The sequence below is a fragment of the Castanea sativa genome, chromosome 1 (genome assembly GCF_040712315.1).
Source record: "Castanea sativa cultivar Marrone di Chiusa Pesio chromosome 1, ASM4071231v1".
Classification (NCBI taxonomy): Eukaryota; Viridiplantae; Streptophyta; class Magnoliopsida; order Fagales; family Fagaceae; genus Castanea; species Castanea sativa.
This window is the reverse complement of record NC_134013.1, coordinates 89,239,641-89,364,215: the sequence shown is the minus strand read 5'-3', so window position 1 is coordinate 89,364,215 and position 124,575 is coordinate 89,239,641. Positions and strand designations below refer to the sequence as shown.

General features: G+C 33.5%; 7 protein-coding genes and 1 pseudogene across 10 annotated transcripts; 3 read left to right on the top strand and 5 right to left on the bottom strand.

The window, feature by feature from the left end:
• Positions 1 to 4,839: 4,839 nt before the first annotated feature.
• Positions 4,840 to 9,003, top strand: LOC142622849 (phosphoribosylamine--glycine ligase). The gene is made up of 4 exons (XM_075796405.1): positions 4,840 to 5,278; positions 6,208 to 6,581; positions 6,990 to 7,520; positions 8,202 to 9,003. Exons 1-4 carry the CDS (start codon positions 4,963 to 4,965, stop codon positions 8,622 to 8,624), a joined length of 1,644 nt encoding a protein of 547 aa, XP_075652520.1. The 5' UTR covers positions 4,840 to 4,962; the 3' UTR covers positions 8,625 to 9,003.
• Positions 9,004 to 10,390: 1,387 nt separating this feature from the next.
• Positions 10,391 to 11,732, bottom strand: LOC142622655 (galactinol synthase 2-like). The gene is made up of 4 exons (XM_075796176.1): positions 11,427 to 11,732; positions 10,887 to 11,207; positions 10,649 to 10,783; positions 10,391 to 10,549 (listed from the first exon to the last, which is right to left on the bottom strand). Exons 1-4 carry the CDS (start codon positions 11,730 to 11,732, stop codon positions 10,391 to 10,393), a joined length of 921 nt encoding a protein of 306 aa, XP_075652291.1.
• Positions 11,733 to 20,483: 8,751 nt separating this feature from the next.
• On the bottom strand, positions 20,484 to 25,357 carry LOC142606214 (uncharacterized). Of its 3 annotated transcripts, XM_075777603.1 has the most exons (6): positions 25,093 to 25,357; positions 24,810 to 25,016; positions 23,220 to 23,531; positions 22,176 to 22,337; positions 20,780 to 20,863; positions 20,484 to 20,692 (listed from the first exon to the last, which is right to left on the bottom strand). In XM_075777603.1, exons 1-6 carry the CDS (start codon positions 25,120 to 25,122, stop codon positions 20,585 to 20,587), a joined length of 903 nt encoding a protein of 300 aa, XP_075633718.1. In that variant the 5' UTR covers positions 25,123 to 25,357; the 3' UTR covers positions 20,484 to 20,584. The 3 variants fall into 3 exon arrangements, with proteins under 3 accessions (XP_075633718.1, XP_075633714.1, XP_075633725.1); XM_075777599.1 differs by having other exon boundaries at positions 20,484 to 20,863; XM_075777610.1 differs by lacking the exons at positions 20,484 to 20,692; positions 20,780 to 20,863 and adding an exon at positions 20,908 to 21,617.
• Positions 25,358 to 29,307: 3,950 nt separating this feature from the next.
• Positions 29,308 to 31,010, top strand: LOC142606231 (endochitinase-like). Its single transcript, XM_075777616.1, has 3 exons — positions 29,308 to 29,749; positions 30,119 to 30,266; positions 30,505 to 31,010. The coding sequence occupies exons 1-3, from the start codon at positions 29,308 to 29,310 to the stop codon at positions 30,872 to 30,874; spliced, it is 960 nt and encodes a 319-aa protein (XP_075633731.1). The 3' UTR covers positions 30,875 to 31,010.
• A 631-nt stretch (positions 31,011 to 31,641) lies between these two features.
• LOC142622088 (uncharacterized) lies at positions 31,642 to 35,899 on the bottom strand (annotated as a pseudogene).
• Positions 35,900 to 38,123: 2,224 nt separating this feature from the next.
• On the bottom strand, positions 38,124 to 41,608 carry LOC142622089 (uncharacterized). The gene is made up of 7 exons (XM_075795519.1): positions 40,842 to 41,608; positions 40,163 to 40,269; positions 39,697 to 39,781; positions 39,371 to 39,504; positions 39,228 to 39,261; positions 38,667 to 38,768; positions 38,124 to 38,276 (listed from the first exon to the last, which is right to left on the bottom strand). The coding sequence occupies exons 1-7, from the start codon at positions 40,887 to 40,889 to the stop codon at positions 38,124 to 38,126; spliced, it is 663 nt and encodes a 220-aa protein (XP_075651634.1). The 5' UTR covers positions 40,890 to 41,608.
• A 4,586-nt stretch (positions 41,609 to 46,194) lies between these two features.
• On the top strand, positions 46,195 to 50,549 carry LOC142619279 (stromal 70 kDa heat shock-related protein, chloroplastic). Its single transcript, XM_075792341.1, has 8 exons — positions 46,195 to 46,877; positions 47,716 to 47,968; positions 48,120 to 48,199; positions 48,370 to 48,512; positions 48,633 to 48,731; positions 48,970 to 49,159; positions 49,366 to 49,764; positions 49,871 to 50,549. Exons 1-8 carry the CDS (start codon positions 46,350 to 46,352, stop codon positions 50,306 to 50,308), a joined length of 2,130 nt encoding a protein of 709 aa, XP_075648456.1. The 5' UTR covers positions 46,195 to 46,349; the 3' UTR covers positions 50,309 to 50,549.
• A 122-nt stretch (positions 50,550 to 50,671) lies between these two features.
• On the bottom strand, positions 50,672 to 53,630 carry LOC142619286 (uncharacterized). Of its 2 annotated transcripts, none has more exons than XM_075792349.1 (3): positions 53,577 to 53,630; positions 52,805 to 53,068; positions 50,672 to 51,774 (listed from the first exon to the last, which is right to left on the bottom strand). In XM_075792349.1, the coding sequence occupies exons 2-3, from the start codon at positions 53,061 to 53,063 to the stop codon at positions 50,909 to 50,911; spliced, it is 1,125 nt and encodes a 374-aa protein (XP_075648464.1). In that variant the 5' UTR covers positions 53,064 to 53,068; positions 53,577 to 53,630; the 3' UTR covers positions 50,672 to 50,908. The 2 variants fall into 2 exon arrangements, with proteins under 2 accessions (XP_075648464.1, XP_075648473.1); XM_075792358.1 differs by having other exon boundaries at positions 53,194 to 53,614.
• Positions 53,631 to 124,575: the final 70,945 nt, after the last annotated feature.

Here is a 124,575-nt window from a genome sequence, read left to right as displayed (position 1 = left end):
GTTCAATTTTGATTTTGCTATGTCTAGATGAGCTTAATTTTTAATTGGTTTATTTTAAAAAAAAAATAAATGGTATAAAAAGAATTATTATAACTAAAATTATTGACATTAATTGGAAAATAAAGGATTTAAACCGTGAACATTTCTGCTGGAAACATTTAGAGGTGCTAATTAAGCTACAAAACTTCTAACAAATAAGTAAATATTAAAATAAAATAAAACAAAACATGTACTTAGTTGTTAATTATGCAAAGAGTTATTTAAATGGAATTAAGAAACATGTTTCCTATGGTTGACTTGGTTGGGAATGATACTTTTCACTTCGGCCATTATACCGATGGGCCCTTTCTTCCCACCACTACCTTATTGGCTAAGGCCCCACAATTTCCAAATTATCAAGGGTTTTGCAATGCACAACAAGATGAGTGACCATTTTTAAGGAACTTTTTTTTCACAACAATCAACATAAGATGTGGTGTATAATAAATGTGATAAGATGTTGTAATTGGTGCATAATAAAAGTCACGCATGATAGCAATTCATCACCTTCACAGTTTGTAAAAAAATTTGCCCCTAACAATGCAATTTTATGCATAATTGTTAAAGCCTAAAGAAATCCACTACCAAAATAAATAAATGTTTGCTCAGTTCAGCTCAGCCTTTTGAGCTTTTTCTTTTTCAATCAAGAGTTGCATTTGATGGGCTATTGGGCCTTTAAAGAAAACTGATGGGCTTGATTAAAAGAAATGAATTTTGGGCTTAGTTTAATTTGGATTTGGATTGGGCTTTCAACGAAAAAAGATGTTAGTACTAGGTAGTGAATTATGTTATTTAATGTGGATGGTTCAAGTATATTGTGCTGGGTTTCAATGTTTCATTATGGTGCTTAACTCAGTTTGTTTGTGACAAACTGGGTTGAAGGGTCAGGACTGGTTGGGTATTTGTGGATCAAACGGGTTGGACCCGATTCATCCTTAAAACAATTAAAAATACTAATCATTCTCATACCAAATTTCTCAACTTGTTAACTTGTGTGATTATAAGTAGTCTACGAAAAAGTGATGAATCCATATAAGCAGAAAATGTACATTATTTATAGGTCGCAAATTGCACGATCAGACTACTCCTTTTTTCTTTTCTTTTTTAATCTTTTTCTGATGTGATTATGCCAACACACATATTCTATGAGTGTTGAGCATGACAAGAGAGAATGATTTAAGTATAACCTAATTTCTACGCATTATTCTTATCAACTATCAAGACACCTTATAGGAAAAGAAAGAATTTTTAGTTTTGAGCCAAGAAACACTCACCCTCTCTTTTCCATTTCTATCATCCTTTGATTGAGATATTTGTTCCCTTCATCTAGAAATTTTATCTATTCATTTTTTTTCCCCGTCTAATTAGGTAAAATATTTTTTACCATTAAGTAGAAAAAATAAAACTCAATTTCTTTTTTCTTTTTCGTCATTTTCTTTGGGATTAGTAGTACAACTTCACTTTTATTCATAAACTGTTTTCATCATTCGTAATATAAATGACATTTTTTGAGTCATAAAGTATAAAGGCCCCCTTTCATAAAATAAAACCATACGCTTTATTTTAAAAGATAGAATAGTGGAGAAGAATACATGTAATAGACTCTATTATTATTTTCGTGTGTGTTCTAATAAGTATTACTATTTACTATAAAAAAAAAAAGAAAAAAAAAAAAAAAGACTCTAATAAGACAGTTGAAGGTCAATCACCGATCCTAAAGTATTAGAACTAAAGCGATTAAAAGAAACTCAAGAGAATCTATATATATATATATATATATATATATATATATATATATATATATATATATTAGCATAAGAGAATCTTTATCTAAAAATCAATAGAAAAAAAAAACTATAAAACTAATAGCATGCTAAGTTTTATTTTTTTTAAAGAGTAAATTGCATACACCCTCTAAAATTTGGGGTTGTTTTAATTTTACACTCATATAAGGCCACAATTTTTGTACCTAAGCCCAAAGTAAGAAAGAGAGTAGGCCCAAAAAGCTCAATACAATGAATTTGTAGAGAGTGAATTAGAAAATTAGGTTCTAATAAGCTTAGACAATGATAATAGTGAGTAAAAAATGACAATAAAATAAAGATGAATTGATTTTATCTAAAGAAAATCGTCATCAGACACAATCCGAGGAGGTTAATTCTTATATTTGATTCTTTTAGGACTGATTACAAGTATTGTTTTTTGGCTCTACAATGTTTTTCTCTTTCTTTTTCTCCAATCCCCTCCCCTCAGAGTCCTCTCCCTACTTTATACTACATTCCCCCTTTTATCTCTACACTCTACGTGTAGATCAAATTGCTGGTGTTGATCCTTATCTCATCAGCACCTTCCTAAAATATTTGGAAGTAGTTGTAAGGCTGAAAACCACTGTTCAGGTATTACTTCCTCATTAATGCGGCTAGAGAGTTAGCTACAAAGTATTCAATGAGGTGGTAGCAATTTTTTCCTAGATATCTATAGTTTTCTTTTGTCCTGTGTTCTCACGATATATATCTTTATCAACAGAATTTCTCGGAACGTTGCTTCTAGATGGCAGACTGTACTTTCTAAACTCTGTTTCGCTCAGCTGAGGAGGCATCTATCCTCGAACCCCCTTCTCGGATCATCATAACTAGATCCCTTTCTTTATTCATCAATGCCTGTTAGGAACCTAGAGGTTTCTAATGAGGATGAGTATGAATTATAAGAGGATTGATAGAAATTGTAGGAAAATTGACGAGGTAGGCACCTTCCATAGAGAAATAAAGAGATTAAGAGAGAGAGAGATGCATTAATATACTAAGAAATTGGTTTATTCTTCAATTGATATCTCATATTGGATTATAATCATGTATTTATAGGAGACTAGCTCTAATCTCATTGGCCCACATGATCTCATCCTATTGGTTCTATTATTTTTCATGTGCATTAATAATTTCAACATATATTAAATGTGATTAACCATGTGCATTAATAATTCTAACATGTGCTAAATGTGATTAACATGCTTGGAATTGTAACTAACTATTTAACTAAATCTCAATATAACAATTATTATCCATATGCTTATAGCATTCCTAACATTTCCCTCTTCTTGAAAACACCTTGCCCACAAGGTGTTGTGAAATAGCATCTTCATGAAAGGAGATCTTCCAATAGACTAATAGCGTAGTGACGTTTTGATCACCATATTCATGCATTTCTCTTTGACAAGCGGTCTCATGCACATGAAGGTTTCTTCTTTGTAGATCTTCAAATTTTGCTCGAATTCTTGAGCCTTCAATGGTTTTTCAATCTTCAAGGTCTCATTGATTCTTTGAACCTAGAGATGTTCTTGTATCCTTAAGACCTCATTTAATTCTAGAATCACTAAAATTGTTGGCGCTTGTATCTTGGATTCTTGGATCACTGACACTTGGATTGCCAATTCTTGAATCATAGACTCTTGAATGGAAGCCTCCATTGGTGCATCAAGAATTGGTTCTTGGAAAATCATCATCTTCTTCTTTGTTGGTTCTTTGAACTGAACTTCATAGGCTGCGTCTTCATGTATATCATCATCCCCATTGATACAAAAATTAACATCCCGGCTTGCAACAACAGTAGTAGATTCTTGGAATTTGATTTGTTCTTTGAATTTCATTGAATCAAGAGATTGTAAGTCCTCTTTCGTTATGTTCTCAAGATTGCACTCAAGATCCTCTTGCAATCTTGAGAGCTCTTTATTCATGGCCTTGTTAGATTCAGTCAAGGCCTTGAATTTCTTCAAAATAGCCTCATTAGATTCTATCAAGGCCTTAACCTTTTCTAAATCTTCATTAACCATTTTCAAGATTTCTTGTAAGTTAGATTCACCCGTCTCAAGATCGACGACTCTGATACCAAATGTTAGGAACTTAGAAAGGTTCCTAATGAGGATGTGTATGAATTATAGGAGGATTGATGAGAATTGTAGGGAAATTGACTTAATTCGAGGTAGTCACCCTCCATAGAGAAAGAAAGAGATTAAGAGAGAGAGAGAGATGCACTAATGCACTAAGAAATTTGTTTATTCTTCAATTGATATCTCATATTAGATTACAATTATGTATTTATAGGAGACTAGCTCTAATCTCATTGGCCCACATGGCTTTATCCTATTGTTCTATTATTCTCCATCTGCATTAACAATTCTAACATGTGCTAAATATGATTAACCATGTGCATTAATAATTCTAACATGTGCTAAATGTGATTTACATTCTTGGAATTGTAACTAACTAACTAACTAAATCTCAATACAACAATTATTATCCACATTCTTATAGCAATTCTAACAATGCCGACCTCCACAACAATGTTTACTCGTCCTTAGACCAGGCCCCCGGCTCAATATATACTAATGGCCAATACTCCCTACAACCCCAAAATTTCTAAAATATAATTTTACATCTGAAGTTTAGTTCCCATGCTTAGATTCTGCTGTTAAGTGACAATGAAGAATTTTATTTTTGTCAAATCCGCCCAAACCACATTGTTTTTATGAAGGAGAGAATAGAATACCAAGGGCAGACCTGTCACAAAGTTTAAGGGGGTGTTTGAGAGAGTAGGTTGAGTTATGTTGTTTGAGTGTTTTTGATATACGTGTGAGCGAAAAAATATGTGAAAATGTGTGCGATATTATTTAAAATGGATGAAAATGTGATAAAACTAAGATGCCAAACAGGCCCTAAAAAACACAAAACTCAAGCTCCAATACGACACCGTTTCGGTTAAGTTATAAAAGCAAAAAACCAAAACCCCACGAATCACACTCTCAGAATCGCAGTGCAGGAGCTCATCAGCCCGACCAGATAAACTCCTAGGCGGCGGCGACAGCGACAGCGACGGCGAGTGCCATTCCTCCAATTCCCCAACAGGAACAGACCAAAAAAAAAAAAAAACATGTCTTGCGTCACTACCACCTTCAACCTCGGACCTTCAATGAGACTACACAACTACAGCTACAACTACAACTACAACAACAACAACAACCTGCGATTTCCGAAGCCCTTTGCTCACTATCACTACTTCGCTGTCGCTAACAACAACAACAACAACTACTACTACTACTACAGCAACAACACTTCCTCGTACTCTGTGGGTACCCTCTTTTCCATTTCAACCAATCATCGCTCTCCCTCATTCAACGCCTCACGATCATCGTCTTCCTCTCCCTTCATCATCTGCTCTTCTCTCAAATCTCAGCCGTCCGTCTCTCGTAAGTATATCTTTCTTCTTCTTTCTTTTTTTATAATATTAATTTATGTGTTCTAATTTCACAAATAATTTGATAAATTTAATAGAGAAAAAAAAAAAAAAAGCTTATATATTTCTCCTTTTAATTTCTAGCTATTTCTCAAATATTTTGCTATATTTTTAGAGAAAATTACAATTATATGAAAAAATTGGGAAATGGGCTTTCTTTGAATAAAGTCAAAATCTAATCTTGTGGTTGGCTTGATAGAAAATTACTAGGCTTTGAAGTGGTTTCAAATGCATGAGCTATATTATATGTAAAGTTTTACTTGGAGTAATCCTGTTGAAGAAGCACATATATATAGTTAGTTTTCTTTAACTAGCTTTTTAGTCACTATTTTAAAATGGTCCTTTCCATGTAAATAGATCAACTGTAATAATTAGCAATGCGCTTGGCCACATCGATAGTAGTAGTGAATCCATACCTGATTTTTGCAGGAGTTTTATTCACATATTAGTCCATTTCTTTAGAGAAGTGTTGATTTGAGGTTCCCTGTTGAAGCCAGATGTATCGTGTGTATGCTTGCGCATACAATACACATCGATTCTCTGTCTGAATTTAGCATTGAGGGTTTCTTGACCTTGGCTATGGACCTGTGGTGGTGAGACTTGAGAGGCTGAGGATTTGTTCTGGTGTTGTTCAAATATGGTTGTTCTTATTCATGTTAGGGGAGAAAATAAATTATTAGCTCTGCATCACTTTAGTGACTGATAAGTTAACAATTTTTTGATAAGTGGTCTCGTCACCATCATTAACACTAGTCAAATTTAGGGAGTTATTCTTTTTTGAAAATTACTGTTGATTCATGCAAAGATATGAGCCTATGAGGTATTGGTTTAATCTACTTTGCATAGTAATTAACTGGTCCTCTTTATTTACTAATGTTGCAGAAGAGAGGGTGGTAGTTTTGGTCATTGGTGGAGGAGGAAGGGAACATGCACTTTGTTATGCTTTGCGGCGATCTCCCTCCTGTGATGCTGTCTTTTGTGCACCTGGTAATGTTGGGATTTCCAACTCAGGGAATGCCACTTGTATTTCAGACCTTGACATCTTTGACAGCTCGGCTGTAATATCCTTCTGCCACAAATGGGGTGTGGGGCTGGTTGTTGTGGGACCAGAGGCTCCTCTTGTTTCAGGCCTTGCAAATGATCTGGTTAAGGCTGGAATTCCAACTTTTGGCCCTTCAGCAGAGGCTGCTGCTTTGGAAGGTTCCAAAAACTTCATGAAGAATTTGTGTGACAAATATGGAATTCCTACTGCTAAGGTTTATCCTCCTTTCTTTAATCCATCAAACCAAGAGAAGAGCAATCTCCCTTCATCTCATTGTGTTAAATATTTTTTGGAACCTTAGTACTAATTATTAGCTTTCATTTTCTAAAGTTCCTTATAGTGGCACATTAGTATGCTATTGCTTTTTATATGTATGTGTGTGTTTGTGTAGTTTCTTCTCTATTGGACTGTAAAAGTGAGCTTGATCCCAGTTTTCCCTATTGCTATCCATATTCTTAGTCTTATTTTTCTAATGGGCATTTCTTTCCTTTCTTTTAACTGTTATATTTACTATCCTTTTTTATTTTAACAAATTTCAAGTCTGGAATTTCTTTACTTTCGCATTATTGTGTCACCGTTTTCCCACAAAATTACTTTAAGATTTTATTATTCAATTGTGCAGTATAAAACATTTACAGATCCATCTGCTGCAAAGCAATACATTCAAGAGCAAGGAGCACCAATTGTTATCAAAGCGGATGGATTGGCAGCTGGAAAAGGAGTTGTTGTTGCTATGAGTGTGGAGGAAGCATGTGAAGCTGTTGACTCAATGCTTGTGAAGGGTGATTTTGGTTCTGCAGGTTGCCGTGTTATTGTTGAAGAATATCTAGAAGGAGAAGAAGCATCTTTTTTTGCCCTGGTGGATGGAGAGAATGCCATACCTCTAGAGTCTGCTCAGGACCATAAACGAGTTGGAGATGGTGATACAGGGCCCAATACTGGTGGGATGGGGGCATATTCTCCAGCACCCATCTTAACAAAAGAACTTCAGGCATTGGTCATGAAATCTATAATTCTTCCTACAGTAAATGGAATGGCTGCTGAAGGGTGTAAGTTTGTTGGGGTTTTGTATGCTGGGCTTATGATTGAGAAGAAGTCTGGCTTACCAAAGCTGATTGAGTACAATGTGCGCTTTGGAGATCCAGAATGCCAGGTCAGTTAACAGACACTAAATTATTATTTATTCTATGGTCCAACATATGATTAGATACTGTGGACCCTGCTGGCTTTGAAGCATGGTAGCAGGATGCAAATTGTGGTCAGGCTTTGAATGTGGTATCTTCATAAATTATTTTGACTTCAAAATTCAATCCCGTATGGCTAACTTAGTTCAGTTAGCTATAGTGCTGTTACTGTTTGGGAAGTCAGTAAATTTTGCTTTTCTTTGCTTATATCAATCTGCAATTATTTAACACAATGAACTTTCTTTAAGATTGGTTTTTTACAAGTAGATGGTGGATAAGTTGATATATTGCCCAAGTTAAAGGCAGATCGCTTAGTTAATCTTCTTTTTTAATGCCAAATTCTGGTTTGCCTTTTCTCTAATTAGTTTAGTGGCGACATAATATAAGTTATATTGTGTACATACTCTACAAACATATGGGTTCAATTGCATACACAAACTTTTTGAATGGGTCTGCTTTAGATATCCATGTTTTTGCTGTGACTGTATCCATATGTTATCAACTTAAGACATTACAATGTGTCAATGACGTTGTTCATGACACCTTTTTGGCACTTCCCAGTAACCCTCTCAGTTGTCAAAAAAAAAATTTATGTTGGTGACATATTGAACTGGATTCTTTTGGCCTTGTTTGCCCTTAATGATAAACAGGTCTTGATGGTTCGGCTGGAGTCTGATCTGGCACAAGTTTTGCTTGCAGCTTGTAGAGGACAGCTGAGTGGGGTATCCTTGAACTGGTCCCCAGGTTCAGCCATGGTAGTGGTAATGGCAAGTAAGGGTTATCCTGGGGCCTATGAGAAAGGATCTGTGATTCGAAATCTTGAGGAAGCGGAGCATGTTGCTCCATGTGTTCAGATATTTCACGCTGGAACTGCACAAGACTCGGATGGCAATATCATTGCCACGGGAGGACGCGTTCTTGGGGTTACTGCCAAGGGAACAGATCTTGAAGAGGCACGGGAACGAGCTTACCAAGCTGTTGAGGAAATAAATTGGCCGGGAGGATTCTACAGGCGGGATATTGGTTGGAGAGCACTGCCCCAGAAACAATTTGCCTCAAAGAGGGTGAACTAATGTGAGAAAATAAAGGTGGCTCATTTGGAAAACAAATGTTCTCGTTGTTGAATATTTAAAAATGGTTCGTGATAGAAATTAACCGAGGAAGAAAAAGGTCCTCTTGTTGGCGGACTTTTTTGGCTTCTTATAGAATTTTCATGTCATATTACTGACATTGATTCCATCTTTTTTGTATCCAAAGATTGAGCCAAAAAAGTTCAGCATTACTCAACACATAGGACTCAGGCTCAGTGACATTTCCCAATTTTTCTATGAGATAAACCTGGGTTCAAATCCTCTCTCCATTTGTTGGAAAAAAAAAAAAAACATGGAAGCCAAAATTGGCGTATTTTGTAGTTACTTTTGGAGATGGGAATATTTTTTATTTTTTGTTTTATTTTTTAAGATTTGCTTTTATTTATGTTTAGGATATTTTCAATGTGGCAAAAAGAAGAGAGGATACTTTCAGTGTGGTTAGTGCAGACTGTGCAGTGTGTTTGACAAATTTAGTTAGTGAGAAAAGTAGTGAGGTTAAGGGGAATGGCGAAAAATGAAGTTTGTAGTATCTTCTTTTGTTAGCATGGAAGGAAAAGATGTGAAAAGGAAGTTTAGAGAAAAGTAAGGGTTACTTCAGATTGTATGATGATTAATTTGTGCAAAAGAGAAAAGTTGAACTCAAGATATTCTCTCTGCAATCAACTCCAAGACTTTTGATATGAAGCTAACTGTTATTCCGTAGATTTCGAAAGAGCACATTGAATTGAAATACATGATTTGATGTAAAGGAAAACAAACATTTTCATTGTAATTTGGCACCATTGAAAAAGAACATAAAAACAATTCTTTGAGCTAAAAAGTGCCAACCCTTGTAGGATACGGGTGTTTTCAACAGAGAGGTTAGGGGTTGAAATTTCCCTTATCGAATTATTAAAAAAAAATTGATGGGCTAAAATAACAAATCATGGGAAAGTGATTCTTTCAAAAACAAATAAAGAAAAAATCATGCGAAAGTATTTTGTAGTGAGATTACCAACATTAAAGGAGCTATATTAAGGAGTGAAATATGTAAATACAATGATGTAATGAATATCACCTTGATTGTAAAATATATAATGTTATTGCTTTCCTTACTTGATCAACTACTTTAGATTGAGTATCAGTGCAAGTAGGTGGTCTTGATAAGTTAGGAAAGCAGAAAATTACGACCTTGATTGTCAAGTATATATAGCCATTGCTTACTTGATCAACGACTTAGATAGTGCCTTGATTGTAAAGTACTTAAGCCTCATCATCAAGTGTAAGTCAGTAGTCTGGACAAGTTAGGAAAGCCAGAAAATTACGCACACTCTTGATGATTAATGAGTGGTGACACCATGCCATTCATTAATGGTTTTTAATGGTTCTAAAACGTATAGTTTTCTTAAGGAATTAATTAAATTACTGATTTTGTTACATGACCTTTACTTCAAAAAAGAAATATTAATCAAGTTGCAAGGGTTAAGATTTAAAAAGATCTTCATTATGATAGCAAAGGATTAACCATAAAAATCATTACTAATTTCATAAAATTGAAAAAGACTGTCACATTAAACATATAGTAATTAATAACGAGATAATTCGGGAAAAATGGCTAATAAAAACGCATTGATATCCCACACTAATTATTTTTGCTATATCTTAGATAGCAATCTACCCTACTTGTCCCTCAAAAAAAAGGACAAGTGGTAGCACTTAACAATACTAAAACTAATTGCAACATAGGAAAAAAAATATTCTAAAGCTAGTCAAGCAGCCGATGGAGCATTCTTGTCATGATCAGCAATGATATTCTTATAATCCAAAGACTCATCCTCATAAATATCCCACCATTTTTTCACTAGTTTCTTGATATCTTCCCTCTGCATGTTTTCTTCTTTCCCAGTGTACCTCCAAGGCTTTGAACCCTTTATCGTAAACACAAGGAGACAAATTAATTATTAGTAAATAAAATTCTAATTAAGTATAAGATGCTATAATTGAAATTAACCAAAAGATTAACATACCGCAGCACAATAGTGGGCAACTTTTATTTCATCAAAGTTGAAATTTTCAGGGTGGCGCCACAGCATGGCTAAAACAAGGTTGTATATGGGAGGGATGGGCTTATAAATGTCCTTAAAGTACATGTTAAGGAAGTCCTACAAAAGATAACCCAAAATTTAGTATGTTTTTAGGTGAAACAAATTGAAAATATGGTAATGATATTATATAATATATAACCAAAAATTAAATTAAAATTACCTGCTCAGCAAATAAAGTAGGAGGGGTGACTTTGACAGTCTCCAAAATATCATGGTAAGTTGAAAGTTTTGGCTCATAGACAAACATGCCTGCATTGAAGTAAAGTGGAGGAGGTGAGCCCAACTCAACTGGCCACTGAACCCTCTCTGGGCACTGTTGGCAATAGCCAATGTTATGTTGAGTAGAATTGATCCATGTATTCTCACAAAAGCAATCCATCACAGCATAAAAGTATCCATCAGGCAAGTCAAACAGGTGATCAATATTGCCAAAAACTTGTATGTCACCATCCAAGTAGATCATCTTGTCATACTCCTCAAACTACATGCCAAATGCAAATAATCAAATCACTTATTAATTAAAGCATACAATATGTAGAAAAAAGAAGATATAATATAATTGGTAGAAACGAGTGCTTTGAAAGAAAAAATATAAAAACTTGGTAGTGTATTTTTAAAGTTTTAAATGTGGACGTCAATAAAAAAAAATGTATCTATCGCGCATAAAATCATGAACATATATTGTGTAGCAAAGATTTACCTCCCAAATACGAAGTTTTGAGTAGTTGATGACATAGTATGCCATGGCAAACTTAGCAGTGTGGTTCTCTGGAGGGCTTAAAGGTACAATCTCACGTAAAATACATCCCTGAGATTCAAGGATGCAACGGTGCTCCTCAGGCACATCTGGCAACATGGCCACCACAAGAGGATAGGCAGACTTGGCCTTTTTTAGGCCCTTAGCCAAACCAACCACACCTTTCACATAGTCTCCAGCACCAGCCAAAAAGGTCACATAGGCTCTCTTAGGGAAATTCACACTCTTGGTTGTTGCTTCAAGTGCCATTCTTGGGGTTGAAAGGAAGAGAAAGAAACAAGATTTTTAATGGAAGGGAAAGAACAAAGATCACAAAGGTCTAGCAAGATGGTTTTTGAAACATGGGGTTGTGGCTGTATATATAGGCAGTATGTGGTGGTGAAAAATGGTAATGTTTGATATTAGGGGAAACAAATTATTCTTATGTATCTTTTTTGCCAAAAATCATGGTACTGATCGATTTGGTTCAAAATATATACTTTATGGAAAATGTTAGAGTTACAAACTATTTTACAAAAATCAATTTTCACAAATTGCTAATTTGATGAATAGTTATTGATAAGTGAAAAAGTAATGTTAATAAAAATTAGTCATATCAACAATTTTGTAAAAATGTTATAAAATAGTTTTTGGTTGTAGGTTCCAGTTAGTTCTACTGGTAAAGTCTCTTATGGTTGTATAAGAGATCTGGGGTTCAATCCCTGTCTATACCAAAAACTGATTGGTGTCTTGGTCTGATAATAAATAACTATTATTGGTTAGAATTCTCACAAAAAAAAAAAAAAGTTTTTGGTTGTAACATTGCTCATATTTTATATAGAGTAATGTTACAGCCACAAACTATTTTACAAAATACTGATGTGGCTAATCTCTTATTGGTTTTATTTAGGCCCACCGTTAATATCACTTTTTTATTTACTAATAATCACTCACATAGTTTATAAAATTATTCTGTAACTATGTGAGTGATTATTGGTAAATAAGATACAATAATCACTCACATACTCGCAACTTATTTGTATCTCTAGCATTATTCTTTTATAAATGTGTGTTTATTTTTTCCCTCTCATTGTTGAAACTTGAAACTTGAAATATTGGTGATAAACGGTTCTGGTTGGATATAAGCCTTAATCAAGTGGGTCTAAATCAGTCAATAAAGCAAAAACGAATATTAAAAAAAGGAAAACAAAATGAATAGTTGAACGTATGCATTCGTGCACAAGATATCATGCATAATTCTTTTTTATTTAGCAAAAAAAAAAGACCCTAATATCATTCACTTCCATTTTTTTTGCCCTTGGAGTACAAATAAGTTGAATATGGAAATCATAACATTTTTCATTAAATCTCAAAATTTATTAGTGAGTAATCAATTCCAAAGTTTCTGAGATTTGCTATGCAAGCATTTAGCATATATTCCATATGCTAATTTTTATAAGGAATCACTTTTTAATGCAATCATCTATTTTATTTATTTATTTTTTTAAAAGGTAGTTGCGAGTAAAAACCGGGGTAAACTTATTGCATATTATTTCCATTAGGTTTTCAACGGTTTTCTTTTTCCACTTTATCTTAATTTATAGAATATTCTCCTATCATGTATTCTTTCTACATCTCTTGGGCAATACGTTTCACAGGTATGTTTGGCAACGAGAGTGAAAATATTAACACAAGCTTGAAGTTCATTAGCCAAAACCAATAAGTAATCAAACAAAATGATCACATCAATATTAACTATCGAATTATCTCATATATATATATATATATATATATAGGCTTTGATCGTGCTACTTTTTTGTAAAATCTAACCATACTATAACATTAAAAGAGTGGTTTCTATTTGTAACTTGCAATTTGAGTAATATTACTTACTTTTGCATAAGTCCATCACTGACAACACATTTTGTACACTAATTACAATACTTCCTATTAACGGTTGTAAAAAAAAAAAAAAAAAAAAAAAAAAAAGCCTCTAATTTTATTGACTTATAAATCCTCCTTTTCATGTTTCATAAATCTATTAAAGTAGATTCTTCTCCTTAGAAAAAAGCAAATAGCCAGAAATATCAATTGTAATTTAATGCCAGATGCTAGGAACCTGTTATTTGTGTGCTTGTGTGTGTTTTTATAAATTTAGAGGCTTGTTTGATAATTAACAAATTCTTTCGTCTCCCACTACTGCTGGGACCTTTTGCAGCTGAAGCTAAAGCCATGGAAGAAGCAGCTCACTTCGCTAGAGATATCGGACTATAGGATGTTATCTTCGAAACTGATTCATCAACCATCTCAGGTGCTCTCACTGGCTTATCCACAGCACTGGTTACAGTTGAGGACATCATTAGAGGCACTCACCACACCCTGCGTGACTTCCGAAGAACTCAGATACTGCATGTTAGGCAGCATGGCAATGTACCAGCACACACTTTGGCACAACACGCCAAAAGGATTGGCACTTTTGTTACTTGGTTAGAGGAAACCCTATCATGTATTGAAAACTCTGTATTTCAGGATGGTATGTGTAGGGATTTAGACCCCTATAAAAACTAGATGGTTTAACCTAATTAATTAACCAAGTGAATACTTAGGTTTATTATTCAAATCTAAATTAAAACAATAACATAATCATATCAATGTAAAGTGCGGAATATAAAAACACAAAGATATGATGACCCAGGAAAACCAAACTGGTAAAAAACCTGGAGAGGATTTAACCTAGCTATCCTCAAGGTAAACCTGAATCCACTATGAAAGAATCGAAGTGTACAATAGTGACTTAGACCACTAACATCCTATTGCTACCCACTAGTAGAACTTACTGACACGACCACGTGCAAGCTCCGAGACCACGAACTCCTTCTTTCTTGGATTCTCCAGCAAGTACAAGCACTCCTGCTTGTGTATCTTTAAGCTCTTATGGCAGCAACTAAATGATCATCAAACTCTCGGAGAAATCTCATTCTTAATAATCCCAAGCTTATGTGAAGGCAAGTACCTCTTAGATCTCACAAGGGATTCACACAAACAGCAATATGAGCAACAAGACTCTAGAGAGGTTTGGGCACAAAACCCTAGATACAAAAAGAGGCACACTCTTCTCTCTCTTAGAAGTCTTTAAAAACGTGCTTAGGGTTTCCTTTATATAGTGGGAGAAGTAGATCTGAAACCCTAATCCTAAATGGGCTTGAACTGTGTTTGGGCTGGCTTAAAATTTTGCAGAAAATTTCTGATGCACAATTCTTGATCGATCGAGTCTATTTTTTGATCGATCGAGCCGTGCAGAAATAAAACAGTAATTTCCTGCGACTACTCGATTCCAAACTTACATTAAACCAAATTTTGAGCAAGTCTAAACCTAGACTAAATGTTTTGATCATGGTTTGCCAATACAATACACATTGAAGTTTTAATACATTAATCCCTAAGGTCTTAGAATCAAACAATCTTCCCCTTTGGCAATCCGTGATAAAACACATCATAAACATGAAATGCTCAAAGTTACAAAAAGCCCAATCAGATTTAAAAAGCACTAAACTCAATTCAACCTAACTACTATCTATCAATTGCAAGTGTAGACAACAGCACTATTGAATCAACCTGTATATTCCTAAAACACTCAACAAATGCATAAACGCATGTGTGACAGAAAAACAGTAAAACAAAAAATATTCAAACTAACTCTCCCCCTAAGTTAGATACATCAAAAACAATTTCAACTCCCCCTAAACAAAACATTCTTGTATTTTCTACACATATTCCCACATTTAATTTAAATTTCCCCCTTTTTGTCACATATTGACAAAGAGAACTCAAACAAAGAGTAACAACTCAACAGAGAATAAGAGAAAATAGAGAATTGAGGGAACACAAAACAAGATAACTCTATAGAAAATAGAGACAACTCCTCTAATGAAGAGCAAATGTTAAAAATAAGTTTCCCCCTATAAAAATAGGAAAAACAAAACAAGTTTTGGGAAAAACAGTTTTGGGGAAAACATAGGAGGTGGGGAAAATAAAAAACACACAAACCTAACTTAAAAAAAAATTAAGTTGAGGATACACATGAAGAAAAATATTATCTCTTTCAATGAATGCAAACTTAACACTATGTGACCCATAAACAGTTGCATGAGTAGAGAAAATATTTGCACATTGATTATTCATCATATCTCTTAAGAAAAATATTTTCTATAGTTCACACATAAAAATAGCATATACTAGAATGTACAAAGTACTCAAAAATTAATCAATCAATTTTTAAATCAAGTTGAGTACCCAATTTAGTAAAGTGTATGCATAGTATGTATGAAAACAATGAGAGATATGATTGCAAAATTGCAAGATGGATACAAAAATCAATGCAATACATGTGAATCCTAAACACAAATGATGCATGGAAAAAAAATTTGGTCAAATGCTTAAAAACAGAAAATTTTTCAGTTTCGATCGATCGAGAATCGATCGAAGACCAATCGAGTCAGGCAGAACCTAACCAAAAATTTTAACACATTTTTGATCGGTCAAGAGACAGTTTCGATCGATCGAAAATCTGGAAAAGACAAATTTTTGAAAAACAGATCAGTTTAATGCAGAAACTCCTCAAAGCATAGTGTTTTACAAGTGAAATGCATGAGTATGAGCTTAAAAGTTTTTCAAAAACACTTAAATTCAATCCAGATATTCCATATTTTGCATCAAACACCATAAAACACATAATCTTGGATGACCAAACCAAATTTACACACAATATCATGTACCAAGTTTAACAAAGAGTAACTTGTGAAGTGTGTGCAACTAACAAAAGCTTGAGATACATGTGAGGTGATATGTGAATAGAAATCAAGCACAATTTCTACAAAATCCATCACATATAATTAAAAGAGATTATCCCTTAAAGAGTTACATCATATAACTCTCACATCTCTTAGAATGAAAGCTTGCAATCATGTAAGTTTCTTGATCTGCCTCATAATGTACACACAAATTTTATTTGATCAGAAACTTATTAAGGATTAGTCGGGATAATGTACACACCAATTTTAATTTATTGAAATTATTAAAGTCTAATAATGTACACACCAATTTTAGGCATTTAAACCGAGGCTACACCTTATGTTCTTTTTGTGCATGCGTTATACTTTCTCGAGCACAAAGTCATACGATATGCACTAAGGTGTTCATGATTGGCTAGTAAACAGTGGTAAGATGGTTATTTATGCCTTTCTTATTAAGATCAAGTCCGACAATCAAAGACATGTGACTTCAAGATGAAGACAAAGTGATCAAAAACTATAAACATCTTCCCACACAACATGCACTACAAAGCTCAAACTAGTAAAGTGCAATAGAATAATCTCATCCAAGCTAAACAAGGTACCTAAACAAGGTACATAAACAAGTTATGTAAAAATACTATGGCCAACCTTGATTACAAATTCATGATGTGCAATACAAAACTAAAAGAAAACATGTCTACAATTTATTGAAAGAATTAAATCAAGGACAAGTAAACAACACTCACCTTAGAGAATCTTTCTCACCCATATAGCACGAGTCTTCGGCTTTGTAGGTGAAAATCCATGTAAAGCAGAGTGTATTTGAGGGATTACACCAATCTTTTGAGAAAGACTAAAATCTTGCAAATTACTTGCACAAGCCAACAAGCTTAAATTTTTCAAAAGCATATGAAACAATTTATTTAGATTCATGGCAGGAGAAATATCATCACATATCCTAGATTGAAACATAGAATGTTTAAATTTCAATTTATGACAATTAGGACGAATGTGACCGGAGACACTACAAAAGTGACAAACAAGAACAAATTTAGGAACATCAGTATCCCTAACAGCAAATCTAGTCTCAAATTTTGGTTTTTGCCTCAACAAAGAACAATTTGGTCTAATATGACCGACAACACCACAAAGGTGACAAGTAGGCACAAAAACAGATTTTTTTTGCACACTAACAATAGGTTTAGACATAGGTTTAGAAACTTCAGCCTCTACATTAGGACTTTTACCTTTGTCTAACCTAGCAAAATGAACCTTTTCTTTATTATTCCTTTTGAAAGGAGGGATATAAACTTTCTCAGTTTTAGGCTTAAAAGAAACAAAAACAATTCTGTTATCAACAGCAGGCTTGGTACTAGTCAAATTTTCAAGTTTAGTTTAGACTCAAGTAACTCTTGTTCCAAGCTTTTCATCTTCTCATCTTGAGAGGAAATTGATTTCTCAAAAATTCATTCTTTTTATTAGATTCATCTAATCTAACAACCAATTCCTCTTTTTCAAGATTAGCCAATTTTATCTCTTCCTTGAATTTCTTAGCAATTTTCAAAGATTTCAATCATTTCTTATGGAGAGTTTCACAGGCATCAATAAAATCAACAGAAACAACAGTGTCCTTTTTATTCAAATCATCATAATCAAAAATAGAAAGACACTTCAAATTATCCATAATAACAGGGGTTAAGGATGAGCTCAGAGATCAAAAGATCTACAACAGAAGAGCTACCCGCTCTGATACCACTTGTAGGGATTTAGACCCCTGTAAAAACTAGATTGTTTAACCTAATTAATTAACTAAGTGAATACTTAGGTTTATTATTCAAATCTAGGTTAAAACAATAACATAATCATATCAATGTAAAGTGTGGAATATAAAAATATAAAGATATGATGACCCAGGAAAACCAAACTGGTAAAAAACCTGGGAAGGATTTAACCTAGCTATCCTCAAGGTAAACCTGAATCCACTATGAAAGAATCGAAGTGTACAATAACGACTTAGACCACTAACATCCTATTACTACCCACCAGTAGAACTTATTGACATAACCACGTGTAAGCTCCGAGACCACAGACTCCTTCTTTCTTGGATTCTCCAGCAAGTACAAGCACCCCCGCTTGTGTATCTTTAAGCTCTTATGGCAGCAATTGAATGATCATCAAGCTCTCGGAGAAATCTCCTTCTTGATAATCCCAAGCTTGTGTGAAGGCAAGCACCTCTCAGATCTCACAAGAGATTCACACAAACAGCAATATGAGCAATAAGACTCTAGAGAGATTTGGGCACAAAACCCTAGATACAAAAAGAGGCACACTCTTCTCTCTCTTAGAAGCCTTTAAAAACGTGCTTAGAGTTTCCTTTATATAGTGGGAGAAGTAGATCTGAAACCCTAATCCTAAATGGGCTTAAACTCTGTTTGGGTCGACTTAAAATTCTGCAGAAAATTCCTAATGCACGATTCTTGATCGGTCGAATCTATTCTTCAATCAATCGAGCCATGCAGAAATAAAACAATAATTTCCTGCAACTACTCGATTCCAAACTTACATTAAACCAAACTTTGAGCAAGTCTAAACCTAGACTAAATGTTTTGATCATGGTTTGCCAGCACAATGTACATTGAAGCTCTAATACATTAATCCCTAAGGTCTTAAAATCTAAGAGTATGTATCTTTCTACTTAATAAAATTCACGTATTCATAAAAAAAAATTCTTTGTCTCTTAAAAAAAGAATAACGCTTTGGTTAAGAGAGTAAGGTTTTAGAGGGCTAATGTAAAGTGTCCGAGGACCGAAGAGGATTGAATGCGAAGTATCACACTTGATCCCACCTGTAAAAGCGTATCCAGCCCGAGGACTTCATTGACCCTATAAGGGATGGAGATGCAAGATAGCGTTTTATGAGAGCCCAATTGGAAGGGAAGAGACCTGGGGAAGGGTCCAAGACAGTGGAAGGGAGCTTCCTGCTATAAGGGTATATCTTCCCCCTCCGCATTGAATACTCTGCAATAACCTTATTAGCTGCATTAATAAGGAAATGACACCTGAATAATAGTTTCACAGCTAGTAGTCCCTTCTACCACCTTTAGCAGAACTCTGATGAGGCCAATATCTTGAGGAAAGTCTTGAGGCATACAAGTGGAGGGTTAGGATGCAAGGAATGAGTATATATAAAAGAGGGGGGGGGGGGAACCTCCCAATAAAGGGGGATGATTTTGGAAGAAGAAGATAAACAAGAAAGTGAACAATGCATTGCTTGACTTAGAACTTGTTTCAATCATATATAAGAACTTAACCTCGGACCTGACCGAAGAGTGCTTTATTCTCAATTACAACGTGAATTATTTCCCTTTGTTACTTTAGGCTCTTCGGCCTTAGACCTAAACTTAGCTTAGAATTACACCAGAACTATCTTCCCTCTCTCTACATCTTTACCTTTTATTATTTGGCCTTGGTTTGAAGGACAAGACACTACTTTTCTTAGTAGGCTTGAGTCATCAATTTTCAAGTTCCTACATAGTATTGATAACTTATACTTGGAAGTATAAGGTGATATTTCTTTTTGAGATTAAATTCTATAAGGATGGGTTGTAAAACTCATATTTTGCATCATCCAATAAATTACTTTAAATTCAATACATCCTACAACACCTAATAACATTTCAATAAATTTCCAATTTGGTTAGATTTATATATGGGTATTAGAATCAATTGAGTGTGATTGTATTTATTCTTAAATATGTAATATGATGATATGACATGTTAAGATTAGAGGAGTAAAATATGAGTTTTACACCATGTCCTTATAGAATTTAATCTCTTTCTTTTTAACTGATTTATATTCTGAAAAATTACATTAAATAAACAAACAAATTCGAAGCGATGATCTTTAAAAGCCTTCCTTTACATTATTCACTTATATATATATATATATATATATATATATATATATATATATATATATATATTTTAATCCTAGACTTCTTTGGATCATCAATTTTTTTCCCTTTATCTCAAGGTGTAACATAAAATAAAATTTTTAAGACTAAAACGAAAATTATACAATCTAAGTTTTGATCAATTGTGATATTAGTCCCTCTAATAACTCTGCCAAAAAAAGTTTGTTCAACTGTTTTTACCTATAGTCCCAAATATACTCAAGGCCAAAGATTGCCTTATAACTATTTTTTTTTTAAATGATGAAAATAAACTGCTTTTACCTTAAATCAACTATGGATTGAAAATTTCAATTCCAGTCATAGGGGAATTATTTCATTGCAAAATACATGAAAAACGGAGTTTTAACTCCAAATGTCTAAACTGATAGAGACCCTTCCATGATAGTAACAGCTTTTCCTCGCAGTAGCACTTTTTGGTTTTGTTCATCGAGATGAATGTTTACTACTCCACTTCTAGCTGAAGCCTGAACAGAATCAACAATGTCAATTAATATGATGAAGAAAACAACTACAACGATGAGTTTGCATGCACTAAAGATAGGCAAGAATACCGCATATGCAACAAGATCACACTTCCCTAGCCTTTTGCTCCAGTACAATGCTAAGGCACAATTTGCACTCCCACAAACATGATCCTTGTAAGTGCACAATTGCACCTGGCCCCAAGAACAGTTACGGGCTCAGGCCCAATGAGCCTTAAACAATATGAATTTGTAGAGTGTGGGCTTGAAACCCAAGTTAGAAGTGTCTGAGGATTAAATGACAAGCCAAAGATTGCAAACACTTGAAAACAACAAGGAATATCGTAAATCAACCTGCTCAGACGTAAGCCGAGAGCTGTTCTTATATTATCTTTTTTTTTTTTTTTTTTTCTTTTAGATTACAAAAAAGGGAGCCCCCCATTCCTGTTCTAGGTTGCTCCTTAAATACTCCTCTTTTTTATACTTTGTACACGTGTTGCCCCAACTCCCCCTTAGCCTAGATATTTCTTTTCTCAGTGCCTTTGAATAGTAACCAGAAGTTTCCCTTCCACTGTTCAGGTGTCACTTCCCCATTAATGCGGCCAGGGTGGTAGGTGCAAGGTCTTTAATGTGGAGGTGGCAGCCTTTATCTTTGGTATTTCTCTAACATCGGTGCTTCTAGGACATTCAAGGGTTCACCCCCTTTAACCATTGGTCTTGACCGTATCATTCCTTAACCTTTACCATGAAGTCCCGGGTTCTCCGGTGTCCGTCCGAAGGGAAATTCACCCTCGGCTGGATCCTCGGATCCTCGGAGTATGGGCCGACCCGTAGTACTAACAAATTCTAAACCCAAGAGCAGGTCGGCTTTCCTTAGCATGGCCCAAAGGCCCACATCCCCATCAGGGTCTTTTTACTCCCCACAATCCTGAAAAGAAGTGAAATAGGTAAGAGGAAATTGCACTAGTTTCATTTCAATTCTAGACAATAACAAGAAGGGGAGGTTCTTTTTTCTCATTTTATTTCTGCATTCTAGTATCATCCAAGGTACAAAGTCATTATAAAAAAATTAGATACAAGAATTACTCAGCTATTCAACACATGAAGAAGCTTCCTTTAACATGGCGAAATTTGTTTGAGTAAAGGGTATTACTTAGGTTTGATAACATTCTATTCAACACAAAAGCCGTATTAAGCAAAGGGTATTACTTAGGTCTGATAACATCTCTCACTTTTTTGTTTTTGCAATCGAATAATATTAATCAATTCATTATGCGGGCTCTAATAAGTGCATTAAACTGTGTCAACCTTAAAAGTCCCTCACCATGACTTGTTGAATCATGTATCCAGAGGTGTTCAATGTTCATTCTAACATAATCAGAAACATGTTATTAATACAATATAAGAGACCAAACAGAGATTGATAATATATCAAGTTCTTGAATAACATTACATTGTTTGAGAGCAAATGCCAAACATATTTTACCTCATTGACCTGTAATTTTGGGATAAAGAATCGATAGTAATAGTCAAATCCAGAATCTAGGGGAGCAGGCCCTGAAATAATTATCCCCCTTCCAGGACATTTACATATCAAATCAAACTGTGGTTGAAGTTCTACGACAGTTTCTCCAGATGAGAGTATTACCTGCAAAACATGATAAGCTTTTTAATGAATGAAACAACCAAGTGCTAGTTCCAAAGTTATGGGATCGGTTATGAATCCTCAATAGACTAGTCAGGGTTTGATGAATTAGATATATTATTGAAATAAATAGAAATTTTCAATACAACTGAAACTTGCAGCTGAAGGGCTGCTACCACAGGAGCAGAATAAGCTTACAAAATGCAAATGCTTAAACATCAACTCCAAACATAAAAGGAGAAAAACCAACTAGACAACACATTACAGACCTTCAGCCATTCACTTTAACTATCACTTAGACCATGGGGACACCAGAACACAGAGAAATTCCCCATTTACTACATAAAGCTCTATTCAGAATGGAATTCATATACCCCCCCTCTAGCCTCAATTCTTGCTTTTACTTCTCTCTTAATGGATTGAATAATTCTTTATTCTGTCTCTAAACCCCACCATGAAGGATAGCATTTTGTTGCCAAATGTGATAGACAGCAGCTGCCAAGGCTAATTTACGTATCTCTGCTCTTATAGTTTTCCCATTCCAAGCTTTTCCTACCACAAAATCTTGTAATTAAGGTGCTTAAAAATATTCTAAAACCAGACAAAAAGATGCCATTTTTTCCATTAAGATTCACTTAGACACAAAACATTTAATAGACATACTACAACCGATTATACATTCAACCCAACAATTATGGCTGCAAATAAGAACGAGCCATGATTCCAATAGGTCAACAAATCATACACAAGTTAGTTCATATCATTCATTTTAAGTATATTTTATCGAAGATTTTTCAATGCATATACAACTACTATAGTTATGAACTTTGAAAGCTAAGTATGAAAGAAAAATTAAATCAAAGAGAAAATGTTAGGACACGTTACAATGAGATCATCTTCAGTTGCTGTTCTCTTTATATCAATCACAGAGGTACCATTCAGGGCTTTGGAAATGGGTGAAAGCTCAGCAGAGTTGAAATCAATGATTGGGATGGTAGGAAAATCCAATTCAATAAGAAAACTCTCTTGTGACTCATGATTCTGAATATTCGAACCATCAATTGTTTGTATATCTGCAACCTTTCTAGCAGTTAATGTTCCAGATTTTGTGACAAACTCAATGACATCACAATTCAACAAACTAGAAGTGAAGAGTGTATGTGCAGCAGCTAATGTAGCATGACCACATATCTTAACCTGCAAAAGGCCAGGTATCAATTACTCATTTGATCAATAATTCAATGCTAAAAGACTTACAAGTAAATAAATAATGGCAAGATGTTCAATTTTGAAAGAAAATAAGAAATCTTCCGTACATGTAAAAGTAATTAATACTTGTATGAAATTTAAGTGATAAACAATCTTAACTCAAACTCATTGTTAGAAATGGCAAGACATAGCTCTAAATACAATGTTGGAATAAGAAAAAAATTATGAAAGATTATAAAGAATTCAAGTGGTTCAGCTTGGAGGTGTAAGTTCATTACTATTTAGCTTTGTGTGTTACAAATGGACCGAATAAGCATTGGACTATTTACAGGTTAACCTTGAACTAACCTTAAGGTTATAGTACTATGGTTAGGATTAAGATTCCTAATACAATGAACTTGACAAGAATAGTACAATTTGGGGCCTTGATGTCACTAGCATTAATAATCGTATCACAATATAATGCCAAAAAGGAAATCCAATGTATTATTATTAACTAACTCTGATCAAGAATTCACTACCACTTAGTATATCATAAACGCCTGAATTAGCTAAAAGATTAAGACAAACACCAATTAGAACCCAAAGTACAGCACTAATTGTGTCATATCACTATAAACTGAAGCAAAACACATGCATGCAATTAGATTATAATATGATCAATGATGTTCATTTTTATAAGTAAACAAACAATCATAAATACAACAAGGTCAATCTAATCCTATAATTGAATCTAACTTCTTATTTTTTTATGGGAATTGAACCTAACTTTGATAATGCACTTAAAAGTTAAATCACATTCTAGTAAAATCATACTCCTTGACACAAAATTTAAAGGACAAAAAAAAGTATAATAAGCCATTTATCATCATTTAATCCTTATTCTAGCATTCTACCTCACTTGTGTGATCTAGACACCCTCTAAGAAGTGAGGCCAAACACAGGATTGTACAATACAATCTTTGAAGTGGATATATTTATTTATCATTCATCTTTGAAATGGCAACAATCTCATTCATCCGCACGTCAATATCATTACCATTTTCCAATTGTAAAACATGATCAACTACTACATGATCTAAAAGCAAATAGGAAGCACCCAATTTAAAATTTTTAACTATTATTCTCATGATCTAAACTTAAAATATAATAAGATGAACTAAGAACACCCACAAAGGCAAATATTAAAATTCAAAAGGTAGCACTTTGAAACATTTTTAAAATTCTGGTTTTTTTAAGAGTGGAAGTGAAATTAAGAAGTGAGACCTCAGCAACAGGAGTGAACCATCTGAGACGGAACCTAGGATTGGACGAGTCAAGAGAGTCGGACCCAGATAGCCGAGTCAAGTAACAAGTGTCGGGGATGTTGAACTCAGCTGCCACAGCTTGCAACCATTTCTCATCTCTCTCTTCCTCTAACAAACACACCGCTGCTGGGTTTCCCTTGAAAGCTGAGTCAGAGAACGCGTCCACCTGTACCCAAAACCCAACTCAGAATCCCATATATATATACATCACAGACATAACAGAGAGAGATAGAGAGAGGTACCACATAGTACTTCACAGGTAGCTTTGCCATTTTGCCGTGAGAGAGTGTTAGAAGCAGCGAAAATGTAGTTTGTTGTCAAAACATTTTCGTAGATCATGTTACAAGTATTTGTACTGTTGCATTGGTCAGCGCACATCAGCTGGTTGGTGAAGAGGTATCCTCCCTCGTACCCCACACGTGTGGGGCCACGTGAGGAGGAAGTTAACGCACATCGGATATAGTGAATTTTATAGGGTTTACGTGACCTGTGGTGGATCTCGTGCCTTATGTGTTATTGGGTTAAAACATGGGCTTGGGTGGATTTGGTTATGTATCAAAGAGACTCTTTTTTTACCTTTTGGGCCTTATCTAGATCTAGTGCTTTTATTTAGTTAAAGTGGTGCTGTCAAATGATTCTACACCATTGTTAATTTGTTACGGTGAATGATTGCTGCTTAAAAAAATAATGCATATGTGATCATGGATTTCTATTCATGTACTAAATTATATAAAGAGGCTCGAATCTTTTCCAAACGCATGTATTGCTTTCAAAATATTACTAACTATTCCTGTTACAATTTCATCCACTGATTGAAAATTTTCAAAATTAAAATTAATAAAATCCTATTTAAAATCAATTATGTCACAAGAAAGATTAAATAAATTAGTCATATTATCAATTGAAAAAGAAATGTTAGTGAATTTGAATGCAAAAACTTAATTAGTAATTTTGTCTCTCAAAAAGCGAGAAAAATAAATTTTAATTGAAAAAAATATATGAATTTATAATTAAAAATAATAAAAGGACCCGTTTAAAGTTTTTGCCTAGGGCCCCAAAATTCGTTGAGCCGGCTTGGATGTTACTTGTGCTTTGTGCAATGAGCCCCCAAAACCATAATTCATGTGCTTAAAAGTATTCCATATTAAAAAAAAAAAAAAATTTTGAGAAACGTATTCCATATTCTTTAATATGGAATTATGCTAAAATGTGAATCAAGGAATTTTATTCTTTGGAAAATTTTCCTTACCTTGGCTATTTGAAACATTTGGTTCCATAGAAACAAAGATGATTTTTAAAGTTGTGAAACTTGAGCTTGTTAGAGAAAGTAAAGCATATATTCGATCCCTTATAATATTTCTTTTGCACTGCTCTATCTCAAATGAGCAAGAATAAGCAAGTAGTTAGAGTGAGATGGACCAAACTTGAGAAATTTTGGTGCAAACTAAACTTAAGAAAGGTTGGTAGAAACTAAACATTGATGGCTCTTCATTAGGTACTACCAACCTATCTAGTGGTTGGGGTATTATCAACAACCATAGAGGCCTTTAGATTGCGGGTTTTACTTGATCTATAGGCGTGGCAATGCATAGTGAGTGTTACGATTCCAACAAAGGTTCTGGATATTGTTGCAAGTGCTTCTATGACTATCAATAAAACCCATACCTCCTTCATGGTTGTCAAGGTACACTACAAAAAAAAATGTTTATTACTACGAAAAAAATTGTTGCAATAATTTTAGAGTCATTGCAATAGTTTTTACAAGGTGTTGCAATAAAATTTGACATAATACGTTAGTGCTACAAAAAACTTCATTGCAATAAACTTTAAATATTTTAATGACAATTTTGACGTAATAATATATTTTTTGTTGCAATGAAAAATTTCTACTTCAAATATCTTGTAGCAATAGGCTATTATTTCACCATTTTTATTGTAATAAATTACAAATAATTGACAAAAATAATTTAGGTTAAGTTATTACAACGATATCTTTGTTGTATAGAATACCGGTCAAGCTCATCTTTTTTTTTTTTTTTTTTTTTTTCTTTCTTCTTTTTTAGTTCTGATTCTCTAATTCAATCCCTCCCCCTCTTTCCTCTCTCTCTCTCTCTCTCTTTTTAAGAGATTTTTTTTTTAATAGGGTTTTTGGGGTTTGTTATGGTTGTGTGGGTCGTGTGTGGGTCAGATGGTGGGTTTGGATGCTGTGGGTCATGTGGTGGGTTTGGAGGCGTGAAGCAGGTGGTGGATTTGGATGCCGTGGGTTAGGTGGTGGTTACGTGGTGGGTCATGTGGTGGAGGTTATGGGTCGTGTTATGGTGTGGGTTGATTTCAACAGGTATGATTTTGGTGGGCAACGGCGTGGTCAGTGGGTGTAGTGGCGTGGATCTGGTGGTGCAGCGATGGGGTCTAGGGGTGCATCGGCTTGGGCAGGTGGTTGCACAACTTGGGTCTCATGGGTTGGTGGAGCTCATTTTTTGTCTCTCTCACCTTTTTCTGTCTTTCCCTCTCCCCTTGAATCAAGACTCCGTGAATCTCATGGGTTGGTGGAGCTCATGGGTTTGATGTGGCAGATTAGGGTGGTGGTTGTGTTGTTGATGGTGGATCGGGGTGGTGGATTAGTGGGTAGTGATGGGAAAGTTTTGGATGTGTTGTAAAATTAGAGAGAGACAAAAAAATATTTTATTGTGAAGATATATTATTTTAATGTGTTGTATAAGACAATAAAAGTTGAGATGTTGGATGTATTGTAAAATGGTATTGTATAATTGATAAAGTAGGTTTTTGGGATGGTAAAATAGGATTGGATGGCATTCCCGGATGGGAATGCTCTAAGAACCCAAAATTAATTTCCTCCTAATGTTAAAACCATCATCGTCATCATTAAATCCATCTTCATCAAACCCATCCAACTCATTAACACGTGGTCTCCTAGCAGCCTTCATGACCCAATTTTGGTTATTAGCAAAAAAATCAAAAGCACCGAATCGACCTTTTGGTGACCCGTGCATTGCTGTTTTTCAAAGAGAAATCTCTTAAAAAAAAAAAAAAACTAGTATCTTCATCAAACCCATCCAACTTATTAACACGTGGCCCCCTAGCAGGAGGCGTTATATCCTATACCTGGCATATATGCCGGGTACAAGATATACAAAATCCCCTAGCAGCCTCATGACCCAATTTTGGTTATTGGCAAAAAAATCAAAAGCACCGAATCAACCTTTTGGTGACCTGTGCATTGCTAATTGTCAAAGAGAAATCTCTTCCAAAAAAAAAAAAAAAAAATCTAGTATCTTCATCCAACTCATTAACACGTGGTCCCCTAGCAACCTTCATGACCTAATTTTGGTTATTGGCAAAAAAACCAAAAGCACCGAATCGACCTTTTGGTGACCCCTGCACTGCTGTTTGTCAAAGAGAAATCTCTTCAAAAAAAAAAAAAATAGTATCTTCATCAAACGCATCCAACTTATTAACATGTGGCCCCCTAGCAGGAGGCGGTATATCCTGTACTCGGTATATATGCCAGGTACAAGATATACAAAATCCCCTGGCAGCCTCATGACCCAATTTTGGTTATTGGAAAAGAAATCAAAAGCACCGAATCAACCTTTTGGTGACCCGTGCATTGCTGTTTGTCAAAGAGAAATCTCTTCCAAAAAAAAAAAAAATCTAGTATCTTCATCAAACTCATCCAACTCATTAACACGTGGTCCCCTAGCAGCCTTCATGACCCAATTTTGGTTATTGGCAAAAAAACCAAAAGCACCGAATCGACCTTTTGGTGACCCGTGCATTGCTGTTTGTCAAAGAGAGATCTCTTCTAAAAAAAAAAAATCTAATACCTCTATAAAAAAAAGTACAACTTTTGCCACGACTCTTCAAATAGTTGATTGTGATTAGTAGAAAAAAAATAGTAAATTTATATAAAAGTGACAAATAAATAGTCACAATTTACCATGTAAAAGATTTGTAGAAAAAATTATAAGTTTATTTGTGGTGATAGGAACAATTCTAATTTCTTCTCCTTCTTAATCATTTTTCGTTGGTCGTCTAATATTTCATACACAATGAAGTGGGTCCTACCATGCATGGTCTATCTGCAAAAGAAGACATGGAAGATGGACTAGATCCCGTTTGGTACATAAACTTAAACACATATTTTCAGTTTTTAAATAATATTATACGTATTTTTATACACTTTTTCACCCATATGTATTTCCAAAAAAACTGAAAACTATTGTTTAAACATACGTACCAACCAAACAAGCCACAATCTCAAAAACACTATTTTCCACAACACAATGGAATACAAATCCGTATATGGTCATTGAAGATGACGTCGGGCTCAGCCAACCCATTTTGACTAGCTAGAATAGCAGTCAAGATAAGCCCATAACACTTTCCTATATATGTAGCTACATACTCACCATTGTTTTGCACAAACACCCAAAAATATGAAGCTCTTTTCTTTGCTACTTTTCTTAGCTTTCTTGCTTGGAACCTCAGCAGAACAATGTGGAAGACAAGCTGGGGGTGCTGCGTGTGCGACCAACTTATGTTGTAGCCAATTTGGATGGTGTGGCAACACACCTGAGTATTGTGGAGCTGGTTGCCAGAGCCAGTGTTCTTCTGGTGGTTCCCCTACAACTACTACTTCATCTCCTACACCTAGTGGTGGTGGTGGTGGTGATGTTGGCAGCCTTATCAGTGCGTCTCTTTATGATCAAATGCTTAAATATAGGAATGATCCAAGATGTAAAAGTAATGGATTCTACACTTACAATGCTTTCATTGTTGCTGCTCGATCTTTCAATGGCTTTGGCACAACTGGTGATGTTACTACACGTAAAAGAGAGCTTGCGGCTTTCTTAGCTCAAACCTCTCATGAGACCACAGGTTCGTTCCAATAAAATATAAAAATAATATCAGTGGTAAAGACATTCGAAAATAATGTTATTCTAATTACAATTAATAGGCCATATCAAGTAAAAAATACTTTATTATCACTAACATCGTTGTACCGTATATCTCCCATATAATAAATAAGTGTGTTTATTGTTTAGTGTAACTATTTTTACTTAAAAAATAGTAGGATTGTATAAAATACAACTATACATAAAAATAAATGTGACTTCAAAAAATTATACCAGGTCCGTAGTTTTTGTAGTGGACTAACTCTAAAATTTACAATCAAGCCCGTAGTTTTTGTTTGATTGACTTAATTTTAATTGCAAAAGGTGATTATATTTTGTCACTTCTGTGTAGGAGGGTGGGCAACTGCACCAAATGGCCCACATGCATGGGGATATTGTTTTGTTACGGAAAATAACAAGCAAACCTATTGTACCTCAACATCTTGGCCATGTGCATCTGGAAAACAATATTATGGTCGGGGACCTATCCAACTCACTTAGTAAGTTTTATAAATCATAAATTTGTTAATAAGTTACAGAAGCAATTTCTTTTTAAAAATATTGATATGATTTATTATAATTGATGTATAATAAACTAGTGTTAGTAATGGACTTAAGTGTTATTGATATGATCCAATAACAACAAATTATGTTAACGTTGTGAAAAATATTGTGTTAGATAACTTTTGTAATCAAAGAATTTGACCCTAACTTTGATGGTTCATCAACTTTTATCAGCAACTACAACTATGGGCAAGCAGGTAAAGCCATTGGAGCTGATCTCATAAACAATCCAGATCTTGTAGCCACAAACCCCATCATATCGTTCAAGACAGCCATATGGTTTTGGATGACACCGCAAGCAAACAAGCCATCTAGCCATGATGTGATCATTGGAAAATGGAGACCCTCTGCTGCTGACACATCAGCTGGTCGAGTTCCAAGCTATGGTGTAATCACCAACATTATCAATGGTGGCCTTGAATGTGGCCATGGCTCTGATGATAGGGTGGCTAATAGGATTGGGTTTTATAAGAGGTACTGTGACATATTGGGAGTAAGCTATGGGAACAACTTAGATTGCTATAATCAAAAGCCCTTTGCCTAAATAGCCTTGGTCCAAGGCAAAAATATGTTTAGCGAACTACAATAAGGAGACAATGTAAACAAATAAATTGGTGATTTTGTTGTTCCATAAGAGACCTCTAAGCTTAAAAATAAATAAAGAATTATATAAATTTGAGTACTGGTAATTAATATTGTAGCTAGCTTTACCAAGCTGTAAGTCCGATTTTATATTACTTTCTAAATTCTAAATTATTCATTGCTTTGTTGGCTACTTTGGGTACCAATCTGCATGGCTGCCCTAGCAGATGTCTACTTCCAAGTGAAACGAAGTATCACTCCAAAAATCGTTATACTTGAAAAGATATGAGCAAATAAGTGATCAAATTAAGTTTCCAGCAACACCTTTCAAATTAAGATGATATTTCTTTTTAACTGATTTATATGCTGAAAAATTACATTAAATAAACAAACAAATTCGAAGCTATGATCTTTATAAGCCTTCCTTTATATTTTTCACTTATATATATATATATATATATATTTTTTTTTTAATCCTAGACTTCTTTGGATCACTAATTTTTTTTTTCCCTTTATCTCAAGGTGTTACATAAAATAAAATTTTTTAAGACTAAAACGAAAATTATACAATCTAATTTTGGATCAATTGTGATTTTAGTCCCTCTAATAACTCTGCCAAAAAAAGTTTGTTCAACTGTTTTTACCTATAGTCCCAAATATACTCAAGGCCAAAGATTGCCTTATAACTATTTTTGCTCTTTTTTTTTTTTAATGATGAAAATAAACTGCTTTTACCTTAAATCAACTATGGATTGAAAATTTCAATTCCAGTCATTGGGGAATTATTTCATTGCAAAATATATCAAAATGGAGTTTTAACTCCAAATGTCTAAACTGATAGAGACCCTTCCATGATAGTAACAGCTTTTCCTCGCAGTAGCACTCTTTGGTTTTGTTCATCGAGATGAATGTTTACTACTCCACTTCTAGCGGAAGCCTGAACAGAATCAACAATGTCAATTAATATGATGAAGACATCAACTCCAACGATGAGTTTGCATGCACTAAATATAGGAAAGAATACCGCATATGCAACAAGATCGCACTTCCCTAGCCTTTTGCTCCAGTACAACGCTAAGGCACAATTTGCACTCCCACAAACATGATCCTGAAAAGAAGTGAAACAGGTAAGAGGAAATTGCACTAGTTTCATTTCAATTCTAGACAATAACAAGAAGGGGAGGTTCTTTTTTCTCATTTTATTTCTGCATTCTAGTATCATCCAAGGTACAAAGTCATTATAAAAAAATTAGATACAAGAATTACTCAGCTATTCAACACATGCAGAAGCATCCTTTAACATGGCAAAATTTGTTTGAGTAAAGGGTATTACTGAGGTCTGAAAACATCTCTCATTTTTTTTTGTTTTTTGCAATCGAATAATATTAATCAATTCATTATGCGGGCTCTAATAAGTGCATTAAACTGTGTCAACCTTAAAAGTCCCTCATGACTTGTTGAATCATGTATCCAGAGATGATCAATGTTCATTCTAACATAATCAGAAACATGTTATTAATGCAATAAAGAGACCAAACATAGATTGATAATATATCAACTTCTTGAATAACATTACATTGTTTGAGACCAAATGCCAAACATATTTTACCTCATTGACCTGTAATTTTGGGCAAAATAATCGATAGTAATAGTCAAATCCAGAATCTAGGGGAGCAGGCCCTGAAATAATTATCCCCCTTCCAGGACATTTACATATCAAATCAAACTGTGGCTGAAATTCTACTACAGTTTCTCCAGATGAGAGTATTACCTGCAAAACATGATAAGCTTTTCAATGAATGAAACAACCAAGGGCTAGTTCCAAAGTTATGGGATCGGTTATGAATCCTCAATAGACTAGTCATGGTTTGATGAATTAGATATATTATTGAAATAAATAGAAGTTTTCAATACAACTGAAACTTGCAGCTGAAGGGCTGCTACCACAGGAGCAGAATAAGCTTAATAAATACAAATGCTTAAACATCAATTCCAAACATAAAAGGAGAAAAACCAACTAGACAACACATTACAGACCTTCAGCCATTCACTTTAACTGTCACTTAGACCATGGGGACACTAGAACACGTAGAGAAATTCCCCATTTACTACATAAAGCTCTATTTAGAATGGAATTCATATACCCCCCTCTAGCCTCAATTCTTGCTTTTACTTCTCTCTTAATGGATTGAATAATTCTTTATTCTGTCTCTAAACCCCACCATGAAGGATTGCATTTTGTTGCCAAATGTGATAGACAGCAGCTGCCAAGCCTAATTTACATATCTCTGCTCTTATAGTTTTTCCATTCCAATGCTTTTCCTACCACAAAATATTAGGAGAAACATGGCATTACTTTAAGGTGCTTAAAATATTCTAAAACCAGACGAAAAGATGCCATTTTTTCCATTAAGATTCACTTAGACACACAGCATTTAAAAGACATACTACAACCTATTATACATCTAACCCAACAATAATGGCTGCAAATAAGAACAAGCCATGATTCCAATAGGTCAACAAATCATACACAAGTCAGTTCATATCATTCATTTTAAGTATATTTTATCGAAGATTTTTCAATGCATAGATAACTACTATAGTTATGAACTTTGAAAGTTAAGTATGAAAGAAAAATTAAATCAAAGAGAAAATGTTAGGACACGTTACAATGAGATCATCTTCAGTTGCTGTTCTCTTTATATCAATCACAGAGGTACCATTCAGGGCTTTGGAAATGGGTGAAAACTCAGCAGAGTTGAAATCAATCATTGGGATGGTAGGAAAATCCAATTCAATAAGAAAACTCTCTTGTGACTCATGATTCTGAATATTCGAACCATCAATTGTTTGTATATCTGCAACCTTTCTAGCAGTTTATGTTCCAGATTTTGTGACAAACTCAATGACATCACAATTCAACAAACTAGAAGTGAAGAGTGTATGTGCAGCAGCTAATGTAGCATGACCACATATCTTAACCTGCAAAAGGCCAGGTATCAATTACTCATTTGATCAATAATTCAATGCTAAAAGACTTACAAGTAAATAAATAATGGCAAGATGTTCAATTTTGGAAGAAAATAAGAAATCTTAAGTACATTTAAAAGTAATTAATACTTGTATGAAATTTAAGTGATAAACAAACTTAACTCAAACTCATTGTTAGAAATGGCAAGACATAGCTCTAAATACAATGTTGGAATAAGAAAAAAAATTAAGAAAGATTATAAAGAATTCAAGTGGTTCAGCTTGGAGGTGTGAGTTCATAGCAAAAAAAACCTCTAAACGTCTACCGTTATACTATTTATATCTTTGTGTGTTACAAATGAACCGAATAAGCATTGGACTATTTACAGGTTAACCTTGAACTAACCTTAAGGTTATAGTACTATGGTTAGGATTAAGATTCCTAATACAATGAACTTGACAAGAATAGTACAATTTGGGGCCTTGATATCACTAACATTAATAATCGTATCACAATATAAAGAAATTCAAAATTCATAGGATTCATAATTTAAAATTATATTACTTGAGACCACTTAGTATATCATAAACGCCTGAATTAGCTAAAATTAAAATTAAAATTAAAATTCAAAAAGGAAATCCAATGTATTATTATTAACTACCTCTGATCAAGAATTCACTACCACTTAGTATATCATAAACGCCTGAATTAGCTAAAAGATTAAGACACACACCAATTAGAACCCGAAGTACAGCACTAATCATGTCATATCACTATAAACTGAAGCAAAACACATGCATGCAATTAGATTATAATATGATCAATGATGTTCATTTTTATAAGTAAACAAACAATCATAAATACAACAAGGTCTATCTAATCCTATAATTGAATCTAACTTCTTCTTTATGGGAATTGAATCTAACTCTGATAATCCACTTAAAAGTTAAATCACATTCTAGTAAAATCATACTCCTTGTCACAAAATTTAAAGGACAAAAAAAAGTATAATAAGCCATTTATCATCATTTAATCCTTATTCTAGCATTCTACCTCACTTGTGTGATCTAGACACCCCCTAAGAAGTGAGGCCAAACACATAGAATTGTCCAATACAATATTCTTCTAACACTTTCTCTCACATGTGACTCATACTCCACCTTAATATGTAGGGCCCACCCCTTGAAATTCTAAAGACCAAAGAGTAATAATAAATATAAAATTAATTTTTTACATAAATCTTAGAGACTGATGTGTCAGTAATCACAAAAAAGTAATGGATATATTTATTTATCATACCTTAGTACCTTTGAAGAGGCAACAATCTCATTCATCCGCACGTCTATATCATTACCATATTCCAATTGTAAAACATGATCAACTACCACATGATCTAAAAGCTTAATAGGAAGCACCCAATTTAAAAATTTTAACTATTATTCTAATGATCTAAAATTAAAATATAATAAGATGAACTAAGAACACCCACAAAGGCAAATATTAAAATTCAAAAGGTAGCACTTTGAAACATTTTTAAAATTCCGGTTTTTTTAAGAGTGGAAGTGAAATTAAGAAGTGAGACCTCAGCGACAGGAGTGAACCATCTGAGACGGAACCTAGGATTGGATGAGTCAAGAGAGTCGGACCCAGATAGCTGAGTCAAGTAACAAGTCTCGGCGAAGTTGAACTCAGCTGCCACAGCTTGCAACCATTTCTCATCTCTCTCTTCCTCTAATAAACACACCGCTGCTGGGTTTCCCTTGAAAGCTGTGTCAGTGAACGCGTCCACCTGTACCCAAAACCCAACTCATCAGAATCCCATATATATATCACATACATAACAGAGAGAGATAGAGAGAGGTACCACATAGTACTTCACAGGTAGCTTTGCCATGTTGCCGTGAGAGAGTTTTAGAAGCAGCGAAAATGTAGTTTGTTGTCAAAACATTTTCGTAGATGTATATGTAACATTGGTCAGCGCACATCAGCTGGTTGGTGAAGAGGTATATTCCCTCGTACCCCACACGTGTGGGGCCACGTGAGGAGGAAGCTAACATACATTGGAGACGCGGTGGCTGTTTGGACCATTTTTTTTGTCACTCAATTTTTGTCACTCGTAACTTTTCACTTATTACTCTGAAAATACTCAATCCGTTTGACACCATCACTCAATATTTTTCATACTGTTTGTTGCCCCATACCTGTCACTCAGTGCAGTTTTTTTTTTTTTTTTCTTTTCAGTATCCAAACTTACTGAATCCAGTAAAAAAGAAGAAGCAAGAACTGAATACCGAATCCAGTGAAAGGAGAAGAAGAAAAAAAAAACCCAGAAACTTGAACCCAATAAAAGAAGAAAGAAAAAGAGAAGAATAAGAAGGAAGAACTGAAGACCGAACCAGTAAAAGAAGAAGGGAAAAAAAAGAAAAAGAAAAAAAAAAAGGAGGAACTGAAGACCGAACTAGTGGGAAAAAAAAAAAAAAAAAAGTCAAACGGTCAAAAGTTGCGGCTGTAGGTCTCTCCATATGTGTTTAATTACAAATATGTCATTGAGTTATGAGTTATAGAAACTAAAAACACCTAAAATGTGTTTTCAGTTTTCATAACTCATAACTCAAAAATTAGAGAATTGAGTAATGAAAATTGAGTTATTTACTTCCAAACGGACTTCTCGTTATGGATCCCACAATTTTTTAGTTATGAGTTATGGAAATAGAGTTATGAGTTATGAAAATTGATAATCCAAACAACCCCTCATGTTTTACCTTTTGGGTCAAGGAGACTCCTATAGCATTGGTCAAGGAGACTCCTGCTTTACCTTTTGGGAGAAGAAAATATATCGTGTTTCAGATGTGAGAGGATTGGTCTCACACGTGAGTGGGAGGATGCATGCATTCGAAACACCTAATACTATCTCCTTATTTAGATCTAGTGCTTTTAGTTAAAGTGGTGCTGTCTAATGATTCTACACCATTGTTAATTTGTTATAGTGAATGATTGCTCCTTAAAAAAACAATGCATATGTGATCATGGATTTCTATTTTATAAATGTCTAGTGCTAGCACCTGGTGAATTCAACACACCTCTCTCTCATATGTTAACACTATTCTTCAAATGAACTGCATTGTGACCAGTCACCAGAGTATCACCTCAATGAAGTTATGTTTAAGAGTATAAAACAGCCTGCTTTTATGAACTGCTCAGTAAAGCTTTTGTTTTGCAGGTATGCAGATGCCTATGATGTACAGGTGGTGGATCAAAGTAACTGCTGGAGAGTACCAGCGCAAGTGTCTAGTTGTGGAGGGACACCGGCCGGCAGAGATGTTGCAAATGGTTTGGTTTTTCCCCATGCAGCAAAATCATGTTTTGACGGGAAAATTTTCTGCAGGTTGCAGTTATGCCATTTGCAACCGAATGGCAGCCAGATGCCTGGCTGTTCGAAAAAAACATTAATCAAGGCTATAGATCTTGGTTTTTGCAGACTTGTTTCAATAAGTTCTAGAGGAGTTGAGGACCTCTTTTTGAGGAAGAAGGTTCCTTGGCAACTTCTTGTGCTGATTGAAGACCACAAGTGCACGGAATTTGGAGAATGCTATTGGTGTATAAATGTTGTGCAAGGGAGAGTCACTGCAGAGGATATGGTGTACAAATGTTCTAGTTAATGACTTAGCCAAATGGTTCTGTTATAATATTGAGGGATCCATTCCTCTCTCTCTCTCTCTCTCCCTCTGTGGTAAATGCACAACTATATTTAACTACTATTGGTCAGAAATTGGGGGCAAAGAACAACATTTATTACAAGTTGAGTTGCTTCTCCCTTCCATTTTCTGCGGTCAACAACCCAAGGACCCAAATAAAATTAATACAGCATTTGATGACCATGTTATTTTATGAAGCAACCAACATTCGACATATTGGTTATTGTACAGAAAATAATTACAAGTAACCAATAAATTGAAAGTTCAAACTACACTACCCATCATAAACAATATCTTCTAAAAACAAATTACATTAAAAAAAATTGTACAATTTCCTTTATTGAGCCTAGGCCCTAGCCACAGTCAACTTCTTTTGCTGATTAATGGGAATGAAGCATTCACAAACCAGCTGTTCCAAAGCTACATGTCATTGAACTACTTTTATTTTATAGATAGTTGGGGATGAATATGATAAATATACGTACTTTTATAATAAAGTATGCTTTTATTATATTGACATGAATTTGTGCCCCCACCGGATGGAATCACCAAATTCCTTCCTTGGACATCCTCAGAAAATGTATCAGAGTGATGTTTGGGAGCTCAGCAACACCCTTTTTCTTCTTGGTTATCCTCGTCATCTTTGGTGATTCCGCGTCCTTGGACTCGGTCACCGTCACTGAGACCAAGTTGTAGAACTGTTTCAAGGACAGCATTCATGTATATTATACCAAGAGCAACCTCAAAAAAAAAAGACAGATACTAACAAGAACACTTTGATGTCATACTTTCAACAAATCTTTTAACAATGCATTAACTGAACCAAGCAACTTCTTGGTCATGGTGAACCTTAAATTGACGGATGATTTTCTTGTTTTTCCAAGTTTTAAATATAGTGGCAGCTAATAGTTGTCTTCCAAAACAAATTATTCCTCAATGTCTCTACATAAGGAGCTCAGCAGCACCCTATAAATACCCATTTAGGATATGGTTGTCATACTTGGTCAGAAGCTAGTATAGCTCCAAACCTCAACATGAATTAAATCCGTCCAAATCCAGAATGATATAGTAATATTTGGAGAACATACCTCACAGACACCATGTAACAATAATCTATGAAAAGGATCTTGAACTCGTGGCTCTAGAGCATCCCTATCTCCACTGTCCATGATGAATGCTCGAATGCATTCCTAAAAAATGAAAAGAAAATAAATTAGTTATTGATAACAAACAATTTTAGTTAAATTGCAATGGATGCAGGCACCAAAAGTCCAATCCACAATTAATTGAGATGAAAGTATGCTAAGCATAAAATAGCTCTGACAAAGAAGGAAAGCAAGAAAGTGAGCCATTAATAGAAAAAAGATGCAATTTGTGGGGAATTATGGACAGAAAACTGAACTGTAGCAGAAACTTTATCAAGAGACCAGCAAGATTGGGGCAGGCTGAGCTGAATACTTTTTTTCCGAAAAAACCAAGCAAAATAATCTTTAATAATTTGATAGTTATTTTTTTATTTATTATTATTATTGTCAAGAGTAGACACCAATTACATTAATCTTTTCTTGAAAACACAAGGCAAAGATACTCATAAGTCAGCATTCCTTTATAAAAAGGAAATTTGCATCTTATTAATTAATCAGATATACCTCATAGCCTTGAACAAGTTCTGAAAGAAAACTACTTCAAAGGAGGTGGTATTAGATGTTTCGGATGCATGCATCCTTACACTCACATGAGGTGGGCCCCACAAGTGTGAGACCCACCCTCATGTGAGTAGGAGGATGCATGCATGGATGCTCGCCAAAGAGCCTCTCTTGTTTTACAATTAACTCTATGCCATGCATTTAATACAGCCGTCTGATCAGCATCAACAGGACCTTTCCTTTTTGTGGACGATCTTTTTGAGGCATCAATAATATTGGCCTACCAAAAAGAAATAAAAGCTAGAGTTGGAGCATGTTGCTACATTGCATGTAAGAATTGCATAACCGATAACACAAGTTACATACCATATGAAGTATATTAAAAGCATTTTATACACTCAAGAAAAAACATCTTTCTCAACATCGATCAAATTCAATAACATTGAATTGTGCTTTAGAGAAGCAAAAAGACCTCTTTATCCATGTCTATATTCCTAAATTTGTCCCACTCTCCAACATTAGTCATGCAAAATGGTGAAAGCGGTACGTCATCACCAGTAAAATGAATTTCATATCAATATTAATATGAAACATGACAAAACAGTAATGGCCATAAAGACACATCTGTAATGTGGGAGTTTGTGAGTTCAAACCCACTTGAAAGTACCAAAGCCCAAGGGGTTTAGTAATAAAGGTACAAGAGTCAATACTTCAATTACTAAGTAGTGATAAAGTAGTTTCCAGCTATTACTTCCCTTATCTGTAGCTCGCCTCTCACATTTTTCAGAAGATGTTACATAAAAACGAGTAACAGAATCAAGTTCAGAACATGTTGAGGCTTAACTATATATCTTTCATGAATGCACAGAATAGTAGTTATTGCCCATAATAATAAAAGAAAACAATATGGTTGATTTTATTCATATATATAATTACCAAAAGGTGGTGGTGCAAACAAGCATCTAATTTCTTCTGCATTTAAGCGAGGAACAAGTTCCATAAGAAGATGATCATTTACCAATCTGCGAGAACGTCGGTTGCTAACCTGCAAAGTAAAAAGAATTAGCATTAACATAACATGCAAACTTTCAAGGGGATCAAAGTATGAGTTTCCAATAATGGTCAACAGCATGATACTCTAGAAGAATAAATACCATCATTATAAGGATTTAAAGAAAAAGGCAGTGAGACATTTGGAGAAGCTATGATGAGCAGCACAAATCCTAACAAAAAAAGTTTCCATGTAAAGGATTATTGGAACTTCTTAACCTCCAAAATTACTCAAGTTACCATTTTGATCACTTGGTTTTAGTTAAAAATTCATGAAAAGTAAAAATATATGAGTCAATCTGCAACATAAAATAACTGTGACATAATCCTGTGGAATACACCAAATGCCTCCATTGGGATGTGCATATATTAATGAAAATGAAAAAACAATTGTTCGACCCACAAATAACAAATTAATAAACCAGAGAGCTACAAATCACAAATCACGATGGTATCAGGCAATAATTACAGAAAATGGACTAGAACAAGTTCTAGGCTTCTAGCACGATCCAATTCATTTCCAATTAAAATCTGACAAAGAAAAAAAGATCCATCATAGAAAATTACGGGTCCAGTCAAGCTCTCAAGAAACTCAATCTTCTTCTCAAGTGACATCCCATTGAAAGTCGAGGAACATAGAGGAATCTATGCATAATAATAAAAAAGACCGTTATCATATTTTCAGGGTGTTTGTTTGGTAGTATAGAAAAAAATGAGTTAAAGGAAAAACTATTTTGGTCAACATAAAAATATAGCTTATTTTTAAAGATTGTTTTTTATTAATTATTTTTTGAAAAAAAACTCTATCCCACATCAAATTAAATAAAGGAAGTTAAGAACTTAAAAGGAAACTTAGAAACTTAAAATATCAAACATTAGAAACTTAGATAGTTTTATAAAAATGTTTCTTGAAAAATGACTCATTTTCTATAAATTAATCATCATTGCTGAAACAAACAGAACTTAATAGGAAAATATTTTTTTTAAAAAAACTTTATGTAGATTCTTTTCCACAGTTTCCAAAGAAAAAAAAATCTTTGTCCCTTGACATTTATCATACCGTGAAAGCTATACTAAAAACAAGAGGGTTTGTGAGAGATGTTACTTGTGCTTTGTGCAATGAGCCCCCGAAACCATAATCCATGTGCTTTAAAAAAAAAATTGAGAAACGTATTCCATATTCTTTAATATGGAAATTATGCTAAAAAGTGACCCGGGAAATTTTCCTTACGTTGGCAATTTGAAACATTTGGCTCCATAGAAACAAAGATGATTTTTAAACTTGTGAAACTTGAGCTTGTTAGAGAAAGCAAAGCATATATTCGATCCCTTATAATATTTCTTTTGCACTGCTCTGTCTCAAATGAGCAAGAATAAGCGGGTAGTTAGAGTGAGATGGACCAAACTTAAGAAAGTTTGGTACAAACTAAACTTAAGAAAGATTGGTAGAAACTAAACATTGATGGCTCTTCATTAGGTACTACCAACCTATCTAGTGGTTGGGGTGTTATCAACGACCATAGAGGCCTTTAGATTGCAGGTTTTAATTGATCTATAGGCGTGGCAATGCATAGTGAGTGTTATGATTCCAACAACGGTCCTGGATATTGTTGCAAGTGCTTCTATGCAGTGAACCTTCTAGTAATAGTGCAGTAAACTAATGCAGTAAAACAGAAATTGAAAGGGAATTAATGGAGAAAGTGAAGAAGAATGTTGACTAGTTCGAGGGAGTCACCCTCCAAGAACGTAGAGAGGGAAAAGAGAGGGAACACGGAGAAGAAGAGGAAACAAATTGTAGTCTTATTTCCTGTAGTCCTCTAAAAGCTCCTTCACAAGTATTTAAGTTAAACCCACCTTTACAACTGCCAATAGGAAGCTAGATTTAGTAACTAATTTCCCAATAGTCCAGCTGTACAATTAACCCCACTACTAACTAACTAATACTGATCTATTAGTGGACACAAACCACTTGCATCCTCATGCTCTGCTATTTCTAATTTGCTACACCTAATTTAATACTCAAATTCCCTAAAGTTGAGCTTCATTACATTCTGACTATCAATAAAACCCATACCTCCTTTATGGTTGTCAAGGTACACTACAAAAAAAATGTTTATTACTATGAAAAAAATCGTTACAATAGTTTTAGAGTCATTGCAATAATTTATGCAAGGTATTGCAATAAAATATGAGATAATAGGTTAGTGCTACAAAAAATTTTGTTGCAATAAAATTTAAATATTTTAATTACAATTTTGACGTAGTAATATATTTGTTGTTGCAATAAAAAATTTCTACTTCAAATATCTTGTAGCAATAAGCTATTATTTCACCAATTTTATTGTAATAGATTGCAAATAATTAAAAATAATTTAGGTTAAATTAATGCAACGATATTTTCATTGTAGTAGATAATTGTTTTATATTTTTCATTACAATAGATTGTAAAATAATTTGTATTAGATTATTGTAATATTATATTCGTTGCAAAATAATTGATATCAAATATCAATGAGTGTGAAACTCTAAACCCCTGCAGCAGATGATGCCACAATTTTCCTCGGAGTTTCAATTGCTTTTGTCCCAAGGGTTATCAAGATGATGGGATTAAAAATGGAATGGGTTGCATTCATATGAACAGTCAATCCAAGATTATCATTATTGCACTATGTAAGTGTATATTGTTTTTGTATTGTTTTCTCTATTACTCAATCTCAACAAAAATTCTGATAAGATACTGCAGAATCTTATGGTTGTATGGCTATAGAGTTATGGTTGATTCAAGGAAACCATAATCCTCCTTAGAATGAGAGATATAGAAGACTAAGAAGACAGAAGTTAGAAAAAGAAAATTCTAACTAATTCTAATTCTAATTATGCACTTGCTTAATAATTCCAAGACATGTCACATTATAATTACACTTAATCAGTTTAGTGCACATCCAACTTAGCACAGTACATGCCACAATAGAACACTCACACATCACTGCACATCACAATGCACACTTGACCAAGGACCAAAGTATTCTAATTTCTTCATTGATGATTGGGAGTACAAAAAAGTTATACTTGATCATATTTAATTTGTAAAACTTATAAAATTCAGTCATATTATTTTAGTTTTCTTGATTTAAGCTACTAGCAAGAACAAACATAAACTTCTAGGTTAATTGGCTTCTTCTCTACTAAGAAAGGAACGTTAAGGTTTTAATAATTGAGGTCAAATTCAAAATTGTGGTTCACCAGATATATGCTTATGCAAGAATCACCAACTGAGTTGTAATTCTAATTATCTTCATTTTATAAATGTGTTATTTATTAACATATTTAGTTCTCAACTGTGTCAAAGTATTTACTGTTACAAAAACAATGGTATTGACAAATGTATGTTTGAGCTTTTGTAGGTGGTAGTGTTGGCCTTTTAGTATTGCTTGTGGGAGGTTTTTGGATATCTATATTGGGACCTGAAAAGAAGAAGGCTCGTCAAACTCAAAGAAAAATTCTTCCAACAAAATGGTGGCTTAGTGTTACAAGAGAAACTATCTAATTTCCAACGATCTATTTTACACTATAATTTATTAAAATGTCAATTCTTCTTGATTTTCTTAATTGTTCTTCTTTCTTCTCACACAACCAAGGAAGTCAATACAAAGCCATTTCGTTTTGATCAAGAAAATGAAATATTTGAACCAATTAATACCCATCGAAAAAAATTCTTGCAATAATATTAGAGTAATTGCAATAGTTTATGCAAGGTATTGCAATAAAATTTGAGATAATAGGTTTGTGCTACAAAAACTTTTGTTGCAATAACTTTAAAATTTTTAATGACTATTTTGATGTAATAATATATGTTGTTACAATAAAAATTTACTACTTTTAAATATCTTGTAGCAATAGGCTATCATTTCATTAATTTTATTGCAATAGATTTCAAATAATTGACAAAAATAATTTAGGTCAATTTATTGCAATGATATCTTCATTGTAATATATAATCATTTCATATTTTCATTACAATAGATTATAAAATAATTAGTAATAGATTATTGTAATATTATATTCATTGCAAAATAATAGGTATCAAGTTATTATAATGATTTCTTCAATTTAAATTATTGTAAAAAGAATTTCTTAATGCAACTTAGTATTAAAGCCTCTATTACAACTAAAAAGTATAAGTTATTGTAACTAATTATTATTAATGTAATAATTTCAAGGGGGTCAACATAAGCCATCAAGGATGCCATTGCAACCCTCAATCAAGAAGTCATGCAACTAGGTTAGTCCCTTCACAACCAACTAGGTGCTCTTGGTGCTGGGCTTGGACCTACACCTAGTAGTGAATCTAGGCCTTCAGAATCATTAGGCGAGGGGCCTGAAAAAAGATGTTATAGATGCAAATTTCACTGACAATAAGTGAGATAGCAAAAATTCGATATTTTTATGCCACCCTTTTCTTCCTTTCTAATGTGTATAAGAATTGATTTTGCAGAATCAGATTTATTTATTGTTTGGTTAATAGTTATAACCATTTTTATTAGAAATAGAGTTGAAAACCACTATAATAGTTTCCATTGATATCAAAATCTCTGGGTGACTAAAGTCTCATGTATTTCATTGAAAACTACTATAAAATGCAATATGATGGATTTGAAATGATACCTATCATTTCACCAATTTTATTGCAATAGATTTCAAATAATTGACAAAAATAATTTAGGTCAAGTTATTGCAATGATATCTTCATTGTAATATATAATCGTTTCATATTTTCATTACAATAGATTGTAAAATAATTTGTAATAGATTATTGTAATATTATATTCATTGCAAAATAATTGGTATCAAGTTACTATAACGATTTCTTCAATTTAAACTATTGCAAAAAGAATTTCTTAATGCAACTTAGTATTAAAGCCTCTATTGCAACTAAAAAGTATAAGTTATTGTAACTAATTATTATTAATGTAATAATTTTAGGGTGGTCAACAAAAGCCATCAAGGATGTCATTGCAGCCCTTAATCAAGAAGTCATGCAACTAGGTCAATCCCTTTACAACCAACCAGGTGCTCCTGGTGTTGGGCTTGGACCTGCACCTAGCGATGAATCCAGGCCTTCAGAATCATTAGGCAAAGGGCCAAAAAAAGATGTTATAGATGCAAATTTCACCGACAGTAAGTGAGATAGCAAAAATTCGATATTTTTACGCCACCCTTTTCTTCCTTTCTAATGTGTATAAGAATTGATTTTGCGGAATCAAATTTGGTTGTTTTTTGGTTAATAGTTCTAGCCATTTTTATTAGAAATAGAGTTGAAAACCACTGTAATAGTTTCCATTGATATCAAAATCTTTGGGTGACTAAAGTCCCATGTATTTCATTTAAAACTACTATAAAATGCAATATGATGGATTTGAGAGGAAAGCTTATTTTTCCATTTTGCTTGCTTTGTTTTTGTAATATATATATGGGTTAGATTAGGCCTTTTTTATGGATGCATTTTGCTGGAACATATACCAAATAAAATGTGCCATTAATTGTTATATTTACAGGTAACATGTAGACTACATGTAGTTTAGAGAGTTGGGGAGTTAATTTTGAGTTTCAATAGTTTAGAGAGTTAAGTGTAATAAGATGCAATAGTTTATAGTGGAAAAATGTAATTTTGCTCAATTTTTTTTAAAATTTTGTTTAATACTTTATTATACAAAAAATTGGAAGGAGAAAGAGCTCAAGCTCAAGCCCATCTAGCATCATAAAATGAACCCAACCCAAAAATCAATATCTTGGGCCACAACCTTACCAAACACACCCAAAAAAAAAAATCCAATCCAACGGTCAAGATTCCCCCATCAACCCATCTTGTCTTCTACCAAGCAAAGCTGGAGATAATTCTAGAACTCTCCTCCGCGTGTCACTACCTAACCCTCACTCACTATTAAGCTCCCATACGCATAAACCCTCTTCTCTCTCACTTTTATCTCTTCCCTCAACCCCAAATTCATCTCTCTCTGTGCCTCTTATTTCTAGGGTTAGGGTTTATCTCTTTCAATTTCCTTCTCAATTTCTTCAATGGCGTCTTCACCCTCTGCCCAAATCCATGGCCTCGGTATCACCCCTCGTGGGTATTCCGGGAAGCTCAATTTGGCTTCTTCCAAAGCGTTCTTCTTCGGACAGAGGCTTCACAAAACGACGGCGTTTTACCCGAAGCTGAGAGCGAAGAGGGTTGGACCCTTGAGAGTGGTGAACGAGAAAGTGGTTGGGATCGATTTGGGGACGACGAACTCGGCGGTGGCGGCGATGGAAGGTGGGAAGCCGACGATAGTGACGAACGCCGAGGGGCAGAGAACGACGCCGTCTGTGGTGGCGTATGCGAAAAATGGCGATATGTTGGTGGGTCAGATTGCGAAACGACAGGCCGTTGTGAACCCGGAGAACACGTTCTTTTCGGTGAAGAGGTTTATTGGGAGGAAGATGACGGAGGTGGACGAGGAGAGCAAGCAGGTTTCGTATAGAGTTGTGAGAGATGAGAATGGAAATGTGAAGCTGGATTGTCCGGCGATTGGGAGGCAGTTTGCGGCTGAGGAGATTTCTGCTCAGGTATGAGGGAATTGGGGTTGTGGGTTTTGTTTTGTTTTGCGTTTTTGGTAATGGGTTTTTGTCAAAGTTTTGGAATTTGTGATTTGTGACATTGAAATGGTGTTTAGAGGAAGGGAATTAGAAATGGGGTGATGGGTTTTGTTTGGTTTTGTGTTTTTGGTAATGGGTTTGTTAAAAGTTTTTGTCTTTGTTAAAGTGAGAGCTTTATTAATTAATTTTTATTGGTTTAATATGACGGTATTTGGTTTGTGAATGCGGTACTTGTGCTTTGGTTTCTAGTTTTTGGTAATGGGTTCGTATTGAAGTTATTGTTTTTGGGCTATGTTTGGTTGGTCACACTAAATGTAGTAGGAGGAGATGAAAGGGGAAAAAAAAAAACTTAAATGATAGTTTTGAGGTTTTGGATATGGGAAACTTTGGTTAGGTGTGGGCTGGATTGTTAAATTCTCAGAGTTGATTGGAGGCAGAGGTTCATTCTTGACACGTTTTTCACTTCCTGGATTAGAAAAATATTGCAATTCTTGCAGATATATGGTAGTTGTTGCTATGAACTTGGGTGTTTGTGTTTGAACTTAAAAAAGTTATGCCTGGTGGTTTTATTCCGGCCTCTCCCTTTTCGATTATTCCATTTCAGTTGTTACATGGCATCAGCAGGCTCGTTTTTATTGCCAAGTATACATCATTAGTTCCCTTTTCTTGTTATTTTATTCTAGTCAATTGAAGTTAATTATATGTACTGTTTGGGTGAATGGTGGCATCATATGGTTTCAAGTTTATAATTTGAAGTTCTTTATGTTGTTTGGCACGTGGGTTCTGAATTCATTTATTTCTGGTTTAGGTTTTGAGAAAGCTTACGGAAGATGCTTCAAAGTTTTTGAATGACAAAGTTACAAAAGCTGTTGTTACTGTGCCTGCTTACTTCAATGATTCCCAAAGGACAGCAACAAAGGATGCTGGTAGAATTGCTGGTTTAGAAGTTCTTCGAATCATTAATGAACCTACTGCCGCATCTTTAGCATATGGGTTTGAAAAGAAGAACAACGAGACCATCTTGGTATTTGACCTTGGTGGTGGTACTTTTGATGTGTCAGGTACTAAATATGTTTCTAGACTTATGTAACTCCTTGCCATGTACATTAGCACATTGTCATTATTATAGTTCATTTTGTCAGTTTGTATATCGGACATTCTGTATTCCTGACATAGGCTTTCTATAATTGATTTTTTCTTTTTACATTGTAGTGCTTGAGGTTGGTGATGGAGTTTTTGAGGTTCTTTCTACTTCTGGAGATACTCATTTGGGTGGTGACGACTTTGACAAGGTTTGAATCTTTTCTCTTTTTCTAATGGGCCTGTTCAATTATGAGCAACTTAAATTTTTTTACTCTGTTGTCCTCTCTCTCTCTCTCTCTTCTCTTTTTGGGTGGGTGCAGGAGGGTATGATGAATTATGTAGTGATACTTAAGTGCTAAGTGTTTCTTAATGCATGCAGAGAATTGTTGATTGGCTTGCTGCAAGCTTCAAGAGAGATGAAGGAATTGATCTGTTGAAGGACAAACAAGCTCTTCAGCGATTAACAGAGACGGCTGAGAAAGCTAAAATGGAGCTTTCATCTCTAACCCAGACAAGCATTAGGTATTTTGCATCTGTCAGAACGTTTTCTTGAGTACTCTCTTTTTCTCTTACAGTGCAAATGGGCGTCTGTGTGAAGTTCAACTGAAATTTTACATTGATAAAAATATTGTCTTCTTCCAGTTTGCCTTTCATTACTGCCACTGCAGATGGCCCCAAGCACATTGAGACCACCATCACTAGGGCCAAGTTTGAAGAATTGTGTTCTGACCTTCTTGACAGGTACTTAATATTCTTCCAGACATCCAATAGTGCTTTATTTTCTTAATCATTGCATGCTCTTCTTTTAATGCTCCCTCGTCTTCTGGTGTAACTTTATTTCTGTTCCTCGTAATCTATGGATTGGTTAGAAAGGGTTTTTTTCTAACATATTTTTGTTACTTTTATTCTTAATCTCCTTAAGACAACTGAAGTGGAATAATACAGACTATAACATATCATGTCTGTTATTGTATGTTAGGCTTAAAACACCAGTTGAAAATTCCTTGAGGGATGCAAAACTTTCCTTCAAAGATATAGACGAGGTAATCCTTGTTGGGGGATCAACACGTATCCCGGCTGTTCAGGAGCTTGTGAAGAAGTTGACTGGAAAGGACCCCAATGTGACAGTTAATCCTGATGAAGTTGTTGCCCTTGGGGCTGCAGTTCAGGTGAGGCCTACTGAATGCTTTCACCTTAACTAATATATTGTCTCCTTTGTCTTGTGTGACAATTTGTTGATTTTTGTTGTGATATACTCGTATAAAATTGCTCTAGTTAATGTTTTTCTCCATTCTTTTAAGTTGCAAAATGCTTGCTGGTATTGCGTAAATAACTTTGTTGTTTGTTTGATTCATGTGTGACAATTTATTTTCAGGCCGGTGTTTTGTCTGGGGATGTCAGTGATATCGTGCTTTTGGATGTTTCACCATTGTCACTAGGTCTTGAAACCCTAGGTGGTGTAATGACAAAGATCATCCCAAGAAATACTACTTTGCCAACCTCCAAGTCAGAGGTGTTCTCCACAGCTGCAGATGGGCAGACTAGTGTTGAGATTAATGTTCTCCAAGGAGAGAGAGAATTCGTTAGGGACAACAAATCTCTTGGCAGCTTCCGTTTGGATGGTATCCCACCTGCACCTCGTGGGGTTCCTCAAATTGAAGTGAAGTTTGACATTGATGCGAATGGTATTCTTTCGGTCACTGCGGCTGACAAGGGCACAGGAAAGAAGCAAGACATTACCATTACCGGTGCTAGCACATTGCCCAGTGATGAGGTATGTTATAATATAGGGTTTGGATAAATGTTTGAGCTTTATTTCAGTTTGTAGCATTAGGTCAAAAGCTGAAAAGGAACTAAGCTAAATGTGTCAAAATATGCAGGTGCAAAGGATGGTTAATGAAGCAGAGAAGTTTGCAAAGGATGACAAGGAGAAGAGAGATGCCATTGACACAAAGAACCAAGCTGATTCTGTTGTCTACCAGACAGAGAAACAGCTCAAGGAACTGGGAGACAAGGTTCCTGCCCCAGTGAAAGAGAAGGTGGAGGCCAAGCTTGGAGAGCTCAAGGAAGCAATTTCAGGGGGTTCAACACAAGCCATCAAGGATGCCATTGCAGCCCTCAATCAAGAAGTCATGCAACTAGGTCAGTCCCTTTACAACCAACCAGGTGCTCCTGGTGCTGGGCCTGGGCCTGGTGCTGGTGCTGGTGCTGGTGCTGGGCCTGGACCTGCACCTGGCGGTGAATCCGGGTCTTCAGAATCATCAGGCAAGGGGCCTGAAGGAGATGTTATAGATGCAGATTTCACTGACAGCAAATGAGATAGCAAAAATTTGATATTTTTTTGCCACCCTTTTCTTCCTTTCTAATGTGTATAAGAATTGATTTTGCGGGATCAAATTTGGTTGTTGTTTGGTTAACAGTTCTAGCCATTTTTATTAGAAATAGAGTTGAAAACCACTATAATAGTTTCCATTGATATCAAAATCTCTGGGTGACTAAAGTCCCATGTACTTCATTTAAAACTACTATAAAATGCAATATGATGGATTTGAGAGAAAAGCTTATCTTGCCATTTTACTTGCTTTGTGTTTGTAATATATATACACATGATTTGTGGGTTAGATTAAGCCCTATTTTGTGGATGCGTTTTGCTGGAGCATATACCAGATAAAATGTGCATTAATCGTTATATTTACAGGTAACACACATACTACATGTAGTCTATTCCAATTCTATGCGATAGCCATATACAACATACAAAACCAACACCAAATATTAGGTATAGAAGGAAGAAAAAAAAAATCATCTATACCATTGTTAAAAGTTCTGGTGAGACTCCATTCGATGTGAGGTGTCTCACGTGAGAGAGGATATTAATGAGATGTAAGATAATTATTGCTTGAATACCTTGAAGAACTTCATGCTTTCTCACTCTCCAAAAAGGCATTTCTTGGACTTATTGGACTCCGAGAAAGACTCCCAGATCTACTGAGCCTAGTACACGCAAGGACACCATGCTCTTCATGGTACCCCCAGTTGATGCAGCCTCCAGACTCTCTATGGTGGTAACTTGATGTGTAATGGGGGTTTAGGCCACGACCCATTGGGCTCCTCCCACCATCAACCCTGCCCAACGACCAATTTCGGGTTAACATTTCTCTGCCAACATCACCTCTGTGAGAATCCATTGGTCTAGGATGATAGCCATGATGAAGGTGGTGTTGATAGTTTAAGTGGTAATGCTGGTGGTGCTGGTAAAGGTGATGGTTTCCAGGGTTATTGCTAAGGTTTTGGAAATTGTTGAGGCAGTAAAGGGTAGGAGAGCTTTGAACTCTATGCACTGAAATCGTGCCATTTTGGTTAACATTTGACAAGTTGCTTTCATGAGTCATAGTAGCATCAACATTTTGGCCATCAGGGGAATTGCTATGGGGGGAAGAACAACCAGAAGAGATGCTGAAAGTGGTTTTATTTGTATTGATAGAGGTGAGTTTAGGATGGGGAGTTGTACGAAATATGCCATTGATGGCATCAATATAGCGCTGCTCTAATACATGGGGTTCAATGGAGGTTGCTTGGTTCTCAAGTATAATTGGGTTGGATGGGAACAGGAAGGCTCTGAGCTTCGGGTTTCCTTCACTTTGATGGCGGTCATGTTCATCAACCATATGCTTAAGGTCCTCGTCTGATCTTACAGACACCAAGGCATCAAGTTCCTCAGGGATTACTTGGTACTTGAGAACCATGTCCCTATCAATCGTTGCAGTTAGCTTCTTCATTAGCTCTGTTAACATCAAAGAGGTCAAAACAACAAAAGGCAATGTTATTTAATATTAAAGGGAACATAAGCACATTTTCTACTTTTATTGACAGCACTGTAAATGACACAGTGCACAACACAAGAAGTTGCTAATACAATGAATTTTGTTCATTCAAAACGACATGCTCAAGAGGACTTGAGCCCAAGATACTATTCACCACTTTTTTATAATCTGTTAATGGGATTTTTATCTTATTATTTTTTAAGTTATAACAGTTAATACCAAGTCATGTAATAATTCAATTGATGAATGCCATGTAGGAGGTTGGTGGGTTCAACTCCGACAAAGAAGTATAAAATTAATTACATAACATTCACTTATTGGATTGTTATAGAGGAGATTTAATAACCATTACATCACTTAACAATGGATCATTTTACACTTCAATAAAATGGTACAAATAATTTGTATTCTAGTAAAAAGTTCTAGAATAATTATTGAATTGATTTATTAATATTATTTTCATATTGAAATTTGAAGACTTTGGGAGTTCTATCAAACCTCCCCTCCATAATATTTCTCCATCAATGGAAAATATGCACATGTTCATGTCCATGCCCATTTACAAAGATTACACATAAAAATAATAAAGGACTCAAATTTTCACCAGGTTATAAATTTTTATTAAACAATGCTTAAGTTATATAAAAAAATATTCTATGATTTGAATTCAATGCTCTCTCTTCTTTTATAAACTATGGGTTTTATCATAAATTTGATTAATAAATATTTTTTATAATTTGACATTACAATGAGAAAGGAAGATTTAAATTCTAGACATTTTTATTAAAAATATCTTAAAATATCAGTTAAGCTAAATGAATCTCGACAATAAAACCTATTATTACATAGAAACAATAATCTTGATGCTGTTGCTCAAAATTTAGACCAATTATATCCACTTCATCTAATTTAAAAATTGCCCACCTTAAAATTATTCTTATGACAAGAACCTCAAAATATATATATTTTTTTTAAAAGGAAAATGAAAACCTGAGAAGCTGATATCACGAGGGACCGAAATGACACGTGTCTCGCCACCAACGTATTTGAGTTGGCCATCTGTGGGCCTAGGGATAATCCTCCCACCATGGCTGCACATGAACTTTACCCTGCTCACCGGTGACGACGACGTCGTTTCTTCCACCACTCCCCCATTATTATTATTATTATCAACCTCACCTCCCATCAGATATATGTATATATAACTCGCTCCAGCTAACTCACCCCAACTCAGTCCCGTTTCACACATCAACTCTGCAATAAAAAAATAAAAAAAAACCCATCAAAACAAAACAAATTTATCAAAATAACATAACATAATTCAAACAAAGATTGTATTAAACAAAAAAAAGGGAATGAAATGTATTGAATATACGTACGTGAAGGAGTGAGAGCAAAGCATTAGAGATAATGAAACATGATGATAAAATTGACAAAGAAGAAAACAGAGAAAAAAAAATTGTCTTTTTGTTTTTTGTTTTTTTGTTTTTTGGGGTTCTATTTTTGAAAGATATTGAAGAACATAAATTAAGGAAGAGAGATAGAGAGAGAGAGTTTTAAGGTTGTTCAAAAGCTTTTTTTCGGAGGAACCGAAAATAGGAGTTCTGAGATAAATGAAAAAAAGAAAAAAGAAAAAAAAGGATGGGATTTGTTTTGTTTGGAAGATTCTAAAACGAAAAGGTTTGCTAGTTCCACGCTTAGACCAACAAATTCACACACACACACACAGACACACATAAGACATAGAGAGAGACACGCACACCTCTGGTTTTTCTCTGTGTCTATCGCTATGTCTCCGCCACTGTAATTTCAATGGATTGCAATTGGACTCTCACCCCCACCTTTTTATGTCCCATATTTTCGTAGGACAAGGCAAGTTTGTATTATGTTGAAGTTACGAAATTAGCCTATTCTTTCTATTCTTAAAAATTTGCACCTTTTTAAATTTTATTATTATTACCTTCTCAATTTATTATTATTATTATTATTATTATTTTACAAAAATCCAAATTTCACTAAATTTTTATTTACCTCTTTAAAGTATAATTTTTGTTATTTTAGTTTATTTTATTTTTTATAAATACGATAGAATTTTAACTTATAAATTGTTCTTTTAGTTCTTAAACTTTCATCCATTGCAATTTATAAAATTGTCGGCATGTTGTGATTCATGCAATTTTATACATGGAAAAACAAACTTGACTAAAATTGTAAAGGTTTAAGCACTAAAATGATAAATATATATATGATACTAGTCTCTGAGCACTCGTTCACATGCGTACTCAAAAGTTCTTTTATTTTATGAGTAAGGATTAATAATTTACATTTATTATAATTTAGAATTTTTACTTTTTTTAATCACAAAAAAAAGGGTGTGATGAAGAAAAAAAAAACGCGAGGTGAGTTTTGTAAATTGGAAAAGTTTTAAAACTAACAAAAAAGTAATCTTATTTTGTAGGGAGTTTGTGAGTAGAAGTAGGAATTTAAATGAACGTAAAAATAAGAATTTATTAGAAGCAGGAAGTCATTTCAACGTAGAAGTAGTAATTTATTATTTTTGTCAATTCACTATTTTAACTCCATTTTTAAGTTTTAGGTAGGGGTATTTTTGACAGTAAAAAAAACAATAACTAACTTTCTTTTGCCAATTTACTATTTTAATCCCATTTTTAAGTTGTTGGTTAATTAATGGAGTCGTATTTTTGACAGGAAAAAAACAATAACTAACTTTTTGAATTCTCTTAATATATACAAATATAGATAGGAATGAATAATAATTCACTCAAGTTTAAAGGGTGTAATTTGAGATTTTAACCTTCTTTATACATTAAAAAAATGTTAAAATATACCCTTTGTCCTTAAAGTTTGGCTAAAGTTTCGTCACTTAAAAATTGTTAAATATAATTAACCCATGTGCATTAGATTTGTGACAAATTAAACATTAATCTTCTAGTATGATCTGTTAAAAAACTAATTGAATTTAGTCTCATGATTTACCAATAATTTCTGTTGCATTGTCAATAACGTTAAAGTATACTCTCTACAATAAAAATAACGTTAAAGTATCATTATTTTCGGTTGTTTAATGATTGCGACTGTCATTAGCTAGTATGTCAATAGCTGTGAATAATCTTGCATGTTTATAAAAGTATAGTAAGTAGTAACCCTTGGCTTTGTCTTGCACTAAAGAAAACGAAGATGTTTATAGTTGACTCATGTTTATTTTATTCAATAGCACTATCATCCTTGTTTAAAAGTTGTTTAAAATGACAATGTGATTAAGGAAAATATGAGTTTTATCTTGATAAATATATATGAGACACACACTTAATGGTGAAAAAATAGCGTACGTACATTTTGGCTTTGGAAGAAAGAATATATAAAGTAGATGATACCTACACTACACTAGACTCTTACCGTGTCAGTGAAATCAATTCAGAAGCTTCTAAAATTCCATCATATATACGAAGTTGTAGTATTTAACCATTTCATTGTTTTTTTATATAAAATTATCTAAAAGAGAAATTCCTTAAGAACGAAAGAAAATGTCCCCTTCAAGGCTTCAACCTTTAAAACAGAATAAATCAGCTTGTTAGTGCCATAATAAAGGTATCTATTAGGTGAAAAGAGAAATTCTCTCTCTCTAACCTACAAGTGAACGATGAAGAACAAAAATGCTTGAAAAAGGTTCACAATAAAAGAAGTTTTTTAGATATTTTTAATGGCTCGCATGGTTTCCCTTAAAGAAATACAACATCAACTTATTCTTTTATATTAAAAAAAGAAAAAATTCTCTCCTCCAAAAACCAAAAAAAGAAAAAAGAAAAGAAAAAGTGTTGTACTTGTATCCTCAAGACAAGTGTTTATACTTTATATTCTACTTCTTCCGACAAAGAAATTTTTTTTTTTTTTTTTGGCTTCTAATGCAATTAATTTATTTTGGGTGGAATTGAGAGCAACGCATTCTCATCCAATGAGGCATGCATATCCCATCAAAATGCTAAATAGATGATACTATTCCCCAAAAAGCACAAAAACAAACCTACATTTGTTGAGGTATTTTGCAAAAAACAAAACAAAAAAAACAAAAAAAAAAAACAAAAAAAAAAACAAAACAAAACAAAAACAAAAAAACAAAAAAACAGTGATCTTATATGTTTACATGTTCATTATAACATGTAAAAGTTTTTTTTCCCTTTTATTCTTACTCTCCTCTACTATAGCAACATGTAAACATTTGTTGTTGGTGTGTGTCAAAATATAGTATTATTTTAATAAGGGGAATTGCAAATAAAGAATGTGTTGTTAGAGCTATTGTGCAAAATAGATAAATTTTTTTTTTATAAAAGAAATACCATGACTTTTATTAAAAGGAATTATTCATAATATGCTAAAATTAATTCAATAAGTTGTGGAGAAATATTCTCCATTTATATAGATAAACCACTAACATATCTAATAAGTTAAAAATTATAAAATTACCTAATTGTCGACTATGGAAAAAAAAGATAGCACTAAATGATTCCATATATGAATAAAAGTGGGTTTTTTTTTTTTTTTTTATGATGCAAAATGTATTGTTTTTGTGTTTTTCGGATGTGAATGTATTGAGCTTATATATTTATATCTTCATTCATTTAATTATATATATATATATATAATTTTTTTTAATGTCCTACGTAAATTAAGTATTTTTCGTGGCTATTGTACGGTTTGTTAATTTGAAGAAGAAAAAAAAAAAAAATAGTCTAGTTACTAAATTAGACTCTACTTCTCCTTAATTGCCTAAAGCGAATTTTTTTGTGGCTTTGTCGGAATCTGCCAAATACTGCATTAAAATGTTGGAACACATACAGTCCAGCACGTGGCAAACTGTTTTAGCCACGAATGCATTTCCTATGGGTCCCACTTAGGCTAGGACTCTTCCCAAGTTTGCATGTTCGTGGGCCCCACAAACAGTACGTGTTCACTGATGACGTGGCATAAACGTCGCATCTCTCGCCGGAGGACGATGTAGATGGACACACAGGCAGGACAGCAGGTTAGAGCCGAGCAGCAGCCTTTTACATGGGACCCTTTTTGAATTTTAATGGCCACCCTTTTAAGTTTTAATGGGAATTAGCAAATAATGCACCACAATTGACAGCCAGATAGGTAAACTTATCCTCATACATGGCTTGCATTGGCCTCCGATCATCCAATGAAATGGAGCCGACATAATGCGGACACATGTTTAAATTGTGTAAGCTCAAGTACATTGAAGTCAAGCCTTAAAATCTGTTTAAGATCCACTTATTTGCTGAATTTGAAAACTTTTTGCTAAAAGTACGGTAGATAAAAGTAAAAGTTAATTGAAATAATATAGTAGAACTCATAAATAGTACCAAAAAGCGTGGTAGAATCATAAATAATAGCAAAAATAAGTTGAATAGTAAAATAAGTTGGCAAAATTAATTTTTACCAAACATCTGCTTAATAATTTTTGTTTGTAAGGCAAAATCTAGAGTCATCACTTTTGTATCAATTTTAAAGTCATGCAATGGAAAAAAAAAGGTAATGTATTAATATGAAAGTTGTTACTGTGGATATATGTTCTAAACATTTTTAATATTTTATAATTTTTAGCTGTTGGGTAATAAATGATAAAATAGTTTTTGGGCAATTATGAAAAAATAATGGTTGGATAATAATGGATAAACTAATAGTTGGTTATTAGTAATCAATAACTATATACTAAAATTGTTATGAATAACTTATATAATATCCATCACATCATAACATCCTTTCTCATTAGTCTTTTAACTACTCTACATTTACAAATACATTCTCTTTCTCTCTCACATATTTTATCCAACAATTTATACTTATAACTTAAGGAAAAATAATAAAAGGTTGTTTTTGAACATTAGTGAGTGGAACTACATCCATCATGAATGTTGACTTATAGTTTAATACTAAAGGGTTGTTTCACTAAGAAAATCAATCACACCGAGTTTTACTTTAGGTGGCACGAATCAACCTTTAAGGACAATGTTTTCATAGAATGATTCTATAACATTGTAAGATTGTTCTAAACTTCTTTTTATTTTATGTTTTTGCAAATTATTCTAGTTATTATAGGTTGTATCAAAACTTGTTTATTCACTAAAATATTTCCAAAAAAGTAATTATGTATTACTCATAGTTGATTACTTTGTTAATTTGTAGTATAAAAATTGTATTTTGAGTATGATTATCCTTATTTTACTTGAAATCGACATGAAGAGATCAATTAAAATTTTTCATCAACATAAATTTTCAAGGACTAAATGGAAAGCTCCAACTGAGTAGGGTGGGGGTTGCTTCACGAGAGAGGGGGAGGGGTTTGTGAGCAACAATGAAGATATTGGTAGGTGGGTTAATAATTAGTTGGGGGAAAGGAAAAGCTCCAGAGAAATACTCAGTGGCGGTGCCACGTTAAGCTCAGGGTGTTCCCAAGAACACCCTCGCCTAAATTTATATATATATATATATATAATAATTTATTTATTTATTTGTTTACCCTTTAAAAAAAATTAGGAACACTCTTAAATTAAAAAAAAAAATTATTTGTTCTACTTTCAAGCAAAAAATTTTTTTAAAAAAAAACCCAAAAAAAAATTGAACTAAAATTTGAAAAAAAAAATTGTAATAGTGTAAGTGGCAAGCCCACAGATTCTCAAAAAAAAAAAAAAAAAAAGATGGCAAGCCTAACATGAAGCCCACAGCAAGCCCATGACATGCCCAACAAAGTACAAAGGTAGCAAACCCAAGGGTTCTAAAAAAAAAAAAAAAAAACCAAACAAACCAAAACCCAATATACTGAAATTAGAAACTAACGAACGACCAAACACTAATAGATGTTGAAAGAAAAAAACCTAACCTAAAGAAAAAAACCTAACCCAACAGATGGAGAAGGAGATCGCCGCCACTAAACGGATGACAACAACCAACGAACGGAGAAGGAGATCGCCAGATCGGGCCTCAAACTTGACTCAGCTCGACAGAAAAGGAGATCATTAGATTGCGTTACTCGAGCTCCAAAACAGCAGACGGTGCCGCCCTTGAGCATCGACGTGCTACCCAGCGGCGCTACCCCTCAGCCTTAGGCCTCCCTGCTCCCTCAACCTCAAGGTATTTCATTTTCATCTTTGTCTCAGTCTCTCTGCTCTTTATGTGAAGAGTGACGAATGAAAGTGAAAAATGAAATGAGACTCAGACTCTCTCTCTCTCTCTCTTTAAGATTTTGAACTGTTATTGTTTGTTGCTTTTGCCTTTTACTTTGCTTAGCTTTATAAATTTTTATTAATATATGCCCTATTTTTGGAGTTATCCGTTGGGGTTGGGGTTGGGGTTGGTGTTGGTGAGATAAATTAATTGTCTTTTAGTGTTAGTGTTGGTGTTGGTGTCTTTTGGTGAGATACAATTAATTGGCTTTATCTGATTGGCTCTAGTCTTGTGATTGTTAGGGTTTATGCCCTAAAATCCAATTTATTGGCATGTCATAAATAATTAAATTGTTTAATTATATGAGACTATTTATAAATGAACTAATGAAACATTATCATAGTCCATGAGATGCATTGTATGTAATTTAGTCACAAAAGATATAAATCACAAGTTTCTTGTAAACTCAAAATGTAGTTCATAGTCGGTGATAAAATTGAGTGTTTCATCTGCGAAGACTATAACACATTAACTAAGATGATTTGTCTTGATTATGGAAGTAGAGACTTCTAGTTGATGTGTCTTAAGAGTTAAGACACATTAAACTGGACCGCTATGAGATTAATTATTCAATCAACAACTATTATCTAAATAATTAATCTCACGACTTCTAATTTCATAGACTCTTAATCCTAAAAGGATAGTGAACTCGATCATAAAATATAGGTTACTTTGATATATCAAGAGTGAGATCCAATATTCACGATCAAAACCTCAGTATGTTGGATAACCACACGTAGTGTTGAGGGAACACATATTCTCAAAATGAAATCTATAATCTCTTTTTGTAGAGATATGAAATATCCCCTTGAGATAAATTTAATTGGAACTGGTTATTCAGGGCGCCCACTTTAGTAAGGAGTTATTAAAACTTATATTTATTGAAATTGGATTTCAATAAATTTGAATAACTAAAAGATTAAACCGGGTACTCAAGAATAAAATAGTTGTTTACAAAGTGATAGTTTATTATGACTTTGTTCACTATGGATATTTCATAGAGGGGTCAAATGATATCATTAGAGTCTTGGGATATAATTTATTAATAAGGCCTAGAGTGCAATTATATTTATACAGTGGTGTTAAATATAATTAATAATAATTTTGGACTTATCAAGAGTTGATAGAAAAGCCCAAGACCCATTGGAGTTAGAGTCTTATTTGTTCCATTTGGTCCCATCTTAAGCCACAAACTAAAGCCCAATTAAGTAGGTCCAAAAGGATAATCCAAATAGATAATCAACTTTTATTTAATAAGAGTTATTAAATAAAGTAACTACCAAGGTAGTTTGTATGTATGTATAATGAAAAGAAAAGAAAACAGTTTTTCTCTACATTGAGAAGAAGAATAATTTTTCTTTGAGAATTAACGTACATAAAGACTAATTGAGAGACCACACTTCTTAAGCACTATGTGGAATTGAGATGAAGATTAAATGTATTCTCAAGTCTTGGTTTTGAATTTCACTGCATCAAGGTATGCTTTCTATTCTTTGTTCTAAAATTCAAGATTAGATGTTATCTCTCATAAATGAAGTAAATTCGTATTTGTTGCTTCCAATGTGTGTTTTGTATGAGATGAAAAACTAGTTTTTCCAACAGTTTTTGGGGGCCATAAGGCATTGGGGCTTATCTGTTGAATTGGGGGGTGGATGGGGGCATGGGGCCAGGGTAAATGCACATGGGGATGGGGTGTGGCTCAATGGTTGTGTGCTAGTGTAGTAGTGCAACACTAAAAGAAAATCATTTAATTAATAAACAATCATTTGTTCAATTATGTTACCATATTAACCTAAACAACAATTAATAATTTTAATTGGGGGAAGCACCTAATAAACAATAATTAATAATTTAATTAACAAATAAATTATAGAAGACAAACAAATTAAATTATGTTAGGCTAAACAACAATATAACAAATTATAGTTTATAAAAGACAAACAAATTAATGAAACAACTAAACAACAATAATTTTATTAATATTTCAAATGAACTTATAGTTTATTGTTTATTCTTTTGCTAAAATTATGGACAAATATTTGATAAGAAAATCACGTAGAAGGCAATTGTAAACTTTATGTATTTACATTTTTTTTTATTGTTGTTGTGGTCAATATACAAAATTTTCTTTTTATTAGATTGTATAATTTATGCTTGTTGAAAAACACTCTAAAAAAAATTCCTGGAGCTGCCACTAGAAATACTAACAGATTGATGGCCAGTGAGTACCTTTGGGAAAGGAGGTGGTGTCACATTTTTGTGAAAAGGGGAAACTCTTTATGGTAAAACATTTTACTACTCTCAAGTCAAAGCAACATTTTTTTTGGGGTCAAGCAAAAACATTTTCGGTTTTAAAATGATTTTAAGTCATGCAAAAACGCCAAACATTGAGGCTTTTTTTTTTTTTAAGTCGTGCAATGAAATTTTGTTTGTAAGGAAAAATCTAGAGTCATCACTTTTGTAACAATTTTAAAGTCATGCAATGAAAAAAAAGGTAATGTATTAATATGAATGTTGTTGACGTGGATGTGTGTTCTAAACATTTTTAATATTTTATAATTTTTAGCTGTTGGGCAATAAATGATAAAATAGTTTTGGGACAATTATGAAAAAAATAATGGTTGGATAATAATGGATAAATTAACTATTAGGCTTTTATGGGTTATTAGTAATCAATAACTATATACTAATATTGTTATGAATAACTTATATAATATCCATCACAACATCTGTTCTCATTAGTCTTTTAACTACTTTATATTTACAAATACACTATTTTATTCTCTTTCTCTCTCACATATTTTTTTTTTTACAATTTATACTTATAACTTAAGGAAAAACAATACAAGGTTATTTTTGAACATCCGTGAGTGGAACTACGTCCATCATGAATGTTGACTTATAGTTTAATACTAGAGGGTAGTTTCGCCAAGAAAACCAATCATACTGAGTTTTACTCTAGGTGGCACGAATCAACCTTTAAGGACAATGCTTTCATAGCGTGATTTTATAGTATTGTGAGATCATTCTAAACTTCTTTTTATTTTATTTTTTTGCAAATTATTCTAGTTATTATATTTTGTATCAAAACTTGTTTATTCACTAGAATATTTCCAACAAAAGTAATTATGTATTACTCACAATTGATTACTTTGTTAAGTTGTAGTTGTATAAAAATTGTATTTTGAGTATGATTATCTTTATTTTATTTGAAATCGACGTACAGAGATCAATTAAAAAATTTCATCAACATAAATTTTCAGGGAGAGGTAAAGCTCCGGAGAAATACTAACAAATTGATGGCCAGTGAGTACCTTTGGGGAAGGGGGTGGTGTCACAAGTGGCCCTGAAGGTGGGGGGTGGAGGGCTAAAGGATTTTTGAAAAGGGGAAACTCTTTATGGTAAAACATTTTACAATGACTCTCAAGTCAAAACAACATTTTTTTTTTGGGGTAAAGCAAAAACATTTTCGGTTTTAAGATGATTTTAAGTCATGCAGAAACACCCAACATTGAATTTTTTTTTTCTTCTCAAAAATGTTTTACACTACATCAAACGCAACATAAGTGAATTAGTGTCAAAGTTGCCATTGAACAAGAACTTGATTCCATAGTTCACAAAGCCTCTTTATCATAATTATAAGTTAGTACCAAAACAAGATGCCTCTTATTAGTAGGGAGAAAAAGTTCAAGATTTCTCTTTGCATATTAAGAATTTGAGTGATTCTAGAGATGCTATAAATTTTAGAAGGTAATTTTCACAAATTAAAGTGTCATAATTTAGAAAAAAAGAAAGAAAGTATTTCAACGGTCATTTATTATGTTGTTGAAATCCCCATTAATCACAATTACAACCGGTAAATTTTATGTAATAAAAAATTATAGTATTTTTTGTATTTTTCTAAGAAATGATAGATTTTTTTTTTTTTTTCACGAGAAATTGAATATATTTTTCTTTGGTGGTGCGTGCTTGTAGATTTTTTTTGGACATATTATACATATCACAATTTCATAATAAATTATATGTGAGTGTTAAATTAAGTTTTCCTTGCCTTTAATAGTAGCATAAGCACAAAACCTCTTGAATTTGTCAGGAAGAAAAGGGCACATTTATTTATTTATTTTAAGAAATTGTCTCTATCTCATGCAATGGGTGACAAAAGTAACTTTACTCTATGTTTATTTCTTCGTGAAATATTTTTTTTTATAAAAATTTAATCCATATTTTCAATGTTTGATATAAATCTTGATCAAAAGAAAATCTCTTCCGAAATTAACAAAAAAATAACTCAAAAGAAGCGTAAAAATATTTTATGTATTTTCTTCCAGAGCCAAATAATGAAAATAATTTTTGGAATGATTTTTAGGATCAGAACCAAACGGTCCAAACATGGCTAAACAAGTTATTTTCTTGAAAATGTTTTTGAATGAAAATATTTTAGGTAAAAAAAAAAAAAAAACTTTTGCTCTATCCCCAGAGTTTGCAAGGACATATATATGTGGCTACTTTTTTTTTTTTTTTTTTTGAGAAGAAATATGTGTCTACTTGTTTGTTGACATCTATTAGAATTCACATTAAAACAAGGAGAAAAAATATGGAATTGAAAACTGCCTAACATTCACCTGATTGTTTACAATTAGGATATAAACTATATGATGCAATATTCTCTGAGTTTATACTTTACATAATGGTTAAAATCCAATATGTGCAATCAGCTTTTTATTTCAGTAAAAAAGTTGTATGCTTACAAGTAAGAACAGACACAACATTATGTCTCCAAGTCCACAACACTAGCTCATGGGACTCTGTAACAGCAGCTATCCAATAAAATAAAGTCATTCTTCATAGCCCATTTTATTAGCCAGTTGATTATGGCCCGCCTTATTCCTTTCTCGATCGTCCTAGCTAATTGAAAAACAAAAACTGACTCTGAGTTGATTTCACAGTCTATACCTCACAAATGTTAATTTTTCCTTAGGCTGTCTTTTCTTCAATACCCAATAGGGTCCACTAGTACTCCACTCGATCCCCACCTTTTTTTACTTATATTATCTTAGGTACAGTTAATGTGTGCTACATATTAAGTTATCTATTTTTGGAAACATTTTATTGAAAATTGAAAAAACTGTTAATACTTTTTCAATTCTCGAGAATTTTTTTTTATTAAAAAAAATGATTAATTATTGTGTACCATTAGAGCACACCTTAGCAAAATCCTACCATCTTTACATATATTCAACATTAATCTAGTTGCAATTGGAGTTGGGTGAACTGAACTACTGAAGGTTATTTGCATTATCAAAAGAAAGATGTGTTTGTATTAAGGAAGCTCCATGGATTTGTGTAACCCATCTCCTCCTCCCTTTTTTTTTTTCCTAAACCAATAAACTTAGGAAAACCACATTTTTCACAAGTTTTATCGTAATTGTTTAGTTGTTGATATAACATGTTATGATTGGTGCATAATGAAAATGAACTTACAGTGGTAGATCCAAGTATCTTAGAGATCATGAAAAAAATTCGTGAAAATAAAATCTTGTGTTTCTGACAGTTTCAATACTCTTTTAAAATCAATTCAAATCTAATCCGTCTCTCACTCTCTCTTTCCATAAACACGTCGCTTTCCCACTCAACTATTTTTCCTAAAACCCAACCCCAAAACAATTCATGTCCTGCTGAGCCTTTGAAAGCAGAAACAGTTTACGACAACAAGAATGCAATCAATGTTCTATAACAAACAAAAAACTCTCTCAAAAATTGTTAAAACTTGAAAATTTAATAACTGGTTTCGGCCACACCTGCATCATAGATTCACTAATTTTCCTCATCAACCATTAATGCCTTCCTCAAAATCCAATGAAACATAACTAGCTAGGAAAGAGACATTTGAACTAATTCGCAATAAAATTGTGCGAAGTGCCAACCATCTTATAATGGGTTGGAATCTGAAATTATGCTTCCTAGCAAGAAAGCATCCAAATTTTTTACATCTACGACAATAAATGCAATAAGATAAAAGGAAACCATAAATTCAAGCAACCCATGATTCGCTTTAACGAAAAATACAAAGCCTGACCACAGGCCCAGCTTGAAATTTCTGTATCAAAAAAGGGCCAAATAGATTCAGTCTCAAATACTATCTAACTAGAAGTTAACATATTAAAAAACCAACATTGTGATCAGTTGTGACTTTAGGTCTCAACAAGGACCAAAGCTAAAGCTTGTTCATTTATTGCAATTACCAAAGCTAGGTCCGGGGATGTATGTGCAAGGATCAGGGCCAGAAGGTGGTACCAATGCTCTATTCCTTCAAATGACATCTTCTTTGCAGAAATTGAGGTGTTCATATCATCCAAAGGCCTCGTAGCTTCAAGAGGCTTGATTGTGAAACTCAAGAACGCAAGGATCACCACTTTTGCAACATTGAAGAGAGTTTTCTTCCACATTTCTTAGGTAAGGGATGGTTAGGGTTCAGGCTTGATGCAGTGTCCAAACTCAAGCTATTATTGCCTTGGTATGGAAACACTGTTCACCCAGGTGTAGTCTTGCCCTATTAACAGATGGACCCCGGCCATCTTTTATAAAAAGTTTTGGGACAAAATAGGTGTAACTCTAACCAATGCAGTTTTTGAAGGACTCTTGTTAAAAGAGGTCAATTGGGTCCCAAGGTTTGTGTAATAGAGTTTATTGGCCAAATAGGGTTTTTGTTTTGCTGTGTTAGGATTTGAAAATTGGCAAGTATCTATGACAATTTATCACTTGAAAGGGTTGTAATTCTTGGTGAATTTGTGACTTAAAAAAAAACTGACTTGAAGCTGCTTAGATTTGCTATAAGAAAGATCTTTACTTGTGTATGAGAAGAAGGGAGAATTGGCTTCCATACTTACTGAGCTGAAAAGAAAACACACAGAGAGTCTGAGCTATTCTCGCACAGCTAGAGGCAGTGAGCTAGCATTTGGGTAAAAGCTCCTTGAGCTATTTGTGGCCAAGGTAGGAAAGATCGAGAGAGAGCTTGGGATTTAGAGCTTGAGAGATATTTTGCTCTTGAAGATCAGAGAGCTTCCTTGGTGACCCCAGGTACAGCTAGCAGTAACTGAGTAACTAGAAAGCATTTCATTTATAAGCTCTTGAGCCGAATATGAAGCTACCTGAGAGAGCCTTTTCATTAGCTTCCAAGTATCCATCTATCTCATCTAGCTTTGGCCCTTGATCTTGTGCATTTGTTTTGCATCCCATATTAGGATTTGGATCCATGCAATCATAAATGTTGAGATGTAAAAGTTAGAAAAGTGAAGAAGTACAAAATTAAAAGGTTAAAAAATTTTCTAATCGAATGGCTAAAAGTAAAAGTAAATTTTAAATTCCAGTCTCACCTAGTAATTCACTATTACATAGTGCAGCTATTGCATCATATCGGGAATCCTCGTGTCATAGCCAAGATCATACTATATTCTACACCAATGATGAAATGCTCATTTCATTTCCCACACTTCGAGGGCGTTCGGATAGCGTAGACGCGCGTCCACGTCGAAGTTTTCTTTTTCTTTTTCTTTTTTTTTTTTACGCGGGTTTGTTACTGTTTATTGACCATGAACAGTAATTTTAGGCCAATAAACAGTAACTTTTGGCATGAACAGTATTTTTTACTTATTTAAAAATTATTTTGCTACAATGTTTTCAGTTTTCAGTTTTCAGTTTTCAGCAATAAGTTCTATCTAAACAGACCTTTCTTTTAATACCACGAGCGTTTTCATAAGTTTAAGACTGTATAGTTAAATATCGAGTGAGATTCACCGTAGTCAGACCTTCAAGAAATTTCTTTAGAGAGCCAGAGGTTGTAATTTGGAGGAAATAACTACATAAGGATTTTAGAGGATCTTGGACTACCATGATAGGAAGGTAAACTATGGGTTTAAAGAGGTTGTATAGAGCCTAGGCTACAAAATTTTGTTAAGTCATTGACTAGTTTTCTAAGTTATGATTGGTAAATTCTAATTGGTTTGTGACTAATATATACTAACAATTTAGTACATTGAATTAAAATACTGACCTAGAAAAGTTAAAACTTTCATAAACTAAAATCCAATGCACCTATTTTTATTTAGAATCGACACTCTTTTTAGTTTGGAACTTAGTTGCATATTTCAAGAACATTTATGAATCGAGTCTAGACAAAAGGTGAGTTTAGATTTTGTTCAGGACGATTTGGTCATAAATTGCGGCAGAACAAGATTCAGCTTGCGGGCAAAGCTATGCAACAACAAAGCATGCATGGTTGGACGTATCACTCCTCAAGTTTGTCGAAAGAAAAATTTTCTTCCTATAATCACGATGAACAATCTATAATTTCCTAGAAAAATGGGTTCAATTCAATAACACTTTCTCAGGCGCCATATATACCTTCAAGAAGACACCTTATTCTAGATTCACTCACGTCAAAATTATATTATAAAAAATTGCGTAGGTACTAAATATATCATCATACCAATGATTGTTATTTAATATAAACTTAGTAAACACACCTTAGAATTTGTTTGTTTTAATTTAAAATTTTTTAGTTTGTGTACTTTTTTTAAAGCTTTAAATCAATGTAAATAAGAGGTTAATTTAATTCTAAATTTCTAATTTATGAAAATATATTTTTTCATTTAGTAACTTTCAAACTCACGTATGATTACATCAAAAGGTTACCCAACGAAAGTTCTTTTTTTTTTTCTTTCCTTTTCCTTTTCTTCATTGGAGATAAAGAGGTTCAATTTTCATTAAAAAAATGATATATCAGTTTAGGGCATAGTGAGATTTGATGATCAGTTTTAGATTTGCCAAATTTTGATTAGGAAATTACTCTCTCTCTCTCTCTCTCCTTTTTTTTTGTTGGGAAGGGGGTGGGGCATTTATTCTCTAATTTTCCTCTTCAAGAATGCCCTATCAATATCCCATGTAACAATACAGCAAAAAGAAAAAGTAAAATCCCTTTACAACAAAAATTGTGCCAGCCAAACATACTTGCAATATCAACAGATGAAAAAATAAAAAATTATTATAATATTATAATAATTGTACTCTAATTATATAATGTATTATAAACTTAATTTAAAATACTAATATTATTATTTTTGTATTTATTATTAGACTTTACTAAAAAAAAAAAAAATCAATAAAGCCTGACCCACCTGACATATCTGCCACAAAGGGCCTAGTAAATTCACTTCACTCTTACTTAGCCAATTTCTTTTTTTTTAAATAACATTACCACATTAATAAGTTGCTTAGTGTGTTTGGAGCTAAAAATTTAGCTATTTTATGCCGTACAAAATTATTTTATCTATTTTATACATTTATTTTACAAAATGTTATCTATTTTAACTTTAAATACAATAAAATAATATATTTATTAAAAAAATCAACAATTATTTCCATTGCAACCGCTCCTGCTGCCGCCAATCATAAATTATTCTATAGTTTTTTATTTATTATTTACTAAAAAGGAACAAAAGCCACAACCACAAAAATACACAATCTCAAAGCAAGTCTACAAAAATTAGGTCTACAAATTGCACAATACAGACTTAATCCACATACAAGTCTAGAAAATTTAGGTTTACAAATTGCACAATTCAAATCAAAATCCCATCATTTGCCCAGAATTTCCCAAGCAAATGACAAAATGAACCTTCTCAGTAACGAATCTGAAGTGACTAACCTCCCTCCTCTTACGCGTTCGAGTCCGAAGGTCTAACACGTGCGGCGGCGGAGGAGGTAGAGGCAGCGCTGCCGAGGAAGGAGAGGAATCGGGAATTCGCTGGCTCTTGATGTTCGAGGAAGAGATCCTCTTGAACTCTAAACGCACCGTGAGCGCACACGATCGCGAAGCCGAGCATCAACACCGAGATGAGGAACGATCCGACGGTGGTGAGGAAAACGACGACGACAGTTAAGAGCGAGAGACCGATCTCGCAATCGGAGAACGTGCGGCCGAGAATTACGAGAGGCTGATCGTAAAGTCTAGGCACCGAGGAGAGAGAGAGAGAGAGAGAGAGAAAGAGAGGCTGAGAGCGCGGAGAGAAAGTGAGAGAGTTTTGTCAGAGGCTTGCGCGGTTGGAGAATAAAAGAATAGAAAAAACAAACGAACTTTTTAGCACCACTATTTTTAGTGGCCTTTTACAAACTTCAAGGGTCTTACTTCCCTTGTATAGTTGTACTTTGATTTTCTTCTAGTTAAAAAATAAACAATAAAAAAATTCCCAAGTCTCAAAAGGTGAGTTTCTCTCTCTATTTTCTTGCTTTATTTATATGTAGTATACATAATTTTACAACCCAATGAAAAAAGTTTTTGGAATGAACAATATACGAAGAAGGATGAACACAACTTGTAGTAATGAAGTTTCATGTGTAGAATGTAATCAATGTTCTCCAGCAAACAAAGCACTGTCTTTGTCAAGATTTGTAAGAAGAATAACTTGTTTCAATAACAAGTTCTCATCAATACTTTCTTGTGCAAACCCTCTCCAAGAATTCATTAATTTTCCTTATAAGTGACTAATGCCTCATCAATATCCCATATAACATAAGAAGGAAAAATGAAAATTAACAACAGAAATTGTGCCAGCCATCATATCATAACTTGGAATCTGAAATTAACACATAATAATAATAATAATAGTAACTATTATACTTCCAAGCAAGAAAGCATTCAAAATTTTACATCTACCACAATAAATTCAATAAGAAAGAAAAAAAAAAAATCTAGGAAGCCGCATGTAAAAGTATCCCACGATTATTGGTTTTAACAAAAAAAGCCCAATGATTATTCACGCTTAGAGCATCCACACCAGCTCCTCTATTTTACACATTCACTTTTACACTAAAAACCCACTTTTTCTATTTTACACATTTAATTTTACAAAACCTCCACATCAGTTCATCTATCTTACCATCCTTTTTAATTAAATAATTAATTTTCTTTAATATTTTATTATTTTACACTAACTAACTCTTAAATTACTGCTCTCTCTCTCTACCAGCTCATTTCTCACTTTTGCTCTCTCTCTCCAAACCCATCTCTCAGACTCTCCCTCTCCCTCTCCCTCTCCATCAACTACCTCTCGGATCACCACCTCAGATCAGCGTCCGCGAGCTCCGATCGGCGATCCGAGAGCGATCGGAGCTCGCGGATCGGCGATCGGAGCTCTCGGATCGGCGATCCGCGCTCCGCGATCGGAGCTCTCGGATCGGCGATCCGCGTTCCGCGATCGGGGCTCTCGGATCAGGGATCTCCGCTCCGCGATCGGAGCTCTCGGATCGGCGATCCGCACTCCGCGATCGGAGCTCTCGGATCGGTGATCCGCGAGCTCCGATCGCCGATCCGCGAGCGCCGATCGCGATCCGCGAGCTCCGATCGGCGATCCGCGAGCTCCGATCGCGATCCGCGAGCGCCGATCGCGATCCGCGAGCTCGGATCGGCGATCCGCGAGCTCCGATCGCGATCCGCGAGCTCCGATCGCGATCCGCGAGCGGCGATCGCGATCCGCGAGCGGCGATCGCGATCCGCGAGCTCGGATCGGCGATCCGCGAGCTCCGATCGCGATCCGCGAGCTCCGATCGCCGATCCGCGAGCTCCGATCGCCTGTTCACCAGCTCCGATCGCCGATCCGCCAGCTCCGATCCAGCGTCCGCCAGCTCCGATCCACGGCAAGACCCACGAGCTCCGACCAGTCAAGCACCGATCCATGTTTGTTTGTGTATGTCTGTGTTTTTTTTTTTTTGAGCAAAGTTTATATCTGTATATTCTGTGTTTTGAAAGAGATGAGAGGATGAGTCTGTTGCAAACGGATCAGAGAGAGAAAAAAGGGAGCGAAGGAAAATCATAAAATATTTTATAACCGAGCTACAGTAACCGTGTATATTTACACGGTACTGTAGCTTGTGGTTGGGTTTACACTATTTTAGCCAATTTTAGCTTTACTGATGTAGCTCAAAATGTGTAAAATTGAAAAAAATTTGTATTATACATAATTTTAGATACACTGATGTGGATGCTCTTACATTACATACTAGCTAGAAGTTAACAAACATACATACTTTTGGTGCAAATACTAACATAGACCAAAGCTAAAGCTTGTTCATTTGTTGCAATGCCCATTACCAGGTCCAGGGATGTATGTGCAAGGATTGGGGCCAGAAGGTGGAACCGCTGCAGTATTTTCCTGAAATGTCATCTTCTTTGCAACATTCGAGGTGTTCTTTTCATCCAAAGGCCTTGTAGCTTCAAGAGGTTTGATTGAGAAAATCAAGAACGAAAGGAGCACCACTTTGGCAACAGTGAAGAGAGTATTCTTCCACATTTTTTAGCTAATGGAGAAAGAAAGATGTGTAGAGACTAAAGATATGCTGCGTCTATTTTTTCTTTGGCTTTCTTTTATAGAAGTGAACGTCTCAAGTATGCCTAACTCTTTTTTATTTTTTATTTTATTTTTATGGGAAAGAAAGATGTGTAGAGACTGGAGATATCCTTAATTGTGAACCTTTAAAGCCGGCCGTAATATACTTTCTTTATTCGAAAAGAATCGAATTGAGGATGACAGAATATCGATGTTGACACGCAAAATCTGAGTCAGGGTAAGTTGGAACTTTTTGTTACTTGACTTTCTATTTGTTCGACAGGTCGGCCAATCCAAAATTCCTTGACAGATTATCCTAAAATTAATAAAGTTCTTGTTTACTTTGGTCCAATAATTAAGTTTGTGCAACAGGCATAGCAAGGTAGCCTTAATTGTTTTATTCAACTTAAAAGAAAAGGTGTGATCCTAATCATCCTATAGAAATAATAAGAATAATAATAATATTAATCAATCTCTTCTGAAGTATGTGTTTTCAAAGGTTCTTCTCGTTTTTTACAGTAAAAGAAAATTACATTTTTTTAAAAAAAATTGTAACTACTGCAAATAGTTATAGTTTAAGTATAAAATGTGTATTTAAATTTTATGGAATTTGAATTTTAAATTTTTTATAATTTATCTTATTGTTAAATTATTTTTAATTAGATAATAAGGTTATTTTTAGAAATACACAATGGTTGAAAATAAATAATTCTATTTTAATTATTTATATAAATAATAACTTTCCTTCATTATTTTCCAAAAAAAAAAAAGTATTAACTTTACTTTTCTTTTTCTCTCTCTCTCTCTTTTTTTTTAAAAAAATTTTTATGGAAAGTTTGTAGTTTTTGTTTGCCAAGAGCATTAGTATTGGTGGTGCTACTATCGCATACCCTTAGTGCGGTGGTTACTTTATAAGTATAAGTATTTGTGAAATGTGGAGGGTAAAGCTGGAGTTCAAGTCTTTAAGAGAAAGTTTCATACACATATACACTTAGATTAGGTTAGAGTAGAATTTTTATCTTATATATATATATATATATATATAAAATTTGGTGGTGCTAAATTGCTAAATTTAACAACCAAATATAACAAAAGTGGGTTGCATTAATGGAGGTAAATCTAAATTTTTGGCTGTTGAGCGATAGTGCACAACCATCTTTGGTAGTGCACTGTAGCTTAGATGTTAATATAACAAAAATTATATTTTGATTGTCCTCCGTTGTAGATCAAATTATTATATATTTTATCTGTGATTGTGATGATTGTTTATTATAATGAATATATTATTTTATTGTGTTATTTATATAATTTTAACGTGTTAAATATTAAAATAAAACTATTAGTATCAGATACATATTTTGTAAAGTGAAGTGGTAAAATAAATAAAATAACTTTTTGTAGTATCAAATGCTAAAATTTTTGGCATCACACCAATACTGATGCTTTAATTATCTCCTATTCTTTATATGCATGCCTCAATCCTTGAGTCTTGAGCCATTTTTGACATGTATTGTGCTAGACTGAAAAGCATGTGATGTGGATAACATACCTTACTTTGAAACCATGTATAGATGTCAGCAAAAAGATAAAAGATACCCCGGGGTACGTAGAGATTACAACTCGCGGTAGGTCCTTCCAATTGTAAAGCCAATTGCAACTTGCAATAAGAGAACAACACACATCTTTGAAAGTTCCAAAACCATTTAGGTCAGTGAAACTCCTGAACTGTCACCCAATATGCTTTGCTTTACCTATCAAAAACAAAAAAAATGCTTTGCTTTACTTGCTTTATTCTGCATCAATTAAAAGTTGATTATATTGACTTTGGTGAAGTTATTGTGTTTCTATGTGTCTTAGCTAACTAAACTAGCCCACTAACTCAATGGAAGCACAATTAATATATTGCATGACACACTACAACAAACTTGAGTTTTTTCAACATATTTTTATCTACGGTCACTAAAAAATGTTAATAAAAACCTTAAATTTCTACAGTTATACAAAACTGTTGATTAAAAGTGAAGAAATTCACATATTTATTTTCACAATTGGTATAACTGATGAAACATGTGTTAAAAAAAAATCTACAGTTACCATAACCGTTGAAATAGGTGTTAAAAAAAATAAATAAATAGGAAAATGTTATATCAACAGTTGGATAGATGTGGGAAAAAATAAATTAAATATTTTTTCAACGGTTATCAAATGTTGAAAATAAAAACACGGTTTTAACCACAAAAAAAAAAAAAGAAGAAATAAAAACATGGTAGTTGCTTTTTTACGATTATTTTTTTTAATCCTTCTAGCTCTCTCTCTCTCTCTCTCTCTCTCTCTCTATATATATATATATATATATATATTGATCTCTCTCTATTTCTCTCAAAACTTTCTATTTTTATATTATTTTCTAGGCAACCAAACAGAGTTTATGTTTTTTTTTTTTTTTTTTTTTTACAATTTTTGTTTTGATTTCCTCATCAAGATCATCGCCATCGAATTGATTTCACCAAGCTGATTTCATCGAGTTTAGGTTTTTTTTTTTCTATTTCTCAAATTGATTTCATCAAATTGATTTCGCCAAGCTGATTTCATCGAATTGATTTCATCGAGTTTAGGTATTTTTTTTCTTTTTCTCTGGATTTCTTAGTTTTAAAAGCTTATTTCTGATCAGTTTGTTTTTTCTTGTACTTGAATTTTGTCCATACTCAGTTATTCGCTTTGATTGCTCTGATTTTGGATTGGATTCACGTATTTCTAGTTGATTTTAGGGTTTATATCACTCTTTTTATGGTTTTGTTTTGATTGCTCCAATTTTCAAGCGGATTTGGGTAATTCTGTGTGATTCTAAGATGCTTCATTCACTGGTTATTGTGAATTTATCCTTGAAATCGCATTATTGTTATCTGTATGCACTGTCTAATTGCACAGCTCATTGCTTTTATTGTTTTTTTTTTTTCTTAATTTTCCTCAATGTCTTACTTGTTTTGTTTTGAAAAATTTAGTTCTAATTGAATTTAGAGTTTAGATTGGGTGTACCTGCTTTGTTCATCGCTAAGACTTTCGATTTGTTACGATCAATGCTTTTTTTTTTTACTTTCAGATTATGTGCATATACTTTAAGACAAATTTTGCAAACCAAATGATACCTATAATTAGTTTATTTGGAATCATTAAATGTGCACGATTATTTTTTCGAATAAATTACTTGAGGTCTCGTATTGCCAATTCACATGTCCAATGCTTAATTAATTTCTCAAATTTTCCTATTCTTAATTATCAATGTATCATAAAAATAAAAATTACAATAACAAATAACATAGTGCAGTGCAGGCATATTGTAAGATATAGGGCCTGTTTAGATAGAACTTATTTTGCTAAAACTGAAACTGAAAACTGAAAATACTGTAGCAAAATAATTTTTAAATGTGTGAATAGTATTGCGGGACTTATTTTTAATGAAAAAGTACATAAATAGTGTCGTGAACAGTGCTCATCAGTGGTGAACAGTGTTTTTTTGTTCCTTAAAAGCTGAAAAGCTGCCCCGAAAAAAGAAAAGAAAAAAAGAGCTGAAATGTGAACAGCCAAAACATAGACGCAAATAATCCGAATCCAAATACATTCATAATCTAGCTTATGCTAACTAAAGCATAGAAGAAAATTATTTTTTCACACTTCGTGATATATATACCACTGCATACACACAATGTCCACACATTCGTATTCGATGTCCACATTTTTAAGAATATCCATATTTAACACATGATGTGTATGAAAAATGTATAGAGAGAGTGTGAGACAATTAGAGCCCTTCCCTATGAGTATATGCTCTACACGGTTAAAATCTAGTATGTGCAATCAATCTTTTTCGGGTGTTTCCTTTAGTAAATCAATTATATTATTACAACTTACAAGTAACGACATGCATTATATGTTCACCCCCGTAAATAAATACTTTGAAAAAATACCGAACTTTAGTATATGGGAGGTTATGAGCCATTTTATTCTTTAAAGTTTTTAAGTCCAATCAAACTTGAAGTTATCACTTTTGGTCATTCTGTCAAAGTCCATTAGAGGCCGTCTAATGGAACCATGTCATGACCAAAATAAAAGTGATAAGTAATACATGTTAAAAGATGTCAATTGGGTCCCAAAGTTTGTGTGATAGAATGGCTGGTTTATTGGCCAAATGGGGTTTTTGTTTTGCTGTGTTAGGATTTGAATTGGCAAAATATCCACGACAATGTATTACTTAAAATGTAATTCCTGATGAATTTGTGAAGTCAAAAAATCTGTCTTAAAGCTGCTTAGATTTGCTATTAGAAAGATCTTACTCGTGTATGAGAAGAAGAGAGAATTGGCTTCCACAACTATTGAGCTGAAAAGAAAACCAGGTCCGGAGATGTATGTGCAAGGATCAGGGCCAGAAGGTGGTACCAATGCTCTATTTCCTTCAAATGACATATTCTTTGCAGATATTGAGGTGTTCATATCATCCAAAGGCCTCGTAGCTTCAAGAGGGTTGATTGTGAAACTCAAGAACACAAGAATCACCACTTTTGCAACATTGAAGAGAGTTTTCTTCCACATTTTTCAGGTAAGGGATGGTTGGGGGTAAAGGCTTTTCCTCCATGCATGGTTCAGGCTTGATGCAGTGTCCAAACTCCAGATATTATTGCCTTGGTATGGAAACACTGTTCACCCAGGTGTAGTCAGGCACGGAACTAGGATTCAAACTTTAGAAAGGGCCAACTTTGTTCAAGAATTTTAAAAAGTTAGGATATTAATATTAGAGGTTGACAATGGTGCATTATTAGCAAAAATTTTTGTATTTTTTTAATTCAATAGTAGATATTTATAATCAAGGATTTTATAAGTCAATTGACATGTTTTGATATTTTCAAGGCTTGACTGAGGTTAGACTAATTCTTTATTTTATCCACATTATAATTTTTTTTTTAATCTATATATTCTTTTCACATAATTCTGTACCATTTTTTTTTTAGAGAAAGTTTCAACTTATGGCATCCGCTCCTGATGATAGCTCTTTATTTTCAGATCAAGACATTAAATAACTTCATAATGCTACATACAAAAGATTCTAATAAAAAAATAGAAAAACTATAGTTAAAAGTTCAAATCCATGTCTAGTATTACATTAATAAAACAACTAAAATAATGATTAATCAACATCATGCACTAATATTCAGCGAAAAAAAAAGTGAGACAATTATTGGTGTCTTGGTTAAGGATTATATATATATATATATATATATATATATATATATATATATATATATGTATGTATATAACTACTTGGTTAAGGTTGAGGTAGCGTAAAGATGTGAGATCTTTTTCTTTAAAAAATTTCCATTTTGAAAAAGTAGTAAAAAAAGAAAAGAAAAAGAGATTTGTTAAACAATCACATGATAATGAGTGATAACTTTGAGTCTTCAACTATGTAAATAATAAAACTTTTCTCATTAGTCATCACTACATTAATTTAGCTAAGGCACAAAGTTTATGACCAATAGACTAATCACACAAATGTTTTGGTGGTAGTTTAGGCAAGACACAAAACAGTAAATTGTTGTTGTTTCACATGTGTATTACACTTATGCATGCATGCCAAGTGTGTCCCAAAATTAATAAAATATTAAAAATTAATAAAATTCTATCATTAAAAAAGAAATTTTCCACAGGTTGTGTTAAACAGCAGCAGCTCTTTAAAAAAATAAATTTTTTTCATGGATTGAGTTAAAGACGTCAATTGATCCAAGTTGCTACTAACAGTAATTGGTGTGTGGATAAAGTGATTAGCAGCATAAGAGTTGTCTTTGTGACTATGGGGTGGAGTTATTTGAGAGGGACAAAAAACTCTCAAATGAGAGGTAGAAATTGGGTAAAGATTATTGGGTTTTTGTGATTTGTTTTGCTCGGATTTATAATTAATTTTTTTTCTTAGATCGTGTCCAAAGATTTTTATTTTTTATTTTTATTATTTGAGTATGTGAATTGTTTTGTAGATTTTCCTTGTTGTCCAGATTTGAAAATTGTCCAAATGTTTACCTAAATGTTTTTCTTGATATTCTTGGGACAACTAGACAAGGTATGATTTGAAATATATATATATATATATATATATATATATATATATATATATATATATATTTATTTTATTTATTTTTTTATTTCATGGGTCAGCTTCTAAATTGTTTGGGATAGAGGGGTCATATTAATTTTAGAGCTAAAAGTATATTTTTTACGCTAATATAGATATTAGGTTTTTTTTTTTTTTAAAGGCTGAGGCCATGGTCCCTGTGTAGGGAATTACCACGAAATTCTCAACATGTGAGAAACAAAATATAGAGAAAAAACACACGCCAAAGAAAAATAATCACATGCATAAAACAGTATTTACATGGTTTGACAATTTGCCTACGTCCACGGAGTTGCAGAGATTTCACTATAATCAAGGAAAAATACAAAGTGAGGCTGCAATCCTTTTTCTCTCTCAAAAACGACAATAAAAAACCCTAATTACAAAACAGTGTTTTCTACATCCTGCGCACAGGATTCATAATGGGCTACAAAACGGGCCAAAAAATTTTCTCTGCTCCATGGACTAAGCCTCAAGAAAATCTCCTATTGAAAACCACACAACATTATTTGGGTCAGGTCAAATCGTCAACCAGATCAAATACAGCTAGGCTTCACAAAGCCCAACACCCTAGTCTTGCCCTGTTAACATATGGACCCGGCCATCTTTTATAAAAAGTTTTGGGACAAAATAGGTGAAACTCTAACCAATGCAGCTTTTAAAGGACTCTTATTAAAAGAGGTCAATTGGGTCCCAAGGTTTGTGTAATAGAGTTTATTGGCCAAATGGGGTTTTTGTTTTGCTGTGTTAGGATTTGAAAATTGGCAAATATCTATGACAATTTATCACTTGAAAGGGTTGTAATTCTTGGTGAATTTGTGAAGTTGAAAAATCTGTCTTGAAGCTGCTTAGATTTGCTATAAGAAAGATCTTACTTGTGTATGAGAAGATGGGAGAATTGGCTTCCATACTTATTGAGCTGCAAAGAAAACACTCAAAGAGAGGCTGAGCTATTCTTGCACAGCTATAGAGGCAGTGAACTAGGATTTGGGTAAAAGCTCCTTGAGCTATTTGTGGCCCAGGTAGGAAAGAGAGAAAGCTTGGGTTTGAAGCTTGAGAGATATTTTGCTCTTGAAGATCAGACAGCTTCCTTGGTGACCCCAGGTACAGCAGTAACTGAGAAACTAGAAAGCATTTCATATATAAGCTCCTGAACCGAATGTGAAGCTACCCGAGAGAGCTTTTTCTTTAGCTATCAAATTACAAACTATAAAAAGGCTAATTATTCTCCTTCTTTTTACTTAATTTTAAAAACATCCAATCAAAGTAAAAGATAATTATTTCCCTCTACTCTCCTCTCCCTCCAAACTTCCAAACATAACATTAGCTTTGGCCCTTGATCTTAGCATTTGTTTGCATCCAATATTAGGATTTGGAATATTAACCATTTCATTTCTGTCAAAAAAATATTAGGATTTGGATCCGTGTAATAATTGCGTGCCGCAATTACCATAAATGTTTGAGATGTAAAAAAGAGTAATTCTTAGGTACTCCCGAAGCACAGAGAATGGTGCTCCCTTCTCTCACATTCATGGTGGGGCCCGCTCATTAAATTTATGGTGAGGTCTATCATGAATGTGAGAGGAGGGAGCACCATTTCATTATACTCCTGAACTATCTAAGAATTTTCCTGTAAAAAATAGAAAAATAAAAAAAAGTAAAAAACTTTCTAATCGAATGGTTAAGATTAAAAGTAAGTTTTTAACTTTCAATCACACCAAGTAATTCACCATTACATGGTGCAGCTATTGCATCATATCTGGAACCCATGTTATAGCCAAGATCATTATAGATCCTATGCCAACGATAAAATACTCCTTTCATTATCCCACTCTTCTTTCAATTCTAAAAAGAGGTGTTCGTAACTTTAAGACTGTACAGTCAAATATTGAGTGAGATTCATTGTAGTTAAACCTTCAAGGAGGTTCTAGTTTGGAGGAAATAACTACTCTAGGAATTTAGAGGATCTGGGGCTGGCACGATAGGAAGATAAGCTGAGGGTTCAAAGCGGTTGTATAGAGCCTAGGCTACAAAGTTTTATCAGTCGTTGACTAGTTTTGTAAGTTATGATATTCTAAATGGTTTGTGATTAATATATAACAATTAAAATATTGATCCTAGAAAAGTAAACTTTCATCACTGCTTCCATTTTTATTTAGAATCGACACTCCTTTTAGTTTGGAACTTGGTTGCATTTTTCAAGAACATTTATAAATTAGATCTACACGAAAGGTGGGTTTAGATTTTGTTGAGGACCACTTTGAGAGGTCTCACATGAGAGAGTGGCTTACTCTGCAGTGCACTTTATTCAGCTTGTTGACAGATCCAGTGTAGTTGGTGGGCAAAGCTTGTCAAAAAAAATTTGTCTTCCTATAATATTAATCACAAGTGACAATCAATAATTTCCTAGAAAAAAAAAAATTGGTTCAATTTCCTCATCATAGACACACTCACAACAAAATTATATTTTAATGTTAGTTAATGTGTAATTTCGTTAAGCTTTAAATCAATGAAAATAAGATAAGAGACTAATTTAATTCTAAATTTCTAATTTAGGATAATATATTTATTCATTTAGTAACCCTCAAACTCATATGATTACATCAAAAGCTAACCCAAACGAAAGTTCTTCATCTTTCTTTCTTTTTATTTTCTTTAGCTTACATCAAAAGTTTACCCAAACGAAAGTTCTTCATGTTTATTTCTTTTCCTTATCTTTGCTGAAGCTAAAGAGGTTCAATTTTCAATAAAAAAAAAATTATACTAAAATAAAATAAGAAATAATTATCATTTTTTATTAGAATTAAACAACAAACATTAAAACAGAAAAGTTTTCAGAATTAATTTTTCCCAATTGGAATAAAATAGAAAGTGTTTAGGGTATAGTGGCATTTAATTTGATCAGTTTTAGATTTAACAAAATTTTGATTAAGAAATTACTCTCTATTTTTTGGGGCTTTTTTTTTTCACTAATTTTCCTCTTCAGCCCTGAAGAATGCCATATTTAAATCCCATGTAACAAAACAGGAAAAAGAAAAAGTAAAATCCCTTTACAATAGTAGCCAAACATACTTGCAATCTGAAACGAAATACAAAAGGAGCAAATTAAAAAAATCCCATGCTCGAAAAAGCAAAGACCGTTAATCTGATCTTCTTTTTTAAAGGAAAAAAAGTCAATGAACAAGAAAGCATCCAAAAATTTACTTTTACCAAAATTAAAATTCAAAAAGGAAATCATGAAAGCACCCCATGATTTAGGCTTAAACGAAAATTACATATAAAGCCTGACCCAGCATGACATCTCTGCCACAAAGGGCCTAGCACTTCACTTTTAGCCAAAAGATTAAAAAAAAGGTTTATTTTAAATACATTACCACATTAATGTCACAGTACAAAAAACAGTAGCATACAAGCTTTAAAGGTCCTTACTCACCTGTATAGTTGTGTTTTTTTATGCGGGACATATGATATATAGCATACCGACTTGAGTCCAGCACAAAGAATACTAGACCCAAACTTTGCCCTTTATATAAATTTTGGAAAGTATTTCGAAAATACTGAGATTTGATCAGTTTTAGTTTCTAGAAAATGTTCTCCACAATTCCCGTGCTTGATTTAAATTTTGATCAACAGGAAATATATATATATATATATATATATATATATATATATATATATCTATATATTTAAATCAACAAAAAATAGATCAAAAGTTTTGAGGAGGCCATTTACATGAAGCGAATCATTTCATTTTGTTTTTACGTTCATGGTCAACAAATTATGCACCTATCTTTACCAATGGGGCTAGCCAAATTTTCTCGGGTTGTTCTTCTTGTAGGCTGTTCTTTTTAGTTGAAGCAATACATTTTACTACTCAATAAAATGCATATTAGGTCTAGATTATAACACGTGGTATAGGTCGCTCCAATTGTAAAGCCAATTGCAACTTGCAAGAACAACACGCATCTTTAATCTGAAAGTTCCTGCAGGAAAGCATCCATAATTTTAGTAAATCCAATATATGTAATAGACCCATGATTATTCGCTTTGACCAAAAAAAAAAACCATGATTATTCACCCTTACATTAATTACATACTAGCTAGAAGTAAACATACATGCTATAACAAAGAGTTGTGACTTATGACTCCACATAGACCAAAGCTTAGAAGCTTGTTCATTTGTGGCAATGACCATTACCAGGTGGGGGGATGTATGTGCAAGGATTAGGGCCAGAAGGTGGAACCACTGCTCTATTCGAGGTCTTCTTATCATTCGAATTCCTGGAAGCTACAAGAGGTTGGGGCCTATTTGGTTGGTTAGTTATAACCAACATTTTCACATTTAAACAATCTTATACACATTTTAATACACTTTTTCACTCACACATATATCAAAAACACCTAAACAATATTGTTCAAACTAACCAACTAAACAGACCCTTGATTGTGAAAATCAAGAACCCAAGGATCACCACTTTGACAGCAATGAAAAGAGATTTCTTCCACATTTTTTAGCTAATGGAGAAAAAACAGATGTGAAGATATACTCGATCTGGTTATTCTTGCAATTCGGCAGCCTTTTATAGAGGTGAAAGTAATACTAAATTACTAATGCAAGAATTCTTGTCGGGCAATATAAAATTGATTCGCTCTCTCCCTTCAAATTACCTGCATGTCATTGACTCATTGGTCCAATAAGTTTGTACAACGTGAGCGATATTTAGATTACATCAAATGATCACTTTTTCTTCCATCCTTCTTCTCTACCAAATAATATTATATTAAACGACTTTTTCTTCCATTATTCTTCTCTACCTAATAAAAAAAACTAAAGTCTCGTTAAAAAAATTGAAAATAGATATTTTCATGAGTTATATGTAGAAAACCATTCTAAGCTATAAGGGTAACTTTGTACCATAAACCATGAAAACTTACAATCACCATCCTAAATACAGCTAACTTTACAAATTGCACCCTATAGCCTAATTGACTGTCAATATTAACAAGCATGTACAAGTCATATGATCATAAAAATTTAGTACAATAATTAACAGTGAAGGTGAAACGAAGAATTCAATTTTTGATGGTCATGAACATACATGTGATCTTTAATTTTAACAGTCAATATTTAAGCTATGATGTGCAATTTGCAAAGTTTGTTACGCTTAAAGTGGTGATTCCAATTTTATTTTTACTTTTTATTATTTTTTTATAATTAACCCTATCTGCATTTTATATTTTCCCACTTTCATATTCCCTAAAACTTCTACCGAAATAACTACAATAAAGTAAAATAAATTAACATTTCTTCTTTTGGCTGACTTTTCTATTCTTTTTTTTTTTTTTTTTTTTTTCATGTTCCCTAATCCCTATCAAGGAATCTTCCCTTTTCTTTTTTTTTTCTTTTTTTTTTCATTTCATTTGTCATTATTTTATCCTTCTATCGGTCTATTCTGCCACCAAGACAGCCACCACCACTATTACTACCAAAATGGCCCTTCCGACATCGAATGAATCAAAACGTACGTAGTTGGTGGAACACATTTTCTAGTTTATTTAGAATAGGCACTCTTTTTAATTAGTTTGGAACTTAGTCAGTTGCATTTTTCAATAACATTTAGTTCTAGCCAAAAGGTGAGTTTAGATTTTGTTCAACTCTTGTTTTAGTCTTTTATTAAGGACTCGGTCATAAGTTGCGCGGCTGAATGATCCAGTGTAGTTGGTGGCCAAAGCTTTGCCTTTACAAACCTTATGCATAGTTAGACGTTAGTCACGTCACGCAGAGGCGGAGCCAGGGAGGGTCGAGGGGCAGTTGGCCCCTTTGGCTCTTTGAAAAGTCATTGAAGTGAGTATATTATGAACTATTTTTTGGTATTTTATCCAGACAAAAAAAAAAAAAGACTCTCACTTTAATATATGTACAAACCCTTAACACCAAGAAAGTAGAAAAAAAAAAATCTACTCCCACATACCAAATCATATCACTTTTTCACCAAATTTATTATTCTTATTAATTTTATCTCACCACATACGTTTTCACCTATTTCATTGTGGAGTAATGCTATGAATACTACAAATTTTACAAATTGATGTATAATCAATCATTAAAAAAAAATTTCATTCAAACATTTATTTATTATATTGTTTAAGCGTCGTACATTCTTGTCACATCAATTTGTGAGCTTCTTACATTAGAATTGATAGTCGTTTTAGATTTGAGAAATTCTATATCCACAACATTTTAACAACACTTTACAACAAATCTTAAGTAACAAGTTGTTATTGGTGAGCAAAAAATTAATTTCAGTTGTGGGTTGAAATTTGACTTAATAACAATTTACCACTTATGATTTGTTGTGAAAGTATTGTGAAAATCTTACTTATCAAATTTTTTTTCATGGCAATTCAATTAGTGGTCCTCACAAGTAACACATAATTATTAGGGAAAAAAAAATACTTAATGTCATTTTAATACTATTTAAATCTTTCCTCCTCAACTAAAATCATGTCTCCACCACTAATGTCATGTAATACTCCTCAAGCTTGTCAAAAAAAGAAAAAAAAAAATTTGTCAATTCGATCAATAACACTTTCTCACCCATACGATCACGAGGACATACTTCCTCACCCATACTTCATTGCTTAATTAATTTCACAATATTCAACTTAAATTTGTGTTTGCTCAAATAATTACAAGTACCATAATTTGTGCAACGTCGGGCAAATAATATTATATTAAATGATTTTTTCTTCCATTATTCTTCTCTACCTAATAATAAAACTAAACTCACGTAAAAAAATTGAAAATAAATATTTTCATGAGTTATATGAAGAAAACCATCCTAAACTATAGGGGTATAACTTTGCACCATAAACCATGAAAACTTACATTCACCACCCTAATTACAGCAAACTTTACAAATTGCACCCTATAGCCTAATTGACCGTTAATATATATTAACAAGCACCAAGTTATATGATCATAAAAATTTAGTACGTTTACCAAAAAAAAAAAAAAAATTAGTACAATAACTAACAGTAAAGGCAAAACGAAGAATTGAATTTTGATGGTCATGGACATACATGTGATCTTTAATTTTAACAGTCAAATATTCAGGTTATGATGTGCAATTTGCAAAGTTTGTTAAAACTAAAGTGGTGATTCCAATTTTATTTCATTTTTTATTTTATTTTTTTATAATTAATACTATCTGTATTTTATATTCTCCCACTTTCATATCCTCTAGAAGTTCTACAGAAATAACTACAATAAAATAACATTTCTTATTTTGGCTCACTTTTCTTTTCTTTTTTTTCATGTTCCCTAGTCCCTATCAATGGATCTTCCTTTTTCTTTTTCTTTTTCTTTTTCATTATTTTATTCTTCTATTAGTCTATTCTACCACCACTATCACAAGTGCCACCAGAACTATGGAATGAATCAAAACGTAAAGTTAGTGGAACACATTTTCTAGTTTATTTAGTATAGACACTCTTTTTAATTAGTTTGGAACTTAGTCAGTTGCATTTTTCAATAACATTTTATGAATTTGTTCTAGCCAAAAGGTGAGTTTAGATTTTGTTCAAATCTTATTTTAGTCTTTTATTAAGGACTTGGTCATAAGTTGCGGCTGAATGGTCCAGTGTAGTTGGTGAGCAAAGCTTAGACGCCACGTAATAGTAATAGTGTAATACTACTCAAGCTTGTCAAAAACAAAACAAAACAAAAAAAATTTGTCAATTCGATCAATTACACTTTCTCGCCCGTACGTTCATGATCGAGGACATCCTTATCATAGATACACTCAGAAGTCAAAACAAAATTATATTTTAAAAAATTGCATAGGTACGACATATATCATCGTACTAATAGTGTTATTTAGTGTGCATTTGGATACTATTGATTTTACTGAAAACAGAAAACTTATTACTAAAAACAATAAATAAATAAAAAACGATTTTTGGGTTACAGTTCACTACTGAAAACATTGTAGTTTTACCTTAATGCACTATTCATGTCTCATGAACAGTGCAAGAGACGCTAGTCAAAAAACAAAAAAAAACAAAAAAAGAAAGAAGGCAGACGCAGACGCGTGAACGTGGAATGCAATCCAAACGGAGTTTTGATATAAACTCAGCAAACACATCTTAGAATATGTTTGTTAGTATATGTGTACATTTTTTAAAGCTTTAAATCAAGGTAAATTAATAAGATAAGAGACTAATTTAATTCTAAATGTCTAATTTATATATATATATATATATATATGAATTTTTTTTTTAATTTATAGTAACTCTCAAACTCACATATGATTACTTCATAAGGTTACCCAACGAAAGTTCTTCAATTTTCTTTCCTTTTCCTTTACTCTGCTGAACCTAAAGAGGTTCAATTTTCAATAAAATTTTGATATTAAAATAAAATAAGAAAAGCAATTATAAATTTTTTTTTTATTGGAATTATACATTAAAACAAGAAAAGTTTTTAGAATTTATTTTTCCCAATTAGAATCAAATAGAAAGTATTTAGGGGGTTAGTGTGCATTTGGCATTGATTATTTTTGCCAGCTTATTTTACTATTCAGCTTATTTTTGTTATTATTCATGGATCTTACTGTACTTTTTGGTACTATTTATGAGTTTCACTATATTATTTTAACTAACTTTTACTTTTATTTACAATACTTTCAGCAAAAAAATTTCAGTTTCAGCTAAATAAGCTGTTCCCAAATAGACACTTAAAAGAAAAAGTGTGATTCTATCAACTTTTATAGGATGTTGCCTTATCATAGTTTCACTCATATAATAATAATAAGAAGAAGAAGAAGAAGAAGAAAAATAATAATAATAATAATAATAATAATAATAATAATAATAATAATAATAATAATAATAATAATAATAAATCTCTTCCAAAGTATGTGTTTTCAAAGGTTCTACTTCTTTTTTTCAAGAAAATAAAATTACTTTTTTTTAAATTGTAACTACTGCAAATAGTTATAGTTTAAGTATAAAATGTGTATTTAAATGTTTTTGGAATTTGAATTTTGAATTTTGAATTTCTTAATTTATCTTATTGTTAAATCATTTTTAATTAGATAATAACGTTATTTGAGAAAGACACAATTGTGGACAATGAATAATTCTATTTTAATTATTTAAATAAATAATAACTTTCCATCAGTATTTTTTCCAAACAAAAAAAAAGTATTAACTTTACTTTTCTTTTTCTTTTCTCATTTTCATGGAAATTTTGTAGTTTTTGCTTGCTAATTATCTCTTATTCTTTAATCATGCAAGTATCAATCCTTGAATCCTTGATCAATGCCATTTTTGACATGTATTGTGCCAGACTGACGAGCATGTGGATAATGTACCTTACTTTGAAACCCCAGCTTTAATTTCCTCTAGCTGTTCTTCTAGATGATGCAATATTTATTTTAGTTTTACTACTAAATAAAATACATATTAGGTCGACATTACAACTCGTGGTAGGTCCTTCCAATTGTAAAGCCAATTGCAACTTGCAAGAAGAGAAGAACACACATCTTTGAAAGTTCAAAACCATTTAGGATAGTGAAAGTCCTGAACTGTCACCCAGTATGCTTTGCTTTACTTGCTTAATACTACATTGATTACATTGACTTTAGTGAAGTTGTCATAGTGTTTCTACGTTTCTTTGGTAACTAAACTAGCCCACTAATTAACTTAAGTGGAAGCACAATTAATAGATTGCGTGACATACTTGAGGTCCCGTATTGCCAATTCACATGTCCATTGCTTAATTAATTTCGCAATATTCAACTTAAATATGTGTTTGCTCAAATAAATACAAGTACCGTAATTAAACACTACAATGACAAAGAGCTTTGTAAATCGATTGGTTGACATCTCTCAATATTTCTAACAAAGACATTCACATTCTGGAGAGAATGAAAATTTGAAAATGAGGAAAAAGAGATGAATGACTAATGAGTGTTCTTTCCTATTCATTCAATTTCCTTTTACTTAAATTCTTAACAAGGGGATGATTTTTCCATTTTCTCCATAAAAACTACCAAATAAGAGAATGCAATGAATTCCAAAATAATTCTTTTCATTCCATTCCTTTCCCTCATTTCAAACGGAATCAATTGTATTGTTACAAGTAAATTAACAACATGCATTGCATATTCAATATTCACCCCCCTAAATTAATAATTTGGCAAATTATAATTTTGTTCCTAAACTTTATTATGTATGCAATTTTATTCTTTAAAGTTTTTAAGTCTTATCAAACTTAAAGTTATCATTTTTGGTCCTTTTATCAAGGTCTATTAGAGGCCGTCTAATATAACGATGATATGACCAAAATAAAAAATGACAAGTGATACATGTTAAAAAAGGTCAATTGGGTCCCAAGGTTTGTGTGAAAGAGTGGCTGATTTATTGGCCAAATGGGGTTTTTGTTTTACTGTGTTAGGAATTGAATTGGCGAAATATCCGTGACATGTATTAGTTGAAAGAATAGTAATTCTTGATGAATTTGTGAAGCCAAGAAATCTGTCTTGAAGCTGCTTAGATTAGCTAAAAGAAAGATCTTACTCGTGTATGAGAAGAAGAGAGAATTGGCTTCCATGCCTATTTAGCTGAAAAGGCTGAGCTATTCTCGCACAGCTAGGGGCTGTGAGGTAAAAGATCCTTGAACCATTTGCGCCCAAGGTAGAAAAGAGAGAGCTTGGGATTTGGTGCTTGAGGGATATTTGCTCTTGAAGATCAGAGAGCTTCCCTTGGTGACCCCAGCTCCAGCAGTAAATGACAAACTAGATAGACCGTTTCATTTAAGCTTTTGAGCTCAATATAAGAGAACCTTTTCTTTAGCTTCTAATTATCCTTCTCTATCACTATCATTTAGTTTTGGTCCATACAAACTATCAAACAAGAGAATGAAATGAATATTTCAAAATGATTATTTTCATTTCACTCATTTCTCTCCTTTTAAACAGAATCAGTTGTATTGTTAGAAGTAACTAAATGCATTATATATTCACCCCCTAAATAAATAAAAAGAAATTCTATGTTTACAATATTTTCATAATATTTTTACAACAAATTCTAAGTGGCAAGTTGTTACTTGCAGTTGCTATTGGTGGGGCAAAAAAAGTAATCTCAATGGTAGGTTTAAATTTGAACCAATAAAAATTAAACACCTGTGATCTGTTGTGAAAATGTTGTAGACATAACAAATCTCATTAATAATTTGGCAAAACATATTTTTTGTATCTAAAATTTAGTATATGATCGATTTTTATTCTTTAAAGTTTAAGTCTTATCAAACTTAAAGTTATCATTTTCTGTCCTTCTATCTAGGTCCATTAGAGACCGTCTAATGGAATGATGACATGACCAAAACAAAAAATGACATGTTACATGTAAAAGATGTAAATTGGGTCCCAAGGTTTGTTTTGCTGTGTTAGGATTTGAATTGGCGAAATATCCATGTCAATGTATTACTTAAAATGTAATTCTTGATGAATTTGTGAAGTCAAAAAATCTGTCCTGAAGCTGCCTAGATTTGCAATAAGAAAGATCTTACTCGTGTATGAGAAGAAGAGAGAATAGGCTACCATACCTATTTAGCTGAAAAGAAAACACACACAGAGGCTGAGCATTTGCTTTTCTAGCATTTAGTTTTGGTCCTTAATCTTGTGCATTTGTTTTGCAATTCATGTCACTTTGTGGCTTACTCTGCAGTGCAATTTATTAAGCCCACAACCCTCTCTTTTGTGGACTTATTCATGAATTGCGGCTGAACAAGGTTCACATTGTGGACAAGCAATTGATAACCAATGGTTGGACGTATCACTATTCACTCTTCAAGCTTGTCGATATCTGATTTCTGTCAGGGGAGATCGATCACCTGTGATGGTAACATATGTATTCCTTTTTTGCACATGCTAAACGAACAAAAAATTTCTAATGAGCTTGTCAAGAGCTCTCTAGGGGAGGAAAAGAAAAGTCTTGAAGTTTCTTGTGCACACTCTCACCATGGATTCACTAATTTTCCTTATTAGCATAGCAATTAATGCTTCATCAATATTCAATATAACTTAATAAGGAAAAATGTAAATTAAACATACTTTTTTTCTCTAGAAGAAAAACAGTTCATATTATTAGAAGAAAACTAATTGACATAGGCCAAAAGTCCATTATGAATGTGTGGAGGAACATCTTCTATCTACACAGAGAAACTGCTAACATGTCTAACAAGTTTATGAACTACAATAAAAATTGTACCAACCATCATATAATTCATATCGTTATTTGGAATCCAGAATTGATACATAATAAATAAAAAACTACTATACAAACAATAAAATAAAATAAATAAATAAAAATAAAAAGCAACCCATGATTATTCGCTTGTACAAAATAGCCCCCAGCTGACATGTCTGCAGCTAAAAAGGGTCTAAGATTCACTCTTATATCACATACTAGCTAGAAGCTAACAGACTTATGACTCCACATAGACTAAAGCTAAAGCTTGTTCATTTATGGCAATGCCCATTACCAGGTCTGGGGATGTATGTGCAAGGATTAGGGCGTGAAGGTGGAACAGCTGCTCTATCTTCTATAAATGACATCTTCTTTGCAGCAATCGAGGTGTTCATATCATCCAAAGGCCTGGTAGCCACAAGAGGTTTGATTGTGAAAATCAAGAACGCAAGGATCACCACTTTGGCAACATTGAAGAGAGTTTTCTGCCACATCATTTAGCTAATGGAGAAAGAAGGATATGCAGATATACTTTGTTTATTCTTGCTTTGACCTTCCTTTTATAGAGATGAAAATCAAACTAAAGCAAGGATTCTTGTTATGCAAGCTAAAATTCCTTGTCTAAAACCAAGAATAATTCCAACACACTAGAGCAAGGTTACCTCAAAGGTACTTGTCAATTCTAATTATAGCCCCTGGTTCATTGTAGAGCAAAGTCACCTTAAAGGTACTTGTCAATGTCAATTCTAATTAATGCCCCTAGTTCATTCTAAAGCAATGTCACCTTAATGGTCCGATTAGATTGAGAGAGAGAGAGAGGAAGTAGAGTAGAGTAGAATTGACTCAAAATTAGTCTATTTTTAGCCAACTCTACTTTACTCTCCCATCTTTTTCTCTCAATCCAAACAGAAGATAAATGTATTTGTCAATTCAAATAAATGCCTCTGATTGATTCCTTGGTCTCCTTAAGAAAAAAAGGAAATTGAGGATGGTAGCTATCATGATCAATGTTGACCGTTGATGATATAAGCAAAATCTATGAGAGCATGTTCTTCTTGTTACATGATATTCATTGACAGGCCATCCAATCCAAAATTCCTTGTCATTTTGTTAACCACTTGACTCGCCTATTCCTTTCAAATAAATTACATGTTTACTTGTCCAACAAGTTTGTGCATGAGGCATAGCAAGGTAGCCTTAGAGGTCCTTGATCTCCTAAAAAAAAGAAAAAAAGAAAAAAGCAAATCCGAAACCATATACGTCAAAGCTAGACCTGAACAAATTTGAAACGCAGCCCACTAAACATGCCGACAGCCCTTTAAAAAATCATGAAGTTTTGTTTTGATTTAATTGAAGATAGATACTCCTGCTTTCCTGTAGGCTGTACTTGTAGATGATGCAATGCAATTCAATACATATTACTACTCAAATCTGTTTGAATACCGTTTATTTTGCTAAAACTAAAAGCTTATTACTGAAAATACGGTGAGGTCTATGAATAGTAGCAAAAATAAGCTAAATAGTAAACTAATTTATAATTTTTATTAATTCCCAAACGCACACTCAATAAAAATACAGGTCGAGATTACAACATGTGGTATATGTAGGTCACTCCCCAATTGTAAAGCCAATTGCATCTTGCAAGAAGAGAACAGCACACATCTTCGAAAGTTCCAAAACCATTTAAGCCAGTGAAATCCCTAAACAGTCAACTCTACCCAATATGCTTTGCTTACCATGAGAATTCCACCTAGCGATTGATGGCCCTCCCTCGCTCATGCGGCCTTGACTTTGGTAAAGTTGATTGTACCACATGCTTTACAACTGAATTCCCACATGCTTTAATAAAGATTTTTTTTTTTTTTAATAACCTGCTTTAATAAAGCTTTACTTGCCTAATACTACATCAATTATAAGTTGATTATATTGACTCTGGTAAATCTATCTTAGTATTTCCACTTGTCTATGGTAACTAAACTCTAAGTGGAAGCACAATTTGCTATTAAAAAAAAAAAATGTGAAGCACAATTAATAGATTGCGTGACATACTTGAGGTCTCAGATTGCCAACTCACATGCCCATTGTTTAATTAATTTCACAATATTCATTTTAAATATGTGGGCTTAAGTAAATACAAGTTCCATAATGAAAACATTTATAACTATATATATATCTAAAATTAGGGTATAGCATTTATTGTTGTTATACTTCTATTGAGTTACATCTGTAGTCATATTATCCACTTATTTTCAAAATTCTATTTTATTTTTAATTATTTTTCTTCTTATTAATTCTCAATTTATTGTTACACTTTCTCTAACCTCTCATCTTTTTTACCTTTTCATCTCCTCATTACTATTTACCTTGATAACTTTTCCTCTATCATTTTGTCCGCCTTTTTTTTTTTTGCTTTTCTTATTCTTATTCTCTTACTATAAATTTGCAATTTCCTCTCATTCTATGCATAGCTTTAACCACACAAAATGTTTATATATATATATATATATATATATATATATATATATATATATATATATATATATCACAGTTATATTTTTTTAAAATTGCATAGGTACATATATCATCATACCAGCGATTGTTATTTAATATAAACCCTGTAGAGATTAATTTAAAATGTTAGTTTATGTGTACTTTTTAAAAAGCTTTAAATAGATAAGAGACAAATTTAATTCTAAATTTCTAATTTATGAAAAAACATATTTCAATTTAGTAATCCTCAAACTCATATATATTTACATCAAAAGGTTACCCAACGAAAGTTCATCATTTTTCTTTCCTTTTCCTTTTCTTCACTGAAGCTAAAGAGGTTCAATTTTCAATAAAATTTTGATAATAAAATAAAATAAGAAAAATAATTATAAATATTTTATTGGAATTAAACAACAAACATTAATAAAATAGAAAAAATTTCAGAATTTATTTTTCCCAATTAGAATCAAATAGAAAGTATTTCCTCAAAAAAAGAATCAAATAGTTGATGATCAGTTTTAGATTTGCAAATTTATTATTAATAATTACTCTCTTTTTTGTCCTTTTTTTTTTTTTTTGTGCTAGAGCATTTATTCTTTATTTTTTTCTTTAAGAATGCCCTCCTAATCTCAGCTTTTGCCTCTCACTCTGCAAGAACTTATACTTGTAGAAGGACCATCAAGCCATTGGTACACGATGGTAAGATCAAATCAAAAAAGAAAACCATAAAAGTACCCAATGATTTGGGCTTTAACAAAAATTACAAATGTAAAGCCTAACCCAGCTGACATATCTGCCACAAAGGGCCTAAAAGTAATAGTATCACTTCACTATTACTTAGCCAACTTAGCATAAAAAAAAAAAACCTTAAACTAATTACCACATTAAGGTTACAGGCCAAATTAAGTCGCTTACAAACTTTTAGGGTCTTGCCTCCCTTGTATAGTTGTACTTTTTATGTTGGACACATGATATAGCAAACTTCGATAATAATTTATGTAAAGAATCAGCTTGGATTCAGTGCTCCTTACATGCTTGAGTCCAACACAAAAGAATACTAGACCCAAACCTTGCTGTTTATGTAAATTCTGGAAAGTATTTAGAGTATACTGAGATTTGATTAGTTTTAGTTTCTAGAAAATGTTCTACACAACTTTGGTGCTTGATGTAAATTTTGATAAACAAAAAATCATTTTTGAAATAAAAAAAAATAACTCAAAAGGGTAAAATATTTTCTAACATTACTCAAAATTTCTTCCAGATAAAAAATAAACAATAAAAAATCCTCAAGTCTTAAAGGTACGTTTCTCTCTATTTTCTTGCTTTATATGAAGTATAAACAATTTTAAAACACAATGAAAAAAGTTTTTGGAATGATTTTTAGTTCCACAATCAAATATAACTAAAACAATGTTCACCTTTGCATTACTCTTTCAAAACCGATTTGAAATCTAATTTATCTCTCTTTTCTTTAACCACACAACTTTCCATCCCAATTCTTTTTCCCGGAAATCCCAACCCCAAGGGAGAAGAAGAAGAAGGTATCAAGATAATATGCATCAACACAGTTCATGTGCAAAGCCAGCTGATCAGTCAGAACAGAGTGAGCAAGTCTAAGTAGAAGTACTTGAAGTTGAAGGTCAAAGAGCTAGATCAGAAACGCTTGTAGTTTAGACTTACTGTTGTATTAGCTTACAGAAAACGACATGTAGTTTAGTTTGCTTTATTTCTGGTTTAAGTAATTCACATGTGTGTGAGGTTGTTAGTTCACACGTGTGTAAGGTTGTTAGGATTCTGTTTTCTGTTAGTCTGTTAGTTTTTGCTCTTATACTTTTCTGGGTGGAGCCCGATCCTGTATATAAAGCCTTGTGCTCGTCTAATTATTAATGCAATTCAGCTTTTCTCCCCATTCTCTGTTTTCTCATAGAAGGATGTAGACATCAACAACTCGTAATAACGAAGTTTCACGTGTAGAATATTGTAATCAATGTTCCCCAACACACAAAACAGTCTCTCTTAAGATTTGTCAAAAGAAGAACTTGTTTCAATAACAAGTTCTCATTAATACTTTTGTGTGCACACACTCACCACGGATTCACTAATTCTCCTTATAATTAAGCGATTACTGCATCATCAATATCCGATATAATTTAGTAAGGAAAAATGGAAACTAAAACTACTTATCCATAGAAATTGTGCTAGCCATTATATAATAGCTTGGAATCTGGAATTAACACAATAAAATAAAATAAACTGTTATACTTCCAAGCAAGAAAGCATCCATAAATTTACATCGACCACAATAAATCCAAGAAGACAAAAGGAAGCCTTGTAAAAGCATCCCCTGATTTTTCGCTTTAATGAAAAAGCCCCATGATCATTCACCTAGCTAGAAAGCATGGACACGAACAAGGGTTTGAGCACGACATAACAACACAAGTAATTTTTGAAAAATTATAACATGAAACAGACGATACGATACTAATATCACACGGGTACATGCCACAAAGTTAATAGACTTACTAAAAAGTAAGAACCAGCATTGTGAGTTATGACTTACGAGTTATGACTCCATAGAGACCACAGCTAAAGCTTGTTCATTTATTTCAATGCCCATTACCAGGTCCGGGGATGTGTGTCCAAGGATTAGGGCCAGAAGGTGGAACCGCTGCTCTGTCTTCTTGAAATGACATCTTCTTTGTAGCATTCGAGGCCTTCTTACTATCTAAAGGCCTGGTAGCCACAAGAGGTCTGATGGTGAAAATAAATAACGCAAGGAGCACCACTTTGGCAACATTGAAGAGAGTTTTCTTCCACATTATTTAGCTAATTAACGGAGAAAGAAAGATGTAGAGATATGTTCTGTTTGTTCTAGCTTTGGCCATCTTTTATAGAGGTAAAGATTGAATGCAAGAATCTTTTAAAGAAGTACGTAAATTGAAACTCTTGCATCCAATCTTTCAAAGAAAGTGCATGTTTACTTGGTTCTATTGTTTGTGCCACGTGTCATAGCAAGGTTAAGGTCCTTGTCAACCTTTTAAAGCCCAAGATGCATTCTTTGACCGCTTTAAGACAGAAGAAAATTGAGGACCGTAGCTATCAGAGGTTAATAATATAAAGCAGAATACGTAAATTAAAACTCTTGCATCCAATCTTTCAAAGAAAGTGCATGTTTAATTGGTTATATTGATTGTGTCATAGCAAGGTTGCCTTAAAGGCCCTTGTCAACCTTCTAAAGCCCAAGATGGATTCTTTGACCTATTTAGTATTTAAAGAAAGAAGCAAATTGAGGACGGTAGATATCAGAGGTTAATATACACAGAATCTATATGAGAGGCTAAGCTGCATGGAACTTTTTGTTACAAGTTTACTTTGGTCCTTGACCTATTCCCCTAAAACAAAGTTCATGTTTACTTTGGTCCAATAATTTAGTTTCCGATTTACTAGAGGAAATTAAAATACATAATAGGTCGACGACGTGTTGTAATCTTGACCGCTTCCCCTGAAATTCATATTAGGTCGAGATTACAACACGTGGTTGGTCGCACCAATTGTAATTTGTAAAGCCAATTGCAACTTGCATGAAGAGAACAACACACATCTTTGAAAGTTCCAAAACCATTGAGGCCAGTGAAACTCCTAAACTATCACCCAATGGCCGATATGCTTTGCTTTACTTGCTTAATACTACATTAATTAAAAGTTGATTACATTGACTTTAGTGAAGTTGTCATAGTGTTTCCACATGTCTTTGGTAACTAAACTAGCCCACTAATTAACTTAAGTGGAAGCACAATTAATGGATTGTGTGACATATTTTAGGTCTCAGATTGCCAATTCACATGCCTAGGGGTTCACCAAACCATTCACACCACACAACAGCATCCTAACTGACCAAAATCACTCGCAAAATGAAATAACCACACCATACCACAAGTGATAGTGAATTGCACCGCACTATACTATGCTGTGTGGAGTTCAATTTTATAATAAGAAAATAAAACTGCACAGCACCACACCTGCGTGTGCACGCACACACACACACTCATATATATTGCAAAATTAATTAAATAATGGGCATGTAACATGTGCCCATTGTTTAATTAATTTCGCAATATTCAATTTAAATTTGTGTGGGTAAATAAATACAAGCATTATAATTAAATATTACAATGATAAAAGGTCTTGTAACTCAATTGGTTATCATCTAAAATAAATAAATATAATCTAGTTGATGTTAACTAAAAACATAGAGGAAATTTTTTATTTCCAATGTAGAAAAAAATAGATATAATCTAGCTAATTTTAATTAAAACACAGAGGGAAATCATTATTTAACATGTCGTGATGTATACACCATACACAAAATGTCCACATTTTTATATTAGATGGAAAGAATGAAATGAAATGGAATTAATTAATCTTGTTTTGATGTTTGAAAATAAATAAATGAAATATAAGTAACTTTTTTTTGAAGTAACTATATGCATTATATATTCACCCCCTAAATAAATAATTTGGCAAAATATATTGTTTTCTCCTAAAATTTAGTATATGAAAGATTTTATTCTTTAAAGTTTTTAAGTCTTATCAACCTTAAAGTTATCATTTTTAGTCCTTCTATCAAGGTCCATTAGAGACCATCTAATGGAACATTGACATGACCAAAATAAAAGCGACATGTTACATGTAAAAGATGTCAGTTGGGTCCCAAGGTTTGTGTGGTAGAATAGCTGATTTATTGGTCAAATGGGGTTTTTGTTTTGCTGTGTTAGGATTTGAATTGGCTAAATATCCATGACAGTGTATTACTTGAAAGATTTGTAATTCTCGATGAATTTGTGAAGTAAAAAAATCTGTCTTGAAGCTGGTTAGATTTGCTATAAGAAAGATCTTACTCGTGAATGAGAAGAAGAGAGAATTGGCTTCTATACCTATTGAACTAAAAAGAAAATGCACACAGAGAGGCTGACTTGTGCGTTTGTTTTGGTCCTTAATCTTGTGCTTTTGTTTTGCAATTCATGTCACTTACTAGTGGCTTACTCTAGCTGTAGTGCACTATATTTAACCCACCAACCCTCTCTTTTGTGGACGTAGTCATGAATTGCGGCTGAACAAGGTTGGACAGGCAATTGGTAACCAATGGTCCAGTGTAACATGACAAGGAAAAAGGAAAATTAAAACTGCATAATAATAGAAACTGTGCCAGCCATCGTATGATTCATCATAGCTTAATTGCAATCTGAAATTGATACATAATAAAATAAAATAACTACTATATTTTACTGCAAGAAAGCATACATAATTTTACATCTACCAAAATAAATCCAGAAAGACAGAAGGAAGCCATGTAAAAGCATCCCATGACTATTCACTTTAACAAAAAAAAAAAACCATGATTATTTACTCTTACATTACATTACATAAGTATGTACATACAGATACTAACAAACCAGCATTGTGAGCTGTGACTTATAAATCCACATAGACCAAAGCTAAAGCTTGTTTATCTATGGGGCGGGCAATGCCCATTAGCAGTTGATCCGGGGATGTATGTACAATTATTAGGACCAGAAGGTGGAGTTGCTGGTGCCCTATTTTCTTGATTTGACATTTTCTTTGAAGCATTCGAGGCCTTTTTATCATCCAAAGGCCTGGTAGCCCCAAGATGTTTGGTTGTGAAAATCAAGAATGCAAGGATCACAACTTTGGCAACATTGAAGAGAGTTTTCTTCGACATTTTTTAGCTAATGGATAAAGAAAGATGTGAAGATGTACTCTGTTTGTTCTTGCTTCAGCCATCTTTATATCTGCAAAATCCCTGTTAACCACTTGATCTCGCCTACTATGTGCATGTCATTGGTCCAATAAATTTGTGCAACGTGGCGCAAATACAGCAAGTTAACCATCGTCATTTCTCTAAAGGCCCTGAATGATTTCTTAATGTCCTAAAAGATAAAAATGAAAATTAATTATAAGGGTTAAAAATGGGACTGCAATTAGGCTAGCCAAGGGCGCTCCAACTGTAAAGGCCAATTGCAATTGGCAAGAACAACACATATCTTTGAAAGTTTTCAAGACCATTGAGGCCAACGTAGTTGGGAAATTATTCACCACTTGTTTTTGAACTTTGAACGCTTTAAAGTTGTCTTTGTGTTTCCAAATGTCTCTGCTAAACTTAGCCCAGCTTGCGTGACTTACTTGAGGTCTCGGATTGCCAACTCAGTCACATGCCCATTGTTTTTTTATTAATTTCGCAATATATTCTATATTTTAATTTGTGTGCATGCAAGCTTCATAATTTAAAAAGTGAAAAACATGTTCAATTCTTAAGCAATTATTGCATGCCAGCAATTGGGTGTGTTACTGTGATAGAGACGGGAACGGTTCCATTTTTTTTGTCCCTTGATATAATTTATATTTTTCCCAAATAAGAAATAAATAAATAAATAAAAAGCATCCAATTGAAATCAATTGCTTCACAATATCCCGTCAAAAAAAAAAAAAAAAAAAATTGCTTCACAATATCTCTTTTTAACTCACCAACTTCTTATGACTATACATAGGAAAGGATCACTTTCTGAAATTGTTTTTTAAAAAGTTTTAATCTATAACATCTGTTTATGATAATGACTCTTTATTATTATACCAAGACACCAATTAGTTTTTTGTGTAGACGGGAATTGAATCACAGATCTCTTATTTAATTATTAGAAAATTTACTAATTGAGCTAACTGGAATCCACTACTTTTTGAGAATGTTAATATAAAGGTATTCAATATTATTAGCTAATGAAATGGATGTCCACTTGAAACGGTAGTTCATAAATAAAATCACATTTTTTGTATTGCTTTGTCTTCTCTAACTTTTTTATTTTTTTCAGACCTATTGAGCAAGCCTTTTCATATATATGGAACTTTTTAAGCTGCTTTAAATTTGATTTTTTTTTTTTTTTTTTTACATAGTTACAACCATAATACAAATTACATTATCATGGATATTTTAACAATTTAAATTCTAACATAATTTTCTGTATTTGAACTTTAAAATTCTTAATTTTCCAATGGAGATATCCTAATACGATATTCCAATGGAATCAAACAACAAACATTAACAAAATAGAAAAAATTTCAGAATTTATTTTTCCCAATTAGAATCAAATAGAAAGTATTTCCTCAAAAAAGAATCAAATAGAAAGTAGATTTGATGATCAATTTTAGATTTGCCAATTTTTTATTAAGAAATTACTCTCTTTTTTTTTTTTTTTGGTGCTAGAGCATTTATTTTCCTCTTCTTCTTTTTCCTTTAATAGTGCCCTCTTAACCTCAGCTTTTGCCTCTTACTCTACAAAAACTTATACTTATAGAGTGACCATCCAATCATTGGCGCGCGGTGGTAAGATCAAATTCAAAAAGAAAACCATAAAAGTACCCAATAATTTGGGTTTTAACAAAAATTACAAATGTAAAGCCTAACCCAGCTGACATATCTGCCACAATGGGCCTAATAGTAATAGATTCACTTCACTATTACCTAGCTAAATTAGCCACACAAATATATATATATATATATATATATATATATATATATATATATATATATATATATATATATATGACGAGCATCTCTAAGGGCCATGAGGATTGAATTGTTCAAACCTCTTTTGGTGAGTGGTTTCACTCCTATTTGAACTAATCCTATGTGTAGGAAGTTATGTCCTCTATCTCTATGTCTTTGGATAGCTGAGGGTGATAACAAGTAGCACATTTCGTACTCCTTGTTGATTCCATAGACTTGTTCTATGGTCTTGACATGGTAGTCTGTTCTGAAAGCTGTTTTCAGAGACCATGAAGACTTATAGAATTGGCTGGTGGCTACTTTAGGGATATTCCAATCTCCTATGTCTAGATCTAAATCGGATAGCTCATAAGTTTCCGAATTAATTGCTCCTACGTCTGCTGGGATATCTGGTATGGATGTGGGTTGGGAACATCTACTGCTGGTGGAAGAGTAACTTCTAAACAACCTATTCATGATTCTGGGGTTATAAGTTTAAATCAACGATCACAACCTAGTAACCTTAGAAACCAGTCTTAGTGACGGACCCATCCATTTTAACTGTTTTCCAGATTTTAGCATCTATCTCCATGACAAAACAGTTATCAAAGCCCTCACCCTCAATATCAAGACACATGGAACCCTCATGACACAGGGAACCAGTCAGATCGCCTTGATATACAGAGTTTACTACAAGTGCATGAGAACGAACATGAATGTTGGAGCACTTGATAGGAGACAGAAGGGTGAAACAACCCTTATCCAAACTACTGACCCCAGAGCAAAAGTTAGGGTACCAAGAACCCTCAAATGGTCAGATGTCACTTTCCCAGCCAATTGGATGTTAGAGAATGAGAATCATGATCTACAGATCCAAAACCCAGCCCAGTATCCAGATCTAGAGTTTGTCCAGCAACTAGCCGACGGCACGGTTAGGTTAAGTTTCGACAGATCTAGGCTTAGCACTCCTCTAGACTATGAGTGTAGGCAACCTCTGGACTTATCCCAGTATAGATCTCCATTAGATCTACAGCAGCCCCATAAACAGTCACCTGTCTACCTTAGAGACAGACCAGCATCCCAGTGTAGCTCAACCAGACCTCTAGGATCACCATTCCCAAGGTCTAGAAGAGACTTAGGTGTACAGCTTCAGGGAGTTAGAACCAATTCCCAACTCACCACACCTTGCTACACAGCCAAACACGATTCGATTGTCAATGAGGAAGACGATCGTAAGCAATCCCCCCCATCCCCATCTAGAACTGATATGGAACAGCCTCCAGATCAGCAAGAAGAATCTCTGAATATCTTAGTGTTAAACAGAGAATTCGCCCCTGACCTAGAAGAATTAGGTAAGGAGTTTAGTTCTGAGGAAAACAGGACTAAAAGAGAAGCCTACAAAGCCAACTATACCAGAGATCAAAAGGAAAAAGTATTTGATTCATGGACGGCATTCATGAGGGAAATATCCCGTAATGTCCCCTTTTTCATATACTTCGAACGGTATTATGGCCAGCACAAGCAGTTTTGTGTCCTCACCAGAGCTTGGGTCCCAGTTGAACCCAACCCAACTAAGGATATGGTTAGTGGACCAACCCTTAAGCAACCTCTAGCCAAGTCTCCTGTAACCAACCCCAGTTATGCTAAGGACAAATCAGCCTTAGAAATAGTTACCCAGAAACTTGAAGAGCTAGCAAAGAAACCAGCCGTTCCTTCACAAAGAAGTAAAAGCCAGCTTAAGGTGTTAAAAATCCGAACAGCCTCTAGTAGTTCCTCCTCTGAAACAGAAGATGAAACCCTAGAAGCCAAATGGAGACGCCTAAGATTAAAAAGACCTGAAAGACAGGCTCGTAGAGCTCATCGACCCATTTCCAAAGCCTATAGGGAAACAAAGAAGAATAAGCCTGGAAAATGTCATGGTTGTGGCAAGCGCGACCATTTCAAAAGAGATTGTAGCTCCAGAACCTCTCACCTAAAAATAGGTGACCCCAGTATCAAGCCTCAGGAACCTAGCCAAACCCAACAGCCTTCGGTGCAGGAACCAAGTAAACCTGAACCCAGTAACCATCAACCCAAGGTAGATTTGGACCAAACCCACAATAGGCTTATCCTGTCCAAGAAGGAAGTTATGATCAACGACCTTCAAAGAGAAACCAAAGAAACCGGAGGTGAAATTAGAATCTTAAAACAGAGTCTTAAAGCCCTCCAGGAAACTCAACCCTTGGGAAGCACTTCTCATCAAAGCAATGAGGAAAGTCCCTCATGTGAAGAAGTTGGTCATACAGTTAACCCTACTACCGATCTCATCTATAAACCCAGCAAAGAATTGTTTTTAGATGTTATCACTAGGATTAACTTCCATAAATGGCATTCCAAAGTCAGGATTGTCATTAGCAAAGATTTTGAATTCGAGGTCATAGCCTTAATTGATTCAGGTGCTGATCTCAACTGCATCCAAGAAGGTATCATTCCCTCCAAGTACTTTAAAAAGTCTAGGGAACGTTTGACATCCGCGAGTGGCGGAAAAATGCAGATTGAATTCAAACTTCCCAAAGCACATGTTTGCCAAGATAATATGTGTTTCAAAACCACATTTGTTCTTGTCAAAAATATGACAGACAAGGTCATCTTAGGAAATCCCTTCCTTTGCATCCTTTACCCTTTCACTGTGGATAGTAAAGGAATTACTACCCAACCCTTTGGCCAAACCATCAAGTTTAGGTTTATCAGTGAACCAGTGCCTAGAAACATTAGCACCATCCAAGCTGATACAGTCTCTAAAACCTTGAACATGATTAGTGCCAAGTCCATGCATCTTAAGTACCTTCAGGAGGAACTAAGATACAAAAAAGTTGAGGACCAACTGACTTGTAAAACCCTCCAAGAAGAGATCAGAAAGTTCGAGGAAAAACTTAAGCAGGAAGTCTGCTCTGATCTACCCACAGCTTTTTGGCATAGAAAGAGACACGAGGTAGCTCTCCCATATGTCAAAGATTTCAATGAAAAGGATATCCCTACCAAAGCTCGTCCTATCCAAATGAACCAGGAACTTATGGATACCTGTAAAGCTGAGATAGAGGACCTCCTTAAGAAAGGAATTATCAGGAAATCTAGATCACCATGGTCTTGTCCAGCCTTTTATGTACAAAAAAATGCTGAGATAGAGAGAGGTGTTCCTAGGTTAGTTATCAACTACAAGCCCCTCAACAAAGTCTTAGAATGGGTAAGGTACCCAATTCCCAACAAAAAGGACTTAGTTAATAGGCTTAGCAAAGCAGTTGTCTTCAGCAAGTTTGATATGAAGAGTGGATTTTGGCAAATACAAATCAGAGAACCTGATAGGTATAAAACAGCCTTCACCACACCCTTTGGTCATTATGAATGGAATGTGATGCCCTTCGGTCTCAAAAATGCACCTTCTGAATTCCAAAATATCATGAATGAGATTTTTAATCCATTCTCCAGTCATGCCATTGTGTACATCGATGATGTACTCATTTTTTCAGAATCTTTGAATCAACATCAGAAGCACTTAAGAGCATTCCTCAATACCATCAAGCTCAATGGTCTTGTTGTTTCAGCCCCCAAGATCAAACTTTTCCAAACCAGAGTTCGTTTCTTAGGATTTGATATCCATCATGGTGTTATCAAACCCATAGACAGAGCTATCCAGTTTGCAGATAAATTTCCAGATGAAATCCTAGATAAAACCCAGCTTCAGAGATTTCTAGGTTCTCTCAATTACATATCAGATTTCTATCAGAATCTCAGGCAACAATGCAAACTCCTTTTTGATAGACTCCGAACCAATCCTTCCCCATGGACTCCAGCTCATACCACAGTGGTCCAGCATATCAAACAATATGTCAGAACCCTTCCTTGTTTAGGAATTCCTTCTGACAACTCATTCAAGATTGTCCAGACTGATGCCTCAAACATAGGTTATGGTGGCATCCTCCTCCAGCGTGCTTGTCCGAATTCCCCTGAACAGATAGTCTGTTTCCATTCAGGAATATGGACTCCCACTCAGATCAATTATAGTACTATTAAGAAAGAGATACTATCTATAGTACTATGCATTTCAAAATTTCAAAGTGATCTTTTAAATCAAAAGTTTCTAATCAGGATTGATTGTAAATCTGCAAAACATGTTTTAGAAAAAGATGTTCAAAACATTGCATCAAAACAAATTTTTGCACGATGGCAAGCCATCCTTTCAATTTTTGACTTTGATTTAGAATTCATTGAAGGAAGCCAAAACAGTATCCCTGATTTCCTAACCCGTGAATTTTTGCAGAGTCATAGCCAAGATGTCCGGGAAGAAACCCGTACAACAGCCCCAACCCCCTAAAAACTCTAAACAGCAAAACCCTGTTGGTTCCAGCCAATCACAAACCACAGGAAAGATTGTCCCAATCACCCCCAGCCAAATTGTCCCAATATCTCAAGCAAAAAGCCCTAGGCAGAATAACCCTGCTTCACCATCAAACATTGCCAATCGTTATTTGGTTTCATCAATCCCAAAACCAAATTATGAAAGGCCATCATATGGTCAGCCCAGCTACAGCTCAGCCTTAGCCTCTCCAGCACCCAAAGCAAGCAACCCTTATCAGATAGAAGAACATTTTAGCCATATCCAAACTCAGAGGCCTTCTTCTTACCCAACCCAAAGAGGAGGACAGTCCTCTTATGTCAAAAAGACCTTTACCCAGCATATCTCTTATATTGAACCCCACCTGGTTCATATAACAGATCCCTTAGCCCTAGCCATGGAAGTCTTGCCACCAAACTGGCATTTCTTACCCAAACACCCAGAAAAAAATATCCAGTTCTATAAGAGCATCCTCTCCCAGGAAAAGTCTGCTCAAATAGAAAACATCTACAGCAAAGGGGACCCCCCAATAGTCCTCTATCACAAGTTCATCATCACCGGTTTTATCAGTAGTAAAGAATGGGGACAGCATCCTTCTTTATTAAGGATCCTCAAAAACTACAGATCTCCATCAGGCTCAGTACTCCATTACAGCTATTATGACTACATGGATGCCTTTGAAAAAGTACTCTTCTTCCAGAACCAGAAATTTAACCATTCATGGTTCTTAATGTTCAGCAAAGATTTTGACAGTCAAACCCCCTCCTGGTTCCTAAAGTGGTGGGAAATGTTTGGATCTATCCCTCAAATCTTTCCAGAACCATTACAAGATGCTTTGAGGTACTTTGATTCAAGGTGCAGCTCCTCTAAGCACAGATCTCAGTTCCCAGTAATCTTGGTCTTCTCCCAGAGGTACAAGGTCCATTGGATCAGTATGTGGAAATACACAATTAACAGCAATCTCTTAGACCGAGAATTCTCAGTTAAATGGTGGGACAGCCTTAGGATTAATCCAATCATCAGTCAGGTTTATAAGGATTATCCTCCTCCGGTCCAGAAACCTATTGCCCACAGGACAAGATCTCAGTCTAGCCTAGATTCTGTCCAGCTTGCTGGAAAATCCAGCAAAGAGTTAAAGGAATTAGCCCAGCAACTAATGGCTCATTCTCAGCAACTAGAGTCAGAAGAACAGGTCTCTCCTACTGCTTCTGAAGGATCAGTTAACCACAGTCCAATCGACCCTTTCCAGGATTCCCAAGATCCTTACAGCGGGTATAATTTGGATAGCGATTAAAAGGCATCCTGACTCAGCAACTCAGGATAAGATAGCAATCCGGTTACTATTCAAAATCAGCACCAGCCACTGATATGAACAGTACCCGCATTATGAACAGTACCAGCACCCAGCAGATTCCCCGACAGGTTACTATTTCAACAGTGACCAAATCCGGAAAAGCAAGGGGACAAATCACTGTAGCATGAACAGTGAAAGTTTTACTGTTCACCGACACAATCATCCAGAGTTCCTATTGCTTTCGGTGGAAACAGCTTTCACCTAAGTAAAAGCAAATTACTCTCCGTGATTTCAGCAATCTCCAGCAGCATCCAAGGCTCCCTCCAGTCTATATAAGGCAGCCTCATCTCCATTCATCAGCAGGTCCAATTGTATCAGCAACAATTGATTAGCAACCTCAGAGGTCCAATTTTAGGAGAAACTTCAGCAACTCCAAAATTCCCTCCTCTTCCAGCCAAGAGTTTAATTATCAGTTGTAATCCAGTGACTCAGTCATTGTAATCAAATAGCCTCAGTCGGCTTTATTTGTATTTCATCATTTTACCTTCCGCACACTGGCCCCAACCGGCCTTAGCCTGTAACTTACCCCCTTATGGTATATATATATATATATATATATATATTTAAACTCATAACCACATTAAGGTTAGAGGCCAAAAATTAAGTCACTTACAAACATTAATTATCTTGCCTCCCTTATATAGTTGTACTTTTTATGCTAAACGCGTGATATATATATATATATATATATATATATATATATATAGCAAACTTTCATAATAATCATGTAAAGAACCAGTATAGAGTCAGTGCTCCTTACAAGCTTGAGTCCAACACAAAAGAATACTAGACCCAAACCTAGCCGTTTATATAAATTCTGAAAAGTGTTTAAGGTATGCTGAAATTTGATCAGTTTTAGTTTCTAGAAAATGTTCTCCATAATTTTGGTGATGTAAATTCTGATCAACAGAAAATCATTTTTGAAATCAGCAAAAATACGTCAAAAGAGGGGTAAGATATGTAATGTTTTTGAGAAGGGTAAAATATTTTCTAACATTACAAAAATTTTCTTCTAGATAAAAAATAAACAATAAAAAATCTTCAAGTCTTAAAGGTACGTTTCTCTCTCTAGCTATTTTCTTGCTTTATGTGAAGCATAAACAAATTTAAAACACAATGAAAAATGTTTTTGGAATGACTTTTAGGGCCACAATCAAATATAACTAAAACAATGTTCACCTTTGCATTACTCTTTCAAAACCGATTTGAAATCTAATTCATATCTATTTCTTTAACCACACAACTTTCCATCCCAATTTTTTTTCCTGGAAACCCCAACGCCCAAAGGAGAAGAAGAAGAAGGATGTAGACATCAACAACTCGTAACACTACAAAACACGCGGGTCTTAGGCCGCATTTTTTTCAGCCGCGTTTGCAAACATAACGAAGTTTCACGTGTAGAATATTGTAATCAATGTTCTCCAACAAACAAAACTGTCTCTCTCAAAATTTTTCAAAAGAAGGAACTTGTTTTAATAACAAGTTCTCATCAATACTTTTGTGTTTATACTCTCACCATGGATTCACTAATTCTCCTTATAATTAAGCGATTACTACATCATCAATATCTGATATAATTTAATAAGGAAAAATGGAAACTAAAACTACTTAACAATATAAAGTGTGCCAGCCATTATATAATTGCTTGGAATCTGAAAAATAAAATAAACTATCATACTTCCAAGCAAGAAAGCATCCATAATTTTAAATCTACCGCAATAAATATCCAAGAAGACAAAAGGAAGCCATGTAAAAGCATCCCATGATTATTCACTGAAAGCTCGAATATGTATGAAGAGATCATACAAAAACATGGTTCTTGGTGCGGACAATGGATCATTATATAGGCCAATGTCCTCATCTCCGTGGTGAAAGGAATTGTGTTCAATGACTTCTTTTTGAGAGTACCACCGAGGAGATCCGCCATTGGCTCAAGAGAATCCAATCTATCATCATATTGGATAGAAATTTGTTTAGATGGTGGACGAACTTCTAATACCTCTTGAATGGAGTCCCTCGTGATGAATAATTCTCTTTGCCTCACCCAACAATTTATGCGCTCCCCTTCCACAAGGGCATTCGCATAGAATTCCCTTATGATTTTGGCAAAGACATTTCCACTTGGGTTCAGCAATTTTGTCCATGTCCCCTCCTCGAACACTTCAAGAATAAGAGTGTTTTCAAGGGTCTCCATTCTTACAACCCTTTCCATGATGATCGTTGCCCTTTTGTAGAAGTCGTTGTAGGCCATGTCTGCCTCAATGCTTCGGAAATTCTCTAAGTCTGAATGTGGATGCTTTGATGATTTCTTTGTGGCAGAATGCTTAGTAGGAGACATCTGCAAAAACAATCACAAAACACAAAGAGACAAGTGCAAAAATACAAAACAGGAACACAAACTTGATTAGTACCAAGTTAATCCATAAAACAAACAAAAAGTCCTAAAAAGAACATAAACAATGTCACAAGATAATGTAATGAGTGCTAAACATGTAACAACATATATCTAGCATAAATGATATGCAAAGCATGACAAGTGAACAAGTGTGTGCATAAGTGATGCATGATCAAGGCATGACTAAGCACATTTGGGTCAAAGTGTGTAAAACACACAACCAATGATCAAAACATGATAAACATGTAAAATCATGGTAATCCCCATAGTTTGGTACTCATCGGAGTCCAAAACAACACCAAAATGTCATTTGGGCATTTTATCAAACACTTGACATGCACCAACACAAACAGCATGTGAGCAATGCATAAACATCTGTAAATCTTGCCTAAATACAAGTTGAAATGCCACAAGGGGCCAACACAAACACAAACAAAGCATATGGGACAAAGCCCAATCAAGAAATTTAAAAATAATTTCACAAAACTTAAAGTTTCCCAACCCTTTTTCAAAAATACGCCCAACTCATTAAAACTTAGAATCTAAGGCATAATCTTAAGAAATAAAGAGAAAAGATTGATCGAACATACCTTAGAGATGATTTTGAGAAGATTTCTCTTGAGTTTTGGTTGGGTTTTTGAGAGAAAATAGGTTTAAGGTTGAGAGAGGCTCGAGGGAGGCAAAGTGTATAAGTTTGAAAAACTGTCTTGATCAGCCCTTAAGAACTGAAAACACGCGTTTTTCGCGGGTTGGTTTCTCGCAGGTTTTAGATTTAGGTGTGAGTGAGTTTTGCCATTGTTTCCAAACTCACGTTTAAGTCTAGAGTCTGTTATAGGGTGTTTTGTCACAAAATAGCCAAAAAGGGAGATTGTAAAGTTGTGATTTACAACTATGTCTTATGTTAGATTTATTCCATGACAAAAAGTGTTGTAATTGCTATAATTTTTTTCCTTGTATTTTGTGGGATTTTATTATATTGGGATTAGTATTAAATTGGTGAAGAATCGAGTATGAAAGAGTCAGTGCAGTTTTGCGATTGGCTCGCAAGAAGCTCACGAGAAGGGTTCCCGCAAAAAGGGCTCGTGAGAAGCGTATGTTGGAAGCTGAAGAATCGCGACAGCCTGGAGGATTTCATGAGTGTCTTGCGGGTAAGTCCTTCCCGCGAAGTACTCGCTATAAAGAGGGAAAATTCCCGACCTATCACAAGCTGACACATCATACTACCAAGTCCACAAAATACAACCAATTACAAGGCGCCACGTACTGCTGCTAGGTTTTGCCATCACTATTCGGATTCCAATAGAAATTTGCCAAGTGTCATTGAAATAAAGGCATGAAACTGCATCAGCACATGTAAGTGATGACACAAACAAACCAGCACGTGTAAGCGATGACACAAGCAGCCCTGCACGTGTAAGCGATGACACAAGCAATCCAGCACGTGTAAGTGATGACATAAGCAGACCAATCAGGCTGTGACAAGTGTCACCAATCAGACTCCGCCACGTGTCCCTCACCCACCCCTAAACTCCTATAAATAGAAGCCTTCCTAAGACATTTAGGAGGACAGAGAAAAGGAAGAAGATATCTTGAGTTCAGAAATCCAGAAGCTCTGCCGGAATCAAACCCCAAAGCCTCCAAGAATTTCAAGAACTTCAACCTCGAATACAGACAACATTCGAAACAAAATCATCCAAATCACTCGTCTAGGTCTCAAAGGTCACTAGAATCAAGCTCAAAAGCCTCCAGGAACCTCAACACACCATAAATCAACAAAGCTCTACGGAATCAAGCCTCTAAAGCACCGAAGAACTTCCACCACAAACCTTCAAACACGAAGAATACACGAAGAACACACGAAGAACAAAGAATTTCTAACACGCTCATAGTCAGAGATTCGTTGTAATTCCGTTTCAAAGATCTTCGATCCATTCCTCAGCCAAATTGAAGGATATCTTGTGTTTAAATCAAAATCACATTACCACAATTCCAATCAACAAATCTTTCAAGGAGATCGAATTAGAGGATCACTCTTTTGTAATCACAGAGAATTGTACCACATATTTATCAATAGAAATTCGTATTTGTGAAACTATTTTACTTGTTTGATTTATTTCGAACTAAGAAATTTAATCGTCTACACTCATGAAACTCTCTACCTAGAGGATTTTAAGTGTGACTTTCTTATCCTTCACCCATACTATATATACCTTCATTATCCACAAATATATGAGAGGCTATTCAAAGAGAAAAACCTTAAATAGGTTTTCTACAACACAACATACCCATCTTTTAAAGAGAGAGAGCTACTCATCCTTAAAGACAAATCATTGTAGTTTCTTCTCCTTCACTCCCCCATTGCCATACCTTGAGAGGAGATTTGTACCTAAACATAACTTACACATATTTAGAGTGTAGAGAGTGTTTTGGAGCTTGGGAAGCTTTGGAGATTTGCCAAAAGAAGCCGGTGAGACTTAGCGGATGCAATCGGGCCTATTGCGGGATCTGAAAAGTTAGAGAAGACATGACTCCGAGAAATCCATTGGTAGCAGAAGCTTGAAAAGCTCAAGTATATTGGGTAGACTATGTTTGGAGGGTCTTTTGTTATTCATGTACTCCAATTTTATTCTCTAGTTGATCGATTTCGACTTGGAGAGTTGCGGAGAGGTTTTTCACCGAGTTCTTCAGTTTCCTCTTTGATAATACGTCTTGGTGTTATCTTGTGTTTGCATCTCTCTTCCCTTATTCTTGTGCTTTACTTTTATTATTTTATTGTTCATGTGTATCCACTAGAGTAGATTCAGTTTATTGCGCTTCATGTACTCTTGTTGTGCACTTAGATAAGTTAGAATAAAAGCAACTAACCGTAAATTTTTAATTAAGGCTCTAAACAAGCTCTTATGTTTTATCACAAATCCGAGCTTTTATTCACTTTAACAAAAAAGCCCTATGATAATTCACCTAGCTAGAAAGCACAGACACGAACAAGGGTTTGGGCATGACACAACAACACAAGTAATTTTTTATAAATTATAACATGAAACAAATGGTACTATACTAAAATTGCACGGGTACACACGACAAATTTAACAGACTTACAAAGAAGTAAGAACCAGAATTGTGAGTTATGACTTATGAGTTATGAATTATGAGTTATGACTCCATAGAGACCACAACTAAAGCTTGTTCATTTATTTCAATGCCCATTACCAGGTCCTGGGATGTGTGTCCAAGGATTAGGGCCAGAAGGTGGAACCGCTGCTCTGTCTTCTTGAAATGACACCTTCATTGTAGCATTCGAGGCCTTCTTACTATCCAAAAGGCCTAGTAGCCACAAGAGGTTTGATGGTGAATATTAAGAATGCAAGGAACACCACTTTGGCAACATTGAAGAGAGTTTTCTTCCACATTTTTAGCTAATTAATGGAGAAAGAAAGATGTGTAGAGATATGTTCTGTTTATTCTAGCTTTGGCCATCTTTTTATAGAAGGTAAAGATTGAATCTTTTGAAGAAGTACGTAAATTGAAACTCATGCATCCAATCTTTCAAAGAAAGTGCATGTTTACTTGTTTCTATTGTTTGCCTTAAAGGTCCTTGTCAACCTTCTAAAGCCCAGGATGGATTCTTTGACCTCTTAAAGAAAGAAGCAAATTGTGTTGGGAAAATTAGACCTTAGTTGATAGAATTAACAAGTTTTAAACCCAAGTTGTTAATTATGTTTATTATGAATAAAACTTGTTAAAACAAACAAACATCAATATCATGTTAAAATATAAGTGCAGCGGAAAAATAAATAAGACAAGATATGATGACCCAAGAAAACCAATGAAACCAACCAGTTTCACAGTAAAAAAACATGGGGGGAAACCTTCCCGAAAAGCAATCCACTATAGTAAAGAGAAGTTTCAGATCTAGTATAAAACCTTTGTCCCTAGACTCTACAATTCACGTAGATGAACTTACAGCAGAAACCTTCTACCGCTTCAGAACATCTGAACTCTTCAATATATGAACGCCACCCTTTGATGCACAGATCCCAGTATGTGACTCACTCCTTTGCACGAATCTCAGTACGTGACTCACTCACCAACTTGAGAAAGAAGAATGCTGGCTGCAAAGTTCTTCACTTTATTAACAATGAAGATCAAGAAACACTTGGTTACAAAACCTTAAGGCACAAAGACGCAGTAGCTTCTTTTTAGAGAGAATAAGGCTTCAGTCACCTTTTGCTTGTGTTCTCCTTGTATTCTCTTATGTGACAGCCTCTTAAATAAGTCTTATATATGCCTAGGGTTGTGAGAAAAGGAACCCTACAAAAATACAAAAGTCTGGCCCAAAAATCAGATCTGAAAACTTTGATTTCCATAACCTCGATAGATAGCAGGTGTCGAGCCTCATTAAATCTCGAGAAATAGCTATCTGTCGAGCAGCTGTCGAGCAGCTGTCCGCAGGTGTCCAACTTTAGTAAACACATTTTCTTCATTTGTTTCTTGGTCCAATCTTCATGGCTTTAATACTAAACTTGAACAACATGTTCTTTGAAGTATTAAATACCCTAGATCTACCCAAATACAAATAAAGTCCGTTTTGTCAAAGGATTAGCCAACTACATAAAATATGTCCTTAACAAATTGAAATTGAGGATGGTAGCTATAAGAGGTTAATAATGTAAGCAGAATCTATCTGAGAGGGTAAGCTGCATGCATGGAACTTTTTGTTACATGTTTACTATAATTTGGTCCTTGGTTGATTCCCCTAAAACAAAGTTCATGTTTACTTAATTTGGTCCAATAATTTAGTTTGTGCAACAAGCATAGCAAGGTATCCGACCTTAATGGCTTTCATCAAAACGAAAGGTGTGATCCTATCAACTTTCATATGATGTTGCCTTGTCATAGTTGCTCTCATATAATAATAATAATAATAATAATAATAATAATAATAATAATAATAATTCACATAAAAAATAATGATAATGATAATAATAATAATATTAATATTAATATTAATATTAATCTTTACTAAATCAAAGTATGTGTTTAATTTCAATGGAACTTCATCCTTTAAAAAAATAAAAATAAATAATTGCATTTTTAATTGTAACTCTTGCAAATAGTTATATTTTAAAAACGTGTAATAAAATTTCATGGAATTTGAATTTTAAATTTCTTAATTTACCTTAAATGATTTGTAATTACATAATAAAGTTATTTTTTGAAATACACGATGGTGGACAATAATAAATTATATGATGAATAATAACTTTCCTTCACTATTTTTCCCATTAAAAAAAATTATTAACTTTTCTTTTCTTTTCTTTTTCTTATCCCATTTTGATGGAAAGTTTGTACTTTCTGTTTGCTATCTCTTACTATTCTTTAATTGTCTTTTATTCTTTAATCATGCAAGTCTCTGTTAGGATGTGTGCCCTTAAAGCCTATTGTACGATACTATGTATGACATTATGTATCACTTAATGTTGTAATTAATAAAATTGTTTTCTTATAATCTAAAATAATTGTAACATGAATATTGGACATTATCATATAGTCCATAAGATGCATCATATGTGATTGATGTGAAAAGTTACTGAAGATATAAATCACAAATTCTTTATAAACTCACAATTATAATTAGTAGTCGGTGATGAAATTGGGCATTTCATCTGCGAAGACTATAATATATCAACTAAGATGATTTGTCTTGATCATGGAAGTGGAGACTTCTAGTTGGTATGTTGATATAATATGTTTTAAGAGTTAAGACATATTGAACTGGACCGCTGTGAGATTTATTATTCTCCTCACGATTGTCAAATGAATAATAAATATCACGACTTCTATTTACATGAACTCTTAATCCTGAGAGAATAATAGACCTAATCATGAAATGTAGGTTGCTTTGATATATCAGGAGTGAGATCTAAAGACACGATCAAAACCTCAATATGTTGGGCAGCCACATTTAGTGTTGATGGAAGATATATTCTCAAGATGGAATTCATAGTCTCTTAACAGAGATACAAAATATTCTCTTGAGATTAGTTTATTGGGTTTAGTTAATAAGAGTGTTAGACCTAACCACTTTAGTAAGGAGTTACTAAATTATATATTTATGAAATTGGATTTCATAAATATATGATGAATAACATAGCAAATTAAATCAGGTACTCAAGGATTAAGATGTAGCAATTTATAAAGTGACAGTCTACATTCATGATTTTGTATTACTATGAATATTTTAAGAAGAGGTTGCATGTATAATAAAGTCTTGAGATATAATTTATAAGTAAGGCCTAGAGTGCAATTATATTTATATAGTGGTATTAAATATAGTTAATGATAACTTTAGACTTGTCAAGAGTTAACAGAAAATCCCAATGCCCATTGAAGCTAGTGTCTTATTGGTCCCTTTTGGTTCCACTCCAAGCCACACACTAAAGCCAATTTGGAAAGACTCAAAAGGCTAACCCAATTAGATAATTAGTTAGATACAAATGGAGAAACATACAAAATATTATATGTGTGACATTATTTTAAAATAGTGTGTATGTAAGTGTGAGACACTCTCTTATTCTCCATTTGAAAACTGATTGAGATACCACACTTCTTGGGCATAAAGTGGAATTGGAGTGAAAATTAAAAGTGTTCCCAAGTACTTCTGATCTTTTGTTTTAAATTTCACCACACTAAGGTACATTCTCTTGTTCTTGAATTTTGAAATTTTCATAGTACATGTTAACAATTGCGAATGAAATAAATCCTTTAATTTTTCACTGCGTATGTTTTGTGTGCGATACAAACATGTATTTAACCAACAGTCTCAATAGTGGACATCTATTGTGCTAGACTGATAAGCTTGTGGATAATATATCTTACTTTGAAACCATAGAACCTGCGGTCAACCTTTTAATTACATGAAGCAAATCATGGATGAGAGAGGATTGATTGAAGTTAATTAGATACCCCTGCTTTAATTTCCTCTAGGCTGTTCTTCTAAATGATGCGGTACATATACATTTTACTTTCCAATAAAATATATATTAGGTCGAGATTACAGCACGTGGTTGGTCGCTCCAATTGTAATTTGTAAAGCTTATTGCAACTTGCAAGAAGAAAACAACAGACATCTTTGAAAGTTCCAAAATCATTTAGGCCAGTGAAACTCCTAAACTGTCACTCAATGGACAATATGCTTTGCTTTACTTGCTTAATACTACATCAATTAAAAGTTGATTTCATTGACTTTAGTGAAGTTGTCATAGTGTTTCTACGTGTCTTTGGTAACTAAACTAGCTCACTAATTAACTTAAGTGGAAGCACAATTAATAGATTGCGTCACATACTTTAGGTCTCAGTTTGTCAATTCACATGCTTAGGGGTTTACCAAACCATTCACACCACACAACCGGGTATCCAAACTGACCAAAATCACCTACAAAATAGAATAACCACACCATACCACAAGTGATGGTGAACCACACCTCACCATATTGTGTAGTGCGGAGTGCAATTTTATGAGAAGAAAATAAAACTACACAGCACCACACACACACACACACACATATATATATATATTGTAAAATTAATTGTGATAATATTCAATTTAAATTTGTGTGCGTAAATAAATACAAGCACCATAGTTAAATATTACAATGACAAAAGTCCTTCTAGCTCAATTGGTTACTATTTAAAATAAATAAATATAATCTAGTTGATGTTAACTAAAACATAGAGGAAATTTTTTATTTCGCATGTAGAAAAAATATAGATATAATCTAGCTAATTTAGATTAAAACATAGAGGGAAACTATTATTTAACATGTCGTAATGTACACTCCATACACAAAATGTCTACATTTTCAATATTAGATGGAAAGAATGAAATAAAATGGAATTAATAATCTTGTTTTCATATTTTAAAATAAAGAAATGAAATGTAAGTAATTTTGTTTGAAAGTAAGTATATGCATTATATATTCACCCCCTAAATCAATAATTTGACAAAATATATTATTTGTTCCTAAAATTTAGCATATGAAAGATTTTATTCTTTAAAGTTTTTAAGTCTCATCAAATTTAAAGTTATAATTTTTAGTCCTTCCATCAAGGTCCATTAGAGACAGTCTAATGGAACGATGACATAATCAAAATAAAAAATGACATGTTACATGTAAAAGATGTCAATTGGGTCCCAAGGTTTGTGTGATAGAATAGCTGATTTATTGGTCAAATGGGGGTTTTTCTTTTGCTGTGTTAGGATTTGAATTGGCAAAATATCCATGACAGTGTGTTACTTGAAAGAATTGTAATTCTCGATGAATTTGTGAAGTACTCAAAAAATCTGTCTTGAAGCAGCTTAGATTTGCTATAAGAAAGATCTTACTCGTGATTGAGAAGAAGAGAGAATTGGCTTCCATACCTATTGAGCTGAAAAGAAAATGCACACAGAGAGGCTTTGGGGGTGTTTGGTACACCATTTCAAACAACAATATTCAGTTTTTAAACAATATTACACGTATTTTCACACACTTTTTGACCCACACATATTTCTATACATGTTTTCAAATAACAAAACACATGTTTTTAAGTAAATGTACCAAACACCCCCTGAGCATTTGTTTTTCTAGCATTTAGTTTTGGTCCTTAATCTTGTGCATTTGTTTGCAATTCTTGTCACTTACTAGTGGCTTACTCCAGCTGTAGTGCACTTTATTTAACCCACCGACCCTCTCTTTTGTGGACTTAAGTCATGAATTGAACAAGGTTCACCTTTCGGACAGGGAATTGGTAACCAATGGTCCAGTGTAACATGACAAGGAAAAAGGAAAATTAAAACTGCATAACAATAGAAATTGTGCAGCCATCATATGATTCATCATAGCTTCATTGCAATCTGAAATTGATACATAACAAAATAAAATAAAAACTATTATATTTTACTGCAAGAAAGTATACATAATTTTACATCTACCAAAATAAATCCAATAAGACAAGAGCCATGTAAAAGCATCCCATGACCATTCACTTTAACAACAACAACAACAACAAAAAACCATGATTATTTACTCTTACATTACATAGTAGCTAGAAGTTAACATGCATATACTAACAAACCAGCATTGTGAGTCGTGACTTATAAATTCACAGACCAAAGCTAAAGCTTGTTTATCTATGGGGTGGGCAAGGCCCATTAATAGGTGATCCGGGGATGTATGTGCAAGGATTAGGACCAGAAGGTGGAGTCGGTGCTTTATTTTCTTGATATGACATCTTCGCAGCATTCGAGGCCTTCTTATCATCCAAAGGCCTAGTAGCCACAAGATGTTTGGTTGTGAAAATCAAGAATGCAAGGATCACAACTTTGGCAACATTGAAGAGAGTTTTCTTCGACATTTTTTTAGCTAATGGAGAACGAAAGATGTGTAGATGTACTCAGTACTCTGTTTGTTCTTGCTCCTTCGGCCATCTTTTAAATACTTGATCTCGCCTACTGCCTTCAAATTATGTGCATGTCATTGGTCCAATGAGTTTGTGCAACGTGGCACATAAATAGCAAAGGCCCTGATTTAATGATTCCTTAATGTCCTAAAAGATTAAAAATGAAAATTAATTATAAGGATAAAAAATGGAATATTTTTCTAGTCATTATCAGATCATTTGTATCACTTCATGCATAAATTTGTCCATTTTAAAATAAGAACCAAAATGAATTGGAACAAATTACGTACAATTACCTACTGCATCTTAATCAATGGATCCCCAATCTCCATTTTTTTTTTTCCCCCTCCAAAACGTGACCTGACGCAAGGTGACCCATCAAATGTGTTTTTTTATTAGTTCACCATTATACCCAAAAAAAAAAAAAAGTAATAGTTTGATCCTATCAACTTTCATAGAATGTTGCCTTATCATAATTTGTATCATATTGTAATAATAATAATAATAATAATAATAATACACAGTTCTTCAAATTGAAAATTTCTTCTTTTTAAAATTTTTAAAATATATATATTTTAATTGTAACAACAAATATATAGTTTAAAGTATAAAATTTGTATTCTAATTTTATAGCCTTAATTGATCTTATTGTTAAATCATTTTAATCAGATAATAACGTTATTTTTGAAAGTTCATAAAATTGAGAAAAAAAATTTTAATTGTGTTTTAGAATTACAGTTGGTGGTGACTTTTTTTCACTACTTTTCTTTATAAAATAAAAATTAACTTTTTTTCTTTCATGCAGTCAGTCATTTAATTACATGATGAAGCAAATCATCTCATCTGGTTTTTAGGTTCATGGTCAACAAATTAAATTAAGCACCTATCTGTACCAATGGGACTGCAATTAGGCTAGCCAATGTTGCTCCAACTGTAAAGGCCAATTGCAATTGGCAAGAACAGCACATATCTTTGAAAGTTTTCAAAACCATTGAAGCCACGTAGTTGGGAAATTATTCACCACTTGTTTTTGAACTTTGAACGCTTTAAAGTTATATTTGTGTTTCAACATGTCTCTGCTAACTTAATCAGCCCAGATTGCGTGACTTACTTGAGGTCTCTGATTGCCAACTCAATCACATGCCCATTATTTTTTATTAATTTCGCAATATATTCTCCATTTAAATTTGTGTGCATGCAAGCATCATAATTTAAAAAAGTGAAAAACATTTTATACCCTTCAGCAAGTATTGCATGCCAGCAATTATGTGTGTTACTGTGATAGAGATGGGAACGGTTCCATTTTTTTTGTCCCTTGATATAATTTATATTTTTCTCAACCAAGAAATAAATAAATAAAAATCATCCAATTGAAATCAATTGCTTCACAATATCCCATCAAAAAAAAAAAAAATTTTGCTTCACAATATCTCTTTTTAACTCACCAACTTCTTATGACTATACATAGGAAAGGGTCACTTTCTAAGAATTTTTTTTTTTTTTTTTCAAGAGTTTCACCCTATAGGGTCTGTTTTTAATAATAACTATTTAGTCTATTTATTATCATACCATGACACTAGTCGATTTTTAGTGTAGGCAGATTAAGGATTCAGATCCTCTAGAATTCCTAGGATACTCTACCAGTAGAGTTTATTAAATCCTAACCACTCTTTAATGATTTAATGGTTTAGATTCTGCCATGTTAGCATTTCATTAATAATATTCTTAAAATAATAAAATAATGTTGTAAACAAAACAATTAAGATGATTGTTAATGAAATGCTGACATGGCAACATGGCAGAATCTAGACCATTAAATCATTAAAGAGTGGTTAGAATTTAATGAACTCTACTTGGTAGAGTACCCTAGGAACTCTAGAGGATCTGAATCCAGAGATTAAACCTTAAATCTCTTATTTAACTATTAGAAAATTTACCAGTTAAACTAACTGAAATCCACTACTTTTTGAGAATGTTAATATAAAGGTATTCAATATAATTAGCTAATGAAATGGATGGCCACTTAAAACGGTAGTTCATAAATAAAAATCACATTTTTTATATTGCTTTGTCTTCTCTAATTTTTTATTTTTTTCAGACCTATTGAGCAAGCCTTTTCATATGGAATTTTTTAAGCTGCGTTAAATTTGATTTTTTTTTTTTTTACATAGTTACAACCATAATACAAATTACATTATCATGGATATTTTGACAATTTAAATTCTAACATAATTTTCTGTATTTGAACTTTAAAATTCTTAATTTTCCTTTATAACCTTAATTTGTTTAATTGTTAAATAATTTTTAATTAGATAGTAATGTAAGCACAAAAAAAAAAATGGACAATAAAATATTCTATCGTATTTAAAATAAATAAAAAGAAAAAGAAATAAAAGACAAGAAAATAAGATTAGGCTAAGCTTGGGTCATGGAGGAGATCGACTTCTAGAAGACTAGAACTTGGGCTTGAACTCTGTTCCAGAAAAACCTCTATCTTGGCCTGAATAAAATATATAACGCATCCGACAGAACATGTTGTCAGCCATTTAATTTTAACCGCAAGATGCAAATTCATCTCATCTGATTTTCTTTTTCATGGTCAACAAGTTAACCACGTGTCTAGGCTAACTAGCCTAGATTGCGTAAGCGTAACACCAACTTGCCCATTCACGTGCCAATTGTTTAATTAAAGCTTGCTTACTAATATTGTTTTAGTAACGTTGTAAATATGGTAAAACACGTGCAAGTAAAAAAAGTGTTGTGAAAATAGGAGAAGCGACAAGTTCTACTGAATACGTATGTTCAGTGAAAATACATGTGTTGTTTAAACAATGAAGACTATTGATTAAACAATACGACCAAATAGAGCTTAAATCTCACTATATCCAATTGTGTGCTTAAATAAATACAAGCAACACAACAAAACATTACAATAACAAGTAACATAGTGCTGACACGTTACTACTACATTGGATATATATAATCTAGCTGATGATGTTAACTAAAACATAGTACTCTACGTGGGAAAGTTGTTTCACACTTCCTTATAAATACTTCGTAGATACAATGTCTATACTTTTATATAAAGAGTCCACCTTTTCTTAAACAGTTCACATTGAATACATGATTAGAGTCGGCCCTACCCTTATGCAAATTAGGCAATTGCCTAAGGCCTCTAAGTAGAAGGGAGGCCCCAAAATTTTAGAAAAAAAAAAAGGGGTAGTAGGGGTAAAAAAAAAAGAAAGTTTTAGATGAATTAGAAATATCCGGTCCATCATTTTAACCAAAAAACAAAAATTTTGGTAAATCCGGTTGAACATTGATTCTAAACAAAATCATTGTCCAAAAATAACATTATTATCCTCTAGACAAACCAAAAACCAACAAGATAAACTACAAATTCAGCCTAAAAGATTAACAACAAAACAATTACAAATAAGACAACTCAAATCCCTAAAATTTTAGTTTTACCATTCCTCTGCTTCTTTGATTCTTTCTCTTTGCTCTCCGCCTCTCTCATCTCAAGGCTCGAGCAAGCTTTCTCTACCTCTCTCATTCCTTCTCTGATTCTTTGCTCTCCGCCTCTCTCAATTGCTCTGCCGCCTTTGCGCCTCTACTCTAGGTTTTGAGATTGAGAGTTTTTTGCATTAAGGTATAGTTTATTTCATTATTTGGGTTTGGGTGCTTGGCTTTCAGGTTTCAGTCTTTCTATTCATTGTATTTGCTAAATAAAAAGCTTGGGCCTACCTCCTACCTATTTCACGTTTGTTCATTTTGGGCCTTCAGCTTCAAGTTTTTTTTTTCTAAGCCTGCTTCTTTTTTTTTTTTTTTGGTTATAGATAATAGATACTATTTTTTTTGTGTTTTTTTGTGGGTGGGTCTTATTAATAAGCCTTATATTATGGTTGTGCTTAAATTTTTGTTATGCTTGTGCATAATTTTTTTTTTTAAATTTTAATCCTGTGTTTTATATATATATATATATATATATTAGTTAGTGGTAATATATTGAATAAGTCTTTATTCTTTATTTATGCAGGTTGGGATTGCTAAAAACTTGTTATTGATCGGTGAAACTTCTACAATATTTTTTATATAAATCAGGTTCTATTTCTCATTTGCTCTACACTTGAAAGTTATTTTTTATTTTATCTTTATAAATATATTGTTTGATTAGAAATGTCTACTAGAAAATATTCATCTGGATATGAAAAACTTAAAAAAAAAAAAAAAAAAAGAGAGAAGAAATTAATAAAATTGTATCTAAGATCGACAATATCCCAAGAAAGATTAAGTGGATTAGCTATATTATCAACTGAAAAAGAGATGTTAGAAGAATTTGAATACAAAAATTTAATTAGTCAATTTGCATCTCCAAAGACAAGAAAAATAAATTTTAAATGATATATATTATAATATAAAAATATTAAATAAACATTAATTTAATTTATATATAAGTATAAAAAATGCCCCCATTTTGAGTTCTTGCCTAAGGCCCCAAAATGTCTAGGGCCAGCTCTGTACATGATATTTATGAAGAGTGTACAAAGAGAGTGTGAAACAATCAAAGCCTTTCTCTATGAGTCTATCATTTACATGGTTAAACTCTAGAATTTGTGATCATTCTTTTTCCTTCAGCAAATTAGTAGTATTTTCACTCCCCTACAAAAGAATTTGGCAAAGTATGTTGTTTCTTCCTAAACCTTAGTCCATGAGCGATTTTAATATCTAAAATTTAAAGTGACCACTTTCAGTTTGTATTAAACTGAGTGATCACTTTTGATCCTTCCGTTCCGTCAATAATTGTTAGATGTTATTTCAAGCAATGACCATTGAAGTTTAAAGTGGTTACTTTTAGTCTCCACCAAGCTTAAAGTAGTCCTTTTTGGTTCAGCTGAGCAGGTATATGGTGTACCCGACATATATGCCGGGTCACTCACACACTGGCGGGTCCCACACACTGTGGGGCCCGCCTCTGTGTGAGATACTCGGCATATATGCCGGGTACATCATATAATTTTCGCTTCTTTAGAGGCCGTTTAATGCAACAATAACGTGATCAAACTAAAAACTAACACGTTATCACTCTGTTAGACACATTAAGAACTAAAATCAATCACTTTTAAGTTTATTAAGGACTAAAAGTGACCACTTTAAACTTACTAATGGGCTAAAGTTTGGGGACCAAGCCTAAATAAAACAACTACATATGTGATTTTGAACTCCACAAAAACAGAGCTAATTCTCCACTCTGTTCACTAATGGTAATGTCCACCAGGTTTGGGCATGTAACTGCAAGCATTAAGGCTAGAAGGTAGTACTGGTGCTCTATGTTGTGCATATGACACCTTGTTAATTTGCACCAAATATTGATTTCATTTCAGCCGAAAGCCTCGTAGCATTAACAGGTTTGATGGATAAATTCAAGGACACAGATAGCCACTTTTGCAACACTCAAGAAAGTTTTCTTCCAGAAGAACATTTTTTTAGTTATTAATAAACAAAGAAGGGTTAGTGGCTTGTTGATAAAAGGGTTTAAAATTGAACTAATGAGTAACACAGAACACCCCTGTATCATTATGGCTCGGCCTTTATAAGATGCTGCTTCCATTTGATTATTATGCTTTTTTGGTTTGCAACTTATTTGTGCTATTTTTAATACATTTGTGAATTAGTTTGAGTAGTAGAGTAAGTTCCGAATTCAAATATTATTTGTCATCTGAATCGGTGTGGATAAAAGAAGTTCCTTCAGGTCTAGCTAGTACTATTGACTTTGATGTGTCTGATTAATTTCAAGTAACACAAGTTAGTAATATTTTCAACCAAAAAAAAAAAAAATCAAATGTTAGTATTTGATAAGAACCTAACGAAGAGTCAATTAAGTTATGATGAGGATGCCTGCATCTACTTTGTTAGAAATTATCCAAAATTTTGAAAGATTTTAGGCACTAAAAGCTAGTTACACACCATATGGCATTTCCATATGCTTTGTCATAAACTCTCTTCTATTTTGACTAAAGCTAGCTAGGTACACACCATAGTGCATTTCCATAAACTTGGTCAAAAACTTTATATTATTTTGAAGGATTTTAAGCGCCTAATGATGATTCAAGCGCCCAAAGCTAGATACACACTATATTCAAGCGCCTAATGATAAAAATTTTGATCCGCAGAAAGATATTTTAAGATGAATTTCATTGTAGAATATAATATCATCCAACACACTTGAATATTCCATATCCAAGATTTGTTTAAAAATAAATAAAAAGTTTCAATAACTAGTTCTCATCAATAATTGCGAGACAACAACCTCAAATTGATAATACACTTGCACCAAAACCGGAAAAGATCAACTTGCCTAGGGACTACATACATAATAATCATACCTATGATTATTAATTAGTGTGAATGAATTTGGTGAACGCACCTTTAAAGTGGATAAAGAGAGAGATGTACTAAAAATCCTACTTTATTTTAAAATTCTTCAAGTTGTGGTAGGGACCCTAAAGACTTTGTATGTATGTTGGAACCTACTTATGTCACTCCAAGAACAGAGTGAAGATAAATATATTAGAAGAGATAATTTTAACTTTTCTTAGTGTCCTCTGTGGGGCTTTCGAATGCCCTTATTGAATTGGACATTTCTTTTTGTGGTTTCTTAAAGTACATCCCACTTTGAGCCCCTATGGATGATTTTTTTTTCTATTACAAATGATACCTTACATGGTATCAAACATGTATTCAAGAAAACGAATTGGTGTGCGGATGCCTTGGTTGCTCAGAGCTTTCTTCTTAATACTTGATGAACAAAAGAGAAAGAGAGAGAGAAAAGATTGGAGAGAGAGAGGTAGGATCCCAAAAAAACTAGTACCTTTTCTTTAGCTAATTCTATGTCCTAGTTTGCCTATGAACACACCTATTTTCATTTCTAATTTCACAATTTGTTAACTTGTTTGATTGCGAGTAATCGATGATGTTAGAGATATATTAGCCCATTAGTATAAGCCCAAGCCTAATTCTACTTTATGTGCAAGCCAAGTTTCCTACTTGTACTAGAAGTCTATTAGTTTAGGGTTTAGTCTACTATATATACACATGTTATGGTTCATTGTAA

Excerpts from the sequence above, each read along its gene's own strand:
- LOC142619279 (XM_075792341.1), top strand. The coding sequence starts at position 46,350 with ATGGCGTCTTCACCCTCTGCCCAAATCCATGGCCTCGGTATCACCCCT. Across the intron at positions 48,513-48,632 it reads CTAACCCAGACAAGCATTAG|TTTGCCTTTCATTACTGCCA; the intron begins GTATTTTGCATC and ends GTCTTCTTCCAG. Across the intron at positions 49,160-49,365 it reads CCCTTGGGGCTGCAGTTCAG|GCCGGTGTTTTGTCTGGGGA; the intron begins GTGAGGCCTACT and ends ATTTATTTTCAG.
- LOC142619286 (XM_075792349.1), bottom strand. The coding sequence starts at position 53,063 with ATGTGTGAAACGGGACTGAGTTGGGGTGAGTTAGCTGGAGCGAGTTAT. Across the intron at positions 51,775-52,804 it reads TCGTGATATCAGCTTCTCAG|AGCTAATGAAGAAGCTAACT; the intron begins GTTTTCATTTTC and ends TGATGTTAACAG.
- LOC142622849 (XM_075796405.1), top strand. The coding sequence starts at position 4,963 with ATGTCTTGCGTCACTACCACCTTCAACCTCGGACCTTCAATGAGACTA. Across the intron at positions 5,279-6,207 it reads ATCTCAGCCGTCCGTCTCTC|AAGAGAGGGTGGTAGTTTTG; the intron begins GTAAGTATATCT and ends CTAATGTTGCAG. Across the intron at positions 7,521-8,201 it reads TTGGAGATCCAGAATGCCAG|GTCTTGATGGTTCGGCTGGA; the intron begins GTCAGTTAACAG and ends AATGATAAACAG.
- LOC142622655 (XM_075796176.1), bottom strand. The coding sequence starts at position 11,732 with ATGGCACTTGAAGCAACAACCAAGAGTGTGAATTTCCCTAAGAGAGCC. Across the intron at positions 11,208-11,426 it reads CAAAACTTCGTATTTGGGAG|TTTGAGGAGTATGACAAGAT; the intron begins GTAAATCTTTGC and ends TTTGGCATGTAG. Across the intron at positions 10,784-10,886 it reads CTACTTTATTTGCTGAGCAG|GACTTCCTTAACATGTACTT; the intron begins GTAATTTTAATT and ends TATCTTTTGTAG.
- LOC142622089 (XM_075795519.1), bottom strand. The coding sequence starts at position 40,889 with ATGTCACTTGAGAAGAAGATTGAGTTTCTTGAGAGCTTGACTGGACCC. Across the intron at positions 40,270-40,841 it reads TTGAGAGCTTGACTGGACCC|GTTAGCAACCGACGTTCTCG; the intron begins GTAATTTTCTAT and ends TTTACTTTGCAG. Across the intron at positions 38,769-39,227 it reads AACTTGTTCAAGGCTATGAG|GAATGCATTCGAGCATTCAT; the intron begins GTATATCTGATT and ends TTCATTTTTTAG.
- LOC142606214 (XM_075777599.1), bottom strand. The coding sequence starts at position 25,122 with ATGGCAAAGCTACCTGTGAAGTACTATGTG. Across the intron at positions 25,017-25,092 it reads TACCTGTGAAGTACTATGTG|GTGGACGCGTTCTCTGACTC; the intron begins GTACCTCTCTCT and ends TTTTGGGTACAG. Across the intron at positions 20,864-22,175 it reads CAAAATTACAGGTCAATGAG|GATCATGTTTGTGGGAGTGC; the intron begins GTAAAATATGTT and ends TGCACTTACAAG.
- LOC142606231 (XM_075777616.1), top strand. The coding sequence starts at position 29,308 with ATGAAGCTCTTTTCTTTGCTACTTTTCTTAGCTTTCTTGCTTGGAACC. Across the intron at positions 29,750-30,118 it reads AACCTCTCATGAGACCACAG|GAGGGTGGGCAACTGCACCA; the intron begins GTTCGTTCCAAT and ends ACTTCTGTGTAG. Across the intron at positions 30,267-30,504 it reads GGACCTATCCAACTCACTTA|CAACTACAACTATGGGCAAG; the intron begins GTAAGTTTTATA and ends AACTTTTATCAG.